The sequence below is a fragment of the Dipodomys spectabilis genome, unplaced genomic scaffold, assembly GCF_019054845.1.
Source record: "Dipodomys spectabilis isolate Male_0828 unplaced genomic scaffold, ASM1905484v1 ptg000240l, whole genome shotgun sequence".
Classification (NCBI taxonomy): Eukaryota; Metazoa; Chordata; class Mammalia; order Rodentia; family Heteromyidae; genus Dipodomys; species Dipodomys spectabilis.
Window position 1 is genome coordinate 5,053,128 of NW_024870917.1, and position 129,085 is coordinate 5,182,212.

Genomic DNA, 129,085 nt, shown 5'->3' on the forward strand with positions numbered 1-129,085 from the left:
TGGTTGTAAGTTGCCAGTGTGTGGCTCTAGTCCAGAGAGTGACTTATGTCTTTTGTTTGTTTCCTTGGGATGAAAGGCTGAGAAAGCACATTATTGCTTTGAACATTATTATTACTATTATTATTACTATGACTATCATTTTAGTAGCTATTACTACATGTTCAACTCATTGGTCATCTGTTTTATGCTGCAGAGAACCAAAGTCTCTCATGGTGCTTAGAAAAATTAGTGATGAAGTGATTTATGTGCTTAACCTTGAGTGGAATTCATGGATCATACCACGCACCCTCTCACAGGGTTCAGTGGGTATAGGGTATTTGTGGAGTTGGGCAACCATCACTACAATTCACCCTCAAAATTCTCAACATCCCCAAAGAAATCCAGTGTGCCTGGTGGGCGATTCTTCTTCTCCCAGCTCTTGATACCTGCACGTATCTTTCTGTCATCATGGATTTGCCTTCTGTGGACATTACGTGGACATGGAATCCTACAAAAGAGGACACTGTTCATGTCTTCAAGGTTCATCTGTTGTATTCCAGTAGTTAGCATATCACTCACTTTCATTGCTTTCTGATAATCCATTCCCTAGGAAGGCTATATTTGTTTTCTTCGTTTATCAGTTGATAGTTTGAATGGTCTTTAATCCAAAGGGTTTTGTTTGCTTATTATTTTTTTAACCAAGTAGTATTGTATGGAAGACCCTCTCATTCATTGATTCTAATAAGGTACTTTCTGACTGTAACTTAGCAGTCTTTTAAGCATCAAGAGTCAGAGTCTTTCCTGAGGTATACTGGGTAAAGTTGGGGTGGGGATGGGCAACTGACTTGGGCCTTTGGGGGCCAGTGGGCATGTCAGAGGTTTAGCAGACCCAGTCATTGTTTTCTGCTCTAGTCTCTATTCTTCACGACTCTCTGCTCCTGAGCTTTGGGATCTCTTCCCCACGCCTAAGAGAAAGTTTTACTTCTTCAGCTTAGATTCTGGGTGCCTCGTGGGCTGGTGTCAGTCCGTACTTACAGATCCTTCAGGGGTAAGAGAACACTCATGAACCTTCTAGGGCACTTTTGGAGCTCCTCAGCATGTCTCTTGTGGCCTCTCCTACTATGAAACTTTTATACATCCTGCAATGCCCAGCTCTGCTGCCATCTCTTCAGAAAGACTTTCCTAAGCACAATGGCTGACATGAGGCTGCTTCATTTCAATCAGCTCTGTGTCATGGCTGTCCTGTTCTGAATGGCAAGGGGAATGCAGATTCTGGGCCTTCCTGAGCCTTCAAGGTCACAGAGGAAGTTCTGCAAGCACTTATGTCAAACTCATCTCCAGGAAGACATACACCTGGTGTCTCATTCTTACTCATTGGTACGGAACAGCCCCACATTTAATGCAATATTTTTACACACAGACTTTCTGGGCAGCTGCCTCTGGTGTAGGAAGATTTGTTAGATCAATAGACACAACTACTAAAGTTCTGGGCTGCGGTTGTCCTTTTCTTTGGGTCTTTGTTTTTGTCTCTTCCTGTTTTCTGAGGGTTGGTTCTATCATATTAACGCATAGAGAAGAATTTACTTCCTTTTTCTGAGCCAGACCAAGCTTCTCTCAGCCCGAGTCTCTCCAGGTTGCTCAAAATGATACTTTTCTCAGTTAAGCATGGAGCTTTCTCACAGATCAAGCCCTGGGGGGCCCTCCACTTTTATTTTATTTTCTAAAGGGGCACAGGGCATCTCTCCTGTGCTCTGAGATGCCACCTGCAGAACAGGACTTGCTAGAGGACGCCAGAGATGCTTCTCAGCAGAGGGAAGCAAGGGCTTGCAAAGTGTGTATGTGGGGGGAGGGGGTGGGGTCTTGGGCCTGGCGCTCTCTGCTGGGGCTTGCACAGAGGTCCTGTCTGGATCTGTGGAGTTACCTCAGGATCGTGCCAGAGTACCAGGGTTTGAAGCAGAGGGAGGAAAACACCCACTCTTCATAAAGGTATGTAAACACCCCATGACACTGCATTTAGAAGATGTCAGCATTTGTTTTCATCAACCAACTCTTGCCCTGTGCTCTGAATATTTGTCTTCAAGCATAAAGTTACAAAGAAAATGCTCCATAAAACTGGGCCTGACCCAGTTTAGAAATTCTCTCCACCACGATAGCATTTGTCAAAATATTTGCTACAACTCGTAATGGCTGTCAGAAACCAGGCCCACAAGCCACCTTCTGCTAAACATAAAAACATTAATAGGGAAATTTATTGCTGTATAAACCATTTTATTCCCCAATAATGGGCTCAATTAAAGCAAAGACATACGTTGTTTATATATATGTATATATGTATATTATATATATATATATATATCCAAGAGTTTTCAATATGCACACACACAGTATAATCTAAGGATCAAAGTATTTAATAGAGATGCTATTTATAACCGTTCTGATCACCCCCCCTCCCCCGCCCCCGTGCATTCCTCAGTGAGATTTACCGGGGTCAATGGGGTCAATGGAACATGTATTTATGCATGTATTTGCCTTCCCTGTCTCCAAAATAATGAAGAGCTGGAGAGGGATCTCTGATAGGCAAGGAAGGCAGGTTCAGAGAGGTAAGGAGCCACTCCTTTCCCTTCGCAAGTCTTTCTGTGAGCGTGAAAGCAGAGATGTTTATCTGCCTAAGTGCGTGGAGGGACAGGAGGCAACTCAGAACAGCGATGGGCTCAGTTGCTGGGGGAAAAGCAGAATCCGTGTCAGGTCACTTTGAAATAATGTGCCTTTTAGCCCCCCTTTCAATCGCATGGCTAGCACGCACACTGGAGATCAGAGGGTGAGGCTAATCAGAGCAAACCCTTGGGCTGGGTGGCGGTTTCAGGGTCTGTGAAGTGGCTCTTGAAGAGCAGGGAACGCAGGGTTGTTTCCTCAGTGGCCGTCGGCTGGGAATCAGGGGGGAAAAGCTGTCACAGAGAAGGGGTGTCATGTGGGCAGGGTGACCCCAAAGGTCCTGAGTGGGCTCCGCACAGCTGCCTACGGAAATGAGCTCACAGCAAGGGGCCAAGGGTTACCAGCCAGAGAGACGTTCTCCTGGCAGCCACCATAAACATCAGGCACACAGAGAACCAGACTGGAAAGGGGGCGGGGGCAGCTGCTGTCACCTCAGCCATCCCATCCCATCCGCCCAACAAAGGACTCCCAGCCTAGCCATGAAGGAAGCAAAACACAGCCGCAGAGGTGGAGGGCAGGGCTCAAGGTCACAGGGTTTGTAGGTGACAGACATGCAGAGGAAGGTTTTGCCTGGGACCTGGTAGCTGGCTCCCCCCTGCGTCCTGTGGGGGTGGTCTACAGAGGGGCTGGGCCATGCTGGAGGGGAGCTGGGAGCGAGGCTCAGGAAGAGTTCTTGTCCCAACCACGGCAGACCATCAGCACAGCCCTCACAGGCCGCCCATCGCTTCGGTGGTCATTTCTATGTGAGCGCTCGGACTTCAGGGCAGGCGGGTAACAATGGTGGCCACATACATGTCCTTCTCATAGGACGGAAGGGGGATGCCTGGGAAAGACAGTGCGTTGCTATCAAGAAACTTCATGGAGAAAAAAGTGGCCTGTGACCAGCCGTGTTTCTGCAGGAGCCTCTGTGAGGCTCACCGCAGGACAGTAGCTGTGTGCCTGATAATATGGACTTCGCACAGACGCATGTCAATGCGAGACGTAACACAGAGAACACCCACAATCCCCAGCTAGCAGCAATACCACATTGGGTGTTGACACTGACTGAGTGTTTCAATCACGGCCAAGGCCTCTCTGTCCACACTCACTACATTTGGCTCTCCTCGGCCAGCCCTTCCTTCCAACCAATGGCAGCCACCAATCTATTCTCCAGTTCTAGGATTTGTCAATTTATCAGTTTCTCTTAGAGGATTGACCTAGTTTGTTCAGCACAGTTCCCTAGAGATTCATCCAAATTATTATTTTGTGTGTTAATACTTTGTTCCTTATTTATCTATTTATTTATTTATTGTCAGTCATGGGGCTTGAACTCTGGGCCTGGGTACTGTCCCTGTGCTCTTCAGTTCAAGACAAGCACTCTACCACTTGAGCCACAGCACCACTTCTGGCTTTCTGGTGGTTTATTGGAGATAAGAGTCTCTTGGACTTTCCTGCCTGGGCTGGCTTTGAACTGTGATCCTCAGATCTCAGCCTCCTGAGTAGTTAATATTACAGGTATGAGTGCCTGGCTAGTTTGTTCCTTTTGATTGCTGAGTACTATTCCACATTATGGTTAAATCACAGTTGGTTTAAGCAGTTATTTTCTGAAGGATATTTGGGCTGATTTCTGGTTTGGGCCATTACCAATGAAGCTGCTACAAACATTTGTGTACCAGTATTCATGAGGATGTGTTTTCATTTGTGTGGATAATCTCCCAGACATACCATGGGTGGGTTAAATGGGAATTGCACACTTAATGTATTAAAGAATCTGACACACCTTTCTTTGCCATCTCATCCTCTGTGCATCTAGCATTTTTACATACTTGCTAGCACAGAGTGTTTTATTTTTTGTTGTTTTTCAGGATATGATAGGTCCTTGTAGTTCCAAGTTGCATTTCCTATGTGATATTAATGCATGTGTGCATATACAGACACCATAGGTACATATGTGTGTAGATGAATACATACATGCATGTGTATATTCACATGATGTATTTATCCATCAGGGATGTCATTTTCAGGGAAATAGACCTGGTTACAAAAATGAGGTTAAGTGAAGTAAGTCAGCCTCAGAGAGACAAAAGGCTCATGTTTTCTCTCATACATGGAAGTTAGACCTAAATTACAGACATATATAAGAACACAGACAGGGCCATATGTACAACATGTACACAAACAAATATGCCGAGGAGGAGTGCAATAGTGTAACCCTAATGAACAACAATGAATAACAGGAGACTGGAACATGTGTTGTCAGTGTCTGGGTTGGGGTGGGGGGTGGGTCGGGGGTGCCACGGAGGAGTGGCAGACCAATGGGGACAGGAGGGATAGGTGGATCCAGTCATAAAATGTCAGGTGCATATATGAAAATGGAGCCGGGTAACTGGACAGGATGGGTGGGGTTAGCAGAGCAGAAGGAGCCGGAGGGAAGGCTGCCGCAGATTAAGATGCAGTGTGCCAACACTGACTGGTGGGATTGAAACTTGAAGATAATAAAAAAATTTTACATCTCCTCCTTGGTTAAAGTTGTCACATGCCTTTTGTGAACTGTTTTCATATCGGTATATCTTCCTTGGTGACACACTTCTTACGTCTTTGCTCATTTCCTAATTGGATTTCTGTTGGATTTTTGTTTACTGTTCATTCGTCATAGCTCTTTATAATTCTAGATGAGTCCTTCAGCAGATACGTTGCTTGCAATGATTTTCCTCAGGTCAGGAGCTAACATTTCCATTCTTTTATTATAAGCAAGGGTTTTATAAACCAAGATAATTAAATTTTGGTGAGGTCCCATTATCAGTGTTTTTTGTTTTCTTGTATGGCTCATGCTATTTATATCAACTCTTTCTCATACCCTCAGTTTGGGACTATCTCCTGTGATTTTATTTTCCCCTGAAGCTTTATAGTTTTACATTTCCTGTTTAAGCCTCTCTTACATGTTGAGTTTGTTTTCGTGTAAGAACACTGTGAGCTTTAAGTGGATGTTTCTGGTTTGTGCTGGCCCCTGGGCATCTATTGTCTCCACGCCAGTTGATGGACAGCTGAACACTTTCTCTAGGGTTTTAGAGGTTACTTTGAACCATTGCCAAAGTCAATTGGAACCCTTTTGTACAACTATTTAACGTGAAGAAAAGTAGATCAACTATTCCTAGAAACAATCCAGTTGGGCATATTGTTCAAGTTGATCTCTCCTCTTCCTCCTCTTCCTCCTCCTCTTCTGTTCTACTGAGCTATATGTCTAATCCTCTCCTAATACAGTTTTGATTACTATAGCTGTGTAATACATTTTCAAATCTGGTAGGTGGATTCTCCCTCATTTATCATCCGTCTTCAAAATTATGGAGCATTCCAATTTCCTAATTATGTAAGTTCTAGATTTTTTAGAAAATCTCCCTGGACTGCTAGCAGGAATTGCATTAGTCTGTATATCAACTTAGAGAGAGTTGACATTTTTACTAGGTTGAGTCTTCCAATCCATGAATGCAATGTTGTTTCTATATTCTTTGAGTTCTTTTATCTGTTTGGGGGATTTCAATATCTAAGTCTTATATAGTTTGTTAGAATTAAACCTAAGTGTGTTATTTTCTGAGCAGGTATAAATGTACCGCTTCTTAAATTTTGGTTTCCAATCATTCACAGCTAGCTATGTAAATATGATTGTTGTGTGTGTATGTGTGTGTATGTGTGTGCGTGTTGTGTGTGTTGATCTTGTGTGTGTCTTCCTGAACTCACTTGTGTGTTCTAAGAGAGTATTTTTTATAGATTCTTGAGATTTTTCTCCTTAGACCATTGTGTCCTCTTCAAACGGGGACAGTTTTATTTCTTCCTTTGCTATCTCTGTACACCTTTCCTGTTCCGGTGTTTTGTATTTCTTTCCTGATGTATTGTACTGGCTGGAACTTGTTGGCTGTGAACAAGGAGCAGGGCTGAGGGTCCTTGTCCTGTTGTTGTCCTGGGGACAGGCATTTGGTTTTATCATCAAGTATAACATCAGCTTTACTATTTTGCAGGTGCACTTTAACACATTAAGAAGATTTCTTTCTATTTCTTCTTTTCAGGGGGAGTTTTTCACAAGTGGGTGTTGGATTTGTCAAAAGCTTTTTCTACACTAATTGGTGTAATTATGTAATTTCTCTTCTTTGTTAGTAGGGTGGATTACACCGTATGCATCTCTGGACCTCTTGGTCATAGAGTGTAATTCTTTTTACAGCATAGAATTCTACAGCTAACACTTTGCAAAAGGTTTTATATCTGTGCTCATCAGGGATCTTGGACTGTAGTTGTCTTTTTTTTTTATACTGTGTTGTGTCAGGTAATATCTGAATAGTATCTTGGTCCATAAACCTAGTTGGAAAGTGTTTTCTCCTCCTCTGTTTTCTGGAGGAGATTATACAGAGTTGGTGCTAATTCCACTTTAAAGGTTAATTCTCCACACCAGGGCCTGTGGACTTGTTATTTAAGAGTGTTAAAATCACAAACTCAATCTGATAATAGTTATCATGCTGTTGGAATTATTGATCTCGGATCGAGTGGCTCATGGCAGCTCACACTTTTCTGACGACTTGGTTGGATTCACCCCAGCAGTCCGATGTGTGTGGGTGGGGAGGAGTCTCCGGTGAGCCTCCAGGTCCACAGGCTCTGTAGTGATAGCCCCTAGTTCACTGCTGATATTGATTTTTGTCTTTTTGTGTTTTTCCTTCATCAGTCTTTGAAGAGATTCTAAATCAATTTTATTAATCTTGTCCAAGAACAAGGTTTTTTTCCTTTCAATTGATTTTTCTTGTTATTTTTGTTTCCATTTTATTGATTTTCCCCTCTCTTTATTATTTCCTTCCTTCTGCTTGCTTTGGGCTTGCAATACTTTTTTTTTTTTTAAACTAGATTGAAGTAGGAGCTTAGAGAGTTGACTTGAAGCTCTGTCTTTTCTAATGTAAGCACTCAGTGCTATAAATTTCCCTCTCAGCACTGTTTTAGCTGTGTTCCACAGATTTTGAGATGTTTTATTTTCATTCATCAGTATATTTTTTTGGTTACACTTGAGAATTCCCCTTCAACCTCAGAGATGATTGTAAAGCATCTTGTTTGGGCTCTGAGGATGTGTAGTTTTCCTATCTGTTGTCTTTCTGTTGCTGATCTCTGGGTTGATTGTACGGTGGCCTGAGAACTTGCTTGGTCTTAATGCAATGCTTTCATTCTGCTTCGGTTACTTTATGGTGTGGGATAGGGCCTACCTTGGTGTAGCTCTGGATCCAAACAAGGTGAAACAAGAGGCTTACTACAAGAATAATGAACTATACTAAAGAGGAACTGTAAAACACTGTAAGACACAAGGCGGTTTCCTGTGGAGGACCGAGAGGAACCTAAGGAAGGTGGATGTGGAAGGAGATCAGCCATCGTGGAGAGGAGGTGGTGCATCAGTGAGCAGACTGCAGGCTGGCCATTACAGCTGCAGATATGTGCCCTAGGAGCCCAGGTTTCCCAAGCTCATGCATAGCATGATGGGAAGTGGGCTGTGCTTAGTGGACTCTAACCATGGGCAGACGATTGTGCCAGCTGAGGAAACTCCAGGGGAGTAGCAGACCAGCCTGGGCCCCAGGGCGGCCTCAGGCTGGTCTCCTGCAGTGAGGGCTATGGACTGGTGACTTCCAGGCCAAGGCCACCTGGATGCCCAGGGAATGTGTTCTCTTCCCGTGGCTAGGGTGGGTTCTGTGGCACGTCCCGCAGCACACGGATGACCCTCTCCTTGGAAAGTTCAGGAAGTCACTTCTTCCTGCAGTGTTCTGCTAGCAGTCTCTGTTGGGAAAACATGGCTTTGTGCCCACTTTAAGGTGAAAAGCTGTGTGGAATTTGCATTGTTTAACCAGATAGCACATCCTAGAGGTGTGTTGCCAACAGAGAGAGAGAACACAACTACAGAAACCCGTGCTCCTCCTCCTCTCCTGCACCCTGCACCACAGCAGCTCTCCTGGCTCACAAGAGACACGCACCTGTCCCACAAGGGACGGCCCTGACCCCACCCGTCCTCAGAACCAGCGGGCAGAGCCACTGCGTCCTGCCAAGGCTGTGTTTGTCACCCCTCACATACAGCCAAGGTCTTGTTGAATATTCTGCTCCCTAGAGATCAGTTGTCACGCTCGCCTCCAATAACTCGTGTGTAAACCCGAAAAATAAGAAGCAGGAGAAAGAAGTGACAACCAAACATCGTCCATGTACTAATCATAGAAAGCATGCAGCGCCACTGCGCAGCTTTGGCCACTGTGTGACTGGCTGTAAGGCTGTCGGACATCTCTGTGGCTTCCTCTTCAATGGCCACCCCACATTTTCCTCTGCTCAGGTAGCACCTCACTGCTCTGGCATCTTCTTGCCTGGCTTGCCCTGACATGTTTGAGTATTTACTTCTCTTCAAGACCACAGTCATTCTAGTGGGCGCCGTGGGGGCCTCTGTGGAGGGCCACGTGTGGTGGTAAGCTGGCAGCACCATCCCCTCTCAAGAGGACCCGGGTTTCCCCCCAGCAAGTGCCTGTGGCTCTACAAACTGACTTTGTTCTGAAAGCTGGGCAAAAGGCTGCGGGGCTTCGTTGGAGGGTCCAGTCGGATCTCTTGGTTTCTGCACTTAGGGGTTTTCTTTCTGTATGGGGTGAGCACTATTCTGGAAGGCCGCTGCCTGTTTCACTCTGGGGATGCCGCTGTTAGCACTGCCGGCACCGGCCCCCGGGGCTCCTGAGCCTACCTTATCGCTGACCATTCAGCGAGGCCGCTTGGCCCTGTGCTGTTCTGAGGTCTGAGGTCCCATTATCACCTGGCCATGAAGGGGCCGCCTACAGGCAGTGTCCTCGGCAGCCCTCCCCTGCCCAAAGGCAGCAACAAGAGAGCTTCGCAGGGACTCTAGGGCCTTGGCAAGGGGCTTGCTGGTCTTCCTGAGGAACAGAGATGGGGAGACAGGGAGCCAAATGCCCAGCGTTCCTACTGGCCTTCAGACTCCTTTATCCACCCTGCAAGGGAAGCCCTGGCATTTTAACTTAATCAGCTGTTGGCCACCTACCCATCCGGATTGGCATCAACCAGCAAGGAAACTTGGTGCATGTTGGTACCTCTGAGTGTCTACTGGGTAGCACTCGCAGGGATGTGTTCAGTCCAGTCACGGGTGGTGTTTGTTTGCCTCCTTATCAGAAATGTCTTAGGTCTATTTGCACACATTCCTGGCTTCCGGCTAGTGTGGAAGGGCTCCATGTCCTTGGGTGTGCAAGCCGTTTCTTCCCAGGCTGTGGTGAGTGCCTGTTCAGCGGCTGTGCTGGTGATTTGGTGGGGTAGAGGTGGTGGGTTCGGAGAATCGTCGATCTCCACTGGTGTCCTCCTCCAAGGCACACCAACCCCAGCCAAGTGAGATGTTGCCTGGATGAGCAGCAGGATGCTGCTCTTCACAGACTCTGGGGGCTCTGTGCAGCCTGGGGGGGGGGGAATCACAGCAGAGCACACACTACTGCCCTCCCACCCCGCTCCAAAAGATACGCCCATCCCAACTTTAGGATCCAGTGCTTTCCCCACACCCTAAACCCCACAGGAGAAACCTGGCGAGACTGAATCCCCTTGCCGCTTCAAGCCAGCCACGTACACCCGTGTGTCCTCCCTTTGATTTTCATCAAGGCCAGCCCAGCAGCTATGGGCAATCAGGCAGTTTTCGAGGCTGCTGTGGAAGCCATCTGACTCTCAGCCTGTGGCCTGGGGTGGGCGTTAACGGAGCCGAGCTTGTCATTTGCTGTCTGTGAAGTGCTCAAGGACGTTCAGAAAAATCCATTTCATACCACCGTCCTCTTGGCTGCTGCACACAGAACAGAGCCACTTGAGTTCCCAAGGCTCAGGCCTTGGGTGTCACTTCATAAGCGTAGGTGGTGGTTTGATTAATTGTAAGACTGTGGGCTAAAGGCGTGGTATTCCTTATGGACAAGGAACATCAACATCACTCAGCAAGTTCAAAGGCACGGCCACCCAATCCCAAATCCTATGCTTGGGACCAGATCCTGTGTCCAGGACCAAATCAGTAGTGGTGGGTGTCCATTCAGGCGACAGAAACCACATAGAAGGCTACTCTGTGCCAGTGTAACCTAAGAACAATTAACTACAATCAAATAATAACTATATACAATGTGAGAGGGCCAGTAGAATCCTGGGGGGGAGAGAGAGAGTGAGTGAGAGAGAGGAGGGAGGGAGGGAAGGAAGGAGAGAGGGAGAAAAGGGAAAGATAGAGGGAAAGGGAGGGGGGGAGAGACGGGAAGGATGAGCTTGGCTAAGGACCATGCTTCTCCAGTTTAAACCACCCGTGGAGGAGTTGGCTGACTTAGCCAGACTGGAACAGGTCTGCAGGGTCTGGGTTGAGGGCCACCAGCTTCTAGAAGGCAGTGGGAAAGCGAGCATTTGGTAACTGGGGACGTGGGAATGCATCCGTGAGTCTGGACACCAGTGGGGTTTGGACCTCGTGGGCCACAGAGAGGGCTGACCCCTTGCCCTCTTGCCCAATGTCCACCTGTTGAATGCCAGCCTGCCGCTTCTTGAGGTTCATTTAGTGTGCACGCCGAGTCTGTGGGAAGAGGCCACCGCGTCCGCCGCCCGGGAGATGAGCCACCTGGAAGAGTCAGCTCTTCTGGGTCTGGGAATTACATCGGCAGTGGAGACTCCTTCCCCTACCTTCATTTGAACTCAGAGTTGCATCTGTTTGCCATTTGCCTGGATAATTATTGTAATTACATAAAACAACCGTCATCACTGATGATAGAATATTCTGAATTACATTATTTCACATCATAAACAAATCTGTTTATAGCCTGGGAAGCAATTGTAGGTCTCATGGCCATGTAGAGTTTTATTTTATGCATGGTAAGCCGCGGGGAATGGTGACAAAGCTCCGGCAGGGGCTGACCTGGGCTGAGATCTGGTTTTGGGCCGCGTGACCAGCAGCTGAGGTCACGCGCAGTTGGCATTTACCAGAGGAAGGCGGCCAGTCTTGGTGATGGTTTTCTCCCTCACACATGCCCACCTATCTCTAGACTGTACTGCATTAGAGGAGAAGTAGTCACTCTATAATCTAAACAGGCCTCTTCCTTCTCCTTGTCATTTAACCAAGCATGGTACCTCTAGTATCAATAATTTCAGTCCATTTCGAAGCTACACATAGTTCTCCTCACTTTGCAGATGAAGAAACAAAGTCTTAGAGGAACAAAAGATTTGGCTAGAAAGAATCACAAACCTGTTGAGCAAGCCCGCACCTGTGATGCAGTTCCTTCGATACTGAGGGTTATACCTCAAGCATACCACGCATACGCCTACCTGAGGGTCTGCAGTAGTCTCTGTGGTGGTGCCTGAAACTGTCTTCTCCAGCTGCTGGGCTCAGCCCTTTCCAGGTTCCTATGGATGCTATGTAACCCATCCTTTGGAACTGCAGTCCTCGCTTCCTTCCTGCCTCTCTTTCTGTCTGCCTTGCCGTAGGCTCTTACTTTCCCTCACCTGCTCTATCATCTGCATGTATATTTTCCAGCGTGCCACACAAGCTATTTTCAAAAGCTCTTTCATGTCTGTTTTCACAACGAAACACGAGTTCCATAATACATACAAGCTCTTTTATCCACGGACATCCGTCACCCAGAGGAAGATCCCATGCCCCCTGGAAGTGCCATCTTTAAGATGGAAGTCCTGCCTTCCAGTAGCTCCCTTGGTCCCAGGAAAACAGGACACACTCACCCTCAACCCACAACACAGCCCTGCCTCGTGGTGAGTGCTCAGTGACCATTAAAAGAGACCCATCAATGAACTTGACAAGAGGTAGAGACTAAACTAGAATCATTGGCTTGTTTTTATAATAGCCATATTCCTCCCTAATGCCATTTTGAAGAGTCTGAATTCATTCTACCACTTTTAGTTTGAAATATTTTACTAAATCAAATCCAATGCTTTATTTACTCTGTTCCAAGCATTGGAACACAGGTCCTGGACCCAACTTGGCCAGCCGGGCTGTATTATCTAGGCACTCTTATCCACTGTGAGTTCTAGTATGGATCTATGATCTTGTAGACTCTCACTCTCTCTCCACCAAAAAAGCACTTGAGCTAAAATGAGTGTCAAAATGTACACAAATGTTTGAGCTGCAATAGCTCAAGAAACAATAGAAGGTAATTTTTCTGTATATTAAATAAAATTCAAATTAGGAGACTGCATAGGCCTTTCATAGAAATGGGATGAGAAAATCGGATGAAGGTAGCGGTACCCAGCTACCCATGGCGGCCATGAGGCCGCACACTGGCCACAGGCTCCAGTGGGGAAGCGGTCTGTGGTGAGTCCAGACATTGGAATAGCTGAGGAAATGTCACGTGACCATCATTTGCCCCGGGGGTCTCGTGAATGGTGGCTCCTTCCAACACTGGCCAGTCTCAGCTTCGCATCCTTGGAAAAGTGGGTGCTAGCCTAGAAAGCCAGTGGTAAGGCAAACAATCCCCACTGGGTAAGAGGACCTTTGCATTCTTCAGGCAGCAACAGGTAGAAGTTACCCCAGGCAGCTGTCCAACCAACACCCCCAAAATAGTGGCTTCAGATGATAACTGTTCATCTAGCTCATGAATCTGTGGGTCAGAGGTCAGTTGGCTTTGCTGGGTGTCTCTTCTCATCTCAGCTGGACTTACAGCTGGGTGCTGGGACTAGCTGGACCAGGAGAGTGTCCCAATGGGACCCCTTGGGCCTCTCCTCAGCCAGTGGGCTAGCCTCAGCTTGTTCTAGAGACCCAGGTAGCCCAGCTCCAGTGCTGCTTGGATTAGTGGTCTCCCAGGTCTCCGTGGAAGAAACAGCAAAGCCCCTTGCAATGGAGGTGGGGTACTAGATCAAGGCCAGTGTCCATGGTCTAAGAATGAACAGTATTTTCCGGGACCTCCAGCTCAGCCAGTCTGTCCTTCGGTGTGGGAGTTTCTCTTCTGTCCTAGTGTGGTCCGTAGATGTAGGCGGAGTGTAGTTGGTGTACATTATGTCCCAAGTATGTATGCCACGGTCGCAGCTCAGCCCACCCAGGGAGCCCGGGCCCAGAGTCTCATTTCCTGCTGCCATTTCCCCACCAGCCCAGTACTAGGCGCATGGCCAGGTGAGAGAAATCTCAATTTAGTTCTTTATTTGGTTCAACCTGTGAGGTTGACTCTAACGTAGAAAGCCCTGGGAGTTTCTAGAAAACCAAGAGGAGTCACACATGGCTCTGCTCCAGCTGAGTGACGTCCATCCACCTCACACTGGTGGAGATCAGAAAAAGAAAACAAGGAAGGGACAGAACTCGTTTCCCGCAGCTCGCTCTCGCTCCTTCTTTGCTGGGATGCATACATGTAGAGCGCAGCTGTTGAACCCTTGCCGTCCCTGTGTGTGCCAGGTGAGAGTCCGGAGGTTCAAGGTGCTTGCTGTGTCCCACGGATGGGTTAGAGATTTGGACCTGAGAACCCCCCCCCCCAGGCCCTCCACCAGCCGAGGGCAGCCTGACCTCGGCCTTTCTCCTCCACACATCTGCCCACCACTGCCCGTGGACGGGGAAGGAAGCTGGGCCATTTGTGTATGAAAATGAGGCAATTGCACGGGATGCCTGTGAGCTTGGACTTGCTCAAGCTCTCTGCACATCGTGTCTTTGCAAACTCCCTTCTGGCCTGTTCGCTTATCTTAATTTGTTTAAGCAAAACATAATTTCATCACCAAACAAAATTAATTTGGGTGAATCACAGTTGGCGCAATTGTCGTGAAGAGGGCCTTGCTGTTGCCCCAGTGAGCGCAGGGCCGCATGGGGATGGAGTTCTGCTCTAGGAGTGGGGAGCGGCCCCCATCCAGGAACCCCCACCCCTCATGCAGACTCTAGGCCCTTCTTGACTGTGTCAGAGGTTTGGGGTGCTGCTGTACTGTGGGAAAATTCACCACACGTAATATTTAAGTTGTCACTTCGGGTTGGATCCCCGCAGGCTAGATGGAGCCAGCACCTGAGGGGATGTTGACAGGGCTGTTCATGGAGTGGGTGAGGTTAGGGTGTGGAGGCTCCCAGGGCTACTACCACCTCAGAGCCACAGCTGGGACTTCAGGGGACCTCCTGGCAAATGGGTAGCCATAAGTAGGGGACTGAGGGGAACAGAGCCGGCCGCCCACCCCCTCTTCTCCTTTTGGCCTCAGTGTCTCCCAATGAGCAACGCCAGCTGGGGGACCAGAATAGAGAGAAGATCAGTCCCTCTGGGAGGTCTAAACTAGGGGTACCCAGGTAGAGATCTTAGAGAGTACTTCCTGAAGGTGTGAGACCACATATAGTGTCCCTGATATCTGTTCTGAAATGTTAATAGATGTATACTTATTTTAATTGTCCTTAGAGAAACACAACCTTTCCTTTTTAGCAATGATTTTATACCTTCCTCTCCCCCTGCCCCATGCACTATAAGTATTTGCTTTGGTCTCTCCCCACCTCGCAAAGGCCAGACATGCAGCATCACGTCTGGGCCTTGTGTGTCTCTGCTGATAAGGACCAACATCTTTCTATATCCTCCCGTTCTCTTTAGAATTGGTTGGGTTTTTTAAATGTTTTCAGAACTGACCATTTTTAGAGCGGTTTTAGCTACTCAGGAAGCTGAGATCTGAGGATCATAGTTCTAAGTCAACCCAGACCAAAAAGTCTATGAGACTCATCTCCAATTAACCACCAAAAATCTGGAAGTAGAGCTGTGGCTCAAGTGGCACTTTACCAGGTGAAAAAACCAAGCCGAGAGCACAAAGTCCTGAGCTCAAGTCCCAGTACCAGCACACGCACCCACACCATACACCACACACAGAGAAAAGTGCCCACTTAAATCCCTTATTACGAACTCTAGTCTTTCAGTTACTGAGCTGTCTCACTGGTGGTAACTTCACCACAGTGGGTGAGAACGTAGGCACCTAGCTGGGGTCCATGTTTTACATCAAGGTCCACTCTCTTGCGGTACGTTCCTTGTGTGGGGTTTGAGAAAAGTACGGGTATGTGGCCCCCATGACCCTCACGCAGAATGTGCCCCAAACGCCTCCCTGTTATTCGTCATCTCATGGCAACCATGCTCCGTGCTCTGTCTCCACTGTTCCAGCTTTTCCAGAAGGTCATAGAGTTGGGTTCATCCATCGTGCAGATTTTCAGATTGCCTTCTGTCTCTTAGCAGCATGCATTTGAAGTCCCTATGTGTCTTTTTGTGGCTTGACGGCTCATTTCTTTTTATGGCTGAATAATACACCATTGTAGCATGTACTGAAGTCTGTTTATCTGGTCACTGACTGAAGGACACCTTGGGTGGTTCCATGGCTTTTTTGCAGTTATGAATAAAGTTGCTATAAACATCCACCTACAGGTGTTTGTGCAAATGTGAGCCTTCTATTTGTGTAATCATAGCATTGGTCCTTTCTCTTTTTAACCTATTTATTGTTTTTTATGTTCTTGTGCTGGTCCCAGGACTTGAGGACCAGGGTTCTGTCCTTTAGCTTTTTTACTCAAGGCTAGCACTCTACTACTTGATCCACAGCTCCATTTCTGGCTTTTTTTTCTGGTTAAATTGGAGATAAGATTCTCATGGACTTTCCTGCCAGAGCTGGCTTTGAACCATGATCCTCCTATCTCAGCCTCCTGTGTAGTTGGAATTTCAGGCATGAGCCACTGGTGCCCAGATCTTTTTTTTTTTAATTGTGTAGAGAACACGCACCATGACATCTACCTTTCGACTGTTTTGAAGTGTGCCATTCCGGCATTAGGGCATTGAGCAGCGTAGCGTGGTGGTATTCCATGCAGGTTTAACTGTACTCACCTGGCACTTGGGATGGAGAAACTTTAGAAAAGATGTCAGGAGAGCAGCTGGCTCTGGACCCGTTCGGTTCAGAAGCCTCCATCAAGGTAATGTGCTGAGTGTGTTTCTCCATTGCTTCCTCTCCCAGGAGTCTGAAGCTATAAACACATCTGAGATTTTCATGTTTTCTTTTGGCTCAGGGCTGTTTGGGGTCAAGAAAGCTTTGGTCATTGTCATTTCTTTCCCTCTGTTTTCCCTACCTCTCCAACCACCCCTTGTCCAGAAATCTCCCCATTTATATCAAAGAATATGACCAGTCTGGAGAGCCAGGGCAGGTAGGAAAGCTGCTCAGCTGGCAGGTGGAAGGGCAACGGGGCTTCTGTGTGGTAGTCTAGAGGGCAACAGAGTGAGCACTTGAAATGGACTCTCAGTGGTCATTCCCAACCCTAGTTTGTCTTCTCAACCCCTGTCCTCAGTTTGCCCATGAGTTCAACAGGAACGGCACAACATGTACCCTCTCCAAAAGAGCAAAAGAGCTGTCTGCCTGCAGGAAGGGGTCGGCCTCCCGGTCGGCCTGGAGGGGATTTCAGTGAGGCCACACTGATCGTGGGGGTGGGTCAGGGAGGCCCTTCCTCCTCGTTCCCAGCCTGGGGCAGCCGTTCTTGGTCTTTTCCTCCCATCCTTCCCTTTTCCCCTCACTCGCTCAGATGCTGGGCTTCCTCTCTCCTCTGGGGTCACGTGGTGTCCAGGTAGGATGTAACTGGGGCTCCAGTGGGGCACACATCCCTCTGTCCTTGATTCCTGGGCAGGTGCTCTCGAGATCCATCTGGAGCAGGCCACTCTGGGCTGCCTCCATTCCTCCTGCCAGGACCCAGGCGGGACTGGGTCTCTGCTGTGGGAGGGGTGGCTGGGACTCTCCCGGGGGAGGGCGTGTGGGCGCTCGGGCTCTCCCTTCCATGTCTTCCTTGCCCACACTACCCTCCCCCCAGCAGAGCCCAGGGCTAGAAGCACCGATTCTTCGCCTCAGTCCTCCTCCTTTGGGTGGGATTTGCTCCTATTCTGCCCCAGGAGTCCCTGCCCACCACTTCAGAGCCCACTGGGGGCCACGTGGCCTGCCAGGGGTCCTGGGCCCCGGAGCCTGAGGTGGCATTCACGTGCCCTGCTGGAATGGGTGTTCCCCAAGAGCAGTCAAGGCAGAAGGCACGTGGTTTCTGGTGCCTCCAACCGAATCAGCTCAGTGGTGCAATGACCCGGCTTTGCGGCCTTGTCTATGCCTGTCTTCCCAGTCCCCCCTCCCCCCTCCCCTCGTGTCTCTGGGGACAGCCTCCTGCAGAAGATGGACCTCCCCAAGATTCTTCCCTTCCCACAGGGCTGAACGGAGACTGCCATTGCCAGGAGAGACAAGGGTGGGATGGAGAGACAGAGGGAGTTCAGAAATATAAGGGTGACCATTGACAGCTCAGATCAGTGCAGTGCTGGGCTGGGCTGGCAGAGAACTGGGGTTTTAACGTAGCTTAATTCTGCCGAGCGCTGGGCAACTCCAACCTAATGATGCTGTTCTCAGAGCAGAGGAAACCAAGGGTCATGGCTGCCAGGAAGTCAGGTCTGCCGTTCCCAGAAAGAGGAAACCCTTCTCCCTCCCCTCCTTTATCTTCCTTTCCTTCAGTTCGCATGAGCTCTGGGAGATTTCTATTTGTACATCTCTTCAAAAAAAAAATGCTGGGCTTTTGCAGGTGGCTGGTGGTGTGTGTACCATTCCTGGGGTTTGAACTCAGGGCTTGGGTGCTATCCCTGAGCTGCTTTTGCTCAAGACTAGCTCTCTCCCATTTGAGCCACAGTGTGCCACTTCTGGCATTTTGTATAGTTAATTGGAGGTAATAGTCTCACAAACTTGGCTGCCTGGCTTGACTTTGAACCTTGAGATTCAAATCTCAGCCTCCTGAGTAGCCAGAATTATAGGTGTGAGTCACCAGGGCTCAGCTTTGATAATTTTGAACTAAATTTTGCATATGGAATGAGGAGGGAGCCAACTTTGTTCTTTGGCATGTAAATATCAGGTATGACATCTTTGCTCTGAACTTCATTTATTTGTAAGCATATATATATATATATATATATATATATATATATATATATATACACACATATATTTGGAGACAAACTCTCATGCTGCCCAGGCTGGCCTCAGCCTTGTGATCTTCCTCCCTCAGCTCCCCAATTGTTCAGAGTACAGGTGTATGCCACCACCACGACCAGCGTGGTTTAGTGCTGTGTTGAGCGGGTGGCTGGCAAGGTTCCTGCAAACGTAGCAGCGGCTTTCTCAAGTGTGGGCTGAAGTTGCTGAGCAGGAGGAGGTGAGTGTGCTGTGGAGCTCAGAGGTGCTGGGGTGGTGGGGCGGTGGGTGGCTGAGGCCGTCTGGCCACCAGCCTAGCCAGTATTTCCCTGCTATTCCTGTCCCTCCAGGCTCTGGATGGGTTTTGAGTTGAGCAGAGACCCAAGTACATGCTGAGATTGGAAACACACTCTTTCTCCTGGTAGTGTCGTCAGATCAAATACAGGGTGCCCAAGTAACTCCAGCCTTGCAGATAAGCAATGCACAACATTTTAGTATAAGCATGACCCGTGAGAGATTTGGGATAGACCTGTAATAGAAGTAACATTTGGGCAACATTTGGGCCACACTCAGGATCAGGCATGAAATTTTAATTTAATAAGTCTTGTATTCTATCTAACTAAATGTGGCAAGTGTGCTCTCTGGTCAGTTTTTATTCTTTATGACCTCCATCCTTAGGTGAAATCCCAAGTTTTTGGGATAGAATGGGGTCCCGGTCCATGTCCATTTCCCAGCTGACAGCAGAGGCCCTGGGAAGGCAGGAACTTGCCCTGGCTGTATAGCATCACTCTGGGCTCCAAGGACTGCCATGAGCCACTCAACTCTTGTTGTCATGAAATCAGTGCATTTCCTGAGGGTCTCCTCTGGGTGTGCCTGGTAGCAGGGGATGCTGGTGACAGGCTAGCTCTGAGCTCTGCAGGGGACAGATCAAGAGCTGCTCTTGGGGACACTAAGAAACACTCAGGGAGGCCGGGTCTGAGTCCTGATTTGCTGAGGATCCACTGCCCAGAGGGCTGATTTCTGAACCGGGGTACTTAGAGACCGTCCCTGGGGTTCAATGAGGGTGAGAGAAGGTGGTGAAGTGTGGGTTTTGTCACCCATAGGCCGCCTGACAACCTGGGCTGCCCAGGCAATGTGGAATGGAGACCCCAGAACCCAGCTGCCCGGGCCCCTCTGCCAAGGACAAGCAGATCCCGGTGGTTGGCCTCCCAGGAGCCTCAAGTGGCCAGGCCTCCCCGCGCCTGACCCTGGGCCCGGCCATCCTGCCACAAGAGCAAGGCCTGCACTCTGCCGTGTTCCTGAAGGCCCTGCCCATCCCTTTATACCACACGGTGCCTCCCGGGGGTCTCCAGCCACGCGCGCCCCTGGTGACAGGCAGCGTGGACGCGGGCGGTGTGCCCTTCATCCTCAGCCCCTTGCTGCAGCCCGAGGGGCCTGGCCCTTCCCAGGGGGGCAAGCCGGGTGCCCCAACACTGACGGTGAACATCGTGGGGGCCCTGCCAGTCCTGTCTCCGGGCCTGGGGCCCATGCTGGGGAGCCCAGGCAAGGCGAAGAACGCTGGCAAGTACCTGTGTCCCCACTGCAGCCGGGACTGCCTGAAGCCCAGCGTCCTGGAGAAGCACATCCGCTCACACACGGGCGAGAGGCCCTTCCCCTGCGCCACCTGCGGCATCGCCTTCAAGACCCAGAGCAACCTGTACAAGCACCGGCGCACACAGACGCACCTCAACAACTCCCGGCTGTCCCTGGAGTCAGAGGCCGGCAGGAGCAGCCTGGGGGAGGAGGAGAGCCGGGTTCGAGAGCCCCCCATAGCAGAGAGCGGAAGCCAGGGGGCAGAAAGAGCCCTCTCCCCAGGCCTCCATCTGTCTCCTGCTGCCCAGAGCCTAGAAATGAAGACGGAAGCTGCCCCCTGCCCGGGGGCGACCCCTGCCCACCGAGAGGCACCCGCCGACCGCGCCCAGATGGCCTCGCCAGGGCTTCCCCTGGCCAGCCCGCAGCCTCGCCGGAAGATTCTGGAACCCAAGCCCTGCTCCCTGCCCCGGCAGCAGGAGACGACCTCGGAGAAGCCCTGGGACGCCAAGGCCTCCGAGGGCCGGCTGAGGAAGTGTGAGAGTACAGACTCGGGGTACCTGTCCCGCTCCGACAGCGCCGAGCAGCCGCCAGTCACCTCCAGCCCCCTCCACAGCCTGTCGGAGCACAGTGTGGAGTCGGAGGGGGAAGGAGGCCCCGGGCCCGGGCTAGGGGGTGTGGAGGCCGAGGCGGGGGCCCCGGGGTCCAGCCTGGAGCTGGAGAGGAAGCAGCTAGAGGAACGCATCGCCCGGCTCATCTCGCACAACCAGGCCGTGGTGGACGACCCTCAGCTGGACCACGTGCGGCCCCGCAAGACGGTGCTGTCCAAGCAGGGCAGCATCGACCTGCCCATGCCCTACACCTACAAGGACTCCTTCCACTTCGACATCCGGGCCCTGGAGCCGGGCCGCAGGAGGGCCGTGCACAGCCCTGCCCCCTCCACCTTCCCCCCGCTGGACAAGTCCCGGCCCCTCTTCTTTCACTCCGTCCCCACCCAGCTCTCCACCGCTGTGGAGTGCATCCCTGTCACCAGGAGCAACTCGCTGCCCTTTGTGGAAGGCTCCAGGACGTGGCCGGAGCCGCGGGACCTGGGGGACATCTTCCCTAGGATGCAGAAGCCCCCGAGCCCCAGGCTTCCTCCGGCCCGCCTGGGCTGCCGCTCCAGGATGACCTTGGCTGATGTCCCCAGTGGCCACCCCCGGGCTCTGGTGCGGCAGGCTGCCGTGGAGGAGATGCTGTGTGTGTCCGGCGGGGACACCTCCGCCCCGGCCGAGGACCTGGACAGGTCCGTCTGCAAAGGCCCCGGGGCCAGCAGGAAGGGCCGCCCCAGGAAGGGGCAGATGTTCTCCCAGGAGAAGTGGCAGGTGTACGGGCACGAGACATTTGAGAGAATCTACCAGAAGATGAAGAGCAGCCACCAGGGGGGCCAGAAGTCCAGGGAGGTGAGAGGGGAGCCGGGGACCGAACCCCATCTCGCCCCCCAGGAAGAGGCAGCCGGGGCGGACAGCGCAGCCCCGGCCCAGGACCCCAGCACCTCTGTCCACACAGCCGCTTCTGCAGAGGCCCGGTGGGGGGCTGGGGGCAATCTGCCCACCCCGGAGAACTCCTCGGAGGCTCAGCCCGCTCCACGGGGGAAGGCGGCGGCGGGAGCAGGAGGCAGCAACCCGCCCCGGCAGGCCGCGATGGTGTCCCCCTCGCCCCTGGGCAGTGGGGTGCCCCCCTCTCTGGGCACCAGGAGCGCTCTGCTTCCTCCGGATGGGAGGCCAGAGCCCCTGGCAGGGGAGGGCCCACGGACTTCTAGGCCGGCTGTGCCCGACGCCACCAACACCAGGCCGGAAGCCGACGGGGAGGCCGTGAAGATCAGTCCCTGGGCCCCGGCCGCACCGAGGCAGCCCAGCGGCAGCTCCGGGGAGCCCCTGTCTGCAGAAGACAAGCTCCCATCGGTTAGGAAGAAGCTGAGGGTGGACGGGACAGGCCTGCAGGAGCAGTTAGGGCCCCCGGGAGTGGACACCCCCGGCGGCCCTGTGCGGGTGGCCTCCCTGCCATCCCAGACGCAGGACAGTGACCCACAGGGGGGTTCAGAGAGGCCTTGGGAGGGTACCGAGTGCCCCGCGGACGCCCTGGCCCACCCGGGACAGACAGGGCCCCGGGGGGAGGAGCCCACACCACGTCCAGCCCCCAGGGTCTCAGGACCCTGCCTCCAGCTGGCTCCCCACCCCGGGACTCCAGAGGCCCCAGTGGCCCTGACCCACAGCACCTTCCCCCCCAAGTACCTCCTCAGGTTACCTCAGGGAGAGACCCACCCCCTGCCACCCATCCCCCCGCTGCCAGGGCAGCACCCAGACTCCCCTTGCTCAAGTGGGCAGCTCAAAGGACAGGCATCTGCTGTTGGGTCAGTACCAGGGTCAGCCCAGCCTTCTGACCCAGCCTTAGGCCTAACCCCAGGGGAAGCAGAGGGGCTTCTGGAGGACCTCAGCAGGCCCAGGCCAAGGGACAGAGGAGAAGAGGCACAGGCGGGAAGTGAAAAGGGAGACAGGGCCAGAGCCAAGGTCCCCGACACCAGGGACTCTCCCAGCCTTGCCCCAGGGCTCCCCTGGGAACCGGCCCCCTTGCCCCCCACACCCACAGGCCACGGTCCCCTGGCCAGGGACTCCACCATTCACCTTAGCCAAGACAGTATGTCAGCAGAGGCCCAGGGCCCTGGGGGTCTTCTGAATTCCTGGGTACCCCCCCAGGAGCCCATGCAGCCTCACAAGAATGCCCCAGAAGACTCTATTCCAGAGCCCCTGGCCGAACTCCATCCCTGCTGCCCCTCCCAGTCCAGCTCCTCCTGCACAACCCTCACAAGGCCACAGGGCTGGGCCCTGAGCCTGCCAGAACCATGCCTGCCGGGCGGCAGGGCCCAGAGCCCCTTCCCCTCCCTGAGGGCCGAGCCGCGGCTCACGTGGTGTTGCCTGAGCCGCAGCCTGCCTCTGCCTGCCGAGCAGAAGGAGAGAGCAGCGTCGGTGTACTCTACTTGGTACTGCCCTGGAGGCCACCTGCAGGCCGAGGGTCCCCAGGCCCTGCCCACCGGCACTAGAGGATGGATCAGGACGAGCCCTGGAGCGGGAAAGCCAGCACCACAGATGCCACAGGTAATTGCAGCTTTGTCTTGGGCCTGGGATGCTGAGAGTAAAATTCTTAGCAGGCCGGACTCGGAGTGACCGGGGACGGGTGCTGCCCCTCATTGTGTCTTCTCAGCCCTGCTCTCAGGGGAGATGGAGGTTACCATATGCAGAATGAGAGAGACTGAAGGCCCAAGTCCAACAAACCTAAAAAAAAAGTCATGACAAAGTAAATTTCCCATAAAGAACAATGCATCAGAGCATCTGGGTTAAGATAGTATTCATAACGACTCATAAAACTGAGCTACAAGCTTCCTAGACATAGAAGCAAAAAAAGGAACATGTCCAGAAAATAATTCTCTGAGTAAACTAAGATTATAAACTAGAAACTGTAATTGAGAGATAAAACTCTGGGCCCAAGACCAAACCAAACCCAAACTAAAAGTAAACAACAACAAAAATCTGATCAAAGCAAAACAAAAGAACAAAACCAATCAAAATTCCCCAAAGGAGAGAGTCATGACACAAAGGACTCTGAAGCAATAATTGCTATAATCAGACCAGACCCACCTGGGGGCTCCCAGAGGCAGAGGCAAGAAAGGAAATAGGGCAATATGGGGTATTGGGGGCAAGGGTGGTGTTCAGGGAAGTCCAGTTCTCTTTGGTAATTAGATGGTAATGGCCACATGTAGAGAGCAAATCACCCATGGATCAAAGGCTTGGTCCTGCTGTGGGATTCTTGGACCCGGGCTCTTGGGCCGGGTTATACCCTTATGGTACAAGGACAATGCTGCAGTCTGGGTCTTGTGAGTGACTTCACTTCCCTTGGGGTGGGGATGGAGGGGGGAGGGGAGGGGTACCTGAAGCTGGGTGGGCATTGGCTTCCTCTGCATGTGGCCAGTGAATAAGAAAGGTGTTGGGTTCAGGTGAGCCCTCCTTCCTCCAAGGCCTGAGAAGGACTTAGGGGTGGAGACAGAGCTCTGATGTCTATAGCCTCTAGACTCCATCACAGGGGTCCAGAAGGTTCCATCAGGCCTGCTATGCAGGGAGCCCTTCAAGGGCTCAGGACTCGGTGGGTGCAGAGTGGCCATCTTTTGCTCTGCATAGATGGGGCCTTATCTGTGGAGAGGACCTCCAGCATGAGCCCTGCCCCAAGGACTGAGCAATGCGATGCCAACATGCCTGGTATTTTCAGCTCTGCTACCCAGCGGTCCAGGGGATGAGGTGCCGGGGCCTGGTGTCAGACCCAGAGCGGAAGAAGGGACCGTGGCGCAGGAGGGTGAAGGCATCTCGTGGGAACAGCAAACAGAAGAAACCGAGGTTCCATCCCAAAAGGTAGGCCACGCAGCGGCCTCGGCCCTTTCATGTGGGCTCCGATTCAGAACATGCAAAGTAGGACTTAGCTAAGCCTCGGCAAGACCAAACATGAGAGTCAGATGATGTCTGTGAGCCGGGGCGGGGTGGGGGTGGGATTCTGTTCCGTGGGGTCCCGACTGCATCTGTTCCCCCAGCAGCTCACCCCGCATGACTCCACTGTCCCGGGGTTTGCAATGGCACCTTTCCACAGCCAGGAATCCAGCAAATATTTGCAATAACTGGGTTGAAAACACATCCATCCAATTAAAGTCCTGAAGAGAGATCTTGTTAATTATTTACAGCTTTTATTGCTTTTTTAATTATGCAAGCAATGTATGTCCTTTGCAGAATAATTAGGAGATACAGATGAATGAGGGAAGACAATAAAATCTCCCAGTAATTCTAGCCCTGGGAGAAAAACCACAGGAACATTTGGAGCACTATCTTCCAGCTTTCTGTCTGAGACACCTGTGCCCATAACAGCCCAGGGAGAGGCACACAGTTTCCGGTCACTCCTGAGTCACTTCTTTGCTCAAAACCCTCTAGCCGCCATGGCATACAAGTTAAAAATTCTAGAATTCTAGAGTCTAGCCTGGCATCAGTGGCTCACTCTGGTAAACCTAACTATTCAGGAGACTGAGATCGTGAGGATCACAGTTAAGAGCCACCCTGGGCAGGAAACTCTGTGAGACTTTTTAATTTCTTGTGCCGGTCATGGGGCTTGAACTCTGGGCCTGGGCACTGTCCCTCAGCTCTTCAGCTCAAGGTTAGTGCTCTACCACTTGAGCCCCAGCACCACTTCTGGCTTTTTCTGTGTATGTGGTACTGAGGAATCAAACCCCTCCATTCCATTTTCTACTATGTCCTTCTCTTCCACCTCACATTACTCGTTCCATTCTCCCCTTCTAAGAACAACTGTGACAGGCTTCATTGTTCTATTTTCTATATACACATATGAGGTACTTGGATCCTACTCACTCCATCTTCTTTTGTGTTCTCCACTTCTGCTAGCACTTACCACCCAGCTCCACCCCTTACTTACCCATCATTCAGTTTTTAAAGCCTCAATTCCACGAGCATCAAGTTTGAAGCTTCTTGTTTTCTATGAGAGGAAAAAGTGTGCTATTTGTCTTTTTCAACCGGAGTTAATTTACTTAACACGAATCTTATCCATTTTCCTGCATATGACATAATTTCCTCTTCCTTGAGTGTCTGTGCCACGTTTTCTTTCATCCACTCATGGTACTTGGGCCACTGTAAATAGTGCTGCTGTAAACAGGTGTGCAGGTGTCTCCCTTGAGCGATGCCTTGTGTTCCTGTGGACATATGCCCAGAAGTGGTACAGCAGGATCATAAGACTGCTCTATTTTAGCTTTCTGAGGAAACTCCATACTGATTTCCATAGTGTCTGTGCTAATTTCCATGCCCACCAACAGCACATACGGGACTCCTGCAGCCCCCATCTCCCACACACACCTGTATTTTTACCAGAGTTTGTTGCTTGTTTTCTTGATGATGGTCATTCTGATTGGGGCGAGACAGAAGCTCAGGGTCATCTTGTGACCCTTTGAGAACTGTTCAATACACTGGCTCACTTATTCATTGAACTGCTTGTGCTCTTGGTGTTTAATTGTTGGTAACTCCATTTTTCCCGCTGAAGAGATTGAGACACGGAGATGAACAGCCCTCCTCAAGGGTCTAGGTTTGAAAGTAAGGTTGAAAGCAAGTCTTGCATGGCAGTCTCTGTGTCAGGCTGTGACTTTTCCTTTTACCTTGCTGGGCCTGCAGGACCCCTGGAGTTTCAGAGAGGCTCCATTTACACCTGAACAAACAGGGACAGGGAAGTAGAAGTCGACTGGTCAAGGCCGCCCAGCTGTGTAGGGTGGAGGTAAGAAGAGGCTCAGGTGCTGAGCTGGCACAGGACGAGGCTCAGGGGTTTCGGCAAGGTCAGACAGGAGGAGCTCCATGACCATGCATGGCATGCAGTGACAGCCCTGTGTATAATGACCGTGTGTCAGTCTGTGTTTACAAGGCCGAGTCTCATGTGGATCAGCAGGATCCTGTGCAAGAAGGGAAAGCAGGCCAAAGTCCCCAGCAACCCAATTCTGGTCACTTGTCCCCACTCCTCCAAGTGTCCTTTCCAGTGCAGGTGGGTGAGCAGCTCTAAATCTGGCACCTGAGGCCTGGGGGGGGAGGAGGGGGCAGGAGCCAGGGGCAAGAAGGAATGTTCTCTGAGCTCAGCGGGGAAGGGGTAATTGCTAGGGAAGCACAAATGCCATTTCCAGGGCAAGTGAGACCCTGGGGGCAGCTGGAGGCCCCACGCCCCTGGGGTGCCATCAGCAAGCTCAGTGGACCTCTAGCTTCCTCGAGGAAGCAGAGGAAACAGGGCCAACTTGAGGTCTTTCTTTTAACAATTCTTAACGTTTCCACCAGATTTTTACAAGATTTCTTGTTTACAATCCCGAAACTGTTTCCCTGGCATGGAGATTTTCATTATCCATTTTATAGATAAGGGAGTCTTAGTTCAGAGAACTTCGACTCTGGGTTCCTTTTTCTTTTTTTTTTCTCTTTCTTTTTTAATGACAAATGACAAATGGGCACATTGTGGCTGAGAACAATGCTCATTTATTATCCCACAGTTTGGGGAGGTCAGAAGTCTGGTCACATATATATCCAGGCTCTTGCTCAAGTCCCATAGGCTGAAATTAAGGTGTTGACTGAGCTCTGTTGTCACCAGATGCCCAAGGGGGGGGGGTAATAGAGTAGGAGAGGAATGACCTACAAACCCTCTCAGGTTGTTACCAGAATAAATTATTCCTAGACATGGAATTCAGGCAGCTTGTTTTAAAATGGTGGAAAGAGCATCTTGTGCCTTAAACCTCTGTCTTCAAAGCCCACTTTCAAATAGCTCATCTGATGAGGTAAGGCACACCAGGCTAATCTGCCTTTGGATTAGGGACTTTCAACTGCATCAACAGCTTTGCCCTCTTTTCCTAGTTAGAGCCAAGTCACATTTTCTCCTTACACTCAGAGGAGCTTGCACAGAGGGTCATGTCTGTCATAACCCAGCTAGTAGAAATAGGCTCACTCCCTGAGTCTTCCAAGCAGCTGCCACAAGCAATTGCTTCCACTGTCTGATGGGCTGTGTCTGTGAAGGGAGTCGATCTCTGACAAGAAGCGGGGTTTCTCCCAAAGGAAGCCACCGGGTCTGGACTGCTCGACTCAGAGACTGTGCGGGCTCCCCATTTCCTTTGGCCCTCAAGGAACGATCCATATTTTGGTGGTAGAGTCATGTGGCTAGAGACTATGGGAGAATGTCACTCCATCTTGTCTCTATACTTGGTCCATCCATAGATAGACAGGATGGCACCATGTGGAAGAGGGTCTATCTTCTCCTTCTAAGAGTGCTTCGTGTTTAGTGCTCAAGGGACCACGCACCGAAGCTTCTATTTTCTCTTCGAAAGGACTGTCATAGTGAATGAATGAAGCCCATCTATTTTGCACACAGTAATTTATGACTGATTTTTAACGGAAGCATGGAGAGGGGAATGTAGGATTGTTTGACACGCGTTGACTGTGCAGAAGACTGGGCAGCGTGTTTCTGTTGGGTGGAGTGGGGTGCATTGGTGTGTGTTCTTCGTAGCGCTGTAACAGACCATCAAATGTAGGCTAATCTTTTACACAACACGCCCTTAGTTACTGTTTTATAGGACTCTGGTTGGAAGTCCCAATATGGTTCTGCTTGGACCAAGGACTCTGTGTCACAGCCTGAGCTCTTCACACACTAAGAATCTCCACACACTTCAAATCTCTCCCCCCTCGGCCTCACTCTCTTCTGTGAACACTGTCATCTGACCTCATACAGTTCGACTGGGCCCTGTGAAACCCAGCCTGGCCTCACCCCTGTGCAGTCAAGACCCTAAATCACACCTGCCAACTCCTTTTGTCATGCGAGGTCCTATGTTCACTGTCTTTGGGGACTGGAACTCAGCCATCAGACTCAGTTACTGAGGTCAGCTGTCTTGCTCTACCATGTATATATGCATGCATGTATGTATGTATATATGCATGCATGTGTCTGTTAGTCCATCTACTTCTCTCTCCTCTCCTCTCTTAATAACTCATCCAGCTACCAACCATCTACCTATCTTCTTCATCTACTATCATGTATCAATCATCTGTGTATCAATTTATATATCGGTTGTCTGTTGATCTAATATCTAATGTCACGTTTCTGTCACTATCAATTTAGATAGTGACCACCCTTTGACCTCTCACCTGTTGATGTATCTATCATGTTGGTGACCTGAGCTCTGTGGACTCCCGTGCTGTGATTCACTTTCTCATTTTCTTCTCAGCTGTCTTAATTTCGGTAGAAGGTGAAATCCTGAAGTAGAGATTTCCCTAGGGCCTCAGCTCATGAGTAATAAAATTCATCTATTGGAGTATCTGCTTTGTTTCTCCCCCCTCCTTTTTTGGGGAAAGAAATATTAAAAGCATAAGGATATGGAGAAAAAGAAATATATGTGACAAACTCCTGACAAGATGCAACAAAATTAACAAATATTAATATTTTGTCACATTTGCCTGGGAGTCTTAAAAACAAGCAACACACGGCTTTATGTATTATATATCACACACAGAAAATAAAAACGAGATTGAAAAGAGAATTATGTAGCTCTCTGTATTAGACACAAATCCTTTTCAATCTATGTTGTCCTATTTTGACTACAAGTCTCTGTATCCTCAGTCATACTGTAAGAATGTCTTGTGTCTTTACAAATATACAAATGTGCCAAATTTATCATTCTCCTGAGCTTTCGGCTCAACGTTATTATGTTTTTGAGGATGGGTCACACTGGGGAAGTCAGGCCTGCTTCCTAGCCCGGAGGGGGAGTAGGGGCGGTGCTGTGTGCTGTGGGCGGGGCCCTTCCTCCGCTTACCACATTCCTTGTTATCAGAGTTTCAGCGATGGAAACCATTTATAGGTCCTGTGTATATCCTAGGCTGAATAGACTCAGCCTCTCATAAACACTATAAATACTGTTCCACGCTGCTGTGTGTCTTTGGGAGCCGTTTATTTACATTTCCCTCACACCCTCGCCACCGCCTACCTACCTCATCATTCTTTTCTTTTGTTCTTTTGCATTTCAGTCCTTCCTTCCGGGAGTTTTTTCTTCTGCCTAAAACATATTGTTTAGAATTTCCTGGAGAGAAGAAAGCTCTCCATTTTATGAGTGGGAAAATGTCTTTATGTCAATCATGGCTGCTGAAAGGTATTTTTGTTGGGTGCCACTCGGGCTTGATGGCTTTCCCACAACACATCAAAGCTACCCTGGCTCCTCTGTGGTTTCCATTTTGTGGCGTCCGCCATCAGTCCTCTTCTCTGGCTCTGGGAACTCTTTTATCTATGGCCACTGTTAAGATCTTCTTTAATCTTTGGCGTTCCCTGGCTTTACTTTGATATATGGAGTGGTGCATTACTTTTCATTATTCCACTAGAAATCCACTGGGCTTTTATGATCTGTGGACTGACTGATGTCCCTAGAAAATTCTCAGCCATCATTTTTCCAGCCTTACCTCCTAGGATGCCCCCCTCTCTCTCCTTCTGGAACAGCGAAGTGCTGTGCTTTCGGCGTCCTCCACCTTCGGTGCTTTCTCTTTGCTTCTGTTGAGACAGTTTTTCTGTATCTCCCAGGCTGGCCTCAAACTCCCTTTGTACTCTAGACTGGCTTTGAACTTGTGATCCCCCTGCCACAGCTCCCAAGTGCGGAGATTACAGGTGTGGACTACTAGGCCCAGCTCCCATCTTTGATTTAACACACATTCGTTTCTCTCTGCTATGAGCTGGATACTTCGTTCAGATGTATATTTGATTTTTTCTTAACCCATTTGGTATTTTGGTTAAGCCTTATTGAAATATAACTCAGTTTTAACATATTTAAAGCATATGATTTGATGAAGTTTGTTGTATGTATACCAACAGTAGAATCAAGATCAAGAACACATCCATAACTGTCAAAAGCTCCATCCCTGTGTAGTTCCTTCATGTTATCTGTCTGTCCACCTACCTATTCATCTATCTATCTGTCTACCTATCTATCACCTGGTGGTCTGTCCCTCTGTTTATCTATCTGTCTGTCTACCTACCTATCCATCCATCTATCTACCTATCTATCATCTGTCTGTCTGTCCCTCTGTTTATCCATCTATTTATCTGTCTGTCTGTCTGCCTGCCTGTCTATCTATCATCTATCTCTGTCAGTCTCAGCATGATTTTATCTTATTCATTAATTTGTGCTGGACCTGGGGCTTGAACTCAGGGCCTGGGCACTGTGCTGGAGCTTTTTTCCTCAAGGTTAGCACACCCACCATTTAATTCACAGTTCTACTTCTAGCTTTTTGGTGGCTCATTGGAGATAAGTGTCTCATGAACTTTTCTACCCGAACTGGCTTTGACCCATGAACTTTAGATCTCAGCCTCCTAAACAGCTAGGAATATAGGTATGAGCCACTGGTGCCCGACTTCAGCATAATTATTTTCCACTGCTTTGTAGTGTACCACTGGGTGGCTATGTCCTGATTTTTCACTTGTTGATAAACATTCGATTTGTTTCGGTTTTGGATTGCTATGAAGAAAACTGCTATGAATGTTCATGTCCACATCTGTGTGTGAAATGTGGTTGGAGGTGTCTGAGGTGAATATCTATGAGTAGGTACTGGGGCTTGAACACAGGACCCAGGCACTGTAAAGATCTTCATTATACCCCTGCTTCCACTAGTTGACTGAAATGTAGATTTTGTTGTTAATAGATATTATTATTATTATTTTCTTTTTTTGTCAGTTGTGGGGCCTGAACTTGGCCTGGGCGCTGTCCCTCAGCTCTTCAGCTGTAGACTAGCGCTGTACCACTTGAGCCTCAGCCCCACTTCCGGCTTTTTCTGCGTATGTGGTGCTGAGGAATCAAACAGAAGGCCTCATGCATGCAAGGCAAGCACTCTACCACTGAGCCACCTTCCCAGCCCCTAGACATTATATTTTATTTCTGAAATGCTTCATCTTGTTCTCTGTAATTAGTGTTTTTATATTCTCTTGCTCTTTATTCTTATTGCCAAGCTTTTAAAAACATGCTTTATGTTTTGTATTTCATAAGCTAACATATAGAGTCTTGGCCTGTCTGTTCTGTTTTGTGTGTTAGCATTTAGGATAACTGGTTTCTTGTGTCTGTTAGAATTTTTAACTGTGAGTTAATGCTTTTGGAACTTTGAGGGTTGGGTTGAGAATGGATTTCTCCAGGAAATAGTTGTGTTTTTGTTTTTGTTTGCTGTGTTCTTACTCAAGAGCAGTTAAGATGGAATTCTTGGCTTTCGATTGTTCTTTGTCTCAGTGTTGTGTGTCCCATGGTCATAAACTAGAAGTCTGTCTCATCACAATGGAATTGACAGCAGGACCTTCATCCCCATCTCTCAGCCTGCTCAGGGGTGGCCCTCCGAGTCCTCAGCCCTCCTCCCTGGACTCTTACCTGGGTGCATGCTGGCCTTTTGAGTCCTGTCCTATCAGAGCAAGGAAACAGATACTCAAGCTCACCTGGTTTGGCAAATACCTTCAGTCTCCATTTTCTCTCATTTTCTGGCTTTCCTTTATTTCTTATCTTCTACTTAGAACATCAATACATTTAAACATATTTTTTAAGTTGTGTAACTTAATCTGCACGATGAGTTGTTTTCAGAGTAGGGAAGAATTTTGTGGTGGCCAGTCCAGATATTTTGCTTGCTGTCCTATTGGAGAGAGGATTCCTACTTCACCCTTGCCTAGGGTGCTTTCATCATGTAGAAAATGTATTTTTTATTTGTTTCATTGATTGATCAATTGGTTTTTCAGTACCGCTTGACTCACAGCCTCAATCCCTGTGCTTTTATTTTTTCAGACAGAGTCTCAAATTTTTGCCCAAGCTGATCTCTGACTGCAATCTTCCTACTTCTTCCTACCTTTCCCAAGTAGCTAGACCTATTGGTAAGCCTAGAACCAGTGTACTTCGATGTACTCATGGTAGTTCCTTTTTGGTCTTGCCCATGAAACCCTTCCTTCCTCTCCATCTTCCACCGTCATGATATATAAAGGTACCCTCTTACGTTTCCTTCTTACATGGATAAATGCATATTTATAAAATAGGAGAACTTGTTTTTATTTTTGTTATATAGATAGCTTCACAGATATGACTTTGATTTGTTTGAGTTTGAGTAGTCTGATAAGTGAGGCATGCTTTTGTGATTTTTTTTTTTTTTGGTTGGTCATGGGGCTTGAACTCGGCCTGGGCACTGTCCCCCAGCTCTTCAGCTCAAGGCAAGCGCTCTACCACATGAGCCACAGAACCACTTCTGGCTTTTTCTGCTTCTGTGGTGCTAAGGAATTGAACCCAGGGCCTCATGCATGCAAGGCAGGCACTCTGCCACTGAGCCACCCCCCCCCCCCAGCCCCCTGCTTTTGTATTTTCAGACATTCATGCCCATGCATGTGGGTGTTGGATGGAGGTGGCAGGAGGTCTGTGAGCCATTTGTCTGGGACTTGCTTTCAAAGCCTGAAGATGCTCGCAGACCTGCCCCGCGCATGCGCTGCGCTCTGGCTCATCATGCTGACGTGCACTTTGTTCCAGGGCCTTCCAGTCTGTTGCACGCAATGTTTGGTGTTTTTGCCAACTTCAAATACCACACGGTTGTTTTTTCATTAAGGAAACTACCCAAGTTAAAGGGGAGAGATTAGAAAACTCAGGATCCATTTTCCCAGCGGTAGTGGGACAGCACAGAAAATCCATTTTGGGATGCCTAAGGGCTCCCCGATGTTGACCAGAGGCCTGGAGATCCAGAGTACTGGGGAAATGCGCCGGCCGAGACCCCGCGAGCACTGGACCGTGGGATTGGGTTCTGCTGATTAATTGGTGGCCGCGGGCTGCGCTGTGCAGAGCATGGAACACACCATCTTCCAGGAAGCTTCTGACAGATGTAACCATGAATGGTGGAGCCCCAAGAGGAGGGCGTCCGTGAGGAGGACAGAGGGACATGCGGGAGGAGGGCTGCCTGCACACGTTGGTCACCACAGGGCACTCTGGCATGGGGGTTGTCTTAGTAATGGCGGCTTTCCTTGAGAAGTGGGTGCTCATCTCTGCCCTTGGGCCTGTGTTTTGGCTTCCAATATAATTGACATCCAGTGAGAGCAGACCCTTAGACGAGATAAAGACGGACGTGTGTCCCTGAGCTCGTGTGGTCTTTGATGCATGCGGCCCCCACCACGCGTGGCCAAGGCCTCCATGTCCAGCTGGGCACAGTCCCAGGTACTGCTTTGTACCCAGCTCAGCAGGTACCAAGGCCCCGCTGCACATCTGTCCTCTGCTTCTCTTTGCTTTGCTCTGCTGTGGGTGGAGGGAGCATACGAGAGGAGCTTGGGGACAGAGGAATCTTCCAGGCTTAGCGTGAGGGAGACAAGCCAGCTTGAGGGTGGGCTGGAGTAGCAGGGTGGTCAACAGATTTCAGTCATGGCCAAGGCTCATGACATAATCCTCATTCTGAGCTTCCTGGAGCCTCTAGTCTGAGCTGAGGTCCCCGAGTGCTAGACCTTGCGTGCCCAGCCTCTAAACGTTTCTGCTGGGCTGCTGGGGGACAAGTTTGAGGGCTCCTGGTGGGGATCCATGAGACCTGGAAACAAAGTCTGCAGGCTGCTGGGCCCAGGGGATAAAGACCCGAGGGATGGAGGAGAAGAAGCACAGAGCTTGGGGCTCAGGTTTCAGAGACAGATCCTTCAAATGGCATCTCTTTAAAAAGTGGGCTCACAGGAAGCCTGAGGAGGAAGCCAGGGAAAGAAAAGAGGGGCAGAGAGAGGCCTAGGGACAGGAGAAGTTGGGGCCCAGCTCTGCCTCGCGGGCACTGGGAAGTGTGAATTGGGCCTGCTCAGAGGCAAATGGCCAAAGCTGTTATACCAACCCAGTCAATGGCTAGTGGTCTGCCACAGGTGGGGAGGGTCCTAGAGTCCCCCCCATGGTGTTTCCAGGCAGCACCAGCTCCCCCAGGCCAAGCCTGGTCCTCTTGAGAAGGGCTAAGCGTGTCTCCCGTGCCTGGGTGGATGTGTGACCCAGGGAAGGCCGGCTGACAGGGGCCCACAGTGCAGAATCTGCCTTCCCAGGACGTGTGCTGGGAGGAGTCAGGAGAGCAAGGAACAGATCTTGTCCATGGCTAGGCAGAGGACTGCTTTGAAAACATGACCCCAGGCCCACGTGGGTTCTCTCCCCAAGGGAACAGGGTACAAACTCCACCTTGATGAGCTCTGTACTCGGCAAGAAGAGGCCGCGACTCTTCCCCACAGTCTCCTCATTACTTTGATTGAGTGGAGTCCACAGGGTTCAAGCCGAGCCGTTCTTCACACCGGCTAGCGAGTGCCCCTCACCCGCTGGTGTGGGGCCAAAGGTGGCCTGCAGCAAGCAAGAGAAGCAATTCCCACCTCAGCCCTCCCCCCCCCTTCCTCCCTTTGTCTCTGTACTTTGAAATCACTCTCTCCCAGGGCCCTGCAGGAGTCCCGGCTGGCACAGGAGTGTGTGATTAGAGGAACAGCAGCCTGTGGCTTTCCACCCTGGCTTGGAGAGTTCTTTCAGGAACCTGAAGTCTCCACAAGCAGAGACAATTGGCTTTAAAAACCAAGGCAGCCCCTTTTCCCTGCCTGCCCCCTCCCACTCCTGCGGGGAGAGGGGCCAGCGTGCCTGTCCCAGGCTGGGGAGAAGAGTTTCTCCCAAACGTGGACACCAGCAGAGCTGAACAACAATTAAAAAACCCCCACATCCTCATCATTGCTGCCAGGAAAAATCAGTGCCCGGGAGAATGCCGCATGCTGCAGCGATCATTTAAAATTCTGCAAGTAGTCTGGCGATTAGGTTCTGCGGCTAGCTCTTGGCAGCGGCTCAGGCAAATCTGGAGGAAAATGGACCTGCAGGTTGCCTCCGGTCCTCTCCTCCTCTCGCTCTCATCCCCTCGGTGGGGCTGGAGTTCATGTAAATGGAGGCTCCTGTGGAGAAGGTCCTGGGCTTGGTCACGCATCAGCAGGGTAAAGGTCATTTAAGGAGCGCAGGACACAAGGCAGCTGGCCCTGTCACCGCTCACACACCTGCAAAGTGCAACCCGGCCCACAGTGCTGGGCCCAGTGGTTGTGCCGGACATTTCTATCCGTAAACTATTGTGAGCCTGCATCCTAACTCATGCATACGTCCTGCTCTACCAATGGACGGTGTACATGAGCAAAGGACGTTTGCCAATAGGGATGACAAGGTTTCCATGAGAATGAATACCCAGTGGGGCACTAACATTTCCCCTTCTTTCCCCTGTCACTCCCTCCCTTTGGCGTGTGGGGCTTTGTTTTGAGGGACTGTTAGACCAGATCTAGAAGGACCCCTCCAGAAGGGAAGTCTGCCATGACCTCAAGACACTCAGTGCCACTGTGGCCACTGCCCTTTGTGGCTATGTAAATTCGCTTCAATGACGTAGACTTTAAAGTGCCATTTCTTAGCGATACTAGCTACGTTTTTGAACGTTCAATGGCCACAAAGGCTAGTGGCTGATGAAGGAGCCAGTCCAGATTATAGAATGCTTTCCATCATGGAAGAAAGTTCTGCTGGGCCATCTGTTTAGCAATGAGTGAGGACCGTCTAGTTCAGTATTTAATTGGAGCAACCAACTTTCAGTGAGTTTGGCTGGGCAGAAGGAGAGATGTTTGAAAACATCTCTCATTCAGCCCCTGCTGCAACTTCCAGTGTAAGGAGATGCTGTTATCTGGGTGGGCTGGGGTTGGGAGGTGCTCGGGGGTCACCAGCCAGGTCAAGTCCCGCCCAGACCCCACCCAGGACCCCTCCGATCGGGCCCACACTCTTTGGGTGGACTGCTGCACATGCGTTTCTCTGCCCCACAGGTGCGAAGGAAGTTTCTGGCAGAGCCCCGCTCAGCTGAGAGCCAGCAGACTTCACAAGCCGCCCTGGGGACCCCGCGGCCGCTGCCTTCCTCCCCTGCTCAAGGGACAAGAGCCACGCGGGCCTCTCAGGCGAGCTTCATCGGACATGGCAGGTAACACTTTCTTCGGCGGTGGGGGCCAGCTGGGCATCCAGGTGAAGGCCCCAGGCCCTGGCACCCAGGCTGTGATTCAGGATGCCCAGGAGGTCGGCTGGGTCTGGAGGGGCAGGTGCATGAGGTTGGCACTTGTGAGATAACCAGAAACCTCCTATGTGAAGGGGAGGGCATGGGGTGGGACTCCAGGGTCCGGCCGTTTACAAACACATCCCTGGAAACTGGCCATGGAAGCCACGCCTAGCTCTACGGATGGACGTCTTCCCGCTCTGGGAAGCCATGGCCAGAGCCGTTGGCACCTGACCTTCTCCATGCCTCCCCCGCTCTGGGAAGGTGTTTGGGGCTGTCGTGCGTGGATGTGGTGGCGGGAGGCACACACAGGCAGACAGGTGGCTGAGAGGCTCTGGGGGAGCCTGGGCCCATGGCCTCGCTGGGCAGCTGTCAGGGACTTGCTCTTCACCAGGCCCAGAGAGAAACGAAACCTGAGCTCACAGTGGCTGCTTCTTGGAAAAGAGCTATTTTGGGCCACCACTGGGCCACCAGGGTGAATCACTTAACTTCTCTGGACCTCTGTGCATCTTCCTCTTCCCCCTCTCCCCAGCAGTAACGAGCCCAGCCTTGGCTTCACTTGTGGAGGGTTGACGGGGACGAGCGTAGACCATCTGAGAGGCCCCATCTGGCCAGCTGTGACAGAATTACCACCCTTTTCTGGTGGATTGGTTTCTGATAGCTCAGTGGCTGGCCCTGGGCTCTGTCTGATACCTGAGATTGCTGGTCCTAGGGGACTAAATGCAGGGCATCTCCCTGTCCACCTTTGTGTACCTCCAGTGCCCCCTGCAGGCAAATAGCACCTGCTTTTCCTACTCCCCACCCTGCTCTCAGGCTCCCAACCCCCTCCAGTAGGGGAGAATACTGGCTAATGTTGTGTTACTTAGAATTGGAACCACAGCTGCATGGCTGGTGATGGTGGTTAAAGGATGTTTTCACGGAGGGATGTTAAGGCTCCGGATCCAGGGGCGACGGCAGGGGAGACACAGGGAAACCAGCTCTCTGTCTGGGGTCTGTGGTTCTCACATTTGCACCCAGTGGGGTGACCCCAGCCTGAGTTTGGTGACGCAGCCGGTAGGAGGATCTCGGGCTCAGTGCTGGTCTGCAGGCCAGAGGCCGTCATGCAGCGCTGCTTTGTCCTTAGGCCTTTCCTGTCACAGACTCTGCCTTCAGTGTTCCCTCTGCTTTTCACACACAATGTGCCTGAGCCCCTCCTTGGCTCCTTTAGAGTTTCTCTAAGAGACAGCCCACCCCTGGGCATCCAGGTCAGTCAGTACTCTGTGGAGTGTGGAGCACAACTAAGAGCACTGTGGAGGTGAAGCATTGGGGTGAGGAACGCTGAGTGTGAGGGAAAGCCATGTGGGAATGATGGCCCTTGCTGGCTGCCTGCCGGGTCCTGGTTTATGCGAGCTCTGCCCCCATCTCCATTCCTACCAAGTCTAGTTCTTGGATTTCTCTCTTCTGTGGTTACGGTGCTCCGACGGTAGCCTCGGTGGGATCCTGCACGGGCAGAGAGCTGGTGGCCACAGCTCCTTGGGGGCTGGCTCCTGGCGGAACACAGCAGGGCCCACCAGAACTCTCCCTCTTGACCCAAATGATGTGCATCTCTCACCAGCTGTGTCCCCAGCTGCTTCTGAATTCCATGCTCAGCCTGTGATCATGGCCTCAGGCTGTGTGCTGTACCTTGAGGACCAACAAAGAAAATCCTTGCCCTGCCCAGCTGCGGTACAGGGAAAACTGGAGGAGGGACTCACTGCCCACCGTTGCCCAATTACACTGAGAATGGCAGGGGTGGCCAGTTGGCTCCTGAGGATTGTATGGTGAGGACTGTGATGCTCCATCTCATGAGCTGGACTCTGTAGGAAAGCTGCAGCCCTACTCTGCAAATCGTTGTTCTCTGAGTATCATAAACACATGTGCACAGCATTGGCCAAGTGCCAAACGAGGCTGAGACTCATGGTCCAAGTGCTCCTGATGTCCGGCAGGGGATGAAGGCACACTGGTTTGTGTTGAGGGGGACCCAGGGAGAAGGGGGAGGTCTCTCTGGAGACAAGAGGCTTCTGGGAAGTTGGGAGTGGGAAGGACAAAGCTTTCTGTATAGGGATCAGATGAATGAAGACTCAGCCAAGAAAAAGAAATCTGGGGTGTGGCTCAGGCTCTATAGAAGGGGTGGACAGCCACCTGACATCTCTATGGATATCAGAAATTTGTACATTTCCCAGGGACAGGCTAAGAAATGACCGCAAGCTCTGTGGCTTGAAACAATTAAAACTATATTCTTGCATACAATCCTGGCATCTCGGGCTCCACTAAAGGCTGCCTTTCGTTGCTTCCAGCTACTGGTGGCTCTGGGTGTTCTGGAGCTTGTGGCCACCTCCTAGCCACCTCTAGCCATCTTCACTCCTCTCCCAAGTCATCACGAGCCAAACTTCCCTTACAAGGACACCTGCCTCTGGACGCTGCCATTTAGTCCAGGTCATTTTGAGAACCTTGAACTAGTTAGTTCTGAAAACACCCTGGTGCCAAGGCCCCACCTTTGGTTCTGTGGGCTAGGGCTTGGGGGTTCTGTTTGACCACCTTCATAATTCCCACAGTTTCTGAACCAACAGAAGAGATTCCCATGTACGTTTTGGTGTGTAGCTCTCTACCTTGTCTGGGCTCCCATTGATTATGAGCAGCATTTGCAGAAAATTCTATCACAGCCTATACCATAAACACACAAGCATCCTGCTCCCCCTCCCCCAGTTTGCTCCTCTTAGGGGAAGGGATGGCTGGCTGGTTAGGACATAGCATAGCTGTGGCCGTGTAGATTGTGGGGGTTGGAGCTGACACCCAGACGCTAGTTGGTAGAACCAGCCCAGCCTCAGGCCTCGGGGCTGTGTGAGCTCAGGTGTGGACACCTGCCTTCTCTGCTCCTCCTTAGATTGTCTTTCCATACCAACTATTCACCATGCATGTATCTGGCCTGCTCATGGTGACCTGGGGACCGTACGGGAAGCATAGAGACTTCCAGAAAGCGTCCGCATTGTCCTTGTCACCCCCTGCCCCATGGAAAGAAGAGGGTCATGCAGCTCCCTCACAGGACGCGTGGAGGAGGTGCCCCTGAGGTCCCCAGGTCCTCTCTGTCTGGAGAGAATTGGCTTTGCTACACTTCCTGCCTCAGCATCAGCAAGACCTGGCTTTGTCACCGCAGAGGCAAAGCTCTCCCCCGACCCCCCAGTAATGAGAAAGAACATGGAGCGTGCGTGCTGCAGGGTAGGTTTGAGTCTGAAGGATGCGATTGAGGCATTGGCCCTGGGAGGTTCCATCACTGCCAGTCCTTATTGAAGTGACAGAGAGGGGCCAGGGAAGGCTGGCAGGGCAGCCCAGTAGGCTGGGTGGGCAGATCTTGATGGGGACACCAAGCCGAAGGATGGATGAGAGAATACATCGAGGTAAATCCCACCTGGAAATCAGAGGGAAATGGGGCTCGATGGCCTCTCCTTGCCAGTGTCAATATCGCATAGTGAGAGAAGGACAGGCCTTCTGAGACTGTTGTGTATTTGAAGACAAATACTGTAGCTTCAAAGGAATCCAAGCTGCGTCTTTGTTTCCTCCATTTACAAATGACTTTTTTGAGTCTCCTTTGACCTGGTCGTCCTGCAGGAAGGGTCAGAGCTGGCTCTGTGAGCGAGACCGTGTGTGTGCGTGCGTATGAGAGCACATGTGAACGTGTGTGTCTGTATGTGTCTGTTGTGTTCATATGAATGTGTGCGTGTACACGAGTGAAGGAGAAGGCTTATATCCCAAGGCAGGACAATTATGGGGTAGGTTCTCTTGGATGTCGGAGGGGCTGTAACTTGGGGTGATAATGGAATCCAATGAAGAAACAGAATTTGGAGAGAGGGCTTTGCAGACAGAAAAGGACAGAAACCATAAATAGTTGTGTTGGTAGCTCAGTAGGAATCAGGAAGATGTTTTCACATACTGATCAGGAATACCTGTGTCCAGGAACTGAAATGTAGCTGGTATTTTTGTCATCTTTATTTTTTAGAGATGCTTCCTGTCAATAACTTAGGAGGAGGAGGAGAGAGGATGTTTTTAAAAAATATTTTTTAAAAGATATTTAATTTCTCTTTCCTCTAAATGATTCCAATAGCTTGGTACTTATCATTCCAACTAACAGATGGCTTGGTGGTGAAGTCATCTCTGAGCAGAAGGCCAGAGGAGTTAGGAAGGATAAAGACCTAATTTATAAGATTTTACATTGATTAAAATTTGTGAGCTGATCCTGAGAATGGAGTCTTTTTTTTTTTTTTCTGAAACCTAAACCCAGTAGTTTGTGCCAGCCAAGTTTCCATCAAAGAAAGGGAGGGGACACTAGAACTTTCTAGAGTGTAACCGTCTTCCAGAACATTCTTCCTTGGCCAAAATCACTTTAAGACCTGTGTGTGTGTGTGTGTGTGTGTGTGTGTGAATGGACTGGTTCATAGAATTCAAGTCATTGAGTATCTTAAGAGAGCAAACGTCTACCTTATAACCCAAATGATGTGCACGGGACAGCTTAGGCAGGAGCGTGGCTGGTTAAGCCAGAAAGGCTTCAGTGATAGCTGATCTCGCCACGCTCCTCTTCCCTTTCTTCTCTCATTTTCATCTCATCATTCTCTTCTTTCTCATTTTCTCTCTTCCCTCTCTCCTCCATTTATCTCCTTTCCTCTCTTTTTCCTCTCCTTTCTTCTTTATCCTCTCTGCTTTCTCTCCTCTCATTTTCTCTCTCCTCTTTCCTTTCTCTCTCTTTTCCTCTCTCTCTCCCCCCCTCATCCTGTCTCTAGCTCCATCTCTACTTGCTTCCTTAGCAGGTGCATAGTTAACTTTCAATTGAATAGGTGATCATCTCCTTTCAGTCCCACTTTAGTTACCCACTATCAATGGTGCCAATCTGAAAACACTAAGTGGAAAATTCTAGAAACGAGCAGTTCCTAAGTTTTAAATACCTTCTGGCTTAGGGTATTGTTGCAGGTACTCTATGATCATTATTTTGTGGACCCATAAGTTAAATTTACCATGGTGGGTGGAGCGTACGCTCTGCCATCTCAGGCCTGGCTGGGGTCCTGGGCCCCGTGGATGGCGGGGCTGTCGATGGCTATGTGGCTATTGTGTCCAAGCCATGGAGCATCATGAACTGTATAGACCTCACTGCTGGACGCCTGCTTAACTCACACGGGCAGAGCCAGATGAGGTGGACCGGGAGCTAGGGAAGCTGGCCAAAGGTGACTGGGAGAGGGATGGGGAAGTCCAGGGCCAGGAGAGGCCTCTGGAAATGTTCATAGTGCTCTACGGTGGGCTTTTTTTGGGGAAAAACCCCCCACAACAAACCAAACCAAACATCCTGCTGCGAAAGTGAATGGGAAGCCTATGGTCCACACTGCGATTGTGTGTGAGAACGTATTCTAACCTGCCCACCAGTCGTTGGTTAACTTCTGTTTTGTTTTGTTTTGTTTTTTTGGGGTGGTCCGGTCGTGGGGCTTGAACTCTGGGCCTGAGTGCTGTCCTCAGCTCTTCAGCTCAAGGCTAGCGCTCTACCACTTGAGCCACAGCGCCACTTCCGGCTTTTTTCTTTTTGCTTATGTGGTGCTGAGGAATCAAACCCAGGGCCTCATGCATGCAAGGCAAGCACTCTACCACTGAGCCACCTTCCCAGCCCAACTTCTGTTGTTTTTAATGGTTAGCTCAGCTTGCCATTCTAACCTCCACACTGCAGGTTGATTATTTTGTCCTTGTTTGCCTAAGATCTTATTTTTTTGTTTCATTGCTTTTTGGGATAGATCCTTAAAGTAGTGAATTCCGTCCCCCCTGACTGTGAAATCTTGGCCAGCGCAGTAGTGAGGACTCAGTGCTTGTTGGGCAAAACAACAGAACGAATGTAAGTCTCTTTACTTCCTTGAGGCTGAGCCTCACGAATGCACAGTGAGCGATGCTTCCCATCTGCCATCCCACACTGAGGAGGCGCCGGCTCTGAGTCTGTGGCCAACCCGGGTTAGACTGGGAGATACCATCTCAAAACAAAACCAAACAGCTGGGAAAAGAACCAGAAAGAAAAAAGAAGGAAGGAAGAGCATGGAATTTGGAAGTTTGCTTCTGCTTTGTGCCAACCCTGGGAAAACCCACACAGTGTTGAGCGTGGGTGACAGGGCCCAGACCCGGGGGTGGGGTGGGGGTCAGTTCTGCAGAAAGGGCCCTGCCACCCCCTCGGGTTTACAGACCGGTGTCACTTCCATCCCTTTTAGTCAGAAGTCCACCGTGGTGGAACTGTTTCTTAAAGGGCAAAAATCACCTATAGTCAAAATCATCTTTGAAAACCCTGGCGTCAGTCCATCCTGAGGACAGGATTTGTACCCAGGCCTCTAAGCTGGGATATTCCGCACAATACAATGAAGGCCATCCACCCACCCACCCATCTGCCCGCCCGGCTGCTTTGAAGATAAACAGCAAATCCTCCCATGGAACAGAGGTGCCGCACGCCGCTGTGTGATGTGCGCCGGTCGGGGTTAGCACTGAGCCTCCAGGGCTGCTGGGACATCGTAATAGATTGGTTTTTCTGTCATGGGGATTAGGGAAGATAATGAAGTTGTGCCTTCCTGGGTTGGGGAAGGGGAGCCTCAAAAGTCAGGGTGTCAGTCCCATGCAGGTGTGACTGGGCCAGGGGAGATATCTCCTTTCACCTGAACACCTGTCTTCCCCCACCAACCAGCCTAGGAGCCAGGAACAGTGTTCCAGAAAGTGTTATTTAGAGCTGGCTGGTGCCAGCCAGCTAAGAACCAGCCTTTCTAGCCCAGCAAATCTAGGCCTGAAAGTGATCCCCCTGTTTTTTGCTCCCCAAGTCAGGGTTCCCCTGAAGAAGGGCAGCTGCACAGGTGTGTGTGTGTGTGTGTGTGTGTGTATGTTTGTGCACGTGTGCCCTCTCATACTCTGACATTATTTTTCCATGAGGGAAAGCAGTCAACCCCCCTGGGGTCCATGCTAAGGACTTAGACCAAAGTTTCTCCTGTGTGGTGGCCACACAGCTCCTAGCACAGCTTTTCTGATGAGGTTGCTGCTCTTGAGTACTTTCTTGTTCCAAATGCCACATCATTGAAATATGTTTTTATTTCAAGTGGAACATTCTCTTCCCAGGCGCTGAAAGCCCACCTGTACCCAGCCTTTTTACTGTTCCGCCAACATCACCATCATTGACCTGGTCTGCCCAAAGAGTCTCTTAATTAGGCTTGTCCTGTTTCTGTGTTTATCTGTGCAGCTCTTTCTGCCGATGACACATCAGCTTTTTATTATTATTACTATTGAAACCCCTTGTGTTAAAAGGACCTGTTCCATTAACTGAGGCCAGTTCTATTTTCTCTGATGCCAGGAACATTAAAACCCACGTGGCTTAACAAGTGCTCTTCTAGATTTCCTCAGAAATGGACTTTCCGGAAGTGAACAGGGAACATTGATGCAGTTAGGGTTCATTATTTCAGCTTCGGCCGGGCACTCTGGAAATCATACCACTTCCCCTGGTACATCGACTGAAATGGGAACACTGGAGAGGGCCCTACGCAGTCCTGCACCTGATGACACATCCAAAGCTATGTTGATTGAGAGATGTGTTATTGAACGAGAAGAACTGCATTGACTTCATCATTTTGAAATTTCCTGAAGCTGACATGGCTTCTATCAGTAAACAAAGTGGGCTACAGTTCCAAGGAAGATTCTAGAAAATGCTAGAAAACTCTCCAGAACAAAACTCAGGAGGCATCTCCAATTTAGGAAGCTCTTCCAAGTTTTATCTTCCAGAATAAACTTGCCAGGAGTGACTTTTTCCTCCTCCTTTTTGCAAATGGAGAAACTGAGGCTGAGAGGGTTCCAGCCATCTGCCTGAGGTGCCCAGATGATATGTAAATCTGGCAGTTAGTGGATTCTAATCCATTGAGGTCCCTCATGTCCCCCTCAGTCACAGTCTTGTGTCCATCCATCTGCACCTATGTGGTTATTTATGTCTCTTGTCTTTTAGGATCTCATGTGAAAAACAATAACAAAAAAAAATCCATGTATGTTAAACACAAAATTTACCACTCCTGAGAATGGAGAGCCAATATCATGTGCCAGGAAGGGAACATAACAAAAATAAAGACAAACTGCTGGCTCTCCGTGGCTCAGACCCCTAATCTCAGCTACTCAGGAGGCTGAGATCTGAGGATCATGGTAAACTCTTATCTCCAATTAACCACCAAAAAGTCAGAAGAAAAGCTGTAGCTCGAGTAGTAGAGTGCTAGACTCAAACACACACACACACACACACACACACACACACACACACACACACACACACACAGTCTCAGAGACAGTGTCCAAACCTTGAATTCAGGGTCTAATACTGGTGTGGGTGCGTATACTTCTCCACCCCGCAACTACAAACCGTGTATTTTGATAAATTCTAGCCAGAATCTGCAGTGAGCTGAAGTCTCTGAGCTCTAGTCCAAACTACCTCTACCCAGAACAGTTTTGAAGCTGGGGAAGAGCCTTCCTTCCATCTTTAGAGAATCAGGTCAAAAGAAAACATGATTGAGAAGATAATGTAATTCGTCACGTAATTCGGTTTTATTTAACCTTATGTTTGCGGATCGACTAAAACCACATGTCTCCATGTCCCTCTCCCTGCAGTGGGAGCTCTTTGGGGAAGCCCTCTTCCCTGCGCCCCACCTTCCGCACACTCCACACTGGCTTGTGTGGTCAATTCTGCTGCTTCCTAGTTTTATGAAGTGCATCTCGACTCCGCATCCAGCAGACGTGGCTGTGGTCCACAAGCAACATTCTGTGCAGACCCTCCTGTAGGGCCCCCGTTCTCCACCCAGTCAGGGTGGAGCTTCAGAGGTCACCCTGCTGAGCTCCTGAGGCTTGGGGCTGCTTCTTGTACCCTGTGGGGGGAGGCGGCCCCGCCCAGTAGGGACAGATGCCCCCGAGTGACCAGGGTGTGCGTGTAAAGTGTGGATGTTGTCCTGAGAGCAGGCGAGACAGTGCAGGGGGGAGGGGAGGGGCGGGTCTGCACAGCTGTGGGGTGGGGGAGGCAGAATGGGTCTGAGGAGGCTCATGGGAAATACAGATAGAAGCCGGCCATACTTGGTTCCACAAAGAACTCTCCACTGAAAGGAACCAAGAGTAATTCATCTTTCAGTGGCCTTGTATTCAGGAATCCTTCAGCCCAGCATCTCACAATAAATGGGGCTAAGGCTCAGGGTGCCCCAGCACCCCCTCAGGTGAAACTGGAGTTTGGGCCTGTGGACAGAGGTAAAGACCTCTGCGTGTTCCTCCAGGATACACAGTGGGTCCACACGAATGTCAGCTGCTGACCCAGCACAGTCTGCTGGCCCAGACAGGGTCTTGATTGGTGGGAGAACATCACCCCAGGGAAGACCCCAGACGAGGCCTGGCAGGTCTCTGGCTGCACATTCGAAATGGAGATTTCAAAATGGCTCCCTGACTTAATCTCCTACCAGCAGATGATGAGGGTACCCCTGAGTCTCATCCAACTTGGTCTTTTCACCCCTGATGGAGGATGCTGCCCTTGCTGGAGGTGGGCCACGGGCCTGTCCCCTACCTCACACACACCTGCTTCTTCTGGGGTCTCTACCATGGGAAGCAAGGGTGATGTCTGGAGAGGGCAGAGGAGAAGACGGTAGGCTGGTGCTGCTATTTTGCATTACAGAGTCCAGAGTAGTGAGTTTCCTCTTGAACAAACTTTAGTCTACTGGGCACCATTTGATGTTCTCTTCAAATATTAATAGATTTGTTCCTCAGCAGAGCAGGAGCTTTCAGCCTGCTCCGGGAGTCTTGTCACCAAGCAGGACACAGACACGCAAGGCCTTTCTCTGTGCCTTGCCAATTCATTAAACTCAGTTAGCAATTTGCAAAAGAGATTAATTGATTTGCAGGTTGCTCAGCCCCAAGTGTAGCTCAGTTCCCTCCTGGCTCCGAGAAGCTCCGAGCTCCTGGGAGCTGAGGAGAGCAGACAGTAATATTGGAGAGCGTCGTCCGGGGCCATTCCTCATTACGGGCAGAAGTCAGAGAAGATGGATTTCTCAGTCCCTTCTGATTTCGGGTGGGATTTGGGGCCTCCGGTCTAGACACCCGGGATGAGATGAGAAAGCTTACAGAGCTATGACTGCCAATTTGATAGAATGCCGCTTGCTTTAAGCTTTTATTCTTCCCAAACAAACATCCTGGTTATCTCAGTTTAAAATGTGGCTATTGGAGGTAGAAATCTCAACTCCATGACTTGTGTCAGGAAAGGACTTGTTGGGTTGCAAGGAAAACTGATTTTGTTTCAAATTTGCAGAGATGGAGAAGGGAGAAGGGAATGAAAGCAAGAGAGGAGAAGAAAGGAAGGAAAAGAGAGAGAGAGGAAAAGAGGAAAGAAGGAAGGAAAGAAAGGAAGGAAGGAAGATGTGGCTAGACCCAGAGTTTCTTGAGGTGCCAACAGGACTGTTTCTCTCCACCTCTCAGCATCTCTGGAGCTGGTCAGCTATGGAAGCAGAACCATTTTTGTGACCCAAGTGACCTGACTGGGTCATGTGACTGGGTTACATGCCTGTCCTTGATGTGCCAGGATGTTGTGTGCCTGGCACTGGGTCACTGTGTAATGGAGTGGTGGGAAGCTAGTGCCACCTCTGCCACAACCACTAAGAATAAAGTCATGCTAGTACTCACACTTTTAAACCTAGCTGCTCAAGAGGTTGAAATCTGAGCATCAAAGCCAGAAAGATCAGTGAGACTTATCCCTGATTAACTCCCAAAAGCTGGAAGCAGAGCTGTGGCTCATGTGGTAGAGCTCCAGGCTGAAATGAAAAACAAACAAACAAACAAACAAAACAACCAGCCAAGTGAGAACCAGTCTCTGAGTTTGAGTCCCAGTACAGGCTTGCATGCACACACGCACACACAGGTGCACACAGAAACACGTGCACAGACACACAGACGACACACACACACACACACTTGAGTAAAGGAGAGATGGTAACCCCTAAAGAGGAGGGGTCAGGCAGGCAGACAGGGGGCACTACAGCCCCTCCAAGCAAATGCAAGCAGGCGCTGGTGGGTAGGCGGGTCCCCAGACCCCGGGGCAGAGGGAGGCAGGAGGCAGCACAGGCTGTCTTCTACAGGGCCCAGGGACCGGTTGGTGGAGCGGAACACCTCAGTAGGACAGGTGAGTCACCAGCCTGAGGTTGGCATGCAGAGCTCAGGCCTGTTGTGGGCCAGGCAGTGTGTGGGCGCAGAACACAGTCAAAGGAGAACACGACACGGCCCCTGTCCTTTGGGACAGCGGGTCTGGCATGTGGAGCCGGCACAGACTGGTAAACAAGTCATTACAGATGCAATGTAGTGAGCTCGCTGATATGATTAAAGCTCCTGACAAGACCGGCTGGAGCGAGGAGGAGGAGGAGGAGGAGGAGGAGGAGAGGAGGGGGGCACACACAGGGACCGAGGGGGGCTGCTGCTTCCGGTCCCCAGGCCCCCACCACACTGGGGGGGCTGAGCTGTTGTTTTCTGTGCTCCTCGCTTTCCTCTTTGAATTGTAAAGATTTTTTTTTTTTGTGCCATACTCATAAACCACTGCAAATGGAGCCTCTCAGCACGTACCCGGCATTGACTTATTTCTCTAAATGCTAATGGATTCCTGTAGAATTCAAGCAACCATTCAGAACTCTGAAAGCAAGGAAGCAAAGGTGTTATTCAAGGGAAGAACCGGGGCTGATGAGGAGGTGGGAATCATGTACTGAGACGTCCAACTGTGCTTATTTGAAAGATAAATGCTTGTTTAGGTTCAAAGGTAGAGGAAGAAGGAGGCTCTGTCTTCCCTCCTAAGCCTGTGGTTGGGGAAGGGTCTTTGGGAAAAGGCTTTCTGGAGACCAGCCCCGGTAGGGCATCCTGGTGAGGCCTCTTCTGGCCAGAATGCTATCAGTGCAGTATGAGTTTTGTCCTAGCAGTGGTGATAGGATTTGAACTCAGGGCCTTGTGCCTCATAGAAGAGCACTCTACCACTCAGCTCCATCCCTAGTGCCTTGTTCTTGAATTCTTGTTTTGTTTTTACAGGTTTTTATTTTTAAATACTTTTTTTATTGAGAATAAGTGATTATTACCTAAATTTCACAGTATTGTGGGACAGTGACACTTAGTTGAAGTCACAAACTCATTCTAACCTTCACAAGGGAAATTGTCATTATCATGGTCTATGTTTGTGAATTCTATGAGCTTTGACAATATGGCTATTTCTTCCACATCGGGTGAAATTCTGGTTTAAGCTAGCAGCCAAATGAAGAGGGAAAATGAATCTCTAGCATGGAACTCACGGTCCTGGAAAGGGTCCCCACCAGAATCCCCCTCAGAGAAGGCTGCGTCCACCTGCCCGGGGAGGAAGCCCATGGACTTGGGGAAACGGGAGTCTCGGGATTACTTCTAACTAAGGGATTAATGGTTAGGTGAAGCCTCCCCCATCACTGTTCTTTGTGGAGGCTGAGGTAAACCCAGAGGAGAAAGTTCCAGGTGAGGCAGCCAGGCTTTGGTGACAGAATTCTAATGAGAAAGTAATCCTTTAAGCCTCTGGGTGACGTCATGGAGAAAGTCTGGTTCTCATGCTAATATGTCTTTGGTACCTGCCGAATGCTTTCTTAATTTCCCTTTGAAACAGACAGGCCCCGTTCCCCTGTCGAGCTGGAATCTGGGACTGGGCTTCTGTTTTAATTGGATTCACTTTTTTCTTTCCCTCTTAAGTAAAGAGAATCTGCCTCCCTTGATACCAGATACCTCGAACAAAGTCTTCTCCATCCAGCCCTGGGCCCCTCCGAAAGCCTCCCCGAGGCCCGGGGGGGGGGGGGGGTGCTCCAGGACAGAGCTTTGTGTTGGGGGGGGGGGGGTTGAGGCTTCGTTGAGCTCTGCGTGGAGCTCCTTTCGCGAGCCATGAGCATGGGACCCCTCTCTGCCTGGGGTCTTGGTGTGGGGTGTAGCTGTGGACCCCCTCCCCGTCCCCTGAGGCCCCCTGAGGCAGCCCTGACTTACTGGGCCTGTGTGTGACCTCTCCAGGGCCCTGGCAGGTGGTGAAGGGGCTCAGTTTCCCCCTAGGCCTGGAGAGGAGGCCCGCTGGCACTGCAGACGTCCACCCTGCTCGCAGGGAGGACGCTGCCATCTCGGGGTTTGTGCTTGCTGGGTACTTCGGCCTCTGGAGGGGTTTGTCCAATGCTGACCCCCCCACCCCCATGGCTGGGGGGTCAGGGGGCAAATGTCAGGCCCAAGTTCCTGCCCCGAGTTCAGTTCCAAGATGGGGCTTGTGCTTGTTTTCCTGGGCTAAACCTCTTCACACGCTACCTTGTCAGGTGGTCTTCTTCCTCCCCCCCTCCGCCCGCCCCCCCCCCCCCCCGTCCGGGCCCCGGAGAAGCGGGAAGAGACCCGAGCCATTTTTCTAAGCACGTGCGTCTGGGATTATTAAGTGCAAAGCACCCCGAGATGTTCCTTTCGCCATTTCCCATCAGTTCCCTGTCCCCCCTCTTCCCCTTCCCCTCGCTAGAGGCGGGCTGAGCCCCGCACTGGGGCGCTGGTGTGAGTCGCCCCCCTCCCCCGGCCGCGCTCCTATCCACCTGACAGCGCCCCGTGCTCCGAGCCCCACCGGGGACGCGAGCTGCGGGGCGGGGGGTGGGGGGCGTCAGGGCTGGGCGCGGGCCGGCCCCGGGCTGCGGGCCCCGGGCTGCGGGCCCCCGGGCTGGGAGCCATGGAAACGTCGAGAAGGCGGCGGGCTGCGGCGGGCGGGCGGGGCGCGGGGCGCGGGGACTGTTCTGGAAAAACACCAAGCCGAGCCCCGCCGCGGCCCCGTGACTTCGGGCCTCGCAGGAGCGGAGGAAGGGAGAGCTGTTTTTCTCTCTGCCTCTTTTTATTTTTTCCGACAACAACCTCACATAACCTCCGAGAAGTTGCCGCGATGAACCAAACTTGGGAGCCGCGGCCTCGGCGCGGGGCGGGCCTGCGCCACGCGGCCGCCCGGCCGCCTCTTCCAAACTCCTCGGGCGCCCCCTGGCGCCGCGCGCGCGCGCCGCACCGCGCCGGCCGGGCCCGGCCGCCCAGCCCGGCCCCGGAGAGCCGACCCGGGCCGAGTCAGCGAGGGCACCCGCACCCACGGCCGCCAGCAGGGGCCGGGCAGGCAGAGGCAGGCGGCTCCCCGCGCCCCGGCTCCGCGGGGCCGCCGCGCCCTCCACCCCGCCGCGCTGCCGAGGCGGCGCTGGCGCTCGCTCGACGAACCCAGGGCCCCAGGCAGCCTCGCCTCCGCCTCCTGCCTCTGAGAAGCGGCCGCAGGCGCGAACACGTTGTAGAACCATAGCACGCCTCGAGGCCGAGGGAGCCGGGAGCCGCGGGGCAGCAAGCGTGGCCCCCAGGCGGCTCCCCCGCCAGCCCCTCTCCTGTGCCCCCGTCTCCCTGTCTGCCACCAAACAGCGCCTCAGATGGACGGAGGACAGGAGGACAGGCGGAGAGATGGACTCCACAGACGATAGACGGAAAAACGGATAGATGGATGGACCCATGGACAGAGGGATAGAGGGATGAATGGATGGACAAATGGACAGAGGGATAGATGGGTGGCAAATGGACAGATGGATAGATGGATGGAGAAATGAACAGATGGATAGATGGGTGGACAAATAGACAGATGGATAGATGGATGGACAAATAGAGGAATAGATGGATGGATGGACAAATGGACAGATGGATAGATGGATGGAGAAATGAACAGATGGATAGATGGGTGGACAAATAGACAGATGGATAGATGGATGGACAAATAGACAGAGGGATGGATGGATGGATGGACAAATGGACAGAGGAATAGATGGATAGACAAATGGACAGATGAATAGATGAGTAGATGGATGGACAAGTGAATAGATGGATAGATGGATGGACAAGTGAACAGAGGGATAGATGGACGGATGGACAAATGGACAGAGGACTAGATAAATAGATGGATGGACACATGAACAGATGGATAGATGGATGGACAAATGGACAGAGGGATAGAGGGATGGATGGACAGATGGGTAGCTGGATAGACAAATGGACAGAGGGATGGATGGACAAATGGACAGATGGATAGACAGGTGGACAAGTGGACAGAGGGATAGATGGATAGATGGATGGACAAATGGACAGAGAGATAGATGGATGGATGGACAGATGGATAGATGGATGACAAATGGACAGATGGATAGATGGGTGGACAAATGGACAGAGGGATGGATGGACAAATGGACAGATGGATAGATGGGTGGACAAATGGACAGATGGATAGATGGGTGGACAAATGGACAGAGGGATGGATGGACAAATGGACAGATGGATAGATGGATGGAAAGAGGGATAGATGGATGGACAAATAGATGGATAGATGGATGGACAAATGGACAGATGGATAGATGGGTGGACAAATGGACAGAGGGATGGATGGACAAATGGACAGAGGGATAGATGGATAGATGGATGGACAAGTGGACAGATGGATAGATGGGTGGACAAATGGACAGATGGATAGATGGGTGGACAAATGGACAGATGGATAGATGGGTGGACAAATGGACAGATGGATAGATGGGTGGACAAATGGACAGAGAGATAGATGGATAGATGGATGGATGGACAAATGGACAGAGGAATATCTGGATGGATGGACAAATGGACAGAGGGATAGATGGATGGATGGATGGACAAATGAACAGATGGATAGATGGATGGATGGACAAATGGACAGATGGATAGGTGGATGGAGAAATGAACAGATGGATAGATGGATGGATGGACAAATGGACAGATGGATAGATGGGTGGACAAATAGACAGATGGATGGGTGGACAAATGGACAGAGGAATAGATGGATGGATGGATGGACAGAGGAATAGATGGATGGATGGACAGATGGGTAGATGGATAGACAAATGGACAGAGGGATGGATGGACAGATGGATAGATGGGTAGACAAGTGGACAGATGGATAGATGGATGGACAGATGGACAGATGGATAGATGGATGGACAAATGGACAGAGGGATGGATGGATGGACAGATGGGTAGATGGATGGACAAATGGACAGAGGGATAGATGGATGGACAAGTGGACAGAGGGATAGATGGATAGATGGATGGACAAATAGATGGATAGATGGATGGACAAATGGACAGATGGATAGATGGGTGGACAAATGGACAGATGGATAGATGGGTGGACAAATGGACAGAGGGATAGATGGATAGATGGATGGACAAGTGGACAGAGGGATAGATGGGTGGACAAATGGACAGATGGATAGATGGGTGGATGGATAGGTGGATAGATGATAGGTAGAAAGATGGATAGATGGATAGATGATAAATGGGTAGATGATGGACAGCTACATGATGGATTAAATACATAGAAGATAGGTACATGACTAGATAGATGATGGATAGATATGTAGATGGTTAGATAGATGATAGATGGCTAGATGGATAGATAGATGGATAGATGATGGATGGGTAGGTGGATGACTAGATAGTTGGTAGAATTTGAAGCAGTGTTTAGCATCATGTGAATGCCAGCTTCTTCCTGTTCATTTATTCTTACGAAAATTCTAAGTACAGTCTCTTAGTTCAAATGCCACACACACACACACACACACACACGAACACACACGGGGCTTAAAAGCAGTTAATTTGAGGCCTTTGTTTACAGTTTTCAGGAGGCCATGGGAGATGAGAAAGGAAAAGGGGGGTGGCTGTCCTCTATGCTGCCACACAGGCCACATAACCATGCAGAGAAAGCAATGTGGCTACTGCCTTGGGTTTAGTAGATTTGGGAGAGGAGTCCTTTACAGGGGACACTGCAGGAGGGCCCTCTGGGAAAGCTTCGGGAGTCCCCTGGGAATGTGGTAGCACTTCTTGTCCCTGGAGACCCCTGGCTTGGTGAGAGTGTGTGTGTGTGTGTGTGTGTGTGTGTGTGTGTGTGTGTGTTCTATTCCAACTTCAACCCAAGTTCCCTGCAGCCAGGGCACTAGAGAAACAGGTGGTATCTCCTCAGTGGTTTGGTGACATCTCTCTCCTTCCAGGGTGGCTTTTGGGGTGTGTGGGGAACCCCAGGACACTGTACCAGGGAGTAGGACTTGCTGAGATTACCTCTGCCGCTCAGGCCCAGCCTGGGCCTTGGTTTCTCTTGGCAGCCTGGAGCTGTGCTACGTAGTCATCAGCTGTGGTCAGTGGGTCACTGTCCCGGCTCATCTGCTGCTCCTTCCAAATGACCCCTCCCAGGAGGGGGGCCTCCCTTCCTCCTGCATTCGTGCGTTTGGAGACTACTTGCTGGGCCATAGCATTACATTCCCTCTGAGTCTTAAAACGTCCAACCTTCAAAGCCCCTCCGAGTTCTCAGGGAACACGGAAATCACCCGGTCGCCGCAGTGATAACAGAAAGCCCCACCGTGGAGCCCACTGAGAGCCAGGGCATGCATTTCCACTTGCCTTTGTTCAGATGGATTAAGCGGAGTGGGTTATTGATTTTTAAAAATCCACACATTAATGGTTTAAAAGAAATTGGCGTTGTATGTTTTAATATGAAAGCAATTACTCTCCTTTTAAAAGGGCTGCTTCCTGGGTCGGGCAGCTTCGTTTTCCCTGGTTCACTCTGCGGGGTGGATTACTTTACACTGCTCCACGGCGGCCAGGCTGAGATTTCCACTTACTGATTTTTATCTTTTGTGTTAATTTTAATTAATTTTGACTGCTTGTTCACATGCCATTTCCGTATAGATTTGGTGCATAAATACTGTGTCTTGCTTTTAACTAAGCAATGGGAAATGATTTTCAGTTCATTTTAAGTTGGTAAGAGCTGCCCTTGGCCAGGTTGTCTCCCGCTGTCTTTCTGAAGGGCGAAAAGTGGCAAATTGTTTGTGTGTTGGGCATTTGCTGTCGTTTGTTTTGTTTACCTTGTCTCGCCCTGGATTTCCCGCAGGTGGGTTAGCCAGACTTGCTTTGGCCTGACAGGGCTGAGTTTCTCGATGCTTCTGAGGACCTGGGCATAGTTCTTCTTTGCCTCTTCTTTTGACACAATAAATTTTTGCAGTCATCTGTGTAGTTCGATAAGGAAGCAAGTGATGATTTCTTTATTAGGTCCCTGCAAAGAATGGGAAACGGAATGAATCAATGTCGCCTAGGAATGCCTCTTTATAGAGAAGACTGGCTTCTTTCTTCAAAGTCATGATTTGTTGCTCAGAGGCAGGCAATTAGATGCTGTCGGGGGCCCGGAGATGATCAGGCCGTGGGTTTTAAGTCTGTCATCAGGTGACATCAGGTAATACATCTTTAATCCAGCCTACAGGATGGCCGGGAAGGCTCTGGAGGCCCACAGGTTCTTGGGACGTCCACCACCTCCATCTCTGGGGCAGAGGAGAGCTGTGGTGTCTGTAAAGGATAGGGCGATTCTGGGTAACTCAGGACTAAAGGCCAACTCCATAGGGTTTAAGACCAAAGAGAACATGTTTGCTCATGTGGTAAAGAAGACCAGTCTCTGCTGCTGGACCTGGGACTCCAGCCAGGTCTTCAGTCGCCAGCTGGCATCACAGGTTGCTAGAACTGTTTCCTTCTTCCTTGGCCTCCTTGATGGCTCCTAGTAGCCACACACTCATGCACACACATACTCTGACATATGGACACGTACATCTGCACACACACACGTGCACACCTACGGAGCTGCACCTGCAGTGGGACTTGGATTGAGGGAGGGAGGTTTGTGGTACGGCTACTTTTTAGCTAGGTGGGTGCGATATGGCGATGGGAAGAGTGAGCTCAGCCAGCGTCGGTGGGGCAGGCGCATCTTCTGCAGGGGTGTTGAGGTGGGAAATGGCTGCTGAGCATGGAGGAATAGGTGTGGCGCTCAGCCTGCTCCTGCCTCCTGGAAGGGAGAAAGCACCAAAGGCGGGCATCGCCGGGAGGCGTGTTCTGTGCCTCTTGTGCTGCGGGTTCCTGGTGCTAGAGATGTGACTGGCACCTTACCATCTACAAATGCCCAGGTATCTGCTCAACCTGTAACCTGTCTCCTTCTCCTGGGAACCACATTGCTCCCTCCCTAACACACACACACACACACACACACACAAGTGGCCCACAGTCTTTGCTTGTTGGGGAGATATAACCAGACAGCCCCTTGATGGAGTTAGCTGGCTACATAGCCACAACAAGCAAATTCAGGGGGTGACAAATTTTGGGGTACACGTTGTACTTCTTGCTCCCCCCCATGATTATCTGTTTTTCTGCTCCTTTTATTCTCTGCACACCTTCAGAAGGTCACTTCCACAGGACCCAGGACATGGATCTGTCCATCAGGAAATCCAGGTGTTTCCCGCCCAGGCCTGGTCACTCATATCACCAGGCACTTCCTAAAGATGTGGACGGGATAGACAGAGGTCTGCTTCCAGGGCTGACCTGATCCATTCCGTTGTCCATGTCCCTTTAAATCCCCCGTTATATAAACTAGGAGTTGGGAACCATTATGTGTTCTGCTCACACTGCACCACGCGGCTCTGGCTGAACTTAGCGAGTGCGTCTTTGAGAAGCCTTTGGCATCACAGAGCTGCTGGCTTGAGTCATCTAATAGGGCTTTCGCAGTGCGCACTCCACGCTCACGCCAGCTTGCAGAGATGGAGAGCTTTCCGAGCCGAGTACAATGCCACCCTAGGAATTCATCCAGGGCCCTCAGTGCCCATTTCCACACAGCATTACGACACTCACTCTCATCACTCTGGAAGCTAGCTAGACGCAATTTCCACAGAATAAACATGTTCCATTCTGCTTAAAACATTTTTATAGCAGTCTTTAAGAGATTTGTTTACAGCTACCTCTAGGGCTTATAATTGTATCCTAAATGCCCAGAAATAATAGCTACATTTAGATTTAAAGACCCCTCTTCTCCATCTCCTTTTTCAAAACTAATTTTGTCAGATGAGTTCTCAGAGCGACCTCAAAATGAGCTGTGAGTGTCCTCATATGTCACCGAGGGGCTGGGCCCTGAAAATCGCGTGGCAGGTGAAAATATCTGAAGTTGAGAATACATAGAACACCCCTCATCTCTGGGACGTCCTGGTTTAGCAACAAGGTGCCCTGCCGAGCCCCGGCCTTGTTCTCTTCCCATGGCCCCCCCGGCTGACTGGACGTGGTACCCGGCATCCCCGGAGAGTCTGGTGCGTAGGGATAGAGAGAGTCCAAGCAAAGACACACATGCAACACCGGGATGTAGCCATTCCTGACTACATGTGACTTTCCCGCCACAGCAAAGTGGAGAAGCCATCCAGTTGATGGTTCTAATGTGGAAACCACACTTAACAGAGAGGGTCCCCTATAGATTTGGTACAGGCCGCTCCTTGGGTCAGCTGATTGATGGACTGATGTGAGCCAGGTTGGGCTTGCTCACGCATCCATGCAATCGGTGAGGGAGCTGCGGGCACAGCGGTGTGGAGCTGGCTGGTGCGAAGGCCTGGCAGTGTGGACCTGGGTTGACTGTCAGCAAGGGTCTCAAGGATCGGTGAAGCAGGTATCTCCCAGCGGTCTAGAGAAGCTGGGCATGGGGGTGGGGGGAAGAGAGAAAGGAAAGAGAAAGAGAGAGAAGGGGAGAGAGGGAGAGAGAAGGAGGAAGAGAGAGGGTGAGGAAATGAGAGAGGGGGGAGGAGAGGAAAGAGAAAAGAGAGAGGAGGGAGACAGACGTGCTCAGGCCTAGAACTGGTATGACATCTTTAGCACAGATGCAAGGGGGGAGCCCCGCGCTTCCTGTTGGCGGGAGACCCCACACAGGACAGGGGAAAGTTGATTTTTTAAAAAACAATTAATTTTTCAGTCCATCAACTGTACTTCTGCTTGTGGCCCATGTAGCAATTTTGGAACCATTTGAAAGCAATCCCTTAAGTAAGTAGTTTGCCCTTCAGTCCATCGAGATGGGCGGCCTAGGCCAGAGCAGCTGGTTTTGTGTGTGTGTGTGTGTGTGTGTGTGTGTGTGTGGCTCACCGATGACAGGGGTCCCTGTCCTAACCCTGTGCCGTGGGTGTGGAGGGGGGGTCACCGATGTCAGGGGTCCCGTGTGTGTATATGGGGGGGGCTCACTAATGACAGGGGTCCCTGTCCTAATTCTGTGCCTGTGTTTGCTGCGACTAGCTGGATGCCGGCAGCACTTTAACGCTGAGAAGGTTCTGTGTGAGGCAGGAAGCCAGCAGAGCTCCAGGCAACAAGGACTAAGCCTCTAGAAAGGTCTGCAGCTGCCCGGAAGTAATCTCTACCACCATAGCTGCTCAGGGGTGCTGTCCTGCTGCAGGAGGTCGGGGCGGGGGGAGAGGGGTGGAGGGAGAGGAGCAATCTAGGGCTCTCAATAGTCCAGGGGCCCAGAAGGTGGGAGAGAGTGGAGACCACAGCTATGTCTGGGTCTTCTGAGGCAGAATCTGATTCTAGTGAAGAGGGGAACGGTGAGGTACTGTTTACATGATGAGCAGTCTCAGCCAAACACGCTCTCTTCCTTCCTTCCTTCCTTCCTTCCTTCCTTCCTTCCTTCCTTCCTTCCTTCCTCCCTCCCTCCCTCCCTCCCTCCCTCCTCTTTCTCTTCTCTTTTCCCTCCCTCTCTCCCTTCCTTCCTTCTTTCCTTCCTTCCTTCCTTCTTTCCTTCCATCCTTCCTTCCTTTTAAAGGCCAGGTAGCAGGTTTTCACTTTGCTAACCATGCCAACTTTTTGTGTCTACTCAACACTGGCCCTGCTGGGAGAAGGTATCTAATATGTAAATGGCCATGTGCCAATGAAACTTTATTAACAAGCATGGGTGGGGGAGTAAAATTTGGTTTTCAGGTTGTTGTTGGTTGAGTCCCCTGTCCAGATAACTGGCAGATATGATGAAATGGTGAAGGTTCAGAAGTTGAGGGGTTAGCAGATATCAAAAATTTTCCAAGGTTATAGAATGTTTAGGAGACAGGCTGTTTTCACTCTCACTGATATTTTACATTCCCCATGGTATTAGACAAGATGAGCTCTGGTCTTCTCTCATAAAGATTGAGAATAACAATGGTTTGATACAGATACACATATAAGCTGGGCAGTGGTGGTTCACTCCTGGAATCCTAGCTACTCAGGAAGCTGAGATCTGAGAATCGTGGTTGGAGGCCAGACCAGATAAGGAAAAGTAAGTGAGATTCTTTCCTTTAATTAACCAACAACATGCCAGAAGCAGGGGATGGCTCAGTTGGTAGAGTGGCGTCTTTGAGCAAAAAAGCCAAGCTAGTGAGAGTATGAGGCCTGGAGTTCATGCCCCAGTACCAGCACACACACACGTGCGTGCACACACACACACGCACACGCACACGCACACACGCACACACACACACGCACGCGCACACACACACACACACACGCACGCACACACGCACACACACACAAGCGCGCACACACACGCACAAGCGCACACACACGCACACACACGCACACACACACACGCGCGCGCACACACACGCACACACACACAAGCGCGCACACACGCACACACACACACGCACACACACGCACACACACACACACATGCACGCACACAAGCGCACACACACACACACACACGCACACACACGCACACACACGCACACACACACGCACACACACACACACGCACACACACACACACACGCACAAAAAGTTTCTCTCACAAGTAGCCATTGGGTGTAAATAGCCAAGGTCTCCTATAGCAGCTCCATGGTGCTCTGGGGACCTTCCTTTTCCTGTCTCAGTCCTCTGCTTTCTTCACCATTAGCTTTTCCCATTTAATAGTCTAGAAGGGCTGCTTCAGCTCCTGCCATTGGATCTGCATTCCAGCCTACAGAAAAGAGAAAAAAGAGAGGAAGGAGAGGGTCCTCACTTTCTCTTGAAGGGCATGCCTTATAAATGATACTTCTTTCTTTCATATGACTTTAACCAGACTGTGGTTTACCTGGCCGTGCTGGGTGCAGGGCATGCTGGAAAATGCAGGTGTTCTTGGAGCAGCAATGCACCCTGCTGGAAAGTGGCTTCCTGTTTGGAACAAGGGTCAGAAGTGGGCAGCTCTCGGACTGCCTACGCAACGAAACAAAACAAAAACAAAAAAGCCTCCAAACACCCCAAATCCTCTTCCTTAGGAAAGTGAATCTTGGTCTCTGAAGCTTCTGTGATGCCTGCATAGACCGCGTGTCTCTCCAAGCGGTAGTAACGTTCATTATTGTACCCTGCCCCCCCAGCACCGTAAAATGTCAAATGAAGCGTGGGGGGGAGCGTGGGGGGAGACAGAAGTTGGAAATTCTAGTTAGTGAAAAGGATGTCTTCAGGGGCTTCCCAATGTGAGACCCCCGACCCTCTGTTCCTCTCTGAAGTCTCTCTACCCCTAGCCTCTGTCCCTGCCCCCTGTGGCCCACCCCAGGCCTACCCTGCCGGCCGCAGGGAGCGAGGCCTCCCTGAGCCTGCAGGCCCAGGGCTGCAGCTGCCGTGGCCAGGTCTCCCTGTCATTTCCCCACAGTCGCCATTGCCCACGGAAGAAATCTCAGATTATATGGTAAGCCACGGGAGGGACCGGAAGAAACACAGAGCAAGGCGTGAAGCCCATCACCACGCACGACAGCATCTCATTCCTCTACCTACCTATGACTCCATTCCAGAACAGCTACAGTGTGCATGCATGTGCATGAGTGCGTGTGTGCATGTGCGTGTGCGTGTGCGTGCGTGCATGTGTGCGTGTGTGTGTCTCAAGACATGTCTTTACACCGCAGAGAGCATCAGCATCCAAGGTGGAGGTCAGGGACAGGTGGGCCCATTCAGCCGCAGGTGGGGTGGAACCTCCGGTCCCACCGCTCCCGGGGCGGGTGGAACAGAGCGGAACTTCTGGACAGAGGCCGGCTTCTCTTCCTCAAGCCTTCCTTCACACAGTCAGTCACCTTCAGAACTCCTGTGTAGCCTTTAACGCAAACCACCCGCTTCAAAGTAGGAGGAAGGGAAAAAAAACTCTTGATGAATGCAAATTGGCATGAAATGGAGTTTTTAAATATGATTACACTCGGCAGGGAGGGCGGAGCAGAGGGGAGGGAGAGCCCCTGTGAATTCATGAGAAAAGGAGGTTTTCTGCACCTCGGCCTCCATGGCTTGCCCCTTGGGCTCCGCCTCATCCCTGGGGCCCCTGTGTGGCTCCCCCAGAGCCCCCAAGGTCTACAAACTCATGCTAAAGAGGCGGCCACGCAGGGACGGCATTGAGGTGCTGCAGTGTGAAGTAGAACCGTAGCGTGTAAGGTCAGTTTTGGAGTTGGAGAGCCCGGCTTCACGTTCAGGGCGTCAAGTAGGTGGCGGATGAGCATCTCCTGCCAGAGCATGTCCAAGGGTTGTAGGAATGGAGACCCATCCCTCAGCTTGCTGCTGAAGGGCGGGAGGGAGGTGTGGAGGAAGGAATCAAAGTGTGTGTGTGTGTGTGTGTGTGTGTGTGTGTGTGTGTGTGTACACGCTCTGTCCTGCATCTCAAGCTCCAGCTCAGGGCTGAGGGCAGCAGCTGTCTTCCTTCGTTCGGCCTCCCTGTCAGGAAGATGGAGGCCAGGCCATGAGGCATAGAGAGGTAGTGACTGCTCCTAACTCACGGCAGGAAGGTGGCGGAGGCTGGACTTGCAGCCGTTAGCCGCCGCTGCTCAGAGGAGGGGCTGGGCCATTGGCTTGACGACCCAGAGGTGTAGGACTGGTCCCCTCTTTCCTCCCCCGTCAGGCATGAGACAGGATGCTCCTGGGCCAGGACAGCCTCGTGCTTTCCAGTGCTGCCATTTTGGCCCGGCCCTCCTCCCAGCTCTGTTCCCAGTGCTGGCTGATGGAGTTGCGAGGTCGTGGGGGGTCTGGCCAGAATTCTGGGGGGCTCGGCTGGCTCCATTTCCTCCACTGGACAAAAAGCCCCCAGTACAAACACCACACATAAAAATCATCTCTCAGGAACTAGCCATGGATATACAACTGACCGCCTGTGTGTCCTTCCACCCCGCGACCTTGACCGAGCACAGTCCCTCCGGGGACACTGTGGTCACACAAAGTTTTGTTTTTGTTTTGTTTTTTTGGGTCCGGTTGTGGGGCCTGAACTCTGGGCCTGGGCGCTGTCCCTCAGCTCTTCAGCTCAAGGCTAGCACTCTACCACTTAAGCCACAGCGCCACTTCTGGCTTTTTTGTTTTGCTTATGTGGTGCTGAGGAATCGAACCCAGGGCCTCAGGCATGCAAGGCAAGCGCTCTACCACTGAGTCACCTTCCCAGCCCACAAAGTTTTGTTTATCAGACTGAATTCACATCTCTGCTTCGTCCCAAATACTTTATACAAGAGTCACAAAGAGAACCCAGATCCTCTTAAGCCTTTGCCAAACATTCTGAGGGGCAGAGCTGACCCCTGTGTTTGTCCTGTGTCCATTGAAGATGAGTTAATCTAGGGTGCGTGTGTATGTGTGTGCATGTGTGTGTGCATGTGTGTGTGCATGTGTGTGTGTGTGTGTGTGCCCCCACTGCCTCATCCCACCTTCCAAAAAGGAATAAAAGGGAAGGCCGGACCACCCTCCCCCTCCCCCCACCCCTGAGTTCTGCCTGCCTGCCCCCATTGTATGTAGCTTTTCTACTGTGGGCATTTGGGTTCCTTTTGCGGGGGAGAGTCCACTGCGGGGTGCAGTGACCCTGCGGTCGGGTTATGGGAACCAGCCTGGCCGCACCCCTTCTCCTGTTCGCTCTGTCCTTTCCCAGTTGTTTGGTTGGTTGCTGTTGGAATTTCTTCCCAATAGACAACAGAGGTCCTGTACTGGACACCAGGAGAGCCGCGGGCACTGCCCGGCTGACACCAAGGCCCTCACTTTCAGACCACCATAAAGAAGGTGGTTGGAAATAAGAAAGCAGCCTAGCTAGGAAGGAATAACCTTCCCAGATCCGTATTGTCCAAGTCTTAGAGGAACAGGAGAACTTGTGAGCTCCTACAAGTTTCTTAAATTCAGCCAAGGTTGTGAGACTCTCCAGTCTAACCCCCAGCTCCTCCCCCAAGAGCAAGGAGTTTGCTCAGCCCTGCTAAGAACACACAGGGTATTGGGCTGGCTCTCGTTTCTAAATGAACTTTTAGTTTTAGAAGTGTTGGGTTTGTAGAAAAGCTAGCATGGAATTCCCACAGGTTCTGCACCCATTTCCCCCGCTGTGAACATCTTACATTGGCAAGGTGGTTGGGGCACAGCAGGTGATCTGTTCACCTCTGGTCCCAGATCCCACCCCAAACGCTACACGGCTGTGTGTCAGGTGGCCTGTGCTCAGCCCTCTCCTGTGTTACTGCTTCTCAGCACATCCTCTTTCTAACAACGGATGCGAGGAGGCAGGTGTCCTGGAGGAGCTGTCGAAGTTGTTCTCACAGTTAGATGGGACTTGGGGGCGGAGGGCACCACGGAGGAGCTGCTCCTAGCGTGGTGGTCTGGGGACCATGCTATCAGGATGCCATCGCTTTTCACATTGTCCATAATCTTCTGGCTCACGCCACATGGATCAAGGCTTCTCTCTCTAGGGTCGGGCCACTCACCCTCAGCCATTCTGTTTCCTCCTCCAGACAAATTCTCCACCGCCAGCCTTGTCTCTCCGCTCTTCCCACTGTCCCCTGGGAGTCCCCCCTCACCCCACTCATGTTCCAGCGATGCACAGTCTAATTGGTATTTCTGAGGTGAAGTCAACACGGACCTTTGTTGAGCTGGGATGTGAGGCCACGTTCCCCCCAGCCTGGACCCAAACCAAGCCGTTATTAGAACAATAAATTAGTGATATTGTCTGTGAAAATATTTGATTAGAATCAGAGTCCTTGCTGAGAAAATATTCCCTGATCCTATAGTCAGAGGAGATAAGTTGCCTATTAAAAAGAAGAGGGAGGAGGAGAAGGGGTAGGAGAAGGAGAAGGAGAAGGGGAAGGGAATGAGGAAAAAGGAGGAGAAGGAGGAGGAGGAGGAGGAGGAGGAGGAGAATGAGGAAGAGGAGGAGGAGGAGGAAGAGGAGGAGGAAGAGGAGGAGGAGGAGGAGGAGAATGTGGAAGAGGAGGAGGAGGAGGAAGAGAAGATGATGACAATGTCAGTGACCACCATCACACAGGGACCCCACCTGCACAGAACCCCTATTATAGATTTTATTATTTACACTCTTATTTCACCGACTCTCCTCCCCGTCCTGGGATTTATTAGCAGGTGTCACATCCTCACCCTCACAGAACCATTGAAATCATGGCATCCACACCAGGGTCCTTCCTGGCAAGTACAAAGCTCTCCATGTACCTGGCAGGAAGATGGATAGTCTCAGGGCTTCGTAGGTAGGGGAGAAATATTTCTGAAATAAATAGACTAATAATTTTTTTAAGATAGGATTTTTGAAGGTTGTTTTCGCACAGGGAGGTTAAAAATGGCTCCCACTGACAGGACGTATATAGGACCCCTGGCCATCTGTCAGTCTCCAGCCTTCCACCTACAGATTGCAGCCTCCTGGGTCTGTGGGATGTCCTTGTAAAGCCAGCCTTCCTCAGGGCTTCTCCAAGGCCCCCACACCCACCCACCCACCCCATGGTGCTTGTGGTTTAGATTTATCCCTTAGTGCCTAGAAGCAACAACACGATGTGCCCCCCATCAAGAGCTGGTCTGCTTCTAGCACAGCCATGGGGGCCACCGCTCCACATTGTCCTTCTCCTGTGTATTTTTCTCTCTCCTCCGGCAAGACAGAGGAGCAATGAGTGCTGCAGGCTCTTGATTTGTGATTTCAAGGAGTTCTCTCCCAGACAGAGCCAAGCCCTCCGCTCCACATGGAGGTTTGTTTCCTACCAGCCCTTTGCCCTTCACTGATAGCTGAAGAGGTTTCTGGTAGGGGAAAAAAAGCCCAGAGCTGCTCTTCATCTGAAGCATACGCCATTGATAAGCAGGATGATAAAAGCCCAAGTTGGTCTCCTTTTGTTCCCTTCCTTGCTACAGAGAAGAAAAGATTTTCTTTCTTTTCTTTTTTCCCCCTCCATTTGGAAGATCTTGAGGGAGAAGGCAGCAGCATAACAAACTCCTCATCTAGAAAATGTTCCCGAACCTGCAGTCATTGAGTGCAGCTGCCCTGCTCAGCTCCGGGACGGATTTCTACATAATGCCCCTTTTAAAGGTTATTATCTGCAGAGCCCGCTCCTGCGCCTCCCGTCCCCCCGCTCTCCCATTTATTAAGGCCAGCTCGGGTTTCTCACCCAGAAAGAACCTTCAAAATAATGAACTATACTTAATAGTCGTTCCTGGTGGTGAGCAAGCCATTCGGGGAAGCAAATGGATTCTTGATAATGGAGAGAATGGAACAAGTTCTTTTTTTTTTTTTTGAGATCAGATGGGCTAATGATCCTTCATCATAGACTTCTTTTGAAGGCTATTTTTCATGGGGGTCTTAAAAAAAACCCGAGAAAGGACAAGAGGGCCGCAGAGCGCTGTCCTCGGTGTGAGCCGGCATCCTGTCTTTGCGGGTGAGGGTTCCTGATCTCTCAGAGCCTGGACGTCATTCTGAAAGCCATCAGGGTCTCTCCGTCCCGAGAGTGTGTGTGGGGTCCCCTCCTGGGAAGATGCATCTATCGATGACAAATCAACACAGTCCTGGGCCAATAACCCCTGGTGACCCTCCACCCAGCCCACGTTGGCAAACTGCAGACCAGCCTGCTACCCTACCTCCAGTGGGACGTAGCGTGGCTTAGCAGAGAAAATCACATATTTGTGTTAAAATGATTCAGTATGAGCCTGGAATTCAGTTGAACCAGAACCTCTCTCTCTCTCTCTCTCTCTCTCTCTTTCTCTCTCTCTCTCTGTCTGTCTCTCTCTCCATCTATCTCTCTATATATCTTCCTACCTATGCATCCACCCATGTATCTAGCCATCTACCTAATCTATTTTCTATTTATATATATATATATATATTCATGTATGCATGTATGCCTCTATCTGTCTGTCTATTATACAAAGGAGTTTCGTTGTGACATTTATACAAGCCTATGATGTTCTGTCTGTCTGTCTGTCTGTCTGTCTGTTATACAAAGGAGTTTCGTTGTGACATTTATATAAGCCTATGATGTTCTGTCTGTCTGTCTGTCTGTCTGTTATACAAAGGAGTTTCGTTGTGACATTTATACAAGCCTATGATGTTCTGTCTGTCTGTCTGTCTGTCTATTATACAAAGGAGTTTCGTTGTGACATTTATACAAGCCTATCATGTTCTGTCTGTCTGTCTGTCTGTCTATTATACAAAGGAGTTTCGTTGTGACATTTATACAAGCCTATCATGTTCTGTCTGTCTGTCTATTATACAAAGGAGTTTCGTTGTGACATTTATACAAGCCTATCATGTTCTGTCTGTCTGTCTGTCTATTATACAAAGGAGTTTTGTTGTGACATTTATACAAGCCTATGACGTTCTGTCTGTCTGTCTGTCTGTCTATTATACAAAGGAGTTTCGTTGTGACATTTATACAAGCCTATCATGTTCTGTCTGTCTGTCTGTCTGTCTATTATACAAAGGAGTTTCGTTGTGACATTTATACAAGCCTATCATGTTCTGTCTGTCTGTCTATCTATTATACAAAGGAGTTTCGTTGTGACATTTATACAAGCCTATGACGTTCTGTCTGTCTATCTGTCTGTCTATTATACAAAGGAGTTTCGTTGTGACATTTATACAAGCCTATGACGTTCTGTCTGTCTGTCTGTCTGTCTATTATACAAAGGAGTTTCGTTGTGACATTTATACAAGCCTATGACGTTCTGTCTGTCTGTCTGTCTGTCTATTATACAAAGGAGTTTCGTTGTGACATTTATACAAGCCTATCATGTTCTTTGGTCACATTCACACTGGCTATTGCTCTTTCCTGTCTCTCCCCCCACCATTGTAACTGTTCTAGTGGCTTTCCCAAGGCCATCTTTAGTCATCTGCATAGCATACTTCTGTCATATCCACTCCTCACCGTTCTTCCCTCTCCCCTCCCCTCCCACTGTCCCCCGTGGAGCAGTCCCCTTTTACGATCATGGATTCTTTCACTGTGATCATTATTTTAGTCCTGGAAGGAAAACATGCAGCCCTTGTCCTTCTGAGCATGGCTTGTTTCACTCCCCACAGCACAGTGTGCATTTTGGGAACCCTGGGAACCCTTCTCGAAGGTTCACAGAGCAGCCAGGGCGGCCATTCTTTCCAGCAGCTTCTCCCCGGGTGCCTCCAAACTTGAACGTTCAAGTCCGATGTCGCTCCTTCATCCTGGCCAATGTAGGGCTTTCTGCCCATGCCTTTGTCATCTGCTGGTGGCCCTGCTTCCGGTTGGGTTGATTTCTGGGCTCTAGATTGCTTTTAGAAATGGGTTCCCATGCATGTCCTTCTGACCTTCAGGACCCCCTGAAGCATGAGTCGATTCTCTCTCTTCTTGCCACTGGAGGCGCTGAGTTCAGGAAAGGCATTTGCTACTCAGGACACCCTGGCTGGTTAAGGCAGGAGGAGCTCCCAAGGTCTTCCTCATTGGGCTGCCAGAGGTGGAAAGCCACAGTCACGATTCCTTCCTTTCAAAGAGACTACAGGGAAGGCAAAGAGTTAATTTTCTTTCTCTTTGAAACTGGTGAGGAGCAGAGCATCGAAGCCCCACCTCTGGCTTCAAAAACACTGTGGAGGCTGCCATCAGCCAGCATGGTCTTATATACAGGGTACATTTCTAAAGTCTGCTCTACATTGTATTATCTACCGTATGCGATCTGATCTCCCTGCCTGCCTCCTCTTCCCCTTGTATTTATCAGTCTGGGTATGGATCGCTTTCCCTGGGAGAACTTTCATGATAATGAAGCCTGCTAGACAGTCATTCACTGGGAACGCCGGAGTGGAGAAGGAGCTACGGGGAAAGTGGACGGCCTTGTTGTTTTCAGCGGGGTGGGGGAGAGGGGAGTACGGGAGGGAAAACAGACAAATAATTGCTCAAATGAGAAGTTTTGAAGGTTGCTTTTGCATAGAGAGTTTGGAGGACTTTGGTGGGGTGCAAGCACATGGGCACTGTGGGTCTTACTCCTCTCCCTGGTATCCTGGAATGTTTTGGGGTCTGATTTCCTTTGCACATCCCTCCCCAAACTTCACCTCAACCTTAGCGATTTTCATGAGTGGCCAGAAATGAGTGAACCAACCTGAGCCCATCCTCCACGCCTGCGTTCTTCCACAGATACCCTTGTGATTTGCTTGTTACTTTCCTCCTGGCCTCCATTGCGGTGGAGTAAATGACTCTGTTCCAAAGCCGTGGTGTGACGCCACTTTCTGATTTGCATTTACTAATAGCATATTTGGAAAGATAAGCCAGGATGATTTGATAAACAAACTTGCAGTGACAATGGTTTCCGGTTGGGCTCTCCGGTCCCATGGCCTCTTTATTGTAGCTCTTCCCTGGACAGACTTGGCTTAGTCTTGCCTTTCTGTAAGTGTTTTGAGCTGGCTGTGTGAGATCTCAGGAAGGAAAGCACATCTGCCCAGTTGCTGTTCCTAGACCATACCCAGGGTGCTCACACCCACCCTGCCCAGGAGAAGAGTCTGGAAGTTGCCTGAGAGTTTCCAGATTGTCTCCCATTACTTCTAGGAAGTGTGTGTGTGTGCGCGCATTGCACATGCATGCATATTTGTTCTTCTGTTCTTTGTACAACCCCAGAGCATCTGTATATCATCCGTGCAGAACTCGGGAGCTGAGGAGAGATTCCTCTACCTCACATTCTTCCTGAGGCAGAATTTTCTTTTTTTTTTGCTGGTCGAGGGGCCTGAACGCTGGGCCTGGTCGCTGTCCCTCAGCTCTTCAGCTCAAGGCTAGCGTTCTACCACTGGAGCCACAGCGCCACTTCTGGCTTTCTCTGTTTATGTGGTGCTGAGGAATCGAACCCAGGGCCTCATGCTTGCAAGGCATGTACTCTACCGCTGAGCTACCTTCCCAGCCCTGAGGCAGAATTTTCTGGGCGCATGCTGTTGTTTACATTTTTTGCAGACAAGAGTTAAAGGCAGCCTTCCATTTTCTGCCACCTCCTGGATTCTTCTTCTTCTTCTTCTTCTTCTTCTTCTTCTTCTTCTTCTTCTTTCTTCTTCTTCTTCTTCTTCTTCTTCTTCTTCTTCTTCTTCTTCTTCTTCTTCTTCTTCTTCTTCTTCTTCTTCTTCTTCTTCTTCTTCTTCTTCTTCTTCTTCTTCTTCTTCTTCTTCTTCTTCTTCTTCTTCTTCTTCTTCTTCTTCTTCTTCTTCTTCTTCCCCTACTTCCCCTTCTTCCCCTTCTTCCTCTTCTTCTTCCCCTTCTTCTTCCCCTTCTTCTTCCCCTTCCCCTTCCCCTTCTTCTTCTTCTTCTCCTCCTCCTCCTCCTCCTCCTCCTCCTCCTCCACCTTTGCCTTCTCCTTCTTTCTCCTGCATCTTCATCTTTGTCTCCTTCATTGCCTAAGAATTGCAAAGCAGATTCCTTTTGTGGGTGGGAGAGTGGAAATCCTCAGTAAAGACAGGAGGAATTTTTTTACACCCCTCAAGGTGGGTTTTCTGGGTGGTTCTCAGCTGGCAATTGCTGTTTTTAAAAATAAAAAGGAAAAGAAAGAAAGGGAAAGAAGTCTAGAAATCAGTTTCAGATCGAAGTTGATGTCTAGAGTTTTATTTTTTCCTTCTTCCTGTTTGATTTTCCACACCAAGTTTTGAAGTAAGGATGTCTTACACACTATACATGTATTCTACCATGGAGCCCTTTTGTCACTGGTGGTTTTTGAGGTGGGGGTCTCATCCTGGCTCAGGCACACCTATGTAGGCACACGTCACCACACCCAGCTTCTTTCTTTGACATGGAGTCTCCTGCACTTTTCCTATATAACTAGGATGACAGGTGTGCACCGTCACACCCCGCTACTGCTCGAGGGGCCTCACAAGACCCCCCTTCCCCCAGGTTGGCCTCACACCAGTCTTTCCCATGTCAGCCTCTCACTTGCTAAGATTACAGGGGCCAGTCACCAGGGCCCGCTTCTGTTCTTTCTTTTCGATCATTTCTCTTCCTTGCATACGGTGTGTGTAGCCCTCCCTCTACTTTTTGGGTCCATGAGAGCTGTGGAGCTTTTGAGTTTCTGGTGAATTTTAGCTTGACTGATTTCCCCTTAAGGAGAGCCATGGAGGCTGCTCTGAGTCTGGCAGAGTTTCTGAAGGGAGAAAGCACTCTGATTCCAGCTTCATGCCATAAAAGACTGTGAGCACAAAGGAGTGACTTGAGAGACTTCTGTACGACTCTGGTCCACGTCCCCTCCCTTGACTCTTTCCCCTTCCTGCTCCTCTCAGCTCCCACGCTATGTGGGCCCTGGCAGTTCAAGTTCCCGGAATCTTTTCATAGAAGGGCTAAGCCTGACTCTTGATATTTCTTTCTCCACGTTGGTCTGAAAGAATTCATGGCCGCCCCCCCCCCCTTTATTATTTCATACTGGAATGCACAGAAACTACGTAGAGGCTTTTGCTGAGAAAAAAAGCACTCGAAGTTGCTTGTTGTAGCTTCTGAGAATCCCAAGATCTCTTTCTTTCCCATCGGATGGTCTGAGAAAGGACGAAGCCAAAGCAAAACCATTCCAGTCACCCGCACCAACCACTCAATAGAGTGTCTTTCATGATGAACACAATCACACCTAGAGAGGAAGTCGGGCTGCATTCAATGTCCAGTAAGTTTGGGGGTGAACATTTTAAAAGAGTGTGTTGGGCAACTTTTACTTATTCATGCCCTGCCCGCTTCTCTTGGTCTGTCTGCTGTTGAATAGTTTTCAGCCTTCCAAACCCTGGTCTTTCTCCTAAGACATGGAAAATAAAGAACATGATCAAAGTGGAGCTCTAGAGTGAGAATGAAAACCAAAATGGAATAGCGGAGTTCAACGTGGCAGGCTGGCTGCCCTGTGCCTGCCTCTTCTCTGGTGTTCTTGTCCACTGAAGTTGGATAGCCTGAAATTTTGCTTTGCTTGAAGACCTTGAGCCTCTCTCCACATTATCTTTGCACAGAGCTAGGCCTGAACTATTTGTTGGTGGTGGTGTTATTTTCCTCTTACAGTGCCTGGGAAAAAAATCAGAATGGATGAGGTCAACTCTGATATTATCTTTCATATCTCCATTGCTAGTTTGACAAAAGCCCTTTTCCCCTTTCTGAGAAGTAATGAGGAAATGAAGGGCGGGGTGGAGGATCTTTCTCCTGAGGCATTATCATTGAAATGGATCAATTTCTCCTTTTTCAGGATGCAAGTATGGAAGAAAAATGAGCTCTCCCAAACCTCAATTATATTTCGAAAAATGGACTGTCGTTTACAGACTCATTTGCTAATGAGAAGTATTGGAAATAATGACTCAAAGACTGGGTATTCTTGATTTTCATCTTGGCATTGGAGATTTCAAATGACATTTTCAATAACTGTATTTGTTTTTCTCTTTATATCTCTTCTCTTACTCGGTTAATTTCAGCTCCAGGTCATGGTCTGGGTATAAACTTGAACTTAAGGATTGATTTTGAACATGACTTGACACATCTTTCAGGAAAAGATAAAACAAAAAAGAAGTCTCCAAAAGAGAAATCTTAAATTGATTGCCTTGCATCAAAGAAATAGAAAAAGAACTGAGTTCCACCAAGAGAAATGTTTCTGAAATAAAATGTATGATTACTTCAAAGAAACAAACCTGCAAAAAAAATCATATCAGGAGAGAGAAATATCCCCCTATATAGCCATTTTGATAAATATAGATTTTTTTAAAGAAAATTTTCTGACCCTGCAAACACATCCATCTGAGTACCTGGGGCCAGCTGGGCGGCCATGTTGGTCCTCTTAACACGGTCCTGAGAGGTGACATCCAGCCATTTCTCTGGCTGTCCACTCTGGACACTCTAGCTAGATTAGTTGTCCTTGTGTGTTTCATAGCCCATTTCCTTGTGGCATTTACCACAATACTGTTGATCATATAATTACATCCTAATTTTCTTCCCTTCAGCTAAGAGTACACTACATCAACTCTGTAGAAATGCGCTCCTTAAATTATTAGCAGTAAACCCGTGTTTAATTCCAGGAGAGGCGCGGTGGGGTCAGGGTGGAGCAGGAAGTTCTGCTGTTCTTTTTGCTTGCCTCACGTGCTTTCTTTCCCATGGAATCTCTCCTTTTGAATTCCATACATAGCTAAGCTTTTAAGTGACTAAAGCATTTGAACTGGATTCCTCCTACCTCTTCCCTGACTATCATAGTTTAGGGAAAATTCCTGAGGCCAAAGTTACACCGCAGCTGTCTTTCTTTAATTAAAAAAAAAAAAGTGAGAAGCCAAAGGCACTGCTCTGACAGGTACTATTGGAGGTGAAAAGTTTACTCGATTGTGTGTCAGAGGTTGCAGAGCTGAGCGGTTCGTGAGGATGGTGCGCCATTCTCTGAAATCAGCTAGAGGAGAACTTCTCCCTCTTTTTATCCTTTGCACTGGGTTATTGTGCTGTAGGAAGACAGGTCTGTGGCAACACGGTGTCCCCGTGCATTTCTGGTGTCCCATTCTCTGTCACAAATCACCTCCATATATTTTGCCAAGGAGAAACAAAATGGCAGCTGGAACTCCAGGGCTGCCTCTCCATTTCTCTGACTAGAGCTAATGGCTCAGTCCCATTATTTTTCCTGTCAGAATTAATGGGAAGATATTCTTTTTGTAAAGCCATTAGTTCAGTAATACTGCTTACAGAATTGCTGAAACAGGGTAACACCTCCTTCTAGAACGTAAATCTTCAGAAGGATGAGCCAATTGCTTAAACACATCAATTATATTCCAAAGCCTGAACTTTTCTCTCTACAGTTTTCATTTAGAGTTAAGAAAGTTTGAAATTAATGATCCATAAAGTAGATTTTCTTGATTTAATTTTGGTACTAAAGAATTCAAATAATATTAGCATTTTTTCCCTTCATTTAGTCTCCTTTCTTCTCCACCATTTGCCCTGTCTTTATTTTAGAGCTTTCTCTTATTGTCTGGGCATGATTGAAGTTCTGACTTGCCAAAAGATTTTAAGCATACTTTTCCACTACTGAAAAAAAATTGTAGGGGGCGGGGAGAAAATGGTAAGTGAAGTGTTCTCAAACTGATTGCCTTTCATCAAAGAAAGAGAACAGAAAGGAGAACCATCGAGAAAAGTGGTTTCTGAATAAAAGAGATTCAGATGATTACTCAGAAGGGACAAAGTTCCAAAAAATAAAAAAACCCTACAATGGTAGTACAAAATACTTGAGGTTGGGTGAGAGATGGAAAAACATAGCTTTCTCCTCTCACCATGGACTCCTCAAGTTTGCTGTGCTTGAGAAACTAAAATCTCCAGGTACAGGCAGGTAAAGATTTGCCCCTGTCTATCAGAAGCTTGTTCTGACATAGGGTAGGGGCTGGACTAGGCCTCTAGGCCTGAGGCAACTGGGGTTCTGGGGATATCATTGTTGCAGTCTGAAATTTAGACCCAGCATCGTCACCATTTGCCTTTTATTTTCCCTTGCAACTGAAAAAGCAATTCCATGTATGTTGTAACGAAGGTAATGACATCCATATGTCAAGGGAAAGGCAGGCTCCTCCACCCAGAGGTTAAGAGTGCATCCTTCTATACCTTTCTCCAGGTGCATACAAATGTGGACCTTTTTTGTTTTGCTGGTTTTAACATAAAAGGATTATACAACAAGTAGAAATCAGTAAGTCTTTGCCCCTTAATACATCTTGTACAAAATTCTAGGCACACTCCCACTTTCCTCCCCACAGGGGGTGTGTAGCTAGATGACAGATTGATAGATGATAGATAGACAGATAGATAGATATACAGGCAGACAGACAGACAGACAGACAGACAGATAGATAGATAGATAGATAGACAGACAGATAGCTCTCAGCAGAGACACCCAACCCCACCACGAGTATGCATGCCATCTGCTTGCTCAACCTCTCTGTCCGTGGACACTCAGGTGGACTCCTGCTGTGTTCCTATTGCTGTGGTTGCAGGGCTGCTGCCTCTATTTCCCAAGAGTGAGGGCTTGATCCATGACTCTTCACTTTATAAAATTTCCCTTTCATTAGACACTGCTAAATAAGTTTTCAGAGACAAATCCACTCTCCCATCAACATTGTTAAAGAGTGCTTTGTTGTTATTGTGGTTGGCGGTTTGTTTTTAAGAAGGGAACTTTGCCTCAGGAAAAGCAGCAAAGCCAGAGTGAAATATTGCCACCATTGGTGAGCGCCCTTGAATTTTCCTCAATGTCCCAGGGGTGGCCCACTGGTCTGCCGCGGCCACCTTCAACCCCTAGAAACGTTGGCTGAGTCCAGTACGCTGTCTTAAAAATTAGTTTTCACTGTTGAAAGCATACCCTTCCCCACACCCTTGAGAAAAGGCCGAGTGCTGTCTGTAATGGAGATAAAGGCCTGGCCTGGGTTGGGTCTGCTCTCCCTGACAGTCTCCCTCAGGTGGGTGAGAGACCCTGCGAGAGCTAGGTCTCTCAGCCTTGGCACTGGGGACACTGAGGCTGGCTACTTCTTCAATGGTCTGGAGGGGCTCACCAGCATCCTAGGAAGCTAAGAACATTCTCCCAGCCCCCTACCCCTATACTTCTCATCAGGACCCCCAGAAACTTCCCCACTTCTGGTGGAGAACCTCTGTGGTGGTGGCTGTTTTGTTTTAACAAACACAGCAAACACATTTCCTCAGTAAATTCCGAGATGAACGCTCCTGTTGTTATTATTGCACCCAATGAGGGAACATTCTGAATTCTGTACCTGACCAGGCTTTAAGTCACTGAGACATTTCAAACCAGCCCCATTCACTGAGCCGAAAATATCTGGGAAGCTAAAGTGATCAAAACAGCGGCCCTTCCATCTGAGAACAAGGATGCGGGCGAAGTGTGATTATAGGTGGTTCTAAGGTAAAAGCTTTACCTAATTACACACACATAAAAGACACAATTTTCTAAGTACTGGAGACAGAGGACTGGAACAAGGCCCTGGCACAACGGTAGACATGGCTTTTGTTCCACGTGCTTGTTCTTCAGTGGGGTCTTTTGTTTGTTCTTGCCGACCTGGAACAGCTGGTTTACCTCTGGGCCTGTGCTCCCCAATGTCTGCTTTGTCAGGCTGCTCTGAAGGGGTGTGGGATGTGAGAGCCACGCGGGAGTCTGACTTCCTCCTCTCTGCAATGACCTCACTGCTGCTTTTCTCATTAGAATTAATGGAGAAGTATTATTTCTTTCCCTAAAGCTAGTAGTTAAGTTACCACGCTCCAAAATTGCTGAAACAGAATCATCTCTCCTCCATTCCAGGATGTAAATCTTGAGGAACGATGGGAAGCTCTTCCAGGTACATTGATTACCTCCTGGGAAGAGACCTACATAGGCAATTTTCCTCAGCCACCAGAAACTTTGAAAATTAGGATACATAAAGTAGGTTGTCTACATTCAGCCTTGGCATCTCATACTTCAAATGGCATTTTTTTATTACCATCTTCTCTTAGCCTTCTGCAATTTCAGAATCCTATTTGGACTCTCTTTTAAGGGCATGCTCTTGTTGTCTGGATAGGATAGATTTTTTTTTTCACTTAAAGCAAGATTTTAAACATCATTTTGTCTTAAATATAGTTTAGGTAAAGAACATCTGGAGGGCAGGGGCTGGACCTGTTTGCCTTCCATCAAAGAAGTAGAAAGGAAATGAGAGACACTAAGAAAAGTGGCAGTAGAAAGAACAGATTTCTTTATGATTACTTAGAGGCGAACTTTTGCAAGATTTCACCAGGTTAGCTCAAAAACAGCCCAGGCTCTCCTTAGCAAATAGGCTTTTTGGGTCCTTCCAGGCTTGTGTGGAACTAAAGTCTAAATTTCACCACCCCTCACTTCTGCTTCTTTCCTGACCAGCACTGAAACCCTACACCCTCACTCTCTCCCTGCTACCCTCTGCAGCCATATGGATTTTTCTAAAGGGATTACAACAAAAAAGACTGTATCACCTAATACAATTCCTGTTGGACAACCACTAACGTTAGGTATACAATAAAGACCTGAAGAAAACTGGTTGGGTAAATAGAAGAATGGGTGATGCTCATTTAGGATGGATAGAAAGGCCCAGGGATGGCCCTGGAAGGGTGGTTTAAACTCTTCTCTACAGAGTGAGGTTAGGTCATGACTCTCTCTCTTTCTGTCTCTGAGCATCTTCATGCATCTCCTTCATAGTTCACTACATTTTCTTAGCGAGTTTTCTGTGCCATTATCTGTTCTTGCTAGACAGTAACTTCTAGAACGTCACATTGGCCATTTTTACCAATAAGAAAATCCCTGCATTTAGCTCAGATCTCTTGTCTTGCCTTGCCTTGCCTTGCCTTGTTTTGTCCTTCCTTCCTTCCTTCCTTCCTGCCTTCCTGCCTTCCTGCCTTCCTGCCTGCCTGCCTGCCTGCCTGCCTCCCCTTTCCTTCCTTCTTCCCCTCCTTCTCTCCCTCTTTCCCCTCCCTCCCTCCCTCCTTATCTCCTTCCCTCCTTATCTGCCTCCCTACTTCCCTCCCTCCCTCTCTCCCTCCCTCCCTCCCTCCCTTCCTTCCTTCCTTCCTTCCTTCCTTCCTTCCTTCCTTCCTTCCTTCCTTCCTTCCTTCCTTCCTTCCTTCCTTCCTGCCTTCCTGCCTGCCTGCCTGCCTCCCCTTTCCTTCCTTCTTCCCCTCCTTCTCTCCCTCTTTCCCCTCCCTCCCTTCCTCCTTATCTGCCTCCCTACTTCCCTCCCTCCCTCCCTCCCTCCCTCCCTCCCTCCCTCCCTCCCTCCCTTCCTCCCTCCCTCCCTCCCTTCCTCCCTCCCTTCCTCCCTTCCTTCCTCCCTTCCTTCCTTCCTTCCTTCCTTCCTTCCTTCCTTCCTTCCTTCCTTCCTTCCTTCCTTCCTTCCTTCCTTCCTTCCTTCCTCCCTCCCTCCCTCCCTTCCTTCCTTCTTTTCCTTTCTGTGCTGGTTCTGGGGATTGATAACAAGTATGGGCCACCAGCATCTGGCTTAGAGCAGCTCTAGTGCTCAACTTTCAATTAACTCAGATTCAATAATACAGGCTTAAGAATGGGCTTAAAAATATAGACTTAAAAAATCCAGGGCTGGGAAGGTGGCTCAGTGGTAGAGCGCTTGCCTTGCATGCCTGAGGCCCTGGGTTCGATTCCTCAGCACCACATAAGCAAAAAGAAAAAAAAAGCTGGAAGTGGTGCTGTGGCTCAAGTGGTAGAGCGCTAGCCTTGAGCTGAAGAGCTGAGGGACAGCGCCCAGGCCCAGAGTTCAGGTCCCACGACCGGACCAAAAAAAAATCCAAGTCAACCAAACTCAGTAAATATATGAATTAATAAGCTAATAACTGTCCATACAAGTATCGTCTAAAGATCTGCTTGCCTTTTTCAAAAAAGCAATTGCAAATGTTTATTGCCAGCTCCTTGAGCATTCTTTAGTGCCAGGGATACTTTTGAATAATTTAATCTCAAATCAGTTACTAGTCTATGAGAAAACTCCCACTTCCTTGCTCATTTTGGGGCTTGCTGGGAAGGCTAGTAGAGACTCACTTTTCAAACTTATATTTCAGTATCTGTGGACTTCGTGTTAATGGAGTTTAGGGTTGTATTTGGAGAAAGAACTGTCTCAAATGGCTTACATTTTTCAGATAATGATAGTTGAGTAATACATTTATTAGCATTTTAATAAGGCCTGGAAATTAGACAGCCGGAAGCAGGTTTGGCATTAAAAATGTCTAGAGCTCTGCTGGCCTCTCTTGTTTCTTCACATCATTTTCTTTTGAATTATTTCCCAGTTTCTTGTAGCCTTTTCAAGAGGGCGGCATTTGCAGTTGCCGCCACCGTTTAACTGTCTCTTCCACCCATCGTGGAGTGGCAATTATTTCTGAGAGGAATTATTAAAAACGCAGCCTTTAATCAGGAAAGGAACAGCACGGCTGAGAGCAGTGATGAGAGATGGCATCTCTATTAAGATTCCTGTAATTGTATAAGAGCAGTGGGACCTCCGAAGATTGCATGGAGACTGTGGAATCTGTGATTTCTGAATGTAGGGAGGGTTGCTGAAGCCAGAGCAGGATCACATTCTGTGCTTCAAAATCTGACCAGGGCATGCCTGAACTTTTTGAAAAGGGCCATTCATTTCAAAGCAAGCTAGCATCCTGCTTCAATAATTCAAATTAGTTTCACACACTTCAGTGGCATTATTTGGGCATTTTTCACAATTATTAGAGATAACTCACTTTTCTCTGTAGACTGTAGGGTGGAAAGCAAATTGAATCAATGGCCTCGCTCCATCTTCTCTATTGGATGAGCCACAAGTGAGTGGTCAAATGTGCACATGACCTTTCCGCTTAAGCTCAAAAACAAAAGCAACCTGTTGGGAAGACATTTGGCCAATCTGATTATTTTCTCTATACTAATTGGGTTTCCTTCTTCATTGAATTGAATGAATTGCCTGGCTGTTTTTGTCACCATGGGGCAGAACTTAATTTGCTTAGAATGAGCGCTGTGCTTGGTGAATGAGCAGGACACAGAAAGTTACCGTCTTGGGTATTTCCTGGTGATTTTTCATGGGTGAAAAGTTTATCTGATTCCACCCACTTTCTCCATTTCTACTTCTACTGCCCTGGTGAAGTTATAGCTGGCTTCCAGTAGGGTTGTTTTGGTGTAGTGATCGTGTAATTGATGGTGTAGTCAGCCTGTGACTGATGGTGTAGTCAGTTTGTGACTGATGGTGTAGTGAACCTGTGACTGATGGTATAGAAAGCCGGTGACTGATGGTGTAGTCAGACTGTGACTGATGGTGTAGAGAGCCTGTGACTGATGGTGTAGAGAACCTGTGACTGATGGTGTAGTCAGACTGTGACTGACGGTATAGTCAGCCTGTGACTGATGGTGTAGTCAGACTGTGACTGACGGTATAGTCAGCCTGTGACTGACGGTGTAGTCAGCCTGTGACTGACGGTGTAGTGAACCTGTGACTGATGGTGTAGAGAGCCTGTGACTGATGGTGTAGAGAGCCTGTGACTGATGGTGTAGAGAGCCTGTGACTGATGGTGTAGTGAGCCTGTGACTGATGGTGTAGTCAGACTGTGACTGATGGTGTAGTCAGACTGTGACTGATGGTGTAGTGAGCCTGTGACTGATGGTGTAGAGAGCCTGTGACTGATGGTGTAGTGAGCCTGTGACTGATGGTATAGTCAGCCTGTGACTGATGGTATAGTCAGCCTGTGACTGACGGTGTAGTCAGCCTGTGACTGACGGTGTAGTGAACTTGTGACTGATGGTGTAGAGAGCCTGTGACTGATGGTGTAGTCAGCCTGTGACTGATGGTGTAGTCAGCCTGTGACTGATGGTGTAGAGAGCCTGTGACTGATGGTGTAGAGAACCTGTGACTGATGGTGTAGTCAGCCTGTGACTGATGGTGTAGTCAGCCTGTGACTGATGGTGTAGTCAGACTGTGACTGATGGTGTAGTCAGCCTGTGACTGATGGTCTAGTGAGCCTGTGACTGATGGTATAGAAAGCCGGTGACTGATGGTATAGAAAGCTTGTGACTGATGGTGTAGGGAGCCTGTGACTGATGGTGTAGTCAGACTGTGACTGATGGTATAGTCAGCCTGTGACTGATGGTGTAGTCAGCCGGTGACTGATGGTATAGTGAGCCTGTGACTGATGGTATGGTGAGCCTGTGACTGATGGTGTAGTCAGCCTGTGACTGACGGTGTAGTCAGCCTGTGACTGATGGTGTAGTGAGCCTGTGACTGATGGTGTAGTCAGACTGTGACTGATGGTGTAGTCAGCCTGTGACTGATGGTGTAGAGAGCCTGTGACTGATGGTGTAGAGAGCCTGTGACAGATGGTATAGTCAGCCTGTGACTGGTGGTGTAGAGAGCCTGTGACTGATGGTGTAGAGAGCCTGTGACTGATGGTGTAGTCAGACTGTGACTGACGGTGTAGTCAGCCTGTGACTGATGGCGTAGTGAGCCTGTGACTGATGGTGTAGTCAGACTGTGACTGATGGTGTAGAGAGCCTGTGACTGATGGTGTAGTCAGCCTGTGACTGATGGTATAGACAGCCTGTGACTGATGGTGTAGTCAGCCTGTGACTGATGGTGTAGTGAGCCTGTGACTGATGGTGTAGTCAGCCTGTGACTGATGGTGTAGTCAGACTGTGACTGATGGTGTAGTCAGCCTGTGACTGATGGTGTAGTGAGCCGGTGACTGATGGTGTAGAGAGCCTGTGACTGATGGTATAGTCAGCCTGTGACTGATGGTGTAGTGAGCCTGTGACTGATGGTGTAGTCAGCCTGTGACTGATGGTGTAGTCAGACTGTGACTGATGGTGTAGTCAGCCTGTGACTGATCGTGTAGTGAGCCGGTGACTGATGGTGTAGAGAGCCTGTGACTGATGGTGTAGTCAGCCTGTGACTGATGGTATAGTGAGCCTGTGACTGATGGTGTAGAGAGCCTGTGACGGTTGGTGTGGTCAGACTGTGACTGATGGCGTAGTGAACCTGTGACTGATGGTGTAGAAAGCCGGTGACTGATGGTGTAGAGAGCCTGTGACTGATGGTGTAATCAGACTGTGACTGACGGTGTAGTCAGCCTGTGACTGATGGTATAGTCAGTTTGTGACTGATGGTGTAGTCAGACTGTGACTGATGGTGTAGTCAGCCTGTGACTGATGGTGTAGAGAACCTGTAACTGATCCTTTTGTCAGCCTGTGACTGATGGTATAGTGAGCCTGTGACTGATGGTGTAGAGAGCCTGTGACTGATGGTGTAGAGAACCTGTGACTGATGGTGTAGTCAGCCTGTGACAGATGGTGTAGTCAGCCTGTGACTGATGGTGTAGTCAGCCTGTGACTGAGGGTGTAGAGAACCTGTGACTGATGGTGTAGAGAACCTGTGACTGATGGTGTAGTCAGCCTGTGACTGATGGTGTAGAGAGCCTGTGACTGATGGTGTAGTCAGCCTGTGACTGATGGTGTAGTGAGCCTGTGACTGATGGTGTAGAGAGCCTGTGACTGATGGTATAGTGAGCCTGTGACTGATGGTATAGTGAGCCTGTGACTGATGGTATAGTGAGCCTGTGACTGATGGTGTAGAGAGCCTGTGACTGATGGTGTAGAGAACCTGTGACTGATGGTGTAGTCAGCCTGTGACTGATGGTGTAGTCAGCCTGTGACTGATGGTATAGTGAGCCTGTGACTGATGGTGTAGTCAGGCTGTGACTGATGGTGTAGTGAGCCTGTGACTGATGGTATAGTCAGCCTGTGACTGATGGTGTAGAGAGCCTGTGACTGATGGTGTAGTCAGCCTGTGACTGATGGTGTAGTGAGTCTGTGACTGATGGTGTAGGGAGCCTGTGACTGACGGTGTAGAGAGCCTGTGACTGATGGTATAGTGAGCCTGTGACTGATGTTATAGTGAGCCTGTGACTGATGGTGTAGTCAGCCTGTGACTGATGGTGTAGTCAGCCTGTGACTGATGGTGTAGTCAGGCTGTGACTGATGGTGTAGTGAGCCTGTGACTGATGGTGTAGTCAGACTGTGACTGATGGTGTAGTGAACCTTTGACTGATGGTATAGAAAGCCGGTGACTGATGGTATAGAAAGCTTGTGACTGATGGTGTAGTGAGCCTGTGACTGATGGTGTAGTCAGACTGTGACTGATGGTTTAGTCAGCCTGTGACTGACGGTGTAGTCAGCCGTGACTGATGGTGTAGAGAACCTGTGACTGATGGTGTAGAGAGCCTGTGACTGACGGTGTAGTCAGCCTGTGACTGATAGTGTAGTGAGCCTGTGACTGATGGTGTAGTCAGACTGTGACTGATGGTGTAGAGAGCCTGTGACTGATGGTATAGTCAGCCTGTGACTGATGGTGTAGTGAGCCTGTGACTAATGGTGTAGTCAGCCTGTGACTGATGGTGTAGTCAGACTGTGACTGATGGTGTAGTCAGCCTGTGACTGATGGTGTAGTGAGCCTGTGACTGATGGTGTAGAGAGCCTGTGACTGATGGTGTAGTCAGACTGTGACTGATGGCGTAGTGAACCTGTGACTGATGGTGGAGAAAGCCGGTGACTGATGGTGTAGAGAGCCTGTGACTGATGGTGTAATCAGACTGTGACTGATGGTGTAGTGAGCCTGTGACTGATGGTGTAGAGAGCCTGTGACTGATGGTATAGTGAGCCTGTGAGTGATGGTATGGTGAGCCTGTGACTGATGGTGTAGTCAGCCTGTGACTGACGGTGTAGTCAGCCGGTGACTGATGGTGTAGAGAACCTGTGACTGATGGTGTAGAGAGCCTGTGACTGACGGTGTAGTCAGCCTGTGACTGATAGTGTAGTGAGCCTGTGACTGATGGTGTAGTCAGACTGTGACTGATGGTGTAGAGAGCCTGTGACTGATGATATAGTCAGCCTGTGACTGATGGTGTAGTGAGCCTGTGACTGATGGTGTAATCAGACTGTGACTGATGGTGTAGTCAGCCTGTGACTGATGGTATAGTCAGTTTGTGACTGATGGTGTAGTCAGACTGTGACTGATGGTGTAGTCAGCCTGTGACTGATGGTGTAGAGAACCTGTAACTGATCCTTTTGTCAGCCTGTGACTGATGGTATAGTGAGCCTGTGACTGATGGTATAGAGAGCCTGTGACTGATGGTGTAGTCAGCCTGTGACTGATGGTGTAGTGAGCCTGTCACTGATGGTGTAGAGAGCCTGTGACTGATGGTGTAGTCAGCCTGTGACTGATGGTGTAGTCAGCCTGTGACTGATGGTGTAGAGAGCCTGTGACTGACGGTGTAGTCAGCCTGTGACTGATGGTGTAGTCAGCCTGTGACTGATGGTGTAGTCAGCCTGTGACTGATGGTGTAGAGAGCCTGTGACTGATGGTGTAGAGAGCCTGTGACTGATGGTGTAGAGAGCCTGTGACTGATGGTGTAGAGAGCCTGTGACTGATGGTGTAGTCAGCCTGTGACTGATGGTGTAGTCAGCCTGTGACTGATGGTGTAGAGAGCCTGTGACTGATGGTGTAGAGAGCCTGTGACTGATGGTGTAGTCAGCCTGTGACTGATGGTGTAGAGAGCCTGTGACTGATGGTGTAGAGAGCCTGTGACTGATGGTATAGTCAGCCTGTGACTGATGGTGTAGTCAGCCTGTGACTGATGGTGTAGTCAGCCTGTGACTGATGGTGTAGTCAGACTGTGACTGATGGTGTAGTCAGCCTGTGACTGATGGTGTAGTCAGCCTGTGACTGATGGTGTAGTCACCTGTGACTGATGGTGTAGAGAGCCTGTGACTGATGGTGTAGTGAGCCTGTGACTGATGGTGTAGTGAGCCTGTGACTGATGGTGTAGTCAGCCTGTGACTGATGGTGTAGTGAGCCTGTGACTGATGGTGTAGAGAGCCTGTGACTGATGGTATAGTGAGCCTGTGACTGATGGTATAGTGAGCCTGTGACTGATGGTATAGTGAGCCTGTGACTGATGGTGTAGTGAGCCTGTGACTGATGGTGTAGTCAGCCTGTGACTGATGGTGTAGAGAGCCTGTGACTGATGGTGTAGTCAGCCTGTGACTGATGGTATAGTCAGCCTGTGACTGATAGTGTAGTGAGTCTGTGACTGATGGTGTAGTGAGTCTGTGACTGATGGTATAGTGAGCCTGTGACTGATGGTATAGTGAGCCTGTGACTGATGGTGTAGTGAACCTGTGACTGATGGTGTAGTCAGCCTGTGACTGATGGTGTAGAGAGCCTGTGACTGATGGTGTAGTCAGCCTGTGACTGATGGTGTAGTCAGCCTGTGACTGATGGTGTAGTCAGACTGTGACTGATGGTGTAGTGAGCCTGTGACTGATGGTGTAGTCAGACTGTGACTGATGGTGTAGTGAACCTGTGACTGATGGTGTAGAAAGCCGGTGACTGATGGTGTAGAGAGCCTGTGACTGATGGTGTAGTCAGCCTGTGACTGATGGTGTAGTCAGCCTGTGACTGATGGTGTAGAGAGCCTGTGACTGATGGTGTAGTCAGCCTGTGACTGATGGTGTAGTCAGCCTGTGACTGATGGTGTAGTGAGCCTGTGACTGATGGTGTAGAGAGCCTGTGACTGATAATGTGGAGAGCCTGTGATTGATGGTGTAGAGAATTTATAATAGATGTTGTAGTGAACCTGTAACTGGCATTCTCCCCTCTATTGCCCGTTCTGTCCAAGTCATTCTCCAGGAAGTAGCCTTAACGATATAGACTCTGCTGAAAACTATGCCTTTTCTCTAAGAAGTGCATGACAGAATTCAGCTCTTAACTCCAGTCCTGTTTCTTACAAGATCCATGTGGAAAGAGCCCCCCCCCTCATGATTTCTGCTGCCTTAATTTTCCCCTCACCTCTTTGCTTACAACCGACCCTCTTCCATGCTGGCCTTGCTCTAGTTTCTTAGCTCCTAAAGCTCCCTCCAGCCTCAGGGTCTCTGCTGTCACAATTCTTTCAGCTGGAGTATGTTTTCTGGACTGTCCTCCTCATTGGATGGTCTCATTTCTGAAACCACATTTTCTGAGGGGTCTCCCCTCCTGTTAAAGCAGGAAAAATAACACACACAAATTATTACATACTTAAGCCATGAGAGTTTTAGACTCTCAAGAGAGATATTTCTAAGGAAATGAAGTGAAATTTTAGACAATTGGAGAGGATGTTGAGGAACAATTTTGGTAATATTTGTAGAAAGGTAAGTAAAAGAAAAAAAATATGACTCCCAGGAAAACAATTTGGCAAGAAAGGCAATGTACCCCTAGCACACTCATGGCCTACTGGTGAGAGGTGTGTTCCTAAGATAAAGTGAACTTTGAATAGTCACCTAAACAAGGCATGGTGTCAGGATCACAAGACTGTTGCATGTGGGTGAGTGACAGTCAGCAAGGAAGGCAGTGGGGGAAGAGCTATGAGCCTCGGCCTCTGTGAGAATCCAGAGTCAAGGCCTAGGACTGAAACCAAATGGACAAGCAGTGTTATATGTACTGTAGTAGGAAGGAGGTAAATACCAACCAAATCCAAAGTGGGAAAGGCTGGTGGGCAGCAGTGGCTGGACTTCTTCTTCTTCTTTTTTTTTTTAGTCCAGTTGTGGGGCCTGAACTTTGGGCCTGGGCACTGCCCCTCAGCTCTTCAGCTCAAGGCTAGCGCTCTACCACTTGAACCACAGCGCCACTTCCGGCTTTTTTCTTTTTGCTTATGTGGTGCTGAGGAATCAAACCCAGGGCCTCAGGCATACAAGGCAAGCGCTCTACCACTGAGCCACCTTCCCAGGCCCTGGACTTCTTAATAAATGGAAAGGGTTGACTTTTCCAACCTCTGTATGAGTAATGTTAATTTTAAAATAGAGCAAATTTATGAGTAGATTTGATGCTTTGTTCATTGACACAGACTGTCTAGAATGTTTGTCATAGTTTGGCTTGTGATAACATCTACCCTTTCTGTGATGCTGGGGTCCTTTTATCTGTTTCCTGTGTCCCTGTAAGGAAATCGAGAGGAGAATACAGGAGGGAAGAAAGGAAGGCAAAAGTGGCTATTTGTGGATGTAGTCAAGATCTCCTCTTAACTCTAAATTCCCTTATCCCTGCCAAGTGATGGCCACCACAGCAAAAAAAACAAAAACAAATACCATCACAAATGCCAGCCTCTTTCCTTGCTGCCTAGAGCTCCAATGGAGACTATAACGTCTTCTACAGGGGGAAAATTTAAACTATGTAGAATTAACATAGACCAAGAAAATGACCTTCCTAAAATAAATGCCACCTGGCAGGTTACTTACAATATAGGTAATTTATGGACTGTTCTATTTGGGGGAATGGTTTTTGCCATTTCTTTCCTTAGTAGGCATCAAGGACAAGGTTGGAGGTAAATGGATTTCCTCTATACAATGTAAGAACTATTGTAAAAGAACGTGGAGTGGTCATGAAGACACAACCTCCGGGGACTTATTCTTGGTGCTTTTAATCATCCCAGATGTCCACAAATGTGTCCCCTCTTCCAGGTGTCAGTCTGCGAGGAGACCCATCTGATGCACAACTGTCCCTTGGTCATGGGAATGAAGAGAGGAAGGAAGAGGACTGTGGATTGTGCCCAGAAACATTCAGTCCTAGTGAAAGCTCAAGGTCCACCCGGGAAATGGACAGAGTAAGTGCACAGGTAGGGATTAGTGGCGGTGAGCTGCCTCTACCTGTCCAGTGTCTAGATTTGTGTTTCCTTTTCCTGTTGTCACTGTTCCTAGGCCAAAGTCTGTAGGATCACCTACTAGTGCTTCCTGGCATTGGAAAACATCCACTAGGTAAAAAAAAAACAAAACCTGAAATATTTTGCCTTGAAAAACTAGGCAACTTTGGCTGTGAAACTGTTGGGATGATTTCTGATGGCTTATTGGAAATCTAGCGTAGGTGACTAACTCATACCTGCGGAGATATATAGCTATACGCGCGACATTATTACCATGTGAAATCATTCCCAGGTTGTGAGGTCATGTACTAAAAACCACGAAAACACCTGTTTAGACCATTCTTTGAAAAATGTGAATCTGGTAGACACCTCAATGCACAGCGCTGTATAATTATATCCTTGTTTTTTGAACAGAAGTAACTGAGAATAGAAAGCTTTGGATGGGTTGGATAATGGAGGTGTTTATTTCTAACAAAGTCAGATCAAAACACATAGCATGCTCGGCAACCGATTGTGTACCCATGAGGTGCTTCACTCAAGTTAATGTACCAATTAGTTATTCATGGAAATTTATTGATGGCACCCCATTGAAGTTCATTCTGGGTTAAGAATCCTTGGGATCTCAAGACCTTGCTTTCATTGAAGATCACAGTTTTCTTTGTACCAGTCAACTTTTCTCCCCTCCCTGTTTCTTGTCCTCTGTACTTTGTGGCAGGATACTTCTCTATCTACTGGTGAGCATGGGGACTGTTCTCACTTGGATGCAGCTGGTGTTTCAGGATTATCTGTGCATCTGCCCACTGGCTCAAGCCTGGGGAAGGCTGAGGCTTTGCTCCAGGATAAAGGTCTTGACTTTGTGCTGCTGCCATCCCAGGACCAAGACTCCATAGATCCCAGACCATGCAGTTCCTCAGATGCTCAAGAGTCTTCTTCCAGTGAGTGCAAAGGCACTGCTCCCTACCAAGCTATTGCTACCTCTGTGGCCGCTGCTTGTATTCCTCTGGGAGTTCAGGGTACAGATGTGCAAGCCCACCACCAAGCTGTAGAAGAGGCTCAGCCACAGAGCTCCCCGGATGGACGAGTGGCGACAGAGGGCACAGCACTGACATCCTTGACAGAAACACCTTTATCTGGACAAAAGGCTGTGGGGTTAGCTCTACTGGGCTCACCTAGAAAGACAAATCTTGAAATACCAGCTTCAGGCCCAAGTTCAGCTAGTTCACCACAAGAGGAAGGGAGACACCAGACAGCCTTTCCTTCCAGTGCTCAGTACAGGGGTGGGGACACGGCCATCCCCTGCCCTGCTCTCGGGCTGGGCAGTGGGAAATGTCAACCACCAGGATTAATCTTGCTGAGGGGTAGTGAGGCTTCTCCTAGCCTGGGGCAGCCCTCAGAATTTCCCGAAACACCTTCTCGATCTGTCAGGAAGAGGAGTTTGGAAGGAATGAGGAAGCAGACTCGGGTAGAGCTCAGTGACACCAGCAGTGATGATGAAGGCCGACTTGTCATAGAGATATGACACTTCCAAAGAAAGATGGCATCTAAGCCCAGGACTAGATAGCATTTACTAGTAAATGCAATCCATTTGACCAGAAGTACCAGACTTTATTAAAAAACAAAAACAAACTAACAAACCCTATAGGCCAGGAAAGCCATTTGGGGTTCCTCTCAAGCCAACTCCAACTAAGACCAGACCCCAGTTGAGCCACGCCATTGTTCTGGGGCAGGTAGGTACAGCCTAGAGTGGCTCATGTGCACAGGGTCTAGGCCTTGACTCGTAGCTTCGGCCTCAGAGCCAGCCTGCAAGTCTGCTCACTTTTTCCTCACTTCCTTAGAATGGCCACCATCCTCTGTGGGCCTTCTGGTCTTTGAGGTCTGGTGGTCAGAGGGTTTCACAGAGCCCGGACAGCCAAGTTCTCCATTAGGAAGTTGAGAGTCTGCTATGAGGCAGCAAGCATCCCTGGGTAATGCGGAGAGCTTGCAAAAGAAGACAGGGCTGTGAATTACCATCCAGATACTTGTAGATTCATTCCAATACTGGTTTGGAAGTTGTACATACACTTCAACATGCCTATGGTCTGGTGAGGTACAGATACTTTTCCATGTTGCACAAATGGTCGATGCTCATTTATGGTCAAGCAACAGAAGCTCACCTGCTCTTGTCCCTGGTGCCTTTTCTGTAAGACCCCAAGACCGTTGATTTTTCTAGCTCTCGCAAAGGAACTCTGTGTTAAAAAGTCAACAGAACTGTCTCTCTGTAATGAGTCATTTTTCTGAGGGGGAAAAATTCACTTATTTTCCTCAGATTCTCTTTGTCATATTGTGCTCTGAGCAATTTCAATTAGAGGGTTACATTTTAGTAATCTGTGCAGCTTCAATTGATGCCTGCGCCTTGTGACGGGAGCCTTTTAGATTTCCTCCAGAAGCCTCAAGGATACAAAACTAATTGGAGTTTTGACGCTGTTTTACATCTCAGTAATTTTATTTTGGGGGCTTGGTGTTACTTTGCTGTCAAATTAAATCAGCCTCTGTATTGTGTAAGTCAGAATAGCACAGATAAAATTCCCCAGTATTCCAAGCCAGTGCGCCCTGTGCCGAGAAAGAACAGATCGACGTCAGCCATCCCACGGACTAGAGCCTTCTCCTTCTCCTCAGACGCGAGAGGAAAAACTTAAAGAGGTTTACACTGCTGCATTTCAATAAAATTTTATACTTGCTTTTGGTACGATTTTGTACAATTTGAAATTTATAGCCGAACACTTTTGGCTTAACTTTGATGTAATGATGTTCATATGACATCTTGCACTTTACAGGCAAGAAAGCAATGCAGGGCACCTCACGTGCACGAAAACACTTTAAGAAGGCTTTGCCTATGACTAAATATGGTCCGATTTCAAGCACCTTCGTAGGAATTTCCTCATTTTAGTCTTGTTCATACAAGCCGTCAATGCAAGCCCAGCTTTCCCTTAGCCCATCGTCATTTCCCCCACACCACTCCTTACCCATGGGATGACCAGCCCAACCAAGAACACAAAGAGAGGGGAAAGGATGCTAGATGGTAGCAAACCAAACCAAAGCGGTGCAGGGCTGATCTCCCCTGTTGAACCCCATCCAAGTCATGGTAATGGGAGAGGGGAGCTTTCTGAGCTCTGGAAGGAAAGAGACGAAGTCTTGGCTATGTGTTTAGCTGGAAAAGCTTGGGGGACACTCTCTCTGCACCTCAGTTTCTGTGAGTGAGAATGAGAGAGTTAGAGGAGGCGAGCCAACTGTGCTGCCAGCCTGCAATCCTGGTGGGAGCATGTGATCGAGGAGCACACTGCCTTTGCACACGTGCGCTCTGTGGCTTGATGTTGCCGTGGAAAGCCACAGTCCCAGGAGCCCTGCCTTCTATTCCCCAATAGAAGTGTGGCCAGGAACTCGAGGAACCGAGGCACAAATACCCCCAGTGAATTACTTGGAGGGACAACATGAACCTAGGGAAGCTCTGACTTCTTATCAGAGTTCCAGATTGCTTTCTGGAGGGATGCAATCACCCAGCTTAGAGTTTAAAGATGGAAAAAGTATATCCAGGATAGTGTGTGTGTGTGTGTGTGTGTGTGTGTGTGTGTGTGTGTGTGTGTGTGTGTGTGTGAAAACATCAGTAGGCAAAAGTAGCTACCTGTGTGACAAATTTTCCAGTTTTGGAGTTATTCATAGAAACCTTCAAATAAGACCATTTTCCACTGGCCAATGGAGAAAGATACCTTTCATGTCATTTGTTCCTGGCGGTCACCTGCTTGACTGACTGGGCCTGTGACAGCGAGTCATAGCGTTGTATAGCCCTACGTGCTTTCCTCGCACGTAGCCATCGCCCAGCTGACATGCAATATGGCGAGATGCTAAATCTGTCTTTTTGACTACCTGTGTCTCTTACAAAGGTAGACAGTTCACCAACCATCCCACGTCACCTCGTCATGTAGCTAATGAGGAGCAATGTTCCCAGGTGCACCTAACTGGACACCTAACCTGTGTCCAGTGGATTTTGTTTTTTTAAATCAAAAATATATTTTGGATGACACTGGAAGAGGCGGTTATTGAAAACTATCCTAATATCACAAATAATATTTTAATGTAGAATCTTTCCTCAAAGCAGCCATCTCTGATTTTTATCAACCTTATTTTCTTACAGGTTTTTCTTAAAGTGAAATGCAATTATTGGGACACATTTTGTGGGTATCACTAGGAGCCTGCAATCCACCTTGGGTATTGAAAACAAAATGTCAGTGTTATCAATTGATAACAGCTACATTCTTATACATTATAAGTGCTTACATGCTGGTACAGAAAAAGATGTCTTTAAAGGGAGGGGATGTAGCTCAGTGGTAGGGTACTTGTCTAGTATTCTCAAGGTCCCAGAATAGATATTTACTCCCCTTACCCTTAATGCTGTTAACTTCATTGTATCTTCAAGTAAGGGCCTACGCCCCTTGGTGCCTTTGGCTTCTGACATGAAGAACATGGCCAGGATGTTGTCTTAGACAAACACTTGGGATTCAGGGCAAGGTGTGCAAGTACCACAGCTCACAGGGCCTGGAGTTGCCTGATGGTCCATTGTCTTAACATGTGTTCACCTGTGCCTTGCTTCTAAGTTGTGTGGAGGAAGGAGGCCTCCCCTCCCTTCTTGTTTTTTGTTCTTCAACATTTATTTTTATCTTTAAGTAGTTGTACAAAGGAGCTGCCATTCAACACAGTCGTATATGAATACCACGAACCCTGGTTAATGTCGCCCTTTCCATCATTCCCCTCTATCCCTCTCAACCTCACCCTGTCCCTCAAGTTCCTTAGTTTTGTAGAATGTGCAATGAATTTTATGATTGCAGTTCCACCCCGACTTCCTCTCCTCGTTCATCTACATTTTTGGCCACATTAGCTATTGATTGACTCTTAACATTCAGTGGGGGCCGGTGGTCAGCTGGCTCCTTCTTGCTGTAAGGCATGACGAGGAACAGTTCACCTCTTCTGTTGCATGCAACATTGGATTCTTGATTTAGCTAATACCCATTTGGCTCCCAACCCACTGTAAACAGAAGAACTTCTGGTTCATTTGCAGAGTGTGCACAAAAAGTCAGGGAAAGGTGTCTCTAGTACCGGTTGCCCACCAAGCTATTAAAACAGATGAGAATTTCCCTGCCTAAAATCCACCTTTTAAGCCTCCCAAAAGTGCATTGTGACCACAATCCTTGGCATGAAAGATAAACGATTTGCTGTCTCATGCCAAAAAGTATTTCCTTACATTTACATTCATTACTTAGAATGATCACATTATTCATTTTTTTCTCAGCATAGAAATTTGCATTTTGCACAAAATTTGCCTGGTGCAGCAGATTTTTATAGTTATGGAAACTGTCATCATGATGGGAATGTACTGCTACTCAACTCCCTAGACATGATTTAATATAGGGAGGGGAAATGGGCTGCCAGGCTCCATAGGCGATCGTATTTCTACTTAGCGCAGCCATGGGCCTCCTGGGTTTTTCTCCACTCCCGTTGTTACTCTCATAGTTCACAGGAAGGAACCACACTACGTTTCTTGATCCTTACGCACAAGGAGTTTTGTCCCAATCTTTCAGAACTCATTAAATGTAGGTTTCAGGATCTAGCAAATCTTGTGTGCTAAATTTCTACCCTGTAGGATTCTTCCAGCCATGCCATGTGTTTGTGTAGTGATGTGCATAATTGGGTCTGAAGAAGTATAAGGATGTCTGAGCACACTGAGTCGCCACTGGAAGGAAGAGCCAGAGCACAGCTCCGTCCCGGCCATTTGGTTGACTCATTGGCTTACATATGCAACCATCAGGTCTCTTCTATTGGTTGGTCATGATCAGCCTAGAAGGGATTGGCTTCTTGGCTGTTCATTCAAATTTCTTTCCTTCTTTCTATGGTGAAATTATTTTGTTTTGATAAAAATAAAACTTTGACTGAATGTGTCTTGTGTGATTGATTCACATTTTAACACACAGCGGTGGCAGAGGAGATTGTGATGGCTTGAACATGGGATGATTCCCAGCTGTCTGCCATGTTGGTCTCCCGTTCTGTTCAACAAAAGGAGTAGGTGACAGCAAGTTAGCACATATTCCAATACTGCCCCCCCACATGTGCCTCATTTGCCATTGTGTACCCTAATTTATAGTTTGTACCTTAGAAATATATTTTAATATCCTTAAATGTAGCTAAACTTTGAAGCCACAGGAGGGCACTCACCACAGAGCAATGATCCAGAACACCACCCCTCCGTGCCCCCTTCCCCCCATGCCTGGAATTGATGTTTCTTGGATGTTTAATATTATTCATCAACAGAGAAAACATTCTTACATCAAATTTATTACAGCTTACAAAGATAATTCCTTCTCTTTGCAAGAATAAGTAGACTTATTTTATAGCCCAACACAGTATTATCCTTCTGTGTATGTCTCTTGAAGACACTTGAAATCAAGGAAGCTTCAATGCATTGGGAGAAAAAGTGAGACTAGAAACTTGGAAGAAACAGATGTACTATTTCACAGCTCCTATCTACTTTCTTCCTAACTCTAACTCATCACATTCTACTAGCAATAAACAAATATCTTATTTCCAAACTTCAGTCATCTGAGAATCATCTCACTGCCATTTTTTTTTTTGCCACAGGTATCAACATGCCACATGTGGCTATATTATTAACTTCATACTTTTTATTCAAATAATGTCTCTGATATAAAAGAGATTATTGCTCTAAGCAGTAATATCGGTGAAATCTCAAATTGAATGTGCTACTTAGTTGCATTTCCTAATGCACATTAAAATACAATGAAGTATTAAAATTATTCATCCATTTCCCATTTAAATATCATCTTCAACCTCAGTGGTATGTTCACTGCATTGGGAAAACAATGAACCTGTCTGAAAGGTACATAGACTGTTAAAATCTCTAGGTCTGGGTAAGCACAACTCTGTCTCCATTGTCTTTCTCCAAAACAGTGGGACTGATGACAAGTAGAATTGTAGGTTCCCTTAGAAATCACAGTTGAATAAGATTCCAAATCAAAGAATTGTCACATTATTTAATCTCAAAACAATAATTCTGTGTTGTCTTGTTGTGCTAGTATGTTTTTGGTTTTATGTATTTTGTTGGTTGCTTGGTAGGTTGGTTGGTTGATTGGATCTCTGCCTTTCTGTCTATCTGTCTGGTTGGTTGGGTGGGTGGGTAGTTGGCTGTCTGCCTATCTATTTGTCTCTCTGTCTGGTTTGTTGGCTGGCTGGCTGATTGGCTTGTTGGTTGGTTAGCTGGCTGATTGGCTAGTAGATTGGTTGGTTAATTAAAAAAAAGCACATAAGGACTGTATAGGTATGTATTTTTGCACAAACACTACAGAAGGGCCTGTTTCCATACTTTTAACCGGGGAGGAGTTGGATCTGTCTACATTAACAGCAACAGAGAGCAACTTTCAAGTCTTCTGAGTACTGACAGCTTGTTGATCTCTGGGCTGTGAATGGACAAAAACTTGCTCTGTGGCAACTGGGACCTTTGTCTCCAGTTGTGACAGATGTGTTTTTAGTTTCCTTCAGTTTCTGCCAGAGGCAAATTCAGTGCCTTTACCACTGGCTATCCTGGGACCAGTTCATGGCTACTTCAGCCCACAAGAAGGTAGATGACTCTTTCCTGTCAATATGTGAGTGAATTAATTCCTACAGGGAATTGGTGGTTTCATTTGTGCAGAAAGAAAGACAGAGAGAGCCGGCTCTGCTTTTGGCCACAGAGATCTGGCTGCTTTCTGTGTATACATTGTGTGAATCTGGTTCTACGTCAACAGGACTTCTTGAGTCCTCTTGGCTCCACTGTAAACAAAAGGCCAGATAACCAGGCTTGATGTTTCTATATGGCATGTAAATCACAAATGGTAGCTCTCTTTTTGAAATAGTTGATCTAAAGATTCTCTTAAATATACATGTGTGGTATGCGGGGAGAGAGAGAGAGAAAAAAGAGAGAGAGAGAGAGAGGAAAGACAATGAAATCCACTAAAAACTCTCTTGTTTAAATAAAGAACTAGGTAGTTTGGGGAGCAATGAGCTAGGAAATGAGACAGCTTTATATTCGGCCCCAAAGGGCTTCTCCTTTGAGGCAGGGCCCATGGTGTCTTCCTCTTGATCTACTTAGCCGCTGGCACAGTGCCTGATGTTTAGCAGGCGTTAATGCATGTTGGTTAACTAAACAAATGGAAGCTGCTCACCTAGAGTCAAAGAGGAAAGGAAGACTGTGAGGTGAGTAACACCTCCTCTCTGGCGATCCATCTTGTTACCAAGATGGGCAAGGACAGCAAGCGACATCTCTGTTGTCACCAACTTCAGAATTCAGGCATGCTTCCCATCCCTTATTCTGTATTCTTAGCCTTTCAACTAATACACGTTGAGTGTGTAAGTCTGCAGCTGGTACGAGGATGCAGGTGCAAAGAAGGTGTACAAGAGTAGAAGAAATATTAGTAAGTCAGTTTTGACTCTACTTCAGAATAGTTAATGGAATACACAAACCTTGTTTTCAATGGAGGAGCAGGTGGCTGTGCACGAAGACCATGCTCTCCTCTTCTTCCCACTCAGAGCCTCAGCTCTTTACATGTGACATGGAGAGGGCATCGTGGCATCTCACCGATTCTCCTGGGGCCTCCAGTTCACCTGGGGGAGCCTTTCCTCCCCCTGGGCATGGTGACTCGGGCTACATTTTCTAACTTGCTAATTTCCAGGGCACGAGGGCCTTTTGGATCCCACCCCCAACCCAGCAGCAAGGAGAGCTAACGCCCTTGAGAGGAGCGTCAGTTACTTGATGGCTGATTGCGCGCATTGCAGGTTCTTTTCCTCAGCGGAAGTCAAGAGCTCATGCTTTAGCATCTTGGGTCAAGAGGGGCAGCTTTATCTCCCCAGAGGACACTGGGCAGCATCTAGAGGCAGGTTTGATGTTCTGTGTGGATGGGGAGGGACTCCTGGCCTCTGTGGGTAGAGGTGAGGGACTCTGCTCAGTACGCCACAATTGCACAGCAGGGATGGAATGAGAGCAAGGAAGGATCCGGTCCACAGCGCTGAGCCCGAGTCGCTGTGATTTACAAATGTAAGGTTCCAGTCTACTGAAAACCCTGACATGCCTCAGTCATCAATGAGATGAGAAGCAGGGCCAATGGTCCATCCAGTCCTGTGTTTTTCCCAGAGCTCGCCTCCTTGGTGCAGCCACAGCTAAATTAGTGTGTACGTCTACAGCCTGCACACAGTAAGTCATCTGGGGTGAAGTGATAGTTCACTTAACTCCAAATCTGACTCTCTCTGATAGGCCATTTCATGTTAAAGAGAAAGAAGCAGGAGGAAAGGAAGTAGGTTGTGGTATTTGCTGCCGTACTGTCACTGAGCATGCTTGTGCAGGAAATTGATATACGGGGAGCAGTTATAGACCCAAAGATAGGACTTCATTGTGAGCACAGACACAAACCCTGGTCTATGTACAGCCAAATGGAGAAGGTTGACACTCACACTGGGTACCTGGATTATCCAGGTTTGGTTGGAGTGATCCAGATCATTGCCTGGCAACTTCTCTCAGAGGAAACCCAGGACCAGTTGGATTGAGTCAGAGGCAAAACTGTAGCTGACCCCAGGGCTTGTAGAGCTCTGAAGTACATTCGCACCATGTCATGGTCACATCCCCCATCCCCCGTGTTTTCCATTTACTCTACGATCCTTGGTTGGCATAGAAAGAAGAATCCTCTTCTAAAACAAATGTTCTGCATCAGGATTGGTTGGAAAATATCGATGGATTTCTAGTCAACCGGAAATTACCCAGAAAATCAAATTATCCAAACTACCCCACCCCTCCAAATGTTCCAGTTCATCAAGGTTTGATTGTGTTTATTTTGCAAAAACAAAACTTCTCTTAAGGTACTGAGGCTCAAGTAGATGTGTGTGGGTGCTATGTGGTCCCATAATTTATGCACTTGAGCCGCTGCTGCTCCTCAGGCAATTTGGCAAGAATCACAGGCACAGACAAAGAAGATTCTACCAGCAAAAGAGACATCACCAGAAAGCCTCTGGAAGACAGACACTTCACGTCTTCAATTCTAAGACAACCTGGTGCCGAAAGAGAATAAATTAAGTTTTTACAAAACCTCCTGCACAAAGAAAATAATGGAAAAATACATCACAAGTAGCTATCCCTTTTGTGCTAAAACCAAATGATCTGGAGAAAATAACTGCATGGCTCCGAATGTGTTCATCTTATTATCTTTCTCTGGTCTTAAATTCTTAGGGGAGAAACAGAGAACAAGAAACAAAAAAAGAAGGCTTCATCATTTCAACAGACATTTATTGGATATTTAGTATGTTGTCAGGCATCAGGCTAAACTTATGTAACTTGTTCTACTCCTAAAATTACTTTCAATCATGTGAAAGAAACTTCTAGATGTCTCATTAATGATTCTAATAGTGGCCCCAGAAAGGACATTTCTTGTTAGACCTCTCTCTCTCTCTCTCTCTCTCTCTTCCCCCCCCCCCCTCATTGTTATGATTAGGCTTAGGGGCACAGCTGGGCCTTGCCTGTGGTGTTTTTCCACCTGGAGCCTGGTGTGGGGGTGGAAGACTAGTTTGGCCCTTGCCTCCAGGGGCAGATAGTCATAGGGGAATAAGGGAGGGCTGCAGATTATCAGGGTTTATGAGTGTTGACTGTTGAGATCCCACGGGAAGTGGAAATACCTGCTAGCCACGCCTGGACACAGGAGTTAGGTTAGGGAGATCCTGATACAGGCAATGATAGCCTTGGCCAATCCATGCCCCAAGCTAGAGCCAGAATGGCTCTTTGAAGCTGGCCAAGCTAAGACTTTAGACCTTAGCATAGGCCAGTCACTGCATGTGAGCTCCTGGGCTGCTGGTAGGGGCCTGGGGTCCCGAAGCAAGCACTGCTCTACAGCTAGAGGGACCACTGCCTGCTCCTGGCAGCAGTGCTCGGGACTGGAGAGCATCTCAAAGGAGAACTGGGAAACTCTGCAGAGGAGGATCTGTACTAGAGCTCCACTGCTGGCCCTCCCTCTCCCCTCCCTCCCTCTTCTTCCTGCCCTTTCTCCCTCTCCCTCCTTCATTCAGTCCCTCCATTCTTTCTTCCTTCCCTCCCTCCATCCCTCCCTCCCTCCTTCTTTCATTTCCTGACATCCAACAAATATTCATTGGGCATCTGCTAGGCCAAGTCTAGTATAGAAGATGTCATTATATCAATAGCATATTTCATGTTATTTATTTAGTATATGTGTAATAGTATGATATATTATTTATGTACATTTTATACATTACATATTTATTTATGTGTACTTTACATATCAGATATTATGATTTATTTATTGACAACTTCTCACTATCCCTGGTGAGAAAAAGTCAGGCCCAGGCAACCCACAGAATCAGAGAAACTTTAGGCTGAGCTCTGAAGATGAATTAGATGGAGAGGGAGGTGGGTTCCTCAGTTCAATGAGTTCTGCACGGGAGGAACTAGGGGGCAGTGGCATGGTCCAGGTGTGATGCAGGTAGGAAAGAAACACGAGGCAGACTTACAGGACTGAGGGCCAGATCTAGAGTGCTTTGTGGACAAAGTCAGAAAGGAAACTTTCCCCTAAATACTACAACCAAGAAACCTATACCATGTTTTCAGATTCTGGAATAAGGGTCTTCTGAGACTGGAAAGCTCGGAATTGGCTTAACATTTATTATCATCATTATAATTATTTTGTTGTCATTGTTGTCATTCCAACTTTGCAAGTGATCTACTGAGGTACACTTACAACGTTGGCTTAAAATTGAAATGCACACTGTAGCTTGGAAGGTAGTTTAAACACAGAAAATGGAGGTGGCAATAGCTTCACTCGATGTGGGAAGCTGTTTGGAGTGGCAGAAATCCTATGCAGACTCCATTTGGGGCTCACCCCTGGCCATTTACACTGACCACGGTCAATTCCACAGCACATCTAAATGGGATCATGCAGGCTGTGGGCTGAAACGATTTGAGATCCACAGAGCCTTTACTGAAGGAGTGGAGAGCTAGCTAGCTAGCATTGCTGTCTCATTTTTGCCCTCCTGGGAAGGAAGAGAAGAAAGAGAAAAGCCTAGATGACATCAAGAGGTCCCAAGGGAAATGGGATCTGAGAAAATTCCAGAAGCCTAGCTGTGCCTTGGTTATCTCTGCACCCTTGGGTTTGCTCTCATTCTCTTCTCACGGAGCGAGAACCTTCAGCAAGCCCTTCACTTTGTCTGCAGGGAGCCCCTGGGCCTCTCTTACTGCTGGGCCGCTTCCTGGCACAACCCTCTCTCCCCGTCCTTATTCATCATGGGTGCAAAGCTTGAAAGCACAAACTTTTCAGGGAATAACTGAGCTCTTCCCCTTAGAAAACACCCAATTACAAAACAAATTAGTGGGTCAGTGTCTAGGAGCCTTCTTTTCATTTGGTACTTAGTGCGTGGGGGAAACACTTCAAACTGTGTTGTAACTGCAGTGGCAGAGGCTCAAGGACTCCGTCCTGGAGCTGAAGGTGCATATTGGTTTTTAATTAAGAGAACTGTTGAGAACCAAGAACGTTTAACCTCTTAAATCACCACGGGTTTAAAGGCAGCAGGAAGCCCGTGATGAGCTCGTAGTCCCAGCATCCTGGGACCTAGCTGAGTCAGTGCAAACTGACCCAAAGCCAAATGCTTACCAGCAGGAAGGCTTGTATTACATAGTATATATCGTTATCGTATATGTGTACTATATGACATAATATATGTCATGTATTTAAAAGATGTGATAACTCCTACTAAATATCCCCATGCTGCTGATCACATGTATGGTGTATATGTGTACACCGTTATATGTTATAGACTGTGATAGACAATTTGCTCCAGGAAAGTTAGAATGAACTTGTGACTTTAAATGAGCTTCATTATTCCACAATACTGTGAAATTTGGGAAATTATGTAATCACTTAATCACAATTAAAAAAAAAAGGAACCTCGGGGAAGGTAGGCAGGGAAGGGATGGTAGGGGGGAAAACAATGGAGGGGATAACAATGCTCAATAGGAGTGTACTCATTACCTTGCTCATGTAACTGTAACCCTCTGTATAGTATCTTTACAATAAAAAAAATTTTAAAAAAAGATGTGATAACTCACACTTCTGCCCAGTACATTAAGAGCTGCCAAAGCTGCAGCCCTTGGCCTAGGAGAGGCCCTCAGACCTTGGGGCCCTGAGAGTCTGTGTGACCCCTGGCATCTCAGCAGCAGGACAGATTTCGCGACTGGGAAGGTGGACGCTCTGTGAGGACAAAGCAGAAAGCAAAAGAAAATAAAATTCACAGATTTTACTCTAAAATGTATAGCCAGATTATTGGAAATGTCTGACAGATTGAATAGAATAATGTGCTTTAGATCCACAGGGAACAAAAAGGTGGAGATTTAATTGACTTCTACCCCAAACCTAGGAGCTGGGAGTGGGGAGGGGGGGGAGCCATGTTGTTAAGCACCTTAGTGGTCCCTGCCTGGGGACTTGGTGCACAACAAGAGGAAATGGAGCTTTTGGTTACATACATATGAATTTCAAATGATTACCTGAAGAAAGCACACAGCCCTGAGCTGCAGGCTGTCTGTATCACGTGAGTGGAACTACTGGCCCGAGAAAGACTCAGTTAGAGAACATGGGTGGGCGGCATGGAGGGGTGAAGCCCCCTCTGTGAGGGTCCCAACATGTTAGCGTTCTGTGAAAGAACAGGCTGTTTTCCTTCCTGGAAAGCCCTGAGGAATCCCTCCCAGATCTGTCTTGAATTCAAGGCTGCTCTGGTTGCACCCAGCCATTTTCTACCTTGCAAGTCTGGAACAAAAAATAAATTGTGTCCAGCTTTGGAGGATATTCAGTTCTCTAGGTGTGAAGATTGGATTAAGGGTAGCAGGTAGCAGTTCATATGAGCTCCAGCATTGCAAGACATTTTTCTGTTAAGCTTCCAGAGTTTTGAAGATGAGATTGAGTACAGCAATTTTCTTTCTTTCTTTCTTTTTTTTTTTTGTCGGTCATGGACATGAATTCTGGGCCTGGGTGCTGTCCCTCAGCTCTTCAGCTCAAGGTGAGCACTCGACCCCTTGAGCCACAATGCCACTTCCGGCTTTTTCTGCTTATGTGGTGCTGAGGAATCGAACCCAGGGCCTCATGCTTGCAAGGTAAGCACTCTGGCACTGTGCCACCTTCCCAGCCCCAGGAATTTTCTTTAACAAAATGATATTTCCCTTTAACAAGTAAGACTTTTGAAGTTGGGCATCAGTGATTCACATCTGTTAATCCTAGCTACTCAGGAAGGTGAGATCTGAGGATCATGTTTCAAAGCCAACCAGGGCAGGAAAGCCTATGGAATTCTTATCTTCAATTGACCACCTACAAACTAGAAGTGGAGCTGTGGCTCAAGTGGTAGAGCACCAACCAGCCTTGCAGGAAACAGCTAAAAGAGAGCTCCTTGGCTCCAAGTTCAAGCCTCAGTACCAGCACAAAAAGAAAAGAAAGAAAGAAGAAGGAAGGAAGGAAGGAAGGAAGGAAGGAAGGAAGGAAGGAAGGAAGGAAGGAAGGAAGGAAGGAAGGAAGGAAGGAAGGAAGGAAGGAAGATTTTTGCTGTTAGGGAGAAGAGAACCTCTTGCCCACATACCAACACACCAAAACAACAGCAAGAGAACAACAAATTCTTACCTGGGCTTGCTTATCTGTGCATTGGCAGTTACTGTAAGTTCAGTCTGTGCTGGAGAGCAGACAAAGATGGGACCTGCCCTCAGGAAGAAGAGTTCAACCCTAGCACAGGGCCTATCTTGTGGCAAGCACAGGATGGTCCACAGGATTGTATCACCTGAGTAAGCTGAACCTCTCCTCTATTTCCTGATTCACCCATGCTTGACTATGCCCGTGGCCTTCGTATTGGACAAGCCTGCACTGGAGGCTGGCTTGGCTCGAATCTCTGGTTTTGAGTCATTTCTCCTCTAATAGGGGAAGAGTTACCTTCTAGGTTCAGTGTATTCAGATGACAAGCTGCCACTTTTATTCTAGAATGTTCCATAGCTATCCTGTCATCCACTCTGGTCCTTGATACTATTACAAAGAACCCTAAAGAGCTTTTGCTACAAAAAAATCTCTGGTGTGAACTAGCCGTTTGTATTGTTTTTATAAATTAAAATGGAAAACAGTTAAATTTGTTAATTAATTTTGAAGTAACAATAAATCCATTACATATTTTCAAATAGAAAACAACATTTTTCAAAACAAGAACTTAATGAAAAGGGGCCTGTTTCCCCAGCTTTCATACGTCTCTTTTAGTGCCTGCCGTATTGTCCCTGGGAAGCTCCCCTGTCCCAGCTACGCTAGCTAACTTCTATCACCACAGATGAATGTTTTTGCTTCAATTCCAACCTCACCTAAGTGGTTTTGTTCTTATTTTATCCTGTGCCTTGGTTTTCCCCATTGAGTCCTTTGCAGGGAAGACCCAGCAGCCATGGGGCCAGGTGCTCATCTTACTTATTCTAACAGCTACCTAAGACTTCACTGGCTCTTCATTAACACCCTTTTTCCTCCTCCCCTCTCTTCCCCTTAGCAGATCTCCGTGTAAAAGGCAGGTTCCATCTTAGCATGGCTGTGCAAATGGTCCTGAAAAGCTCCCCTAAGGAGCTGCAATGCCCAGATCACACCTGAGAGGTATCCAGTGCGTTCTTCCCACCTTTGCCTCCCAGAGCAACTCCAATGTACTGAGGAAGAAATGGCGGCATAGAAAGATTTGGGAACTTGCTTGAGGTCCTACAGTAAAGCAAGCTGGCCTTCCAACCCGGATGCATCCCCCCACACCCGGGGGGGGGCGCTATGCTGGAGGGGGGTTGCTGATTTGCACAGGGGGCGTGGCTGTGAAGCATTGAGATAGACAGGAAGATGCTGAGGACTGACCAGCACATCCTCCATGAGCCTGTTCATCAGCCGCCCCAGGTGCCGGGCCAACCCTGTGGATGGAGACTTAGGGCTTGGAAAACGGGTCAAGATTCTGAAGTTTGTTTTCATAATCTAAATTCTCACCTGAGAGCGTCTCAGAGGCTGGAAGTCCCTCACAGAGGAACAGTATGCAGAAATCATTAGGCCTTGGTTTACCTTGTGGTGGAGCTGCCCAATACATGTATCATGGAGGAGAAAGAAAGCAGGTGCACTGAAGGACAAGTAGGCACATCGCTATAGTAAGCATGGGTTTATCTTGCTTTGTCTCATTTGACCAAAAAGATCGATAGTCCATTCAAGGGGCTTGTATCTGGAGCTATGCTCTAAGGCCAAGCAAAAACTGTGCTCTCTCTCTCACTCTGTCTCTCTCTCTTTTCTCTCTCTCTCTCTCTGTCTCTCTCTTCTCTCTGTCTCTCTCTCATTCTCTTTATCTCCTCCTCCTCTTCCTCTTGTTGTCGTTGGTGGTGTCCTCCTCCTCCTCTTCCTCCTGTACTTTTCTTCCTCCCCCCCCCCCCTGCTTCTTTCACCTATGAGTCATTTATTCTTTTGGGTTCAAACTATTCCACAGATCTGGCACCTTATCTGTTTTCATTTTCCAGTTAAAAAGAAAAATAGGAGACAAGAGGAAAGTCACATTAGAATTCATGGGAAGAAATGAGATTATTTTTGAGGCACTGGCAACTGGATTTCTTTGTTTTATTAGCATAAGTGACTTAATTCAGCACAGAAAAAGCATAGATCTTTGTCAAATAAAAAAATCATCAATACCACAAGAGACCTTCATACACCAGGATGAAGATAATATCTTACTTCCATTTGCATAATGCTTTGCAATTTACAAGGCTCTGTTATATACTCCAGGAATTTAACTTTGACAACTGTGTGGAATGAAGTTTTTGCCCTGGGTAGAATCAGGAAAAGCATAGGGATTTTATTTCATTGCTATCAGACCTCAGTTCAGGGGTAAACACTCCAGATTCAATCAGAAGCCTAGGGAAAAAAGACATTAATATTTAACATTTTTATTGCATCCTCAAACTCATTCCATCCTTTCCAGAGCTGGCCTTGGAGAATGCAGAGGCCCAGGCTCAGCTTTGAGGAATGATCCTATGGGAATGGAGCCTTTGTGGGGTGCTAGCGTGATCACCATAGAAGCAGGTCATTGTATTATTGTGTTGAATGCTTGGACACAGGCAGAGATGAATTTTAACCCCCTCCAAACCACCCCTCATACTCTCTATTTTTCTCTAGTACTCCCGGGGTTTGGATTCAGGGCCTGCCTCCATGGGCACGCTATCATGTGAACCTTGCTTTTATTTCTTTTTACTTTTGTTACATTTCAAGGGGCCTCTTGTTTTCTGCCCAGACTGGCCTGGGTTTTGAACTTCCCATTTGCTCTTCCCAGGCAGTTGGGATGAGAAGCACATGTAGCAAGGCCTAGATTTTTACTAGTTGAGAAGGGTGTGTTAGAAACGTTTTCCCTCCCTCCCTCCCTCCTTCCCTCCCTGCCATTATCTGTCTTTGCTGGACAGTAACTTCTAGAATGTCACATTGGCCATTTTTACCAATAAGAAAACCCCTGCATTTAGCTCAGATCTCTTGTCTTGCCTTGCCTTGCCTTGTTTTGCCCTTCCTTCCTTCCTTCCTTCCTTCCTTCTTTTTAAATTCAAACTAGCCTTGAGCCAAGATCCTCCTGACCTTTACCTCCCTGGGAGCTGGAATCACAGGAATCAGCCATCACACTCTGTTCATCTAGTACTCAGAGCCTTCACTCAGATAAAAACACAAAAGCCTTCAGCTTCCAGAATGTTCTTTCATGCTGCTTTTAGTCCATTGCTAGCTCCTAACTTCTATCACCGCAGACAGACATTTTGCGTGAGTTCCAACCTACACGAGTGGTTTTGTTCTGACCTTGTCCTGTCCTTGGTGTTCTCCGTTGAGTGCTATGCAGTGAAGACCCAGCCATGGGGCCAGGTATCATCTCATTTATTCTAACAGCTAGCTAAGACTTCATGCAGTGGGCTCATTGCTTTTCGTTGTCCTCCCCACCCCACCCCAGTCCTCCGTGTGTTTAGGCCTGAGCCCCTGCTGGGTGTCTCAGGCCCCAGCTGGAGAGGTGGGTTTGAACCTGGATCCGTGACTAGGTGAGTTTCTCTATGTTTCCCTATGTGTGCTACTCCAAGCCCAGGAGGAGGATGGTCACCTGCCTGCAGAACCCTCCTCCCGTCTCAAACCCCAGTTACCACGTCTCCTCACAGAGAGCTCTGGGATGGCACTGATAGGTGCTCCAAGTGGTCTGCTGAGAGCAGTCATTCGTAAGGGATACTTTGGTGCTGCACAAAGGACAGATCAAATGTGGCCGTCAGTCATCCCAGGGAGGGATGATCCGTCTCTGGCTGCCCAATCAGCAGTCTGGAGTTTCAGAGGGGTCCTTTAAAGGAAGCCCCAGGGAGAAAACAAGCATGGGGGAATGGTGAGGCCACATTCAACTGCAAATCTGTCAGTACTTTAGTTCAGTGCTACTGTCTGAACCAGTGGCCAAGGACCAGGGCCTCAGCTGGACGGACAGAGGCCCTGTTAGTTGGCTTCAGAGGCAGCTAGTTGGGAAAGGAATCAGTGGAGACAGCAGGAGTGTCTCAGAGACAAGATTTCCCTGCTGAGCCGCCATTGTGGACAAAATAGACCAAGGGGGGGACATCAAGGAAGTGTCTGTTTGTCCGTCTATCCATGGGCAGCCTGGCCCAGCCCTGCAGAGCCCCCCAGCCTGGGAAGCAGCAAATCTCCCTCATCCGGTGCAATTTTGGGAAGATCAGGAAGGTTATACTGAAGAGGATTTAGTAGCTACAGTTGACAGAAAAAGAAAATAAATGAATAAAAGAAAATAATCACTGTTCTAGTACAGCATGAAAAATATCAACATCACCCCGATTTCCTCATAATTCAAGCCAGATGAAGCTCTCTTCATCTCAGTCCACACCAATCACTCTGGTTTCTGGTGGATTATGGTGGAAGTGGCATTAGCAGAGCTCCTGGGGGCACAGTGGATTATGACAAGGTACCGGGCTCTTGGCCCACAGCTGTAGCTGGCGGGCAGAGTTGGGGGTCATAGGCCTGGGATGAGGATTTGGATGGGATGAGAGGCAAATCGGCATCTTTCCAATTCCACGCGTTTCCCCACCTGTACCACAAGGTGATAGCTCTGCCTGCTTCAGAGCTGAAGATGCACAGAGCCCTGGGGACTGAGGTATAGGGAAGGCCTCTGCAAACATGAGTCATTTGCTCTGGCTTCACATGGAGCCTTGAGCCTCATAGGGTAGTGACCATTGTCTGGACCAGGGCAGTGATGTCGGATGATGGACGTGTGTCTCTCCTTTTAGAAAACACAGCCACTGTGGGTCTTGTCTCCTGGTGGCTCATTGACTGGTACACTGAGACACTGCTGGGGATACCCTGCTGGAAGCCCGTGCATGGATTCCGTGGGGTCCTCCACAACATTGTAAGAAACAGGAAGATGGATAAGCGTGTTGGCAAAGGTGACCCAGCCCCCAAACCTGTGTCGGTACTGAGGGTGTCTGGATTTTTAGAGAAATGAAGAAAAATGACAACACGTTCAAGTCACAGGTTGGAGGGAAGAGGGAGGACCAGTGTATCAGCAGGTAAGGGTGGTTCTCCCAGGTCACATGATCACACAGCTGGCCCATGTGGGCCGGTGGAAGAGGCAGGGCGTCACACTGCCCCCATCGGGAGCCCTGGGGAGGAGCTGTGCAGGTCACCTGGACACATCTCGGGGGGATTGGTGATAAGTCTGACCTGCTTGGCCATCATTTACTGGGACTGAAGCAAGGCCAGGCCTCAGGGTGGGGGTGGGGGGAGGGGGCGTGGGCGTGGTGCTGGAAGGTGCTGGGATCATGAGCCAGCGGTGGAGATGGGGTGAGGACCACGCTGCCACGGGAGGAAGAACAGTGAGAAATATGGAGAGGTGGGTGCGACTCACGGGTTCCTTTGCAGTCTGCCCAGGGTGTGCAGCCCCGGAAGGTTCTAAAACTAAATGCACCGGTTGAGGTGGAAGTGGGGAAAGAGAGAGCCAGAGGACAGATCCAAGAGCCAGGCCAGAGGAGGACCCTTGCGGAACCCCTTGGGTAATGCGGGAGGTATCTGAGGATACCGTGATGTTGCAAGGGGAAGAGAAGAAAGCGGGGAGGGAGAGAGACAGACAGAGACGGACAGAGGGAGGGAGGGAGGGAAGACCCAGAGCTTGAAAGGGAGTGTGTGTGTTTCCTGGTGCTAGGGTGAGGGAGCTGGGCTTTGAGAAGTCAGTGAAGGGAGTGTGTGAGAATGTGGTGCTCTGGATGGAAAGTTTGCCTCTCTGATTGGAAGCAGATGTGGGCCTTTGACTTTCTTAGAGAAGCAGAAAGTTTGGTGCCTTTCTGGTGTGAGAGGTTATTCCAGACCATTTCCTGCCCCACTCCCCACCCAGGCGCCACTCCATCGGAACCATTTTTCAACCCACTTGGGCACCTAAGACTTCTAGGGGTTCTGAGGAGGTATCTGAGCATCGTCCTTCTAAATCAATCTGGTGACGTTTTCTCCCTGGGAGGGCTGAAGTGATTCAATTACTGTGTGAGACGTTTGGCTCCCAGACCTTGCAGCCTCATTTTCTCTCTTTCCCTCCAAGCCATGCGGGTCACTCACTCTTCCGAGCAGAGAAATTACCTCTTTGAGATCTTCTTTCGTGATCTAATTCTTGGGAGCCCTAGGGGTAAACAGGAGCATCTTAGAGCAAGGTCTGAGAAATTGCTAGAATGATAATCAGGTTAGGAGCCAATGATTTGAACTCCTCTGGACAGTCTCCTTTGGCCCATCAATTAGTGTGCGTGCCACACATGTGCGCATGCGTGCATGTGCACGCACACACACACACACACACACACACACACACACACACACACACACGCACAGTGCCTGCCTTAGAGGGTTATTTTATTTGGCAAATGGTTTGGAATTAAACCATATTTTAAATTTACAAAAGGTAATACAGAACTCCACACAACTTTCACCCAGTGGCCCACATCTTGCACTCTGTTATGAGCTTACCATAACACGGTGCTAACCACACTGCTTTCTGATCAGTGAATGCCCACAGCATGTTCACTCCTCACTCATTACCTTCCAGTGCTTCACTTCTGCCTGAAGACCCCGCCGAGGGCACGGTATTACATTTGGATGTCACTGTCTGCCTAGGATCCTCTGATCTGTCACAGTGTTTCAGACTTTCCAAGGATCTAATGACTGGCTAAATTAAACTTTTTTTTACCTCTGTGACAAAGACCTGAGAGAAACAGCTTAAAGGAGGAAAGGTTCATTTGGCTAATGGCTTCTGAGGTCTCCATCCATGGAAAACAAGTCAGAGGTTTGTGCCATTGCTGTGGCCTTTGATGAGGCTGAAGATCATGACAGCTAAGAGGACATGGCTTAGCAGAGTCATTCTCCTCATGGTGGCCAGGAACAGGGTGGGAGGGGTCAGGCAAGAGGCCAGTCAAAGATATACTTCCTCCAGTAAGGCCCACTTCCTACTTTCCACTTTCTCACAGTAATGCCATCGAAACCAACAAGGATTCATGATTTCTATCAATGCCTTCAAAGTAATCCTCACTTAGGTCAGAGCTTCAAGGTCTAACCACCTCTCGGTGATTAGATCCAACAACTGCAGACCTAGCCTTCAGCACCTGAGTCTTTCTGGGTGTCCCTTTATATCTGAATAGTAACAAGGACCTTCAGAATCTCAGGGGGTCTGACCGGGAATTCTGTCTACAGTCTCTCAGCTCAGGCTCATCTGATGTTTTCCTTACATTAGACAGGCTTATAGGTTTGGGAGAAGATGACAGGGGAGGCTTGCTCCCATCATAACCTGTTAAGGGTCACAGCTCTCAGTAGACTCTCAGTGGGGTCATTTTTAGGACTCAATGAAGACATGCCTAGTGGATGGTTAGAAGAAGGCAGAGCAAGTCCAGGAGGACTTGTCAGGTGGGTCACCTGGGTGAGTGGTTATGGAGGGCTAAAGCATAAAGGTAAAGTGTCTATTTCAGACAAGGATGAATCAGACCATTTCCTGTCCTCAAGGATCAGCAGTCCTGTGAATAGATGGTATCTCCACCTCCAGCCTAGGAATGAGCCATTCACTTTTCTTTGTTCGGTGGCTTCTGAGTTACCATCTTTCTCTGTTTGGAACTAAAGCTCCAGCTGTTGGTAACTGGGGCGTGTGAGAAACCAGAATATAAACCAACATAGCAATTTCTGGTTGTGGATAAACAGCCCAGAAGACAAAGGGACAGAGCCTTAGTGTGACAGCTCAGCATGCAGTTGGGAAGTTAGGTTCGAGAAGGGGGAGATGTGTTGTATAATAGAATAGCTCAGGAGAACTCTGTGGCAGGACAGTCTCCCAGGGTGGCTCACATTAATTTCCCTCTCAAGCCTGGGAGGGGCCTCCAAAGTGGCTCTTTCTTGGTTTCCTTATGTACAAAATGAGGACCACAGGACTCAACTGGCCATTCTCAGCAGACTTTTCTCAATCTAAGTTCATGGCCTCAGCTTTTGGATGCATGTAGGTACAGAAACAAAGTCCTAGTATTCCAGATGCTTGAAGTCTTAAAAGAATGGTTAAGGCTTGGAAGTTGCAAAATACATTAAGAGATAAGCTTTAAAATAGAAACTGCAATACAAATGTGAGATATTTTGAATAAAAGGCCAGAAAGGACCCAGTCTGTTGTTCTGATTGCTTCTTCTCACCAGATGGGTGAGGTGCTCCTGGACTTAGGTTGGGTGATATCCCAGTAAACTCGCGCTAAGTTGACTATTTCCTAAGTAAAAGTGCATTGGATGCACCTGAGCTGCAGAGCACCCTGGGTCAGCCAGACGACCTGTGACAAGCCCGGGGGCCTGGGATACACACCAGTCTGCAGCTGGACAGCCTCACCAAACACAAAGACTATTTTATAAGAACATGTAGAAGAGCTCATGTAACTCATTCACTACTGCAGTGAAGGTGCAGAGCAGAACAACTGTCTGGATCCTTGAAGTATAGTTTCTCCTGAATGCATATTGCCAAAGTAAAAAACAAAACAAAAAAAACCCATTGAACTGTAGTAAGCTGCAGACTGCCTGTTTCTGTTTTCTTGGGTCTTTAGTTCTAGTGAATGTCCAATTGAACTCAAATAAGTGTTTTATTGTCTGGCTAGGAAGAAGTAGTGATGGTTATAAGTGATCTGCCTTTTGCGTTTGCAATTATCCCAACATCATAAGTCACATTTTCCTAATCGTTGAAGAGCTTACAGCCTATTGGGGACCACAGAAGAAAAATGGGTATTAGGGAAAACCAATTACTTTTTTATATTGCAGGAGGAAAGGAAGATGCTAGCTTAGCACAGTGCCTGGCCCAATCTCGTAGGACTTAGAAATGGTCTAAAGCTAACCAGACGCCCTCTTGGCGCTGTGCTGAGCATCAGGGCTGTATGGAACATGCAGAAGAGGTGCTAGATTGCACAGGGTATGTGCTTAAATGCCAGGAGTTTTAAATTTATGCCAGATCCAAATTGTATTTATTTTGCCACTATTTTCCAGGAAAAGTTAGAATCCCGGAGGAACATTAACCAGCCCTAGAGTGTGCTTATAAGACAATAGAAAAATCAAAGGGGTTCTGGCTCTTTGTGTTCCTTCCCCCCATTGATGAGAAACAGAATGTCTTCTGCCTGAGTCAGAGAATAGGTCAGAGTCCTCTCACTCGGGTAAGAGGACTAAGGACACCTGACTCACAGAGATTACCACCAATGGTAGTATTTTGTAGGGCCAGCTAACTGTTCTTCTGTCTCAGTATGAAGGAGCAGACTCAGTACCCTCTAGCCAGAATACACAGAGTCCAGTAGGCAAAGAATTCCTCAGTGAGGGTTTGTTGTCAGATACCTGGGATGCCCCAAAGTGTCCATCCCAGTGGACCAAGGTTCCTGATCTTGGCACAGGGTCAATCGGGCAAGATGCTTCTTTGTCTTATTCACTGGAAGAAGTTTTTCAACATCCCTGTCCAACATCCCCCGCATACATGGGGGCACTGGCAATCAAAGGTGCATTCAAGTGTTGACAGTTGACAAACTGCCCCCCAGGGAGCAAATCGTTCCAACTGAGAACCTCGGATACAAACACACCTACAGCCTCTCACATTGAAGAAAAGTACAAAAAGTACCATGTGGGTTGGATAAGAACATGAAAAATAAATAAGCTGAACTGCAATGAAATGCCAAAGTTAAGACCTTGTTCCTTCTGCTATTTATGATGTTGAGGAAGTCTGCCATCTTCATTTGCAGATGTTAGATTGATCCAACCCATTTGCCTTCCGGAAACCTTCCAGGAGATAAACTGGCTTCATTTGTTGAAGACCTCCAGTCACCATTCACTGCTGCTCTGCTAGGGGTCATTTAATTTTTCCTGGATACTTCTTATCTCTTTCACATCCACACTCCTGTCTTTTCAATTCCTCAATAATGAGAGCTTTGAAGAAAGCAGAAGTTTGCTTATCATCTTAATCACACTTAATCTATCCGGACCTTAGAACTCCTCTTTATTTTAGTTTTTATTTCATTAATTTGTTATCATTAAGCCGTTGTACAAAGGGGCTTCATCCAACAGTTTATGAATACAATGCATCTTGATTAATGTCACCCCTCCGTGGATGTCCTCCATTCTTCTTGAGATGACAAATTTGCTCTCGGCTAAAGATATGCAGCTGTTTCTAACAGATCCTGGGATTAATTGGCTCCTGTCATCAGATGCATATCCTCCCTTCTCTGCTTCACAAGTGTGAAAATCTCAGAAGGGGCTTTGCACAGTGGACACTTCCCGTCCGCCAGACCAAGCCTTCAGCCCCTGCAGGCTTGCCTGGGCTTCTTAAGATGGCTGAGCCCTCACCCTCGCTACACGCCCCTCTCCGCCTCTGTGGAGGCCCAGCAGCTTTGAGCCTACATTACACCACAGACCCGTCTCCGCAAATTTCAGAATTATTGTTTCTCAGAGTTTATTTAGACAACCTCTGGCCTCCTTTCTTGGTTTATGTAAGTGTTTTCTCTTGAGACTCAGCCCATGCTTCCCTAAGTGTCTAAGGCTCCTGTTAACCGTGAAATCTTATTCATAACTCTATTGTTGAGGCAGAACAAAGGCCCCAACTCAACACAGTGGCAGCAGAGATGAAAAGCAACTCAATGCTCATCCAACCTTTTCCCACAATGCTTTTGGGATTCCCAGAAAGTCATCAGGATTCTCGACGCCTGTGGACAGGGACCTATGGCAAATAAAATAAAATAAAATCTAAACATCTTGTAGCTCATGGGATTTGTCCTCAGCTGAGCCTTTAATTTCATCACTTCTGCTTTGCCCAGAATTTTCTCTTTATCCTCTGAGACAAGTTTCTAATCATCTACCTCCTTTCTCCCTGAAATGCACCAACTTTGGATTAGAGGGAAATCAGTGTTCTAAAGAAAATGTCAGGCAAAAGGACAAGACAATTATGTTTTCCTCAATGTCACAAACAAAGACACGATCTTAAATTAATTTTATTAGCCAATGCAGGAAAAGAAAAGAAACTCTGCAAGTCCAATTGCCCAATGTGCCAGGTTTTAAAACTAGCTGATCAAATTAGTGGTTGGTCTGAGGCTCACCCAGATGAACCCATGTCAACGTGTATCTGCAAATTGGCTTTTACAAGGAAATCTAAGAGAAAACTATAGAATAGTTAAGCCAAATTTAAAAATGCATAAACAAGATAGGATCTGGCTTTCTGTCACTGACAGCTCTATGGAACAATTTCCCATTGAATTTATCTGAATGTCAACAAAAATCCTTTAATTTGAAATATTTTCCAAAGCTACTAAATACAAGCTTTCTTCCAGACAAGACCCAAGCTGTTGTAAGAGAACTCTTAATGTACATTAAAATTAAAATTCCCCAAGAGTCTGAAGCTGTCCCAAAGACCTTAGTTCTGTTAAAAAAAGAAAAGAAAAGAAAAGAAAAGCCAGCATTTTATAAATGAGGTAGATGGTCTTACAAAGGATAAGAAGCCTGCTGGAGAAATTGGTTTCTTTGTTCTTCAGACAAACATCTGGGGAACCAACAGGAAAGTCACCATTTGCAATGCTTGACCCAGTGAAAGAGTGTGCTTGTTCTGTAATAAAACCACTTAGCTGTGATCATACGGACCCCAGCCCACCTGTACCATCTTCTCTTCTCATTCAAGGAGAGCTGAATCGCGCAGGCCTACAGCAGGCTGGAACGGAAACAAAAACAAAACAAATAAACTACCCAGGGCCATGTTCACGCCTGGCTCATAATTAAAAGGCCTCCCTTCCCTTTTCTTCTCCTGGTGATTTCTTAGCTAGGGAAGAGACTTGGGCCATCGTTTTCCTCTTAAAGCTCTGGCCTCTGCCATGGGCACCATGCATCTGACCCCGCAGGCCCTGCACATCACACACACTCACCCATGACTCCAGGGACAGGGCCCAGCAGGGCATCCCCTGGTGACAGAAGCAAGGACGGAGCTTCAGGGATGCTCTCAGGAGTTCCGTGAGAGCCTTCATCTCCTCCCCACTCCCCTGCCCTACCTCTGTTTTCTTTAAGACTGTGACTCGAACTCGCTATCTGATGCTTGCTTTCACTCATTGGCTGGCATGCTACCATCTGAGCCACATTTCCAACCCCTTCATCTTCTCTCTTAAGAGCCACTGCCACCAGGAGCCATGAAAAGGGGGAATGGGGAGCTGTATCTTCCCCTTTAAGAAAATATTTTTAATGGTTATAAAATGCTTATAATGTAAACAATTATTGTTTTACTTCAGGGCAGTTTTGTGTCATTAAGTAAACTTCCCTCCTGCACAATTATCAGCACCCTTCATCTCTACAGCTTTATGTCTTTCCCACACTGAAACTCCCTCCCCACCAACCACTGCCTCCCACCGAGCCTCCACGCAGCCTGACACCCATAATTCCACTTGCTGCCTCTGAACTTCACCCCTCCCAGGGACTCAGATAAATGCAATCGATCCTTTTGTGGCTGGTGTCATTCACCTAACAAAATCAAGATTCATTTATGTTGTGGCTTGTATTAGAGTTTCCTTTCATGATCTCTCTCTCTCTCTCTCTTCCTCTCTCTCTCTCTCTCACACACACACATACACAAATATACACCATGCTATCTATCTGTATATCCACACACACATAAGTATACATAAATGCTACATATGTGTGTACACACAGATATATTACACATATATATCTACATACCACTTTTTGTCCACTCATCCATCTATATGCACCTGAGCTGTTTATACTTTGTGGCTACAGTGAATAATGCAGCTATAAACAAGAGCATAAAACATCTGCTCACACCCAGCTTTCAGCGTTGTGGCTTTATCATCATAAGTGTAACTGTTGGGTCATGTGGGACTTCTCTTTGCTTTCCCAGGAATAGCCACACGTGTTCTGTGGCAGCCGCACTAATTTGTACTTCCACCAGCAATCCACTTGGATTTCAGTCTCCTCACCTGGCCAACACTTCATTCCTTTTCTCTTCCTTTCCTTTTTTATTTTCTAATACAGTACCATCCTAGATGACACAAGTAGCATGGTATTTTTCTAATGCTTAGTCACGTCAAGCAGTTTTTCATCTGTATATCAGCCATTTGTTTATTTTCTTTGGAGGAAAGTCTATTCAGGCCTTGACCATTTGGGAATCATTTTTGTTGTAATTCAGTCTGACCAATTCTTGATGTATTCTAGATGCTAATCCTTTATCATTTACTGAGAAATAGTCTCTCCTGTCTTATGGGTTGTCTTTTTTTTTTCTTAATTGGTAGTGTCTTTTGAAGCATTGAAGTTTGCAGTGTTGATGATGTTCAAGTTGTCTGTGTTTGCTTTTGTTTCCTGTGCCTTTGGTGTCAGAATTAAGAAATCATTGCCAAATCCAATGTCATGAAGCTCTCCTGTGTGTTTCCTTCTAAGACTTCTATAGTTTCAGTTTTTATGTTTAAGGCCTTTTTGTAGATGTTATGAGTAAAGGTCCGATTTGATCCTTTTGCATGAGAATGCCCTTGATGAGCATGAGTCGTGAGGGCTTAGTGTTTTCCATTGGTAACGTTCTGTGTTTTGCACGTCCTTCACATTTGCCATGTCTCTGTGATCCTGTGTCACCTTTGGACTTCCCAGCTGCCCGACGCAGTGTGGGTGACTGATATTTGAGAATGGTGCCCAGATGTGTCACTCAGTTAATCTTGGTGTTGCCTGGTGGCTTTCTTTTTCATTTCTTTTTAATTATTTTCTTTTTTATTTGCTGAGATTCATCTGCTCAGTGGATGGGTGTGGTGGTGCAGGCCTACCGTCTCAGCAACTTAGGAGGCAAAGGCAGGGGATCGTGAGCTGTAGGCTAAGCCCAGGCAGTTGGTGAGAAGTTATCTCAAAACATAAACCAAACTGTAAAGCCAGAACAAACCAAAATATATAAACTCAAGTTGTAGAGCACTTGCTTAAGCAAGTAGGAGGTCCTAAATCCAATCAATCATCAGCATACACACACACACACACACACACACATACACACACACACACACACACACACACACGTTTATATATATATATAGGAGTGTTATTAACTCAATGCTGTCAGGTGGACCTGTGGGACCCGCTGGGCAGGTTTATATGGATGATCTCTCTTTGATACTTATCACCCTTGGCATCTTGGCATACTCTAGACAAATTATGAGTGCAGTCATTCTTTGATATTCTTAGGCATTTGTTCTAGGACCCCTCTCTACCTATAAGGGTGCTAAAGTCAGCAGATGCGCAATTCTTTATATAAAATGATTCCTTGTAGTCAGCATCTGCAGATTGCTGATGCTACCTAATAAAATGCATGTGCTATATAAATAGATGTTATACTGTATTTTTTAGGGACTAATGACAAGAATATTATCTGTATATATTCAAGACATGCTTAATTTTTTCCACATATTCTTTCAGGTGTACTTGGTTGGATGCACATGTGTGGAACCGTGAATATGGTGGGAGGCTCTGGCATTGTGATGACTCCTCCCATGGCAGTTAGCCTCTTGGTAGTGCCAGCCCCGGCTCACTTAGCAGACGTTGGGAGAAACGACCACTGGGAAAGTAGAGTGTACACTGGTGTCAGGATGGTCAGCCCCATCATCGGGGAGCTGAGGCACAATGGGGTTGACCCCTTCCCTTCCCTCTTCTCCCCTCTCTTCTCTTCTCTTCTCCCCTCCTCCCCTCCCTTCCCTCTTTCTTAAATTCCTTCCTCTCTCCCTTTCCTTTCCTTTCCCTTCCTCTCCTTTATCTTTTATTAGTACCGAGGCTTGAACTCCGAGCCCTGTGTTCTTTCTTGGCTTTTACACTCCAGGTTGGCACTCTACCCCTTAAGCTACACCTCTACTGCTGGATTTTTACTAGTTAGTTGGAATAAGAATTTCTCGGATTTTCCTGCTGGCTTTGAGCCTCAATCCTTAGGTCTCATTCACTGGCACCTCACTGTCTTTTCTTTTACAATTCCATTTTCTGGGTCTTCTTCCTCTTCCTCATTCTGCATCATTACCAGGTGAACTCAACCCACCAGCCTACAGCTCCCAACTCAAGGCTCCAGACCCAGTCTTCCCTTGTTCAACCAGAGTGAAGTTGCTGAGTCCTTCCGAGACTGAGTCGCCTTGTTTACAAAGCAAGGGTAAGAGACCTTCCTTGCTGTGTGTGGGATACGGGCTGGGAAGTGGTAACGTCATTCCATCCATCTTATAAGGTTCAGCTGAGGAAGGCCTCACGACCACTCACATCATCAAACATTCCTTAATGAAAGACATGTAGGGAAAAATCAGAGCAGTTCTTCAAGTTATTCGTGTGATCTCTGCTCGGGGCATGCAGCTCAAAGCCACCCCGGCCTCCTCGAAGTGTGAAGCATGTGTGCCACTTCTGAACTCTTTTCGTGCTATTTGTTTGTTCAGAGGGCATCATCCGTCATTCCCTTCTGCGTTCAATCAACTCAGAGCAGCAAGGTCTGTAGTGGATACGATGATTTCCAACTGGAAATGACCGGCCTGGTAAGAACAGATGAGTCCTTGTGAGCAAGGCCCAAGACACATGCTGGAGTGGCTGAGGGCTCAGCGGTCCAGCCCGGATCGGTGTCTGTGGGGGGCGGGCGGGAGGAGAGGGCAGAGGGCTGCCTGCAGGGGAGGCCCACTTAGCCTGCTGCTGCTGGGCTGGTCTCCAAGAGCTGCTCCTTTGTCCTTTGTATCCCCGGGACTGGTCTCTGGGAATGGTGTCCCATGTCTGGAGTAGAGAAGAAGGTGGGAAGGAAAGAGAGGAACTGATGGAGGGCCGGGGAAAGCCTGTGGAATTCCATCTTCTGAGGTCTGTGCAGAGACGCCTTCGCTCTGATTTCAACTGCTGGACGGGGGAGGGGGGAGGATCCCTTTTGCCAGCACAGAGTGTCGATTTGTCAACTCTGTCACCGCGCTCCCTCCTCCCACTTGTGGGTCCCGAGTCCCAGAAGGCATCTGGATTCCTTTTCCCAACACGCTTGCCTCCCGCCCAACTTCAATGCATCACAAAGTCCAGCGGGCTCTGTCTGTCCCTTCTCTAGTTCCTGAACCTTAGATCCTTAGTCCCAGCACAGCAACCCATGGTGAGGCCACCAACAGCTCCTGTGTGGTCCGCACAAGCAAGACCAGCTTCTGGTGGCTTCCTGCTTTGATCCTAGAAAGAGGCCATCCATTCTCTACATGGCCCTACAGGGCTCAGGGGGTGCTGAGAGCCATGGGGGGATAAGGCCTGGCCCACAGGCTGCAGGGAAAAGCCATGGAGGGGGCTTCGACACCCCCAGAGATGCAGTGGTGTGAGCTCTGTTCAGATGTCCGTTGGAGCCAAGGTCGTATGTTCAGTTTTGAGGCAGGCTGTCTTCCAGGGCTGTCTGTGGACTCACTCCAACTCTTTGAGGCAGACATGATCCATTCAGGTTTCGAACGTGACAAATGATCCTTAGACTTTGCCTAGAGGAGAAGTATTTGGTAAAGCAGGGTTGCTTTATAGCCACTCTGGTAGTGCCTGACTTTAGCTTCTGTGCCCGTAGGAAGAGTGGGTGGAGAGCGGTGGCACACTGCACCAGAACAACCTTCAGGCACACCCAGCCAGCCCTTTGGAACCAGCCGAAGCCGGGCACACCCTCGTGGAGAGCACACCCTCACCAGGGAGGCCTGCCTGGCCTCCACCTGGAGGGGAAGGTCACCGGGTGGAGATACAGGTGGAGAGGAGGGCATGGCAGGTCTGCTTGTGAAACAGCACCCCTGGCAAGCCAGGCGCTGGGCCGCTTACCCACGGCCACCCTCACCTGCTCATCAGCACAGCAGGCAGTCCCCAGACCCCTGTTCTGTCTTGGGCCTCTTCCCTGGCCTTTTCTGATCTCCAAGACACGTTCAGCTGGCTCTGTTCCCACACTTCCTCCTTCAGGTCATCGGCATCTTTGTCGCCGATCTTTGCCCAGACTCCTGTTGCATTCCTGCTAAAGCATAAGCTTGTCGAAGGCAGGGGCAATGTCTACCAGCCCAGATCCTCTTTTGTGTTTTCTAGATAATCGAGCACTTCCTGAAGCTGGAAGCTGCCACTCAACCACACAGGCCGGGAGCTTGACTCGCAAATAGTACTGCCATCATCATTACTGTAGTGAAAGTAATGATGGGTGTGTTGTTTTGAAGTTATTTCTGCCTAAAGATTTTTATACAGTGTCATTTCACTCAAAGGTTTCCCAACAATGCTGTGAGCCTGGGAAGTATTGGTTATTGCGACCATTTTCCCAGGGAAGAAGCTGAGACTTGGAAAGCTCAGCCACGGGCTCACGGTGGCACCTGAACCGTATCTGATATGACCCTCCAGTCTTCACCCAGCTGCCCGGCAGGCAGGCCGGGTCGAGTGTGGGCCAAGCCTCCACTACGCCTCTAGTTCTCTTGACTCTCCGTTTTCGTACCGTCAAGGTAAGGCTTTCCTTCCTTCTGGCTCAGTCCCGCTGTCTTCAGGACCGTCTCCCCGTGATGACAGCATCTCCCACTCTTCCCAACCCAGAAAAAGGAGCTGAGAGCTCTTTGACACATAGTAATATTCAGTTAGAAGACTGATGATGTCGTTTTGTGCTTCTATTATGTTTAATTTGATAATTATCTTCTATTTATGATACGTGAGTCGCTCTTACTTGTGTAACTAATGACATTTCTTTCTAAAGCAATAATAATAATAAATGCTATTATATATAACATTCTTTGAATATGTATAATATATAATTATTAGTAAGTTCCCATTTTTATAATTATTATTCAGGTATTGGGATTGAATTCAGGGCCTTATCCATCTCTACAACTTGAGTGGAGCCCCAGCCCTTTTGTTTTGGAGATAGAGTCTGACTGGCTGCCTAGACTGGCCTTCAACTCAATCCTCCTGCCTGCCTCTGAAGTAGCTGGGTACAGACCACTATAGCCAGCTTCTGAAGCAATTATTTTCCCCAGCCCTGGGGCTTGAATTTAGGACCTAGGTGCTGTCTCTGAGCCTCTCTGTGCTCAAGGTTAGCACTCTACCGCTTGAGCCAAGCACCACTTTTGGCTTTTTCTGAGTAGTTTATTGGAGTCTGATAGTCTTTCCTGTCCGAGCTGGCTTTGAACTATGATGCTCAGATCTCAGCCTCCCAAGCAGCAAGGATTACAGGCTTGAGCCACTGGTACCTGGCTCTAAAGCAATTTTTTTTTAATCATGGGGCTTGAACTCTGGGCCTGGGTGCTGTCTCTCAGCTCTTCAGCTCAAGGCTAGCACTCTACCACTTGAGCCACAGCGCCACTTCCATAAAGCAAAAAGTTTTGAGGAAAAAACATTACAAAAGAAACACCTTAGGCAGTCATGACAAACATCCTGAGGTAGAGTGCATACCAGCAGTGGAGGGCCTACAGATCCCAGAACGGCTGCAGAGGGCTGGCCTGGCTGCTTTGGACACCCATCTCTCTTGCCATGGGAGGTACCTTTCCCCTCTGCATCTGTCTTGCCTTGTTCGCTAGCAATTCCCTGCCTTTTTCATTACCCCTGGAAAATCACAGGCTTTTAACATGTGAAGCACACCCCATTTCCACCTGGCCTAGGCACCAAGCACGGAATGACTTCAGCCATGTGGCTTCACCGGGTCCCGTGACTGGCACCGCCTTCAGCATCCGGTGTGAATTCATCATTCATTCACAGCGTAGAGAGCAAGGCTGAGAGTTTTCTTATCCCAGAGCTGTCACAGGTGCCCTGTCTTCCCCAGGCAGGCTTGGGCCATGAGGGCCACAGCAGAATCACGAATAATCTTTCCAGAAAACTTGGTGTTCAAGCAGCACTGATGAAGAGCATACCCAGATGTGATAGCATACTTTGTATGCTGATTTTGCTTAGGAAAACAATCCTCTCAGCAGTGACGGGCAATGCCAGCGGATCCCAGCAAGTAGTAAATACCCATGTTGGAAGTGCCCTTATGTCGTTGGCAGCTCGACCAGGATGTGGGGCCCGGGGTGAACAGATGCCTGTGTGACCCAATGCCTTGCACTGGGCCGCCGTGGACCTGGTTCTCTTGTCTCTTCCATGGGTTGGAAGATAGGTCCCAGGGACACAGATGTCTTGCCTTTCCCAGAAGCCCACAGGCTCTGATTAGATGAGGAGCCATGGTGGAGGAAGGCATGCTGTGGGGCTCTGAAGTCATAAAGGCCCAGATTAAAATCCAAGCTTCCCGCCGTTCTCCCTGCCCCTTGCCTAGCTGTGTGGCTTTCCAAGTCACTTTCTGTCTCAGAGTCAGTTTCCTCGCCTGTGAAGTAGGAAAATGGCAACAGCTTCCTGGTAGAGTTGCTATGAAGATTAAATAAGATGAGGGAAGGCAATGAGCCTGACCTGGAAGAAGCTGCTGGGTATCGGGTCTGGTCTAGAGATGGGGCGGTAGAAGGGCAGATGTGTGTGCTATGGCTCCTAGCAATGTGAAGACGGAGACGCACCAATTGTCACAGAAACACATTTTGTCACATCTCTGAAGAATGCTATAGAGATCTATCCCTTCCCTCCCCTACCTCCCCCCCTGTTCCCCCTCCCTCCCAAATTATAAAGTTCGTTTCCAACATAGTGTCTTGTGAGTCTCATTGTTGCAATGGGTCGTCCTGTGTCCTTATTTCAGTGTTTTGTTATTCCCCTTCCCCTCCCCAAATTAGATACATGTTTATACAAGATGCAAGGTACCAAAATCAAATATGGTAACAACAGGGGAATCTACCATAGGCAGAAGAATATAACAATGCTCGACAAGAAATAGACTCATTACCTTACTCATGTAACTGTAACCCCTCTGTACAGCATCTTAAAATAAAATTGAAAAGAGAGAGAGAGAGCCTGGTCTCCTCAGTATCCATAATGGGAGACCACCTCTGCCTGAGAAGTCGGAGGGATTCCCCAAAGTACCACTTCACCTGCGATCTGCAAGGAGAGTCTGGGTACATAGGACCCCCAGTGGACTGGAACACATCAAGAGCATCCCACTGTCCCCTACTCCAGATATCCCCAGCACAGCATGGCTGGCTCTTCTCCTTTACCTCTTAGGGCCTCTGCACGGATGACTTTCCTTTCCACTCAAAAGATCACCCTTTCTCCCAGCCTGAAGGTCTATCGACCCTGCCTTTTCCATCTTCTTTGTCCCAGAGTTGATCTAGATGTTGTAATCTGGTATGAAATGTTTCTGAAAAGGCTCCTGTGCTGTTGTCTTGGTTCTAGTGGGGGCGGGGGGGGGGCAATCACTGAGAGATGATTCATCAAAGACTCGGACCTAATCAGTGGATTAATCCACTGGCAGAGATGGATTTGATGGCTCTGTTGAAAGCTGGTGGGAATTGTCCTTGGGTGGGGGATGAGGGAGTTCCCTCAGCATCCTAGTTCTTCCACACACAATCACAGGAACTTGGGATCCATGCATGAAAGGAATTTTAGGGTAGCTTACAACCAGGAGAGCCTCACAAGGTGTAAATTTTAGCAAGGGTTTATTTTCGTATAACAGGATAAAGGTAGGGAGAAAGAGGAAAAAGGAAAAGAAGGTATATGATTCCCCACATAGGAAATGAGAATACAGACTCGAGATGGTGGTTCTTATGTGGATTCTTTGCTCTTTGAGCTGGGTGCGACACAAGGTCATATCATGTCATCTAGCAATCCCTAACCAACAGACAATGGTTTCGGGTAGCCAAAGTGGGTGCTGTTTACTTGTGGAAACTTATAGACAGGATCAAAGGCCTATCCCAGACAGGGGTGACAGGAGAGGTCCAGGGCTTCTCTCTGCCAGACATACCTATTTCGGGGTGGGAGTTGGGGGAGAGTTTCTTAGCATCTCAAAGGGGAAGCCAGTGGCCCACAGCATCTAAAAATGAGGTGGTGACAAGAAGAGCTCTGCGGCTGAGTTTTCAGCTTTGACTTCCTTGTTCTAATGTCTGAGGCTGGTTCTTTTAATAAGACTTCCTTTCCTTGTTGCCTCGTCTAGCTAGCTAGCTATCCTGTCTCAGGAGCCTGTGAAGGTGGGGCCTAGTGGAGGAAGCAGGTCTCTGGTGGTGCTTTGGAAGGGTGTATCTTGTCTTGGCAGGGAGGGTGAGTCTTTCTCCCCCTCTCTCTCTGCCTCTTGTCTGCAGTGAGCTGAGCTCACTCACTCACCATGTCCTTCCCACATGGGAAGCAATGGAATCCAGTCACCACAGGCTGAAATCTCCTAAGTAGTGAACCAACCCCAAGTCCTTCCTCATTCAGTCTGTTTTCCTCAATTTTTTTTTGCCACTGTAACAAAAAGCTAACGAACACACTAGACCTAACATCATGTTGATTAGTATTTGTTTTGTCTCGTTCCCTTCCTCCCCAATTATGAGGAGATCTCCTAGAGGCACGTCTTGTTCCCAGGAGCAGCGTCTGGCTCCAAAGGTACTTAATAAATAGTTGAATGGGTAAAGAAGCAGGCACAGGACACTTTCAAGTATACTTGATTCTAGATGATATCTCCTAGACTAAGAGTTTAATCTTAAAGTTACACACACACACACACACACACACACACACACACACACACACAAATGATTTCCATCTCCTCCCCAATCCATCACCATGTTCTGGTGCAAGAAATTGTGGCGTGTCCCCGGCTGGGCTCTGTGTCAGGTATCAGGTCAAATCTGCCCTCTCTGGATTTCTGAACTTGAGTTATGACTTCCAGGCTCAGTTGCGTTACTCCTTTGTTTAACTTCTGTCCTGCTGAGATGCCTGCTCTGGTCTTTTTGAAGGAAATCCTTTTCACACGAGAAAATGTGGAGCTCATTAAAGATGTGGTTGTGAAATTTCTTGCAGAAGGAAAAGCATCTGTGCCATAGCTTGAGGAGCCCATTCCTCAAACCAAGCTTCAGAAATTCCACAACAGGCCGCTGTTCAGACTTCTGCCTTGCCTCCCTCCTCCTGTCTCCTTCCTTTCCATGGCTTCTTGTCCCCTAACTCATCATTTCTTTACCTCGCTGCCAAACGTCTGCACAGCGAGGCCGGTGGCTCACACCTGTCATCCTAGCTACCCAGGAGGCTGAGATCTGAGGGTCACAGTTCAGAGAAAACCTGGGCAGACCTGTCTGAAAGAACTTCATCTCCACTTAATCAACAAAAAGCCCAAAGTAGAGATGTGGATCAAATGGTAGGGCACCAGCTTTGTGTGAAAAAGCCAAGCAAGGATCTGATCTCAAGCCCCAGTACTGGCATAAAAAAAGAAAACAACCAAAAGTATGTACAGTTCCCCAAGTATGAGGGAAACTTAGGTGAAAAGAAGAAGCAGGTGACAAACTAGGGAATGTAGGGCAAGTTCACCCTTTTTTATTCAGGGGGAAAAAAGTTTAAGTAGCAATGAAATAAAGCTAGCTATTGTATTTTGTGGGGAACCCCAATAAAACCATAAACTTGGAGGAGGGAACACCGTTGTCCACAGTTATAGACACAATAGGGACATTGCAAGCATTCTTCATATCACGGCAGTGTGAATTATCTATACTCTCTATTTTTAAACCATTGGCTGTTGTGTTTAACAATGGCAACTGAGGTATAGATTCCAAATTCACATTTGGCCCCCAGTGCTTATTTACAAATGGGCATTGTGGGCATGGTGAAGGGCTCATTTCCCTGTTGTGGTGGACTGCAGGTGGCTCCAGGTCTTCCTACCTTCTTTCCACACCGTTTGCCCTTTGCCATGTGACCTTTGTGCTGCCCTTAGGATGTTCAGACACAATGCCAGGCAACTGTGCAAGGGGCTCCTTCTGGGTACTTTCTGCTTCCCAGGAAGGACACCCTGGCTGGCCTGGAGCAGAGCTGTGTCACCCTGTGTCTGGGGCCGGTCCCCACACAGAGGAGGCTCTCAACAGCATTACAGAGCCGCCCCAAAGCAGATACCTCAGCCACCACCATGGTGTGACGCGTGTTTGCAGTGTCCCTAGTGTGGCTATAACCATGGACAACTAGTGCTCCCTTCTCCAAGGATTTCCAATCCATTGGGAGGAAAATGCCCACACACAATAGTTACTCCCACAGCTGCATAGCATTTACTGAATGCTTATGATTTTGTTCCTGGGCCTACCTCCAGTGTTTCACCTATGCTCTCTCATTTAGTCTGTCCAACAGCCTCCTAGGTCCATACCCTTGTCATCCTCATTTCACAGACAAGAAACAGGAAACTGGGATTCAGAGAGGTGAAAAGCTTTTCCAGGGTCACACAGCTAGGCAAAGGAAAGGCAGGACTTGAATCCAGGACTTTAATCTTTGACTTGAAAGTCCCTGAGCATTACAATTATGTTCTGCTACAAGTCTAAATGTTTTAGCAACTGCAAGAAAACTTGAACAGGCAAATCAGGTAGAACTGGCTAGAAGGGACAGCATTTGAGCTGGGCTTTGGAGTGGTTCTGGATAAGAGGTAATGAGTTGGGAACAGAAAACTGCTTCTGTGAATATTTTCATTCTGCAAACATTTCGAGGTATGTAACCATCGCTGAAATCGTCCACCCTTGCTTTCATTGGTGGACACAGGTACTCTCCACTGTATGAGCTTTCGAAGGATCTACTTTGTGAAAAATTCCTGTGATAAATGTCAAGGCTACTTCAAGGAGGTAAAGCAGGCAGGTGTGTTTGTGGTGTGTTGACTTAACTTACTCAAAACCGTCCATCCATTAATCTTCTGGATGCCTGAAATTCCCACCTTTAGCTAAAGCACTAAAGGTGCCAGTAAAAATGCACATATACTATTTGAGATAAAGTGAGAAGGCTGTGTGTGTGTGTGTGTATGTGTGTGTGTGTGTGTGCGTGTGTTCTGTGTGGGGACTCCTAGCTAGGACAGACAGAAAGAAACAAACTGGAGCCATTACTGAGGAAAATAGGGAGTAAAATATAGATCAAGAGATTCAAAAAAATAAACATGTTCCTGTAGACTTCCCGTGAAGGGCTGATGCTGTGGGCGGGTGGACCTGCTCTGTCCCTCGGTGGAGGAAGTGGTCCATCCCAATGCTTACGTGTGCCAAGAGGCCTTGGAGCTGTGGTGAGCACTGCGTCTGGTGGCCCTGGGATGCATGGCGTGTTCTGTGGGCTCAGGTGTTGCTTTGCTCCCCTCACACAGTTTCTATCCCATGAGAGAAGGTTTTGCTGGTGCACCCATGATGTGTGGATTAGACATGTGGCAGGTCAGATTTCTAGACTCACCACAAGAGTTTCTTTTAGTAGCTGCTCTGCTGAGGCAGCCTGTGTCTTCAAATCGAACTGGCTGCCTGCTTTCCTTTCCCTGAGCATCAGGAGTTGGAATGAGCAGGCTGGGTGACAGGAGGCCGAGACAAGCTGTGCCCCATGCCTGTGAGCACGTGGAAAGCCCAACTGGAGGGCCTCAGCCATGGGGCACGTGGAAAGCCCAACTGGAGGGCCTCAGCCATGGGGCGCATGGAGGGCCTCAGCCATGGGACACGTGGAAAGCCCAACTGGAGGGCCTCGGCCATGGGGTGCGTGGAAAGCCCAACTGGAGGGCCTCAGCCATGGGGCGGAAGCTCAGCGTAGCCATGTTGAATGCGGCTCAACTTACCTTCCTGCTTCTTCATCCCCTCCCCCTTCATTGGTCCATTCATGGGCAAACTTTTCACTTCCTGGTATAGATAGCTGATGGCACCTTCCAGCTCCCATCGTGTCTGTTCTCTAGCTCCATGAGAGGCAGGAGATTCTCTCTCAGATCACCTTGGGTTTAACCCCCTGGGCTGGGCTCTGGGGCCCATCCCGAGATCAATTACTATATTTCAAGTTGTATTCATTTCTCATCACTCCTCTATAAATCACCACAAACAGTGGTTTATAAGAATGCAAATGTAGTCCCTTATAATCTGGAGTTCATAAGTCTAAAAAAGCATAGTGACAAGAGTGTGTTTCTTCTGTAGACTGTAGGAAAGGGTCTGTGTGTTACCCCTTTTCCAGCTTCTAGAGCCCACTTGTGATGATCCTGGGACCGCTGCATGTTCCAGCGCTGCTATCCTATCTCGAGACCCCAGTCACAACTGTGAAGCCCCGTTTCCATATTGTGACATTTTCATAGGTTCTAAGGAGGGACCATTATCCTGCCTGTCTCAGAGCTGATGTGATGCCCTGATTGGCTCATCTAGAGTCAGAGCCAGACTATGGAGGACCAATCAGACCACATGGGAGTGGGGAGGGTGGCTCCCTAGGGGAAGATGTGAGCCCCTTACCAGGTCTGTAGGAGCAAGATATGGAGAGATAGTGAGGGAACGGGACAGCCAGTGAGAGAACTTGGGAGCACTCCTGCACAATTCTTGTTAACTGTGCTGTCAGGCTTCTTTGAGGGATCAGCCGATTTCCTTTAGGTCTTGAGCACATGTAGCTAGCAGATCTGAAGTTGAGAAGTCATTGTGAATTTATTTATTTCTCCAGGCAGTTTACTTATAACTTACATTGTCTTCAAAGCAAGGGCATTGGAGCCTGGGAGCTCCCCCCCAGGTGCCGGAGAATAAGCCATCCGATCACCAGGGGAAGCACAGCTAAGACGTGGATCATCGGGACAGATGCACTCTTAATCGTCTCAATGTTGAGCAAGTCCAGAGCTTCTGATGATCAGGGTGGATGGAAGACATTCTTGGAGAATGGAAAACTCCATAATGTATTATGTTACTGTCCCGTAAATCCCTTAAAGTTAAGGGAAAACAATCTTCAAAAGAGTTATAAAGTACATGAAGGAGCAACTTGAGGGGATGCTGAGCTGAGATAATTCTCAATGGCTGGGTTTTGAATCCAAATGCAAGTGAGAGGTATGGGCTCAGGGTAACGGTCGCACATCTGTCGCCTTGGAAGAAGTTAATGAAAAATAAACCCAAGGACCAAGCTTAGCTGAGGTTCAGAACTGCCCTGATCTATGACTTCTGGGGCATCATTGATGGCAGAGGAAGCAAGGGAAGGCCAAGGGATGCTGGCTGACTTTAGAGGGGCAGAAAGACCGTGTCTTGAGTGTCCTCTGCAGAAGAGTCGCGGGGTCACCATCCCCTTGTGTGACCTTTCATCTGAGATTAGGGAATGAGGAAATCTGACAGGTGGAGATACAACACACATATGAAAACTGAAACAGGAATAAATGAAGGGTATGGGTTCAAGAAGCAGTATGGCCTAATGGTGATGAACCTTGTCCTTGGAATGAGATAGAATGGAGCTTAAATCTGGACTCCTTAATCATGGCACGGTGGCTGATTGCTTTAAACTTTTTGAGCCACACAGTGATTTAAACTTTCAACCCCAGCTTGCCACTGGGTGGGTAAATGGTCACGTGTCCTTTGCACATGACTTAGCACAAAGCCCAGGAGCCTGCCACGTATTCCAACCAGGACTTTTCAGGGTGAAATCACCAGAATCCCAAAGAATTTTGAACAAAAAGAAAATTCTGAGCTACTTGAAACCAACCATGGCTAGTGTGGATTCCAGGCCTAGCCAGACCTAGCTTAATGCTACATCTGGATTCCAATCCAGTTTTTCCATCTCCTGCTTTCTCCCTGTCAGGCCCATTCTCAGGCAAGGTATGGTCTCACAGTGGCAAGATGGCTATCCGTAGTTGAAGGCAGGTTTTGTTTCTTTTGGACAATCTCATTGAACTAGAGAAGTCCCAAGGGTACCTCTGGTTTGTCTAACTTGGTCCCATGCCTGGCCTTGAACCCATCACTGTACCCAATCAGCCATCATGCCTTGACATTCCAGATTCATGGGCATTCAGGCCCCACCTGAGCCACACAGAGAATGAGAAGGGTTCCTCAAAGAAGAAGCACAGGATGAACCCATAAGGCAGGCACGCTGACCACAGTGGCCTTCCAAGTGATGGCAAAAGATCAGTGTCAGGTGAAGGTGAATGGCAGGACAGCCCCCAAGGTAGAGAAGGGAGTTGCCAGGCAGCCAACTCATCTGTCAGTTCCCGCACAAGCCCCCCAGATCAAAGCACAAGAGAAGTGGGAAATCCTCTGACTTCTTAGGGCAGAGCCAGTGATATAGAGAGCAATGTCCTCTTGCCCATGACTATGCTAAGTGCTGACTCGGGGCTAGTAGCTCTCCAACATCTACTGTATGTGTTTTGCGGATCCCTGCAGATTTGGAAGGTTATTTTCAAGAATAATGTGATCTCCCCTTCCTAATGCTCCTTATTGGGTAGTTCTCACTGTTTCCAGCTTATGGACATGGATATCAAAGTGTCCCTTCCCCTGTCCCTTCCTCTTTCCCTTTCCTTCCTCTTCCTTGTTTTTTTTTTTTTTTGCTGGTCGTGGGGCCTGAACTCTGGGTCTGGACACTGTCCCTCAGCTCTTCAGCTCAAGGTTAGCGCTCTACCACTGGAGCCACAGCGCCACTTCCGGCTTTTTCTGTTTATGTGGTGCTGAGGAATCGAACCCAGGGCCTCATGCTTGCAAGGCAAGCGCTCCACCACTGAGCCACCTTCCCAGCCCCTTCCTTGTCTGTTTTTATGCTCCCTGCCCTTCAAACCCCAGCTCTCCAGGATTGGGTCATGGGCAAACAAACTGTGATTTTTGCCAAGTGTTCAAACCGGCTTTACAATGGATTACTTCATATTTTAATTGTTTTTAGCTTAAGTAAATTAATTTAGAAAGGAATTTTTTTTATCTCTAACACATGAGGAAAACCAGTGTTACTTGCCATAAATTAAAGATAAATATAAAACTAACTGTAGTGGTAGCAACGTTATAAAACCCTTCAGATGGAGTCCAGGCCTGCCTGGGGCTCAGCCCACGGTCAGCTCCCCTTGGTACAGGACGGGGGTGGTGCCCAACGCTCTCCTGGCATGGTTGGAAGGACCAAAGAAGAGTAAAGAGGAGGAGACCTTTCTTCCTTGTGAGTCAGCCATGGATGCCACTGTAGGGTATTTCCTGTAACCACCGGGCCACCTCACTTTCAGGAATAGAGCATCCTCTGAAGCTCTTGCTTCTTTCCTGCTAACTTCCCCCTGTCTTAGCTTGAATGCAGACCAGAGGCAGCGGTGGCTCCAGCTGGCAGTCAGCCCCTCTTCCACAGGTGATGACGGGTGTCTCCAGTGTCTCCGGACTCCGTGGCTGCAGAAATAAGCGGCAATCAGCTCCCATCCATGTCTGGAACGAGCCTGGGACCTGTAGTCTGCCCTTTTCTTTTTCAGCTCATTAGTGTATTTGCTCTTTCTCCAGCTATTTTTTCAACTAAAGATATATATTTTTAAGAAGAACCTGTTAATTCAAGGAAAGAGGTGACTGTTGGAATCTGAGTGTTTGTTCCTTCCCTCGCCATTAGCAGCGATCCTGTTCCCTGCATGCCAAACCCGCTGACACGGCTTCTCAACTTCTGGCATGTGTCAGCACCCAGTGTCACCCTGCTCTCACCTGTGGGCATTCTGGGAGGCTGGGAGAATGGATCATCTTTTCCTTCG

At 48.6% G+C, this 129,085-nt stretch overlaps 1 protein-coding gene across 3 annotated transcripts; it reads left to right on the forward strand.

Moving 5' to 3' along the window:
* The first annotated feature begins 1,589 nt into the window (after positions 1 to 1,589).
* Znf831 (zinc finger protein 831) lies at positions 1,590 to 88,742 on the forward strand. Of its 3 annotated transcripts, none has more exons than XM_042699273.1 (6): positions 1,590 to 1,965; positions 19,680 to 23,279; positions 24,445 to 24,584; positions 36,550 to 36,701; positions 85,839 to 85,993; positions 86,733 to 88,742. In XM_042699273.1, the coding sequence occupies exons 2-6, from the start codon at positions 19,716 to 19,718 to the stop codon at positions 87,534 to 87,536; spliced, it is 4,815 nt and encodes a 1,604-aa protein (XP_042555207.1). In that variant the 5' UTR covers positions 1,590 to 1,965; positions 19,680 to 19,715; the 3' UTR covers positions 87,537 to 88,742. The 3 variants fall into 3 exon arrangements, with proteins under 3 accessions (XP_042555207.1, XP_042555208.1, XP_042555209.1); XM_042699274.1 differs by having other exon boundaries at positions 85,839 to 85,981; XM_042699275.1 differs by lacking the exon at positions 86,733 to 88,742 and adding an exon at positions 71,058 to 71,177 and having other exon boundaries at positions 85,839 to 85,927.
* Positions 88,743 to 129,085: the final 40,343 nt, after the last annotated feature.

Coding starts and splice junctions, on each gene's coding strand:
- Znf831 (XM_042699273.1), top strand. CDS start 19,716: ATGGAGACCCCAGAACCCAGCTGCCCGGGCCCCTCTGCCAAGGACAAG. Junction 23,280..24,444: donor CAGCACCACAGATGCCACAG/GTAATTGCAGCT, acceptor TGGTATTTTCAG/CTCTGCTACCCAGCGGTCCA. Junction 36,702..85,838: donor AGCTTCATCGGACATGGCAG/GTAACACTTTCT, acceptor CCCCTCTTCCAG/GTGTCAGTCTGCGAGGAGAC.